The sequence below is a fragment of the Mus musculus genome, chromosome 16, assembly GCF_000001635.26.
Source record: "Mus musculus strain C57BL/6J chromosome 16, GRCm38.p6 C57BL/6J".
Taxonomy (NCBI): Eukaryota; Metazoa; Chordata; class Mammalia; order Rodentia; family Muridae; genus Mus; species Mus musculus.
The window spans coordinates 24158870-24303048 of NC_000082.6; the positions used below are offsets into that span (position 1 = coordinate 24158870).

Here is a 144179-nt window from a genome sequence, read left to right on the forward strand (position 1 = left end):
TTGTAAAGGGCAGTTTTCTAATCCCAGGAGGCAGCTTGTCTATGATGGCCCAAAATTGGGCTGGACTGCATGGAAGTTAAGCCAAGAATGAAAGGGCTTATGTGTGCCTTGGGCTCAAAGCCTGTTGCTTACTGCTGTATAATCTGCCTTTCAGGCCAGTGCTGGGCTTCAAATGTTTAGTAACTGGTTCACAGTTAGGAAGCCCCCATTTGTTCTGTTTGCTAGTGTCTGCGGTGAAAACTTCCGTCACGACCAAGTTCAAGCTAGCAGTGGAACATCCCTGAACATAAAATATGCAAGAGACACCAGCTCTGCTCCACTGTGTACCATCTAAGCACAAATAACATAAGTAACACCAGTGTATACTTACTAACAATATGCCAAAATAAATAAGAAACAGCAAGTTGTCAGCATTTAGAATCATTTTGCTAAATTTTTTTTTGGTTCTGTGAATTAATTATTGTGATTTAAAATAATGCTTTCAAGCCAGCTGACAGGACTTCTGAAATTTACCAGTCAGATCTTGTGAACTGAAGGACACTTGGCCCCCCTGGAAGTCCACGGGGAGGAGGGTCATGGCGTCAGACCTAGCTTGTTGACAGCCTGTTGTGTCACCAGGTGAGACTCTTGAACTTCTTGGAGCTTTACTTCTTCCATGTATGACATCAGTAATGACATCATGGTTATTTTCTGTGGTTAGGAAATCAGCCAACAAGAGCACAGTAAGGAAAGCTCAGAAAATCCTTGCTCAAAACAAATTCAGATACTCAATAATCAGATTACAAGATGCATGTGTGTGTGTGTGTATGTATGTATGTATGTATGTATGTGTGTATGTATGTATCTTGAAATAGGCTCTTAGTTGTAGCCCAGGCTGCCTGGAATCTACTATGTAGCCCAGGCTGATTCAACTTTTAATCCTCTTGTCCTCAGACTGCTATGATAACATGTGTGTCACACACACACACACACACACACACACACACACACACACACTGGAGAAGGCTACCCAAGAGCGGTCCATAAGAGAAGCAAGGGTAAAGATAATGGACACAGTAGGCCCAGATGGTTTGCAATTTTGTGGAACAAAGAAGACAAGGGGGAGTGGTGAAGACAGCATTAGAAAGTCTTCTAGATCCTGCCAACCTGAAAGTTGAGAGATCTGCTTTATGCCTACCTGGGAAACAATGGCCCTGGGGAAATAATCCCCTCTGACGAAAGGACATATGTCATTTCTAGCACCTGACTGTCGAGTACCAATGGACAGTAACTGTGAAGAACTGCAGAGAAGCAAAGACATCTGTAACCAAAGTGAATTCTCTCTTTAGGAGGGGATGTGCTGAGCTCAGGGTTGGAAGGTGACATTAGAATTGATAGCTGCAGACAGTCATTTGTTTTCAGGCTTTGATAAACATTGGGAAGGGTCTAGCCAATGTCAGTACTTCAAGAGTTCTGAGGTGCCTGCTATGTCCCTCTTGCATTACATGACACACACAAAATCGTCCCGTGACCGCCATCTTTATCAGCTCCAGGCTGAAGCTTCTACACACAGGCTTTAGCTATGAGTGTTCTTTCCTATGGAAAGGTCGCGTCTCACCTATATACCACCCATACAAGGCCCTAATCATTCTGGCACATGCAGGAAGGTGTGTAAAACATCACCAGAATTTTACTGCTGACAGGGAAACTGGCAGTTTCCTGAAAAAGGCAATGACCTTAAACTTTCTCACAGAAAAGCCTTGGTGTGGTTATAGATCCTTTTCCTTCTGGCTAACAAAACATAAATGTGAACCAGATTTGCATCAGCAGGCTAGAATCCTACCACCCATCTCTCTCTCTCTCTCTCTCTCTCTCTCTCTCTCTCTCTCTCTCCTCTCTAACCTTCTCTCTCTCCCACTGCCCTCCTCTCTCTCCTCTCTTTCTCTCCCCCTGCACGCCCCCACGGGTATATATACTTGACCTCATCATAGACGCTAGGCATGGGTAACTCCTCCTCCTCACATCAACACCCCCCCCCCATGGAATATCTGGAGGTGGAGCTGGGGAAGGCACCTCTGTGAGATCAGTGCAACCTCATATGAGGTTTCCGGTTCTCTACACAGGCAGCCACACTTGGCCAACACTGTAACAGTAGAGAAAGGTGAACTCTTACTTTTAAGCTCAAAGTTCACAGGTTCAAATACCACTGTGTCAACTGTTCTCTCGGGCTGAAGCTTCAACACAAATGCTCTCAAAGATCCTGCCATTTCAGGAATGAGCCTGGTGGCTGAATTTAGATCCTTTCTCAACAAGACCAGTCTCTTGCCCAGAATGAAATGATTTAGCAACTATGCCAAGACAGATATGATATTTCCTTCCTTTATCACATGAAATTCAAAGACAAGAAGTGGCTTGTCCAGGTTCCCTGAATGGCTAAGGACAGGAGCAGGATTTGTGACAAGGTCATTTCCTTCCAAGATCAGGCTCCTGAAAGATTGGGTCAAAGACTATTGTCCTGTAGCCAAGAAACCAGCACTGGAATGGACAGCGTTAGCATATAAAATAGGAAATGACATTGTGCTATCCTCAATTAGTCAAGCCTCACACTGGAGTCATTATAATATGGGGCTCACCTTGTCATACTGAGTAAAGTGTTCAGTCGAAGGGCAGAGGGACCTATTCCTGTTTTAGACCCAATACTATCTGGTACTTATCTATGCATCTGCTCATTTATATATTATAATATGATAAATATTTATTGAGGCTTTCCCAGGCCCTATTCTAAACACAAGGGACATGGTGTTATGCAAAACCATGTGTAATGATGATTTCATGAAGGTTAGGTAAACTAGTGGCTCCCTATGTATACACTGAAGATAATCTGTAAGTATAACATATATATATATAACATATAGTAATATGACAGACATATAGCTTCTCCCTTATCTGTCCCCTTAAAGTGTGACACCCCCCGCCCCCAGAGGCAGGAGTTCTACATTGTTCACTTATGAATTTCATTGCTTAACACCAATAATGTGCTGTTTGCAGGCTACAGAAATGATCTGTGAGGTCTCAGTTACTTGGAAGAACTACAGCTGATTTGGGTCCCTTGTTCCATTTTCTGACCAACAGTTATCATGGAAACTCTGTTCTTGGGTTTGGCTGATGAGAGCATTCATATAGCAACCTCATATCTTTAAACAATAAACATTAGATGTCACCTGCCAGACTGGCTCCCTTCCCCTGAACTATCTTTGTTTGCCCGTCTTGGTCTCTTTAGTCCTAAGACTCTCAGATATGATCTTTCTGATCACATCAAAGATCCTTAGTTGGCAACTAAGACCAGTCTTGGCCCCTGGAGGTTACCAATATGGGGAGGGGATTCTGAGACAAAGACTTGCTTAGATTGTAAAACAAACAAACAAACAACACCCCCCCCCCCAAAAAAAGACAAGGTGGAAGCACTTGATGCTAAAAGAAAGAAAAACAAAACAATAGTTCACATTAACAATAGAATCTCTGTGAAGAGTATCGAGGGGACTGTCTGGTCAGATAAAGCATTTCTACAACTGAAAGAGTTCCCAGAAGTGAAGGTGTCACACCAATTATGGTGCAGGGAAGTCATGTGTGAGATGGGAAGGATCCCTCTGAATTGTCCCTTCAACCCAGCCTCCTGTGTACCCCCAACTCTCCATCATGTGAGCTTCACAGATAGAATAAATCCATGAAGTTTCACTTGCCTTTCTTCTGCATGAGAGGCCCGCCTTGAAGTTTATATTTCATCTCTGTTCATCTTCATAGGTCCTCCAGTTATGGCCACAGTATGAGTCTGAGGTAAACTGTTCTCTTCTGATTTAGTGTTCCTTCCATTCCACACAATCACACATATATGTGTCCAACTCTAGGCTAAAGTCCCATCTAATGACACTAGCATGGCATTCAAGACCCTTCACCATGAGTGTCTGACTTGTCGGCTTTGAGCCTGATCTGGAGTCCATCTTGATCATAGACTTGCTTCCACTGTCTGCTGAAGGTAGGTGCTTCACTTTCACGTACCCTGTCCTTGGTCCAGCATTCAGATTATCTTCCCTGGGTAGAATTAACCTGGATTACTTTTTTTTTCTTACAGGAAGTAGGAGAGCACACTTGTTAAGAGCATTGCAAACAGGCTACCTTCTGTGAGTCCCAGCTTTGCCACTTACTGATGAGGACATTAATCAAGCTGCTTGCTTGCCTACCCTTCATAGCATCATCCGTAGGACGGGAATGGTGATCGTCTTACCCCATGAGACTGATATGAGCTGGATTTTACACTCACTTCTGAACCAGTTACACAGCAATCTAGTTGGGTTGTGACTGTTGATTTCCTTAGGTACCAATATTTCTCCCTCCTCCATCAATAATAAATCTATTTTCCATGTATGAAGCACTTTAGAGTTTACCAAGACCTCTTACGTGAGTTTTCACATTCAGTCAGCCCAGTTAAATGTGAGGTAGGTGTTGCTATCCTGTGAGACTTTGGGGTGACGCAGGTAAAGCTTGGGGGAGGGAAGGCAACAAGACCTGAATAAACCCGGTTTTCTGTGCATAGTGTGATTAACATTCTCTGTCAAGTTTGAATCTTTGGAACAGCTGGGACATTGCACATCATGTCTTCATGTAAGTCCCATCTCCACAAAGGGTTCTGTATGGGTCTTTACAGACCCAAAACTATGCTCTGGTCCCTGCCGAGCTTGAGTATATCTGGGCCAGCTGGGGAGGCAGGGATGTACTGGTTCATACCCTCCCTGGAGGCTTCGTGGTTTCATTTAACCTCTGCTGCTGATTGTTCTGTGACTTTTGCTCTGTCTCTATATGTAGACCTCTCCCATTGCAAGGCACCATGTAACATCAGAATCAGGCCTTGGCAATCGCTAAGGAGACATAACTTACCCAAGGACTCCACTACTGTAATGTGTGCCTCCTTGGCGCAAGGCCATGCTCAGGTGCTGAGGAAACAAAGACGGACCACATGCTTTGCAGAAGCACAAAGCTGGATTAGCCCCTGCTCACTGTCTCGGATGTCTATACATGGTTGTGGCTCTGTAGATGCTTCCTGCAAGGTGAAGGGATGAATGGCTGTTGTCTAGCCAGTCACTAGCAGAGGTGCAGATTGTCATGGCATGGCTCAACATCACTGCTTATACTTCCTACCTCCCACTCCCAGTGAGAGGGGACTCCCAAGTGAGATCTGAGGAACAGCTCATTGGTGGAAAGACTCCCAGTAGGCAGAAGGCATTATAAGATTTTGTGATTTTCTGTTTACTGTCTATCAATTACAAGTGGATTTAAACTCCCCCTGTACATGCAACATCCTCCCTGCCTTTCTCCTGATGTGACTGAGTATAAGCTGGGAAGCAGAAGGTTCCACTTAAGATGGAAGATCCAGGAAGTGGTCTTGGAATTCCAACACTGTCTGAGATGTCCAGTGTCACATATTGACTGGTAATAGGTATCTTAGTATGGTTCAGTTTTTGTCCCCCCTCCTAAATTGTCATTTGGTTCATAGAGTGCTCAAGAATGAAGCCTTGGAGACAATTTGTCCTAATGAACCCTTTATGGAACAGATACAAAGCTGAGAACAAAACCAGGTGCAGTAGCCCATGTGAGAGACCCTGTCTTCCAAAACAGAAATCACCAAAGCAGAGAGCGTGTGTACACTACTGATATTTACACAGGCTTCACTTCTCTGGCATGCCAGCTGTCTACAGCAAAAGTCTGCTCTTACTGCTAGTTTGGGGTCTGCCCCTTGACAGAAATCCCTTCTCTTTCAAACACTGCTGACACTGGGCTGATCACAGACAACCTTTCCGTATCACAAGCCCCACGTTTAGACTTTAGAGACCTCTATGTGACTCAGAATCGGGAAGAGTTCACGACCTTGGAACAGTGGTAACAGGAAATGGAGCTGGCCTCTGAGCACTGGGCCATCTCCTTTCTTTGCACTGTATGTTTTCTGATGTAAAGGATGCTTATTGGACTGATGAATAAAAGACAGATGAGAAATCAGTCACTCTCAGGAGACAAATTTGACAACAAATCACCTCAGAGCCATCCTCAGACAAAAGTCCCGCTTATAATCATAGTGGCCTACTTTGGTTCTCTATACTTGACACCTTTTATGAGGGTTTCTGAATACTCACTCAAGTCTTCATGCTTGCATAAGAAGCACTCTTACCCACCTGACAATATTGATAGGAAGATATTGAAGTTCGGGGAGATTATGTCATGTGGCTGAGTTTGCTCATTTGTTCATCTAGATATGATCTCCAGAAATAAAACAGGCTTAACAAATGATGCAATGTTCACAGGTAGGTTTCTTATGGCTGAAGATTAGCAACTGCTCTGTTTGTTTTATTTGTTTATGGTACAAATGAAGACTGGAACACATTTTGGCCTTTCCTTTCAGCTAACTTTTTAAACCAGGCTGCCTTGGAGAATGTCTGAGAGTCTAGCGCAGTCCACAGAATGGGATGCTTGTCTAGGTGAGCATGCCAAGAGCTGTGCTGCCCAACCCGTTACCCATACAAATGCTGACGGGGCTTTCTGTGGCCTCCACAGATGGGTTGAGTGCCCGTCACGTCTGTGGACAGGATTTAATTTGATTAACGTGGGCCACTAGTCAGGACACCCTCTCTTGCTCAGTGAGGCAAGAGCTTCGGGGCATGGCTGGCTGGAGGGCCAGAGAGAGGTTGTGATTCATTTCTGCCCTGGGCGCCCACCTGGCAGGGGGCCTGCTGTGAGTGCTGTGGGACCAGGGAAAGTGAGAGGCTACAGGCGCCTGCCTGAGAGCTTAGCCTCAGGAGTAATACTGAGAAGAGGGCGAGAGAGGCAGCTGCTGAGGTCTATATTTATATAAGGACTCTCTGGGTTTGAGGCAGGAAGTGAAACTCGTGTTGTGCTGAAACACTTTCCTTCCCCCACACCTCTGCCCAAGGCAGCTCCTGAGGCTTCTACCTCCGCAGCAGGCCCAGGCCCAGACCCAGGCCCAGGCCCAGGCCCAGGCCCAGCCTCCAATGGGCTGCAGCACCTTGGCTGACAAGCCAGAACCCAGGCCCCATGAGCCCCAGAGGCTCTTGTCTGTTCATACTCTTGGCACACTGGCCATTTCTCCCTCACCTAGTTTCACCAGCAGAGTGCCACACAGTTCTGTGACAATCGAGTGGGGCACCCGGGACAAAACCTGTACAATAAACACATAGTCAATCGCACGTCTCTGCAAACAGTGGCAAACTGTGTGTTGCTGTGCTGAGGCTCCTTGCCTCTTAACCACTGGAGGTTTTTACCTCTTCCCTTCTGTGTCTCAAGTCAAATGTCTGTCTCGTTTCTGAATTAGAATCTGCATCATAACACCATGATCATCATACTGCTTCTACTCAGAAAAGCCCTACCGTGGTCCAAGAGGTAGAAATAAAAGCCCGAAAGATAGAAGACATAACAGAATCAAGATGGACCCTAGTGGTATGTTTAGCGCATGGCTCTTTCTTCCACAGGAGTCCTTCATGTAGGTAGAGTGCAGTACTAGCACGATGCTTTAAGTAAGAGCAATCTCTCTTCTAACTTTTACACTAAATTTTACTGGTAGGTATCCTAGTTAATTTTAACTGTCAAGTTGACAGCCTACAGTCACCCAAGAAAGGAGTCTCAACTGAGGGATTGTCCTGAACAGATTGGCCTGTGTGCAAATCCATGGGAATGGGGTGTGTCTTGACATCAGTTGTTGGCTGATGTTCTGTGGGCAGTAGCATTCTCTAGGCAAGAGGTCTAAACTGGTTAAGCATGACCCTGGAGCAAGCCAGAAAGCAGCATTCCTCCACAATTTCTGCTTCCAGTTTCTACTTGAGTTCCTGCCCTGGCTTCCATCAGCAATCTAGCAGGGTGAGCCAATTAAGTCTTTGCTCCTCACATTGCTTTGGTCAAAATGGTTTCTCACAGTAACAGAAGGGAAACTAGAGTGGTGATTTTCAAGTTATTTGAATAATAAAAAAATCAGTACAAATGAGTTCCTATTGTCGCCTTTGGGCTCTTACCTGGTTTAAGTGGCCGTGAATCTTAACTGTCTTTCATATTATCCAGCATGGTTAATTAGGGGATCTGTCCTCAGCATAGATTTGAAAAGAAGCTTCGGAGTGAAAAAAAAAAAAAAAAAAAAAAAAAAAAAAAAGGCAAGAAAGGAGAAGTATACTATCAGGTATTTTAGACAATTCTATCAGGGAACTTTCCAGAAAGACATGGAATGACATCATATTTTAGTATCACAAACTGACAAAATAGAAAGCGATATCTGAGATATTATATCCCATCCCTTCCACTATCAAATGAAGCTGCTGAGTCACAAAGGGAAATGAACACTTTGCTGGGGTTCATCTAAGAAATTAGTAGCAGGTAGGGTTATCCAAACTGCTTGTCTCTCAATCCAAGGTTGTGTGACTGCACTCTTTGCTAAACGCAATGGGCAAACCGAATACATAGATAACTAGGATGACAGAGCATTTACTTGAGAATTCTGGAGTGTGCAGAATAGTGGAGCTATTGTCCAGAATATAAAGTCTCTGGAATAAATGATCACCCCTCAAGAAAAAAGAAACTGTGCCACTATCCACGGAATTCCACCTGTATAATGAGTCACCTGGAAATTATTAGTGAAAATACCACTTCAATGTCTGGAATCTATAATAAAAATTGTTATCCTGGAATAATAATATGCAAAATGACTGGTGCCTTTAACACGCCAGTGTTCTTTAAGAAATCAGAACTAACCTCTTAGGATGGGATGACTGAAGCTTGCAGAATTCAATGTTAAGAAATACAAGGTGCTGCTGGGTGGTGGTGGCACAGGCCTTTAACTCCAGCACTTGGGAGGGAGAGGCAGGTGGATCTCTGTGAGTTCGAGGCCAGCCTGGTCTACAGAGCAAGTTCCAGAAGAGTCAGAACTACACAGGAAAACTCTATCTTAAAGAACAAAACAGAAAGAGACACACACACACACACACACACACAGAGAGAGAGAGAGAGAGAGAGAGAGAGAGAGAGAGAGAGAGAGAGAGGGAGAGAGAGAGAGAGAGAGAGAGAGAGAGAGAGAGAATTGGCTGACATGGTGCAGTGTTCTTTAACAGTGTTCTGAAACAGTTCAGTTCCACTATCAAGGGCACTCAAAGCACTCTATGGGGTAAGCAGGGAGAGGCCTTCCATCTATCCCCATTTCACACAGGAACCCACACTACAGGGAATGGCATCTTCCTAAAGCTTAGAGCACTTGAACCTCAGCTGATCTCCAATCTACTCTTTCCCTTAAACAGTGTGGATAGACACTTCCAATAACTTGCATCTCTAAAGTTGCTACACATATGGATGGCCCCATAGCATGGAGATCAGCCTCTTGAGTGACCAGGACTACGTTAATTGCTATTCACAGTTATAATGTATATTGTGGAATTATGGCCAGTACTACCTGTCATGGTAGGGTTTTCTTCCTTTCTTTCTCCTTTTCTTTCTTGCCTCGTTTCTTTCTTTCTTCACACTAGGAACAGAACAGTTCAGCAAACTGTCTGTTACTACAAGCTAGAAATCAACAAGTCTTTAATTTTAAGTCAATTGCAGTAAACTCTGTGTCCCAGGTCAAATATTTCTGTGATCTCAATGCTATAGCTGAGAAAAAGAGAGAGGAAAAAAAATAAATGTTAATGGACCAAGAAAGTAGAGCAAATAAATCAAAGGTGGAATTTACATTAGGATCACCTGACTTTAAATCTCAGGGACTTAGAGGTCTCAGAAGAAACCCGGGGTGGGAGGGGCAGGGGGTAACACCTGAATCCAGTTTGAGTAAATACAGAGTGCTCTCAGGCAAAACATATTACAATTTCTGTTTCTAACACAATGGATTCCAGTAGGCCGAAATTAAGACATGTTTGATGTGTTTGCATGTATTTCATTTCCCTTCCACAAATATACTGAACACTGCCTCCTTATCAGGTCCCGTCAAAGAACTTGGATACATCATTCTTTTTCAATCTCTTAAGCTTTAAAGTATTGACTTCCTACCTGCATGCATGTCTGCATGTCTGCGTGTGTGTGTGGGCACACCTGTGTAGGCCAGAGATCAACCCAGGTATCATTTTTCAGGAGGCATGCTGTATAGTTAGCCTATTGAATTATGGCTACAGCTATTTGTAATGGTCAGATTTATTTTTTCTTTCTTTGAGTTAGAAAACTGAGGACAGTTTAGCAAATAGCTTGTTATCACAATCTAGAAATTGACAAGACTTAGATTTTAAGTCAGTTCAGCTCAAATTCTGTATCCCTGGTCAAGTATTTCTGTGACCTCAATATTATAGCATTGAGTATTTCTTGTTGTGGAGGGTTGTGGAGTTGGTTGGGTTGGGTTTTGGTTGTTAAGGCAGTTGTCCATTTGCTTGTTTTCAGGAATTTTGCTCATGATTTGGGAGATGGCTCAGTGAGTGAAGTGTTTGGTATGCAAGTATAGATTTTAGTGCAGATCCTTGGCATCTATGTACCAAACAGCTTTGGTGGTGTGCATCTATAACCCAGGTTTTTGAGAAAAGGGGTGCCAATAAGTGGATCCTGAGGGCTTAATGGCCAGCCAACACACTAAGCTCCAGGTTCAGTGAGAGAGCTTGTGTCAAAAACTGAGAAACAATTGAAGTTGATATTCTGACATCAGCCTCTGGCCTCCACACCCACCAGCACAGGTGAGCATGCTTACGTGCATACACACACACACACACACACACACACACACACACACACACCCCAAAGAGAGAATGAAGTTAGTGGATGTGCAGCAGGGTACAGCTGATAGGGACAGGGCAGACACTGAGTTCAGCCTGACAAAGCTGAGATCAGTGGCTCTTCAAGCTGAATACTTATAACAATATTGGCATTTGTCAGAAAGAATACAGATGCTTCATAGAAAAATTGTGAGATACCCTTTGCACAGGACAACAGTATGCGGTCTCAGAAAAGAAAAACATGAAGGTCCTATTAAAGGACCTTAAGAAAAATTTAGTGAACCAGGGATGTAGGACAGGAACCGAGGAGAACTGATAATACATGCGATGGAAGGCTGTTGGTATACAAGCAGAAACACATTTCTCCAATCAAAAAAGAGCCAGTGGAGTGGGGATTTGACAATGCTTGATAGTATGGAACTGTGCAATTAATCAGCAAATCTCATAAAAACAGCCCCCCTTTACCACAAAGTTTGCCAGGATTAATTTTAGAGTGAATGAAAGGAAATACTACTTTGCATAGTAGGGGTTGAGTTCAATGAGAGGTAGCCACCACCGGTTGGCAGCGCACATGTGCAGCTGGCTTTAAGAGGTGGTGATTTAAATATACATATGGAATTCATTCTATACGTGTTGCTAAAGATCTGAGACTATGAAGGCTACCAGACTACATATAAACCTTGTAAGCTCCAATCTCCTTCCCCGCTCTGCTTGCTCACTTCTAACAGAAAACAAACAAACAATTACTTCCACAGCATAGCATCTAAAAATTTGTAGCTCTACATGCCAAAAGGCCTTTCTTGGTTTTCAGTAAAACCAACCTGTACAGTTAGTTATCCCTCTTCTAGCCATTTGGGCTCTATTTCTGCATTTGAAAGGGATCTGCAACCCTATAGGTGGAACAACATTATGAACTAACCAGTATCCCGGAGCTCTTGACTCTAGCTGCATATGCATCAAAAGATGGCCTAGTCGGCCATCACTGGAAAGAGAGGCCCATTGGACACACAAACTTTATATGCCCCAGTACAGGGGAACGCCAGGGCCATAAAAGGGGAGTGGGTGGGTAGGGGAGAGGGGGTGGGTGGCTATGGGGGACTTTTGGTATAGCATTGCAAATGTAAATGAGCGAAATACCTAATAAAAAATGGAAAAAAAAAAAAAAGAAAGAAATTCCAATCAACAAATATGAGGCCTTTTTTTTATCCTTTCAGATTTTAAATTCTGCGTTCAGTCCTATCTGTTAAAGGCAGGATTGTGAACTGAATGCTAATATACCGAGTGATCCCATAAGGAGATCTTTAAAAAACGATAGGAAGAGTATTATGTGGCCTTCCTGAGTTTGGGGAGGCTAAAGAGATAAACAATGAACTGTGCATCAAGAAACTAATCCAAGGTTCCTACTGTAACATAGAAGGGCTGAATAGTGTTTGCTGCTCTTCTGGCTTGTATCTATTAATCCATATGATTCTGAGACCCATGACTATGCCTTCTAACAACCCCTTCAATGTAGTACACACCACTGGAAAGGATTGAGCCAGTCCTGCAGATACACTAATTAATTAGTTATTATTATTAGTGTGTGTAAGAGAGAAAGAGGGGAAGAGGGAGAGAAGGAGAGAGCGAGTGGGAGAGCACGGCATATGGGGCATGCATTCCACAGTGCAGTGGTGGAGGATCAAAGGACGACTTTGTGCCCTGAGTTGTCTTCTTCAGCCTTTATGTGGTTGTGGGGACCAAATTCGGGTTGCCAGGTTTGCATGGTGAGTATTTTTTCCTGTGAAGTGAACTTTCTGGCCCACAGCTGTCTTGTTGATAGCAGAAGTTAACTTTACCAAAGGAAAAAAATCAAAACTTCTGATGTTAAGGTTCTAGTCTCCCCATTAGAACATAGGTGTTTCTTAGCTGTCTACCTTAAATAGTTAAAATGGAACCCATCTCATCCTTTTAAAAATGTAAAGTACCTTTATGAAATAAGCATCATTTTTTTAATACTCATCTTTTTCACAAATTGAAACCTTCAGAAAGAATTAGTGACTACATTTTCAGCCCACCCCACCCCCCAAAAAAAATTTAAAAGATTTTAAAGAATTCCACTAAAATGTAAAAAAATAAAAAAGCAAAATCAACTTTGCAATGATTATAGATGAGTTTATGGGATATGTGAATGTCTTTCTTATTGAATCACATGCCCCAGAACGCTCTGTGACCCCAGAGGACAGTCGTATGTACTGCAAATAAAGGTTAGAACCTGACCTTCAGGGGATGGAGACTTGGGATAGGCCAGCCTGTCTCCTGGCGATCCCTGGATCACCTCACCTTCTGGCTGGACTATGTCTCGGTTTATATCTCCACCCCAGTTTTGCAAAGAAAAACAAGACTCCCAGTGCTCAAAGCAGGAAATGCAGTTTCTAAGCAGTCCAGATGGTGACTGATTGTAACTGGACAAAGTCTCTGGTCTGTGTTTCTCTGTGTGTGTTCTTATAAATGACACGCAGGACCCCTCTTGGACATGGCCTCTTGCCTTCATTACTACTCTCTTTTCTCATACAGTGAACCTCCAACAGCTTGAGTTGAGCGGCCCAGCGCTGTGGGGGACTCCCCAGTGCTTCACTACACAGACAGCTGCAGGGCCACAGCTGCCACCCTACACTGCCCACTGCTCTCATTTACATATGCGGATGAGGTTCATGAATACGCAAGTCCACTAATGAGAAAAGAACTTCTTTGTGTTCATTTTGGTCCCTACTTTGCCCTCAAGTCACAGGATGGTAAGAGGCCAAGGGCCTTCTCATCTCTCCCTCCCTCTAAAATCCACCTGAGTTTCCTTTTTCAGTGGGGTATTCTATTCCACAATCTTGTTAGGCCTTTGAGAGAAAGAGATGGGGATGGGAAGGAAAGAGGAAGAAGGAAAACAAAGGAGAAAAGGAGAGAAAAAGACATAGACAGCCCAGGGATAAACTGGGCTTTCTGGCTATTCTAATAGTCAGGTGGCCCTGGAAAAGCTAAGCCCACATTGCAGTTACCTGTGCCCTGTTACAGCCAGGTCTGCCTCCCCTTTCTAATGTTCCCTTTCATATGGCTCTGCTCTCACCATGCCTATTGGGACTTCCTGTGGCTACATCCTCATGGCCCAAGTTTGATGAATCATGACGAAACACTGGCTTGTGTACTTGGGCAGGATTTTTGACATGGTGTGGTCTTTTTCCTAATATGCATGAACTTTGTGATTTGGTCTGGCTCATGTGGAGGACTCTAGGAAGCCCAGAGGCCCAGGAGTGTGCTGGATAACTTGTCTCTTGGCTTCTGCTTGGGAAGATGCCCGGTGCAGTATAAGGGTTAAATGGAAGCTTTTGTGATTCATTCTGGTCCCTCCCTAAGAAGGTTCTTCCAGCTTCTGTTGACTCCTGTTACCAAGCATAAGACAAACAACTGCCAGCTCCCTCATACCTGGTTTCTCGGTTTCCTATTTTACACCCCCTTGCCAAGCCTTTTCCCCTCTGGTCACCATTCTTTGAAGGTGTTTATCCGCATGTCTATTACAGCTCAGCTTCTTTTGGAGTGTATGGTTGATCTTACCGAGGCTTAGATTCTAGAGCGCTTGAACGTCTCCCTTCCTTCCCTAGTAAAATCTGGAGAAAACAAAGTGGCCCCCAAGGCACCAAGGAATACAGATCTGAATGTGATCCCTTTTCTAACTGCAAGATGATTCCAGTCTCTCCAGGAGGTAAAACTGGAAGAGAAGTAGCTAACACTCAAATGGCTGCAAATACCCACCCCCCCCAAAAAAAATAGGAGATCAGACCAGACATCCCCATATATACCGAGGTAGGATTAAGGGAGGTCCATTTGGAGTAGACTGAAAGTCTGAAGCTGGGCTTGCACTTGCAGAACTAGGAATGGTGCACAGGCACAGAACACAAGAGAAAGTGAACAGTGGAAAAGTACAGGAGCAGGAAGACTGAGTAGCTTCACCTGGCTGGCGTGCAGCACTGCGTGCTCAAACCGGAGCAAGAGGGAGAGGACTGAACAGGAAGGTGGAGATCCAGGTAGGGGTGTATGGAGCCGAGTGGGGAGACCAGTTGGGAGCCTTTGGAGACTTGAGAGGGCGGGGGCAGCGAACACTATAGGCAGAGACAGAAGAAACGAGAAAGGTTTCAACAGAGTTGCCTGGATTCTTCCAACTTCTTGACTCACACTGTTCCCTGCCCACCTGCCCGCCTCTTAGAAAGCTTATCTTTTGATCTTCCAGGTGCATGACTTTCTGCCCAATTACTTGTCTTCAACCCCTCCAAGCAGGTCAACCATGCAGCTCAGGAGTCTCATTGTCACACTTGGCCTCAGTTGCTCCTGCCACTGTCTACCTTGCCAGTACTCTGCATTAGAGTCCCAGGAGAACAGTAGCTTGAAGTCCCCCAGGTTCTTACATGAAGGCTTGCTCATAAGATGCTACATGAGGACCTGAAGACAGTTTGAGCACAGGATGGCAATGGGGAAATCACCCTCTTTCCAGGTCTGTTCAGTGGACTAGTCCCAGTTGTAGCCCATCACATCTACTCTTAGAGGATTCGAATGGGGACAAGAGGGACAAGGGAACCAGATCAGGAGGAGTAAAGGACCTCGTTTTGGTGAAGGAACCCACTCAGCCACAGCCACCACTAGTCCTAAGAATCACTGGCTAAGAAATTCAGAATAGAGAAAGTAAAAGTGCGGTCTTCACTGAGCAAGGGGACCTTGGGCCTCTCGGTCTCTCTGAGCATCAGTTTTTACCTTTGTAAGATGACAATTATGACATATGCCTTATGTATTTTCCTGGGCTGTTTTCAAGCTAGGAAAGACAGAAATTACCATGTTCTGTCTCAGCTGCTTCCTCCTACCCCTCTCTCCAGAACAGGCAGGTATGGAGATGAGAGAGATGGAGAGGGAGAGGGAGAGGCAGAGGGAGAGAGGCAGAGGGAGGGAAGAGGGGGAGGGAGGAGAGGAAAGAGGGAAGAAGGGAGGGACGGAGAGGGGAAAAGAGAAAGAGAGAGAACCTACTATCTGGAGAGTGCAGACTGTGGTGCACCCTTGGTTCCACAACAGCCTGAGCACTAGCCTGTTCTGCTCATGTGACTGGTTCCCACAGGGAGCAAATGGCCCATGATCACAGAGTGAGTCAGAGGATAAATCCAAGTTGGGAGGATCCCAGCCTCCCAGCCTCTGTTTTTCACCACCCCTACACCTGTGGCTTTCTAAAAGGAAGGTCACAAGAACAGAGTCTGTGGCCCAAGGACTAGACTCACTTGACTCCTGAATTGCTGCTGAATACTTACATAATTGGAAGGGACGAATGACTTAGCCTCGGGCTAGATCAGACACCATTTTTAAAAACCATCATTTGGAATCCTGGATAACCCTCCCTAAAATGTACAGCACTCATGCACTGAGAAGACAGTTCAGGGTCCAAATCGGGGGCTTCCTACCATACTCCTTTTTTTTTTTTTTTTTTTTTTTTTGTCCTTAGGTGCTAGTTGGCTCCAAGGAGAAGAAATGGTCCTGTGTACTAGCTAGTGACTATCCTTTATCAAAGGCTTTGTAGGTGTCAATCCTCCTAGACACACCTTACAGAAACCTACTTATGTCGTCCTCTTCACAACTAAATGATAAGTTAGGATACTTCTATTCACAGGAAAAGGGAGGAGGGGAGAGGAAAACCTAAAGTGTTAACCTGGACAACACAGGTGTCTTGAACTCTTGCCTCCTCAGACTGCTCTAATCACAGAAGTTCCCATAAACAGCTGGTGCTGTTCCCGTTCCTCCTCAAGACCACGACTGTTGAACAACAGATGCCTTTCTCCCTCCCAGGAGTCTAGGAGCAAACTCTGCCTCAGCCACGAGCTTGAATGTTTTAGTCTGCTGGTTAACTCACCATTCCACAAGCATTTCTCAAGGACAACACTCTGTGGGGTTCCAAGAGGCTGGGCCACTCCCTTGCCTTCAAAGCTTTGAAGGTAAGCAAGTAGCAATGGAGCATATTATCAACTCCAATCGAGGGAGGGCAACTTGGGTCGCAAGACGGAATTAAAGGCTCCTGTCTAGAGTTTAGAACTTAGCGAAGAGAAAAAGAGATTATGTGCACGCAGCAAGAGCATCTAGAACAGTAAGCCAGGCCAATGATATGGGCAGAGGGCAAGACACAAGGGAAACGAGACTGGAGCTCAAGCCAGGGCCAGACCAGCTTTAGTGGGCCTCTCAATACTTCCACAGCCCTCTGGTCCTACTCCATCCCAGACTTAAGTGCCGTAGCTTCCCAAAACCTCAGTTTCCCCCTCTGTACAACAGAAGCCAAGAATGCTCCCTATAAGGTGACTACTGGAAGGCTGGGCCAGGAGCATCCCCTAGGCTAGGGATGCTTAGTCTCCCCAGGCTAGCAAGGCAATGTAAATCATAGCTATTTATAATGGAGCAAACTGAGGCTCTGAAAAGGCATTGCCTCAGCAGCCAAGCACTCCCTCTGGAATCCTGAAAACCTGCTGCCTGCTGCAGGGCTGTGCCCAGATCCCAGCTGGAAGCAGGCTTATCTCTTCTCAGCTCCTGGCACTTCTTCTCATCCTGCCAGGATGTGCTTCATACAACAAACACTAAGCTGCCTGCATAATTCCACCTACAGAAGAGAACTCGCTGAGCCCTCCCTTCTGCCCTCCCCTCTCAGAGAATAGAGCTAGATCCTGCACACCCAGGTCATGACAGGTTCCTTTCCTGCACCATCAGCATCTCACCAGGAAGTCCTGCTCAGGCTAGACCTTAGGGCTGAAAATGCCTTGGCTTGGGAAAACACCCGGTACTCACCTCATCTCCTAACATGGACCTTCTTTAATGGAATTGCCCCTTCCCAACCAGGCTTGCCCTAGGCGTGTGGGACTCTGACAGCCAAGAGCTAATGAGCAAGGCAGAGCTGAGTGGCAGGGCCCCCCCCCCCCCGAAGGAAAAGTAAACTGTTCTAATGTAAACAGAGAAAGGCCACATTGATTTTAACTTTTATATCTTCTTCTAAATGCAAATGAAGACATTTTTAAATATCATATATATGTTCATATATATACATATATATGAAAATATATATGTGTATATACACATATATATCACTCTGTGGCCCAACCTGGCCTGAAACTCACTAGATTGCCCAGGCTAACCCCAAACTCTCAGTAGTCCTTTGACCACAGCCTCTTCAGTGCTGAGGTTAAGAAAATGTACTAGCTTGCTTAGCTGTCAAATTTCATTTTTCAATCAGACCTCACTTATACAACTGGTCTCACTCATTGGTGACCCTCAAAGGGACCTGAAAGAGGTCCAAGAGTGATGTTTTCAAATGAGTACAGGTGTGCATCTGGAATGGATAAGTCTGTGTGCAGACTTTGGTTTAGAGCCCTAGAAGTCTGGGACAGGACCTCTATTTCTAGTAAGTCCCTAGTTTGGGTGGGTGCTGACTCAGACACCCAATTTTAAGTAGGAAAAGCCTGAAGCTCTAATTACAGAGTTTGGAAAACTATGTCTTTAGGATTGCAGTGAACCTCCCCACCCCTCATCCCTGGAGATGATACACCGCGGCTTCTGGATGTAACCTCTCCACCAGCTCCATACCAGGTTCTTCGGCTTACCCCTCCCTAACTCCTTCGGGCTATGGGTATCTATTGTCCAACTGGCAGGCTAGGGACATTCCTAAGAGTCCTGCCATGAGGAAGAGCTTTAAGGCACAGCTTTTACTCCAGTAGGGGAGTACAAAAGGTCAGATAAGTTCTTCTAATCCCCACTCGCCACTGGAACATTCGCAGAAAGGAGAGGGTGGAGAGAGGGAGGGAGGGAAGGAAGGAGGGACGGGGGGGGGGGGAGAGAGAGAGAGAGAGAGAGAGAGAGAGAGAGAGAGAGAGAGAGAGAATATGAATTCCAGCGGACACTCTCTAAGGAGGCTCTTGGAGCATTCACCTTTCCTAACCCCAGCTGATGGAAGTCACTTGCCTCTCAAGCCCTCTATTCCCCCAAGTCTGTCCCCTTTGGGTCCCAAGATGCTCCTACTGAGGTCAAGAGTATTTTTAGTGATGCCATGTGGCCCCATATTTTGCCAGCCGTCCCTGGACATTAATCTTGGATGCCACAAATGCTAGATCTCCTGATCTAGGAGGCCTAGAGAGACAGCGGTAACAGCTGAGTGCCCTGGAAAATGCAGTCTGTGGCCTTTTGAAGGTTTAACCTGGAAGCTGTCTGTGATTAAAAACCAATACCTACTATTTGGGACATTTTCAGGCTTTGGGACATTTCAGCATTTACAGAACATTTCCTCTAGGCTTCCTGTGGTTCATTTTCTCAGGAGGCACTCAAGGAAGATAGGAAAGACTATTCTGATTCATATTAGTGGGAGGGATACTATAGCATAGCTAGTAAGTGTTCTACATGGGTCACTTAGCTGCCAGATCTAGTCTGGGCCCTTTTTTAAATAACCCCCTGTAGCACTATTGTATTTTGGTCTTGAAATGCCCTGTGCTGAAATTCCTGCTCCTGATGCATCTAGACCTCCCTCAGTGCCTGTCCCCTCCCTGTCTCCTCTTCTCTCTTATTTTCTTCCTCCCACATTGTTCAAACCTCCCCTTTCCATCTACTGTGAGATGAACAACTTTCTCTACCACATGTTTGCCATCATGAGGATCAAATGACAGTGGATCCAAACCTCTGGATTTAAATTATTTATTTCTGGTTATTTTGCCACAGTGTCAGAAAGCCAACTTTCACCAACCCCTACCTTTGACTCTTCTTCCATATTGCTTTTAAAAGCAAAAACAAAACACACAGAGAGACAGCATCTATAGATTGTATTACAAACATGTCTCCTTTCCCAGTCAAAGGACCCTTGTGTATCTACAAAGTTTAGCATCCCAGAGAGGCCGGGAGAAATCTTGAGAACAAATTAGAAAGTCTGGTAGTGACTGCCCAAAATAATGGCACCACCTACAATAGCCAAGGAGACTGAGGAAAGGATGGAGCCAGGAGTCCTGAGCCAGACTGGCTCTGTCCTACCAGAATAAAGTTCCCAGCTCTGCTGCAACTCCCTGGAGCCAATCTGGAAACAGGCCTCAGGAGAGTACAACAAAACCCAGACCAAGAAATTCAAGAAACCCAATGAGGTCTACAAGTAGGAGTTAGGGTTCCATCCCTAGGCTTAAACTCCAGTCCGACCACTCTATGCAATCCCATGGTATAATTCCTTAGTATTTCTGAATCTCTCGGACCTGAAAATAATAATACCAGTAATAACATTAACCTCTGGGCTGACCTCTCAGGATAGGGTGGCACGTGACACACTGGGGATACCACATGGAGAGCCACAAACAAATGCCTTGCATATCATATGGCCTGGACTAGTGAATTTCATCTGTTCTCTGAGAACGTAGCTTTCTGCATCTGGATCTTAGGGAGGTCAACACCAGAGAAAGTCTGAAAGGCTCTGGCTAACATACTCCCTGTAAACAAAATTCCTACAAAAACTTACTTAATCAGCTGCTGGATTAGAAACTCAAAATTTTAAAAATCCCATTTTTTTAAGTAGAAAACAAGAAAACACCCCCCCACACACACACACACACACAAAACCCAACTCACAGGACCACACAGGTCTGTTTTCTCCACTTTTATACAGTGACACAGCGATTCCTGACCTGCCCTTGCATGTGACAGGTCCTACTCACATGACAATCAGATGAGATAAAGAATAAGGAAATGTTTTGTCAGTTATTAAATTCTATCCCAGGACCTAAAAGTTCAATCACTAATGAAGCCTTCAAGGACATGGTCAAGTGGGCATTCTTTACCTGAGACAGACAGCACAGGAGTCCCTGAGAGCATCAGGTATGGTCACTAGAACAGCTGACAGCGGCCACTGGTTGGGAACAGGATTCTGGTTGTTCAGGACACAGGACAGATAACCCTAGGAGAGACTAGGGTTCAGGACATGTCAGGGGGATGGCTGCTGTTTGCATACCCCCAGTCAGACACAGGCAGGAACCCCCAGCCCAGAGAAGCTAATAGGCTTGGTAGAGCTCTTTCGGGGACTCAGTTCTCCAAGGTTTCCCTCCGCAGCTGGGATTGGGGAGTAGACCCCAAATAGTGAGACCATAAGACGTCTTCTTATTATGAGACCCTGACCCCCATAACTCTCAAACTGAAAGGAAACCTCTGATGCTCTGAGAGGAACTCCAGCTTCAGGGCGTCTAGACATGGCACCTGTCACACAGCCCACTGAACTCATTCTGTGTCTGCTACCTGCTTCCTCCAGCCTCTCCTCTCCGTGTCTCCTTCTGCTCTGAGGGCCTCAGTCTCTCTATATTTACTACACAATCCCACTGAGACCCCACAGTTCTTATCTTAAAGAATCCAATGCTATATCTCCCACAGAGGTGACTAAAGTTATCAGACTTCACTGAAGGGCATGTGGCATGTGACGCCAGAACACAGGCTCAACCCAGGGAACTGTACTGGGGGTAGGTGGCATTCCGACTCTGGAACAAACTCCCAGCTGTAGGGTATACTATGCTACCTAGTCTAAGTTACTTAACCTCTCTGAGCTGCCTTTTCCACCTCTAGGTTATACTGTATGTATAGAACTTCTCAAAGACTATGTTAAGACTTGTTCTGGCTCTGAAACAAAGCCATGCAAGTACTCAGCGAAAGGTCACAGCTATTGTAGGCAGTGTGAAGCTGAGGAGAGAGACACACAGCTAATCTAAGGCCATTCACCTTGTTGGAAGACTAAAGGCTACAAACTAGATGTTCTAACAACAGGCTCACATTCTTCCCCGCCTATAGCCTTCCTAGCCGCAGTGTTATTCTAGCCTTTATCCCATTGAATGTTTCATCAAGCCAGGATTTTGAAACTGTATCCTTATTACAGAACCCTTCTCATTGTGGACCACTAGAGAGGTCTCCTGCTTCTTCACCTCATGTAACCCCATTTCTGCTATAGGACGATCTGCCTCAGGCTCCTGGCTGAGACAACCGAAGACTCCTGCCTTCTCCTATAGTCCTGCTCCGACGTCTGGCTCCCTCTGGTTCTTATCTTTCTGAACTGCTGTCCTCTTCATTGGCCATGACCTCATCTCGCTCTGCTCTGCTTAGATGAGGCCTGTTTGCCCACTTGATCAGCTTGTGGTTTTTCAAACTGGTGTGAGTCTGGGGTCCAATGGGTCTGCAGACCAAGCTGATTCTCTGATTCCTGGTTGGGGTGGCAAGGAGCCAATGCTAGAAACGCTGGGGTTAACGGAGGCAAGATATTTGTGATGCAACCACCTTGTGCTTAACAGCTAGCTGAAGACAAACAGCCTGTTCCTAACTTTGTGCTGATTCCCATGAACTGCACAGAGTCCAAGATTCCAGAACCTGCATCATGTTAGAAATGAGTTATCAGACCATCTTTAGGTTGACGGTCTTAGAGTAATGATCAGAAGACGGGGTGTCAGGGGGAAGAGTTCCGAAATTTGGACTCTATAGTCAAGCTGCCTGGGCATGACTATAACACTGATGGTGAGACATTGGCCACATTATTTCACATCCCTCTGCCTCAGTTTCCTTATTTGTAAAAAGAGATGTGGGGATCATGTATAAGAACTAAATAAGTTATTCGTCTGGGAGTCCAGACACCCTGGACTCAACAGCCTGTCGAGCGTGCAGAGTCTCTTGCCCTGCTCTGTCTCTCTGATGTACCTTCTGCTTGATCTCCTGGGGGCACATGATGACTCAGAACATCCTCTCCTCCGTCCCACCCAGGTAGTCTTCTTCAGATTTCAGTTCCAATAAAAGAACTCAGTGATTCATTTGCTGCAGCCTTTCTGAGCTTTTGGGTCTGGGGAACCAAGAATGGCTGAGGAAAGGTACAGTCCACAGGAATCCAAAGCACAGGAGGGTACGCTCTGACAATGGTGGGGGGGGGGGTTGGAGAAGTGTCTCATGCTGCAAGACTGGCTGACAGGAAGCTCTCAGGACACCTGTGCAGTTGCACCAGAGTAGGTTGTGTCTTTGGTGCTCAAAGCAAGGGGAAGAGGCAGCTGTTAAGCCCTGGGCTGCTACATTCCTTACCTCAAGTCCCTATCGTCTGTCAATATTCCAGACTCTGAGCCCACACTCACCTAACTCCACAGGTCAGCTTCCTGTCCTTTTTCCGAAGTCCTCAAGCCCCGTTGGCTTTAACTCCCCAAGCCCCTTCATTCAACCCAAATTATAGGGTTATTCTTTCCTCCCCATGAAGAGTATCTCATCTGTATCCCTCCATCAAAATCCAGCCTGACCCTTTCCTTTCTGGTGGTTCAGAGAAAGTTACTTAACCTCCTCGGGGCCTCACTTTCTTCATTTACAAAATGGGGTTATCTCAGAGGATGAAGAGGAAGCAAGATAAATACCAATCATAGAGCACAGTATCTCCAGTGCAGGATGCTCCCAATTCTGCGCCCCCCCCCCCCCAGGGCTGAGGTTACATGTGTGGAACACTGTGCCTTGCTTTTTTATGTGGCTGCGAGGGATCCAAACTTGGAGCCTTGTGATTGTATAGTAGGCAGTTCATCAGCAGAGTCATCTCCCTAGCTCTGTGTTTCTTTTGAAGGCTTGTTTTTGTTTCTTGGTTTGCTTGGTTATTTTATGTCTTGTGACCATTCCGATATTCAGCAGGAAATTTCAGTGACTTTTTTTACTTATCCTGATTTTCTCTCCTTGTGTAAGGACTGCAGCAGCCCAATTTCTGGATCCTTCACCCCATCTAAGGGCTTGGGCACTCCCACACATTTTACATTATTTAGAGGTTTCTCTGGACGCTGGAATGAAAGCTTAGAGCAGTGGTTCTCAACCTTCCCAATGCTTTGACCTTTTAATGCAGTTTCTCATGTCATGGTGACCCCCAACCATAAAATTGTTTTTGTTTCTACTTCATAACTATGAGTTTGCTACTGTTATGAATCACAGTGGAAATGTCTAATGTTCGACCCCTGTGGCGTCTCGACCCACAGGTTGAGAACCACTGACTTAGAGGAATTTAGTAACAACAGTGACTTCTGTGGAGGACTTGGAGGAGAGGAGGTCCCCCTTCAGAGATGGCATAGATAGAGCAACTTGCTATAGAGCATCTCTGCCTCCTTGGATACCCAAGGGACCAAGTAGTCAATTTAGTGAACTTGACCCTCATGTCCCAACACACAAAAGCCAGAGCTAGTGTTCTTTTTGACCAGGAAGTTTAAGGGTTCAAGTTCAAGAGAGAAAGTACATTTATCACTGAGAGTCTGGTTGGAGATGGGGGAAGAGCATATCAGATATTTACTTTCTAAGAATGGATGGAAATGATCAGTGTTTGTAATCTGAGGAAATTCTCCTTCAAGTAAACCGAACTCCATAGCATGGGAGGCATAAACTCGGGTGAGTTCTAGATTTCTTATTCATTTGACCTACATACAGTTGTCTCTGCCCAAGACAAACATTTTTGAAAATTCCTAGGTTGCCATCATTGCCAGAGCTTAGAGTCCAGTCATAGAACTCTGTTACTCTGGGGTCTGAGTCAGTTCACAGTCACTATCCCACTGCATTCCAGTCTGAAAAGACACACGCTAAAAGGGGTCTGGATCTGAAAGAAGCCCCAGGCATCATCTAGCCTGCTTCAACACTAGCCCAGAAAGGAAGGGTCACCCCAGCAGACAGTGACAGAACCAGGCCTGGAATGCAGCTCTTTGGCTCTGAGTCTATGCACTTTCCACTCCCCCTAAATGGCCCCAATGGCTGTCAATCCAAGGACATAACCCTTGGAGAAAAGAGGTTGTGAAATGCTTCCACTTGAAGCCCAGGGCTGGCTGCAGGCCCGGGTGCTTCTCTATCAGCCTCCCAACCTAGTCTGAACTCAGATCCCAACCTGCTGGGATTGGATTAACCCTCCTCCTCCATAAGAGCCAGCCCTGCCTTGCCCGTCATCCTTAGAACACTTGCCACTCACACTTACCCACAGCACCACTGAGCCAGAGCCTTTGCAGCCTGGCTGGTCATTGTCTCTCATAACTGCTTACCAACTCTGAAAAACTCTAGCCCAGATGTTTGCTGACATCCCAAGCTGAAGAGCCAGGTTTTTAGTTTCTCCTATTCCCTTGAAGAAGTTACTAGAGATCTTTAAGGATTTGGGTTCTCTGACTCTAGATCATCAGTTCTGTGTGCCCCAGACTGGTGATTGCTCCCACTTGAAGGCAGGTGACACTGGAAAGTACTGGGAAAGAAAAGGGAAGATGATATTTGGCCTCCACCAATCTTCCCTCCACCCATTCCCAGGGCTCCTACAGCTTTCCTCTCACCCACCTGGCTATTTCATTATCTCTTGGGTTTGTTCTATAGCTTTATAGTTTAAAATTCTTTAACATTTCTCATTGAAAGTGATATTCAACACTTCACTGGGGGATAGATGGGACAGATTTTTAAAGTAGAGAAGAGGCGATTATATGTATTTATATTTATATCTGGATGTATATCAACAAAGGTTACACAGAAAGCAGTATAATAGGGGGTGGCATCAGGTAAAGGCACTTGCCACCATGAAAGGACTGACTCCTACAAGCTGTCCACTGTCCTGTACAAGCGCAGGAAGGCACATGTACGTATACACACACACACACACACACACACACACACACACACACACACACACACAAGCACATTCATCAGTTAATTTAAAACTTTTAAAGACAGCAGTATAGTCCAACTGACTCCATGCTCAGAGCCCCTGTGATCTTTTTTTTATTATCCATCTTGCATGTCTAATTAAATAAAAAGCTTTCTATAATACTATTGTTCTCAGATGACTTGTCCATTCACAGACGCTCGGCAACTCCTAAACACCCAACAGTTAAAACTGCAGCCATTCATTTGGAGTCTCCTTGCATTCATTTACAATGGTGGCTTTGAAATGTCCTCCTGACATTATTTGTACTGCTTCAGCCTTTAGGGGTTGTTTGAACCCCCACAACATGCATTTAAGCCTCTGGAGTATTGCCCTGGGTTTACACCTCAACACATTACAAAATGCTTTCTCCTGGAAAAAAAAAACAAAAACAAAAACATTTCTGGATTCACCCTGGCTCATAGTGATTCTTCCTCCTGACATTCCAATGCTTGAATCTGCCACAACACTCACTCTCTGGACCTTCAGTGCAAAGGAACATCAGGAAGGCATGCAAACTGCCTCCGCAGGCTGGTCTGGTTTGCTTTCATCAACTGGACACCAAGTAGAGTCACCCAGAAAGAGGGACTCTCACTTGAGATTTCCTTCCATCAGACTGACCTGTGGGTATATACCCGTGAGACATGTTCTTGATTAATGATGACTATGAGATGACTTGGTACACTGTGGGAGGTGCCATACCGGGATACATGGTCCTGAGTTGTGTAAGAAAGCAGGTTTAAACCACACTAAATCCTAGTGCTGAGAAGGGGAAGTAGATGCAGAGCCCCGCCCCTAAGAAGTTATTTGGGATTGATTGTCAGCTTCTGGGAAAGAGAAAGTCCATTTTCTCCAATGGAGTGTCACTGGATCTACCAACCACAGCCCAGGGCAGGTCCCATGCCCAGGAATAGTGTACTAACACTAAACAAACTCCTTGTTTGTGGGTTGGTTTTTTCATATCTTTTAGTGGCTTTGTTTTGATCATTGGGAAATTTGTTTCTTTGTTGTTGTTGTTGGTGGTGGTGGTGGCTTTTTTCTTTAAAGAGAGAAAGAAAGAACATAAAGTTAGGTAAATAGGGTGAGCCTTCAGGAAGAGCAAGGGTTGAGAGGGAGGAGTTTGGGGCTTAGGAACAGCCAGCTTCTTGCTCTGGGGTCCATCTCTGCCTCTGAGATAGTCCGAAGAACATGTGCCACCCACATTAGTTCTATGTGTTTACTCATCCTTTGAAGTGACTAATTAAATTCCACATGCTTAAGACATATAGCATGATGTTTTGATATCAGTACACATTATGGAATGACTAAATCAAACTAATTAATGTATGAATCACCTTATCATTTTTATAATGCTGAAAAGAAATTCTTTGGAATTTTTTTAAGAGGACAATATATTATTATCCTATATTATCTCTGCTCACCATGTGCAATAATATTCTCCATTTTCTCTGTGTAACTGAAATTCTGCATTCTTTTTACCAGTCTCCTCAGTCCATTCCATAACCTCTAGAATGACCATTCTCCTTGCTACTATGGTTCAGTTTTTTTGAGCCTGTAAATGCCATATTGTTTCTTTGGGGTTCAGGGCTCGCATCATGGACAGGCTGCAGAGGGCCATGTAGCCCTAACACTTTTATACCCTCCCTTCATTTACCACCCCCACCAACTCTAAATCAGCCAAGATATTTTAAACCTTGTTTTGATCTTCTTTGCATATCAGTTACACTATTTCTGAGGGTGTTTATTTTTATTTTTTTTTCCGGTGGTGAGCACATTGCTTTGAGCCCTTTTTGTAGCACGTTTCCACTTCCTCTCACTTTCCCGCATGCCTCTGTGACCTCTAGGCATGTGGCTCAGAGCAGGCTAGATGATTTTCATAGGGCTGGGAGCTTTGCTGTAGCCTGGGGACATAGGTTCTTCCGCCTCTGGTGTCCCATCGCTCCTGACATCTGCAGAGATGAGATGAAATTTCAGTTGTTTCCTTTGCCCTATCTCCCGAGGAATCAGCTCTCATCCCCAGTCAGAGAGAGGGGAAAGGCAGTGAACTGCACAGAACAGAGGCCAGGGATAGCTCTGATAGTAATTTGGAGAAAAATCCTCATCCTGTTTAGGTTGAACTTAAAATTCCCAAAGCTCCTGTTTCTTTGTTTCCAGCATACTTACGAGCATAAGAACTTGGCTGGATCAGCCGGGCGTGGTGGCGCACGCCTTTAATCCCAGCACTCGGGAGGCAGAGGCAGGCAGATTTCTGAGTTCAAGGCCAGCCTGGTCTACAAAGTGAGTTCCAGGACTGCAAGGGCTATACAGGGAAACCCTGTCACGAAAAACCAAACAACCAAACAAACAAACATTTACTGACTTACTGGATCAATAGCAAAGTAACGATGAACTAAGGGACTAGAACCAATGCATTAGAGATATTGGAGGATTGAGCAAGCATTAAGAGGTGTTTGTTAAGGGTTTTTTGGTTTGTTTGTTTTTTAACTGAGTTATCCCTTTCTGAGAGTGTCCTGTGTTCTTTGACTCATAGGACATACGTATTAAGCCCTGTGAGTGAGTTGCACTGTGACTGAGCCACGCACTCCCACATTCTTCATACAAAAGCATACTCAATTAGTCAGCTAGTAATATTATTTGTCCAGTACTCACACTTGTTCTCACTGGTTACAAACCTACCTACTGATGTGAACTGTGTTGGGCATTTATTTTGAAAGCCCTAGCTTTAATGGTCACAATTCCTTAACTATCCAGAAAAACAAAGGCATCCTGGCCTGTTAGAAACTAAGTTTCAGAGTGGAAAAACAGGTAAGAGGGGCCTGCTGAAGCCAGATGGTGAGATTCAGATAGAAACCTCCATTTGCCTCCTGTGCAGTTTGGGACAAGTTGAAGTCTTTGAAATGGAAACAAAGCTGTTCGTTAGACCTGCATATCACTGCAAGAGATAACTCTCCTCGTCAGCGCTAAGTGCTCCACACAGCTAGCTCGGCTATCACCGTGTTAGACAGGAAATTAAAGGTCATTTTGTCCTGTCCTCTCACTTGAAAGAAGAGGAAACTTTGACTATGGTTGTGCCACCCAGATGGTTCATAGCTGCGCTGACTAGAACTTTGACTTTGATTTTGGGGCAATGTCTCTGTCTGTAGCCCAGGTTTGCCACAAATTTGCAGCAAGTCTCCTGCCTCACTGTCTCTAGCATCTTTTTCTTTTTCTTTTCTTTTTCTTTTTTTTTTTTTTTTTTTTTTTTGGGGGTGGGGGAGGTTTCAAGACAGGGTTTCTCTGTATAGCCCTGGCTGTCCTGGAACTCACTTTGTGGACCAGGCTGGCCTTGAACCCAGAAATCCGCCTGCCTCTGCCTCCCAAGTGCTGGGATTAAAGGCATGCACCACCACCGCCAGGCTTTTTTTTTTTTTTTTTTAACCATTTTCTTAATAAAAAGCAATGGGTTCCTGAATTTTCAGGATGGTCTTCCCTTCCCAGAACATATTTAGGAGATGTGGATGCTCCTATTTGCTTTAAGTTAGTACAGTATTTGCCTGTAGTGGCTTGAAAAAGATGACGGCTCCATCTGTCTTGTGTTTTAAGTGCAGATTCAGGGCCCTGATTCTTTGGTTTGAGAAGACGTGAGGATGAGTAAAGTTCTGGGAAAGTACACCAGCATCAAGCCTTCCTTTTGCTGTTGAACAGGCCGGTGTACTTTCCCAGAACTGAAGAAAGAGACCAGGGTGGGGAGGTTGGAGACAGAGACCGACCACTCCCCCCAAACAACAAACAATCCCATTGCTTTTAACACCAATTCCTCATGTAGATGTTGCCACAAGAAGCTTTAGCTGTCAACCGGACATTAACCTGAGTCACCTCTGGGAAGAGGGAGCCTCAGTTGAGGAATTTCCCACGTTGGAGTGGACTGTGGGCACTTTCTTGATTGCTAATGGTGAAGGAGGCCCTGTGGGCTACATCAAGCCTAGGCAGGTGGGACTGGGCTGTGTAAGGAGGTAGCTGAATGTGAGCCTGAAAGCAAGCCAGTGTCTTCCACTTCTTGCTTTCAGGTCACTGCCCTGAGCTCCTGCTGAAATCAACTCCTTTCCTCCTCACGTTGCTTTTGGTCCTGATATTTATCACAGCAAGAGAAAGCAAACCAAACACAAATGTGAGTCATCCGACTCTAACTTCTTTCTTTTTCCCTCTAGCCACAAAGAAGTCAGGCAACGCATAGAAAACACGATAACGGACAAAGAAGACCGTATAAAAATGAATACCAACCCAATATCATAAAAATAGACTACAATATCTCTAGTTCCACGCTCTCTGTGTGATAGCCACTGTATTTAGCTACATTATTAAATAAGATTTAAGATTTAAAGTTTGGGCTCACTGGACATACTTTAAGGCTTACTAGCCACATGCAGCTAATGACTTCTTACTGGACAATCATTGCAAATAAAAATACTGCCACAATTATAGGACTTTCTATTGGGCAGTGTTGTCTATACAGATAACACATTTGCAAGAACTTAACAAAATATTGACTCTGGGTGTCATGTTATCCGACCCCAAAAGAGATAAATTAGAATCAGTGCTGCATTAGCAATTCATCAAAGAAAATGAACCTTTTTGGGTACTTAGACCTAAAAAGAATCCCACGTGGTATTTCATGCAAATACTCATGTACTGACAGAGCAATTAATGCCAAGAGCCTTAGAGACAAAGTAATGACGAATTTTAAACTTAATTTTTGTCAAAGTTGACGGTATTAGTTACTAAAACTTAACTCATTGGAACTAAGACTTCAGTGATACATTTAGAATTTACAGGAAGATCTTAGTGGCTTGGCTGAAGTGAATTTACATGGATAATGAGGCCTGAGGGGCAAGATGAAACAGGAATGTTGATCTGGAAGGCAAGCCTCCAAACACAAGGAAGACATACACAGAGGTTCAGATATTGAAAAAGCATTAGGAAGTGTGATAGGGAGAAAGCTCAGTGAATATTAAATATGATGTAGAGAGTGAGAGATGAAGACAAGCAGGGTGTCAGAGCCAGATCAGAAAGGGCTGCATGGTTCACCGTGAGCAGTTCAGCAGGAATAGAACTATCTTACAGCTTCAGAAAAGTCATTCTGGGAGCTGAGAACACAAATCATCCCATAGCGTAATACAAATTCCATCACTGTAATCTTAGGACGCTGAGGCACAAGTATTCTGAGTTCTCAGCCAGGATTATGGATAAAACTCCAGGCCATAGAGTGAAACCCTGTCTCAAAATGTAAGAAGGGGGTGGTTAAGATGAGTGGAGAAAAACCAGTCACTTCTCTATGAAAATCTTGCTTATGGGGTAGTCAAAAATAGGGAGGAAAAATACGAAGATGGATGGAAATAAGCTAGTGACCAGTATGCTGGTTTAACTGGATGCCTGCACGTAGAAGACTATAAATAGATTGATAGCTATCATCCTGCACAAAACTCAAGTCCAAATGGATCAAAGACCTCAACATAAACCTCAATCAGATATGCTGAATCTGATCCATGAGAAAGTGGGCAATAACCTTGAATGCATTGGCACAGGAGGCAACTTTTTGAACAGAACATCAATAGTGCAAGCACTAGATCAACAGTTGATAAATGGGACCTCATGGAACTGAAAAGCTTCTGTAAAGCAACAGATACAATAGGGCAAAACAACAAACTACAGAAAGGAAAAAAAATTTTCACCAACTCCACATCCAACAAAAGGCTAATATCCAAAATATATAAAGAACAAAAGAAACTAAGCATCAACGCACTAAATAATCCAATTTTAAAATGGAGTATTGATCTAAAAAGAATTCTCAACAACAACAAAAAATCTCAAATAGCTGAGAAAATGCTTAGAGAAATGTACAACATCCTTAGCCACTGAGGAAATGCAAATCAAACAACTGAGATTCCATCTTACACCTGTCAAAATGGCTAAGATCAAAACTACAAGTGACAGCTTACGCTGGCGAGGATTTGGAGAGAGGGGCACACTCCTCCATTGCTGGTGGGAGTGCAAACGTGCTGCCCACTTTGGAAAATAATATGGCAGTTTCCCAATCAGAACATTGGGAATCAATATACCTCATGATCCAGCCATACCTCTCCTGGGTAAATACCCAAAGCATGTTCCATCCTGCCACAAGGTTACTTGCCCAGCTATGTTCATAGCAGCTTTATTCATAGTAGCCAGAAACTGGAAGCAACCGAGATGTCCCTTAACTAAAGAATGGATTTTTTTTAGCAAAGTAATACATTTACACAATGGAGTATTATTATTCAGATGTTTAAAAGAAATGGCATCATGAAATTTTCAGGCAAATGGATACAAGTAGAAAAAAACAAAAACAAAAACAAAAACCAACCCGAGTAAAGTTAGCTAGACCCAACAGGACAAACATGTTATGCACTCACTTACACATAGATATTAGCTGTAAAGGATAATCATGGTATAATCCACAGACCTAGAGAGGCTTATCCACACACATGCTATAATCCACAGACAAGAAGGGTTGTAAGGATCTTCCTGGGAAGGGGAAATAGAATAGGTTTCTTGAATGGACTCGGGGCTGCTGGGTTGGGAGTAGGAGGGATTAGGTGCAGGGGATAGAAGGAGAGAAGACTGGGAGAGACGACTGGAATTGAGGGCCATTTCAGGGACCAGGTAAAAATCTAGTGCAATGGAAACTCCGTGGAGTCTACTGTGGTGACAGGATTGAAGGCTCCCAGTAATGGGGGGCCTAGAGCCTGAGCCAGTCATCATCTGTAGCTAGGCAGAGCCTCAAGTGGACCCAGCCACAGACCCTCCAACCTACAGTTTTTCATGCCTACAGGATGTGCTGGGACCAGAGCCTAGCATAATCATCATCAAAGAGACTCCATCCAGAAACTGATGGGAGCAGATGCAGAGCCCCACAGCCAAATCTTGGGTGGAGCTTGAGGAGTCCTGTGGAGGAGGGGTAGGAAGAACTGGAGGAGCCAGAGGGACCAAGGACACCACAAGAGCACAGCACACAGAATTAACTGACCAGGACTCAAGTGGGCTCACAGAGATCAGGGAGCCTGCAGGGGTCTGACCTAGGTTCTCTAAATCTACGTTATGGTTGTATGGCTTGGTGTTCTTGTGCGATTCCTAAAAGTGGGAGCAGAGACTGTCTCTGACTCTTTTGCCTGCTTTTAGAACCCTGTTTATCCTACTGGGTTGCCTCATCCAGAGTTGGTGTGAAAATGTGTTTGGTCTTATTGTAGCTTGTTATGCCATATTTGGTTGATGTCCCTAGAGGGCTGCTCTTTTTTGAGGGGGTATGAAGGTGGAACAGTTGATCCAGGGAAAGGAGGAGATGAAGGGGAGAGATTGGGGGAGGAGGGAATGTAATACATGCAATTTAAGTGTAATATGTGGGAGAACAATAAATAAAAAGGGAAAAATAGTCACAGGCATTTCAGATGTAAAGCCAGCATAACCTGAATGATAATTTTAAATGAAATTTGAAAAGGTGATGAAAATTGGGATGACTATTATCTGCCCTGTTCCCTGCCAGGCTAGATATCACTTCCTGTGATGAGCAAAACTGGAGAAAGAAGATTCCAGAGTGCGGAGGAATTAGCCTGTGGTGCAGTGTGAGTCCTGGTGTGTGTGGAATGCTCTCAGCTTGAGGCTCAAGGGAGAGTCAGTCAAAGATAGAGGTTTGGAATGGTTGGGATATAGTTGGGTATTTTAAAGCCATAAAATTCAGAGAGCACCCAGGAAGAGGACAGTCTCAGAGCACTTTGGAATGTGATGCAGATGACAGAAAAGCAAGGTGTGCTATTGATGTCTCAGGATCCCAGAAGCTGAGGGGAGAGAGTGTTTAAAGAGGCTTGAAGGTGCAACATTGTCACATCATGCTCCAGTCCAGTAAGCCAAGTATGTTTTGGCTTTGGGAGTATGTAGGTCACTGGTGAGCTTGATAAAGGCTGCTTAAGTGGCGTGATGGGTCAGAAGAAAATTAGAGCAGAGTTGAAGCCAGAATGGGAGGCAAGAGAAATGCACACAGGAAATATATATATGTGTGTGTGTGTGTGTGTGTGTGTGTGTGTGTGTGTGTGTGTGTGTGTATAGGGGGGAACCAGTGATGAGTTTCCTTGGGGGGGGGAAAGACACCGGAGCATAATGATGGCTCCTGGCAGAAAGAGAGAGAGAGAGAGAGAGAGAGAGAGAGAGAGCGAGCATCAAAGAAACAGAATGGAGGGACATACAGGTCAAGGGAAAGCTACTGTTTATTTTTTTAATGGTTACTACGGTGTGCATATTTTAGAACAAGAGAAATCTATGTAGCAAAGAACAAGAGAAATGCAGAAAAGGAGATGAGATCCAAAACAAAAAACGAGAGCCACTTCGATTAGGTGGAGCAGCATTGCTGGGAACTGACACAGGCGGCCTAGGGAGCTGTTGATAGAGAGACAAAATACTTCTTTATGATCTATGAGAAATGGGAGGGCAGAATGAGTGAGGAATCGGTGGGAGGCCAAGATGTGGGGAAGCTGGTCCAGAAACAGAAAAGAGAATCTTCTGGAAGCAATGGGGGACGCACCTGGTGAGCCCACAGGAGTTTCTGATCCGATCGCGTATTTGAAGGAAGCCCATCAGTATAGTCTCCGGTGTTATTTTGACAACAGCCTGCTGCTGAGGTGCAAGTGGAGTCTGAGGAAGAGACACGGTCTTTCACCAGATGGGGCTTTGCCAGATACAGTAAAGGGGAGCCCTGTGGGGAAATGAGATTGTTGGAGAGAGAGGTTATGGTGCAGAGGAGGGCTGGATTAGGGAATGGACCCAGCAATCATCGATGGGCAGCTCTGGTAGTCTCACTCTCTGCCAGGAGCCATCATTATGCTCCGGTGTCTTTCCCCCCCACTAAGGAAACTCATCACTGGTTTCCCCTGGACCCTGCCAGATTCAGAAATCCCCATCAGGCTGCTGCATTGCAGCCAAGTCTCATGTATCCCTTAGACCTGGGAGGCAACGCGGCGGGCAGGAAAGAACCTCCGACATGCTGAGAGGAGACTTGGGCTGGGGTCACTCTCCGTGGCATTTAGCAGATGGATGGGTTCTTTCCCTCCCTGGACCGGTTCCCTCTTGTGGTAAGCACCCAGCCCAAACTGTAGTTTGCCACACAGATCTGATGAGATGGCAAATGTCAAACCTCTTACAGGGAGGAACTAGGAGGCAGGGAAAGTTACCAGATGGGCCTGACACTCACTCTAAGGAGGTGCTGAGCGCGAATCGAAGGCTTTTACTGGTGTGAGGTTTTGATTTCAAATGTCAGTGAATATAGGTCACCACGGCCCATAAGCAACCTGCCTTAAAAGTAGAAACTGATGAAATTCTCACAAGGAAAAGCAGAGCGTTTCAACATCGGTCATGGGAAGCTACAAGCTCTTTGTGCAATGACCAGTCAGCCCGCAGCCAGCACAGGATATTGCTGCAGGCTGTTCGAGGCCCTATACACAGTGAGGGGACGATCTGTGATCACTCCCCAATCCTCTCAGTGCCTTGCTTTTTCCAACCCTCAGTCACCATCGCTGCAAAGTGGGGAGAAGCCCCCTTCCAGTTCAACCCCATCAGGGAGATGAGATTAGTTTTGTTTTTTTTTTTTTTTTAAGAGACAAAAATAAGAAGTGAAAATTTCTTTTGATTGCTCTGAAAAGTGGCTAGCTACAAAAGTGAAGTGTCACTCACTATTATTAAGTGTGAGGCAATCCTTCCTACCCCCACCTTGTCCCAGGGCTACAGTGTGAGGCTGTGTGTGTGACAGGCTATTTATAAATTCCCATCTCTGGAAACATATGGTCCTGCGCCATGCCAAAGAGAGAAAAATGACCTGCTTAGGTCTGTTTGCCTGTTTGGTTTGGTGGAGCATTGTCTGTGCTCCTGAGCAAGATGTCTTCTGTTCTGAACACTGAAGGTGTGTGTTAGAGCTCCTCCACAGTGTCTGAAAGAGTCTATAGCCCCACGGTTTGCTTAGGCACCCAAGAGTTCTAACCTGGCAAGGATGTATGTACACAAATTTTCTCAAGCTTTTTCTGAATTGATTAATATGTTTTCATGTTAGTGGTGTGATGCAGTAATCCCTAGTTTTTCTGTAGTGTTCTGACAGTTTCGGACATTCCATGGCAATATTTTAACTGTAATTTTTTTAAATTACTAGACCATCTATTTCTTGAAATACAGGAGGTTCCCGTGCTTTGGGGTTTCTTATAAAAAGAAACCACTCACCTCATCGTTCTCCTGGTTGTTTGCCAGTATTTCTTTTGTTTTCTGTTTCATTGATAGCAACTGTTGTGGAGTCGGTCGGTTTTCTAACTTAAATAGGGCTATGTCATTATTATCTTTTTATATGATACCCTTTAAAGTTTTGTTTGATTTCATTTTATCTCTTGCCATGCTGGGGCTTGAACCCAGACCCCGCCCCTGTGCAGCAGGAGGTACCCCAGCACCAAGCTTACTTCTTCTTTTTTATTAGTAAATATTGAAAGGACAACCCGGTGGGTTTCAGTACGCCATTTTCATCTACATGTAGATTGTACCTTTCAGCTGGTTTCTCTTTCCAAACTGTCTCTCTTTTAGTCTCGTGCTGATTTTAAACATCTAGGTTCTTCATATAAAAAGAAACACAAGATAATTATCCTCAAAACTCTGGATTATTTTGCTTAACATGCTATTTAGTTCCATCCATTCTTCTACAAATGCCAGAATTTTATTCTTCTTTACAGCTGAATAATATTCTCAGTGTGTAAATATACTACGCTTTCTTTATCCACTCAGCTGTTGATAGGCATCTGGGCTGATTCCAGAACTTGCTATCATAAGTAGTGTGGTAATAAACGTAGATGGGTGGGTGGCTCTGCAGTGCCTTGATTTGGATCCTCTCAGGTGTGCAACGGGGAGTGATGCAGCTTGATCATATCGAATGCTTCAGCCTTTGGTATTTTTTCAGGAACTTCCATACTCATTTCCATAATGGCTGGACTAACTTGCATCTCCAGCAACAGTCTCCAGAAGTTCCTCTGCCCACATCCTCAGCACAGTTGCCCAGTATATGTGACCTAGCCTTACCTTTCTGTTCCATTGTGTGACACAGTCCTCAGTCTTATCAAGCTCCCACTCACTGGATTTGATTTCTTTACCAAATCCCTGGAAAGATATCGAGCTGTCCGGTTGGAGAAGAAAAGGCTAAAAGCACTTGTTTCCCAGATTACATAGGACCTGGATTCTTAGAAAAAGGAGGGGGGAAAAATCCCCTGTGAAAGTAAATACGGATCTCACAATCCTGTTCCTTTCCGTCCCCTCCTTCTATCCTTTGCTTTTTTTCCCCTCCTACCTCCTTCCCTTTTCCCCTGAAAGATTCAGGATCCAAGCCTTTCGGTCAAATGATGAATGAAGGCAGAATTGCGGATGATTCAACACACTTTATTCGACAAAAGGGCATTTATCAATGAGATGGCGAGAAAGGCAGGGGAGCAGCTTCCAGGAAAAGACATAATCAAGAATTTGTTTTTAAAAAGTAGTTTGGAGGGTTTTATACAACCGTGAGGACCAACAAGAGTCATCCTAGCGGAGAGTGGTATCCCCCAGGATCCCAGTTCTCAAGAAGCCAATGCAGGAGGATCATAAACACAACCTCTCATGCAATATGTATTCATGCTCCCAGAAACAGAGGAAGAGGGGTTTGTCTGGACTCCCACTTTCAAACAGCTGCTGCCCATGACTGGGAAAAGCCTAGGAGAGTTCATGGTAGTGGGAGTATGTGGCAAGGTGTTATTCAGTTGGCAACATATAGGAAGCAAAGAATCCAGGCAGAACCAGGGCCAGGTATAACCTTCAGAAGCAAGACCCTACTCACCAACTTCTGACCAGTAGGCTCCACCTCAGAAGCTGGGAACTGAGCATTCAAGACATAAGCCTGGGGAAGGAGGAAATTTCAGATTCAAACCATAATGTGCTTCCCTGGGTTCCTAAAGGGTCATCGCCATCTCGTAATGAAAACTGCATTCAAAGTAACTTTAAGAGTTCCCAACATCTTACTGGTCTCAAGATTGTTCAAAAGTCCAACATATTTTCGCAGACTTATCATAAACTCCTAACTGTGAGTCTCGGTAAATGTTTTGTTTTGTTTTGTTTTTTTTCAAGTTACACACCTCCAAGATACAGCGGCACAAGCATTCCTATTCCAAACAGGAGGAACCATGCCAGGAAAGACCAGACCAAAGCAAGACTGAAACTTAGCAGGACACACATTAAACCTGATGGCTCCATGGATGATATCTAGGACATATGGCAGCATCATACGAACTCCAACATGTTCAAGTTCTAGCTGCAGTACACATAGACTCTCTCTTAGGGATGCAGATCTCCTTGGCAGACACTCCACAGTGCTGGCATCTCCAACATCTTGAGGTCTCTGGTGCAACTTGAACTTTGACTTAACTGATTTCTAAATTGTCCTTTCAGGGGCTCTTTCCAAGACATCGATCCATGCTCCACATTACCTGGCTGTATAGTCTTTTTCCCTGGACTCTTTATGCAAGTCACTATGAGCCCACAACCACAGAGTTAGGCTTAGCTACCATTACCACCTTCCTCCTTGGTATCAACTTCCTGCTTTTCTCATCAAGATCGAAATGCCAACAGAAACAAGTTAAGGTAGGAAGAAATTTTGGGTTCACAGTTTCAGGGGGCTCTAGGAGAAGTGACAGCAGAACTCACAGTGGTGGGAATATTGTAGCAGGGAACTTTGCTGTATGCCATCCTACAAGAAGCCTGAACCAAAGTCAGTTATAACTTGTAAAGGCCAACCCCTAGCGACCCACTTCCAATAGTCCGGCCTCACCTTCCATGACTCCACAAACTTTAAAATAGTAGCACAAGCTGGAACCAAGTATTCAAACTGTAAGCCTATGGGAGGGGGGGACCTCCACATTCAAGTCTTCATGCAAGCCAGATTCTTCATGGAAGTTTGGCAGGAGAATGTTCCATGTCTTTCTGACCTGCTTGTGTTGTACCAATGAAAACCAAAAGCACTTTGGGGTGTTTTTGTTTAGGAGATCAGCAACCTAGGATGTTGCTCTGGGCAACTTTTACACATGTCATTTCCAGGCTTCTGTTACCAAACGGACCAAAAGGACAGGAACCTGGTGATGCTGACTTTAGACATCAATTCATGTGTGTGTGTGTGTGTGTGTGTGTGTGTGTGTGTGTGTGTGTGTGTGTGTGTTTTAAATCTATGACTGCTAGAGTCACCCAATCACATTGAAATTGATTTTTAAGATGTTGCAGGTGTGCTTCTATTCCTTAAGAAAATACCTCTGGATTTTCTAGTAAAAATGTCTGCCGGCTTTATTTAGTCAAGTTTCTTTCTCCCTTCTTTTCTTTGACAATGAAAGCAGGTTTGGTGCCAACACTCAGATCTGGCAGATGTTTGATGACACATGTTCCTGATAAATGTTGATTACATAAGTTCATTCACGCTAGCTACCATAGCTTTTGAGGCCTCGCTGCTACTTAATATAAACTCTCCTTGGAAACCAGATGTCCGACACACGCCACAACAATCTATTTTATTCATCATTCCTCTGAGTCCTCTGAGTCCTCTGGGTCCCCTGGGTTCTCTGGGTTCTCTGGGTCCTCTGGGTGTCTGGTTCATTGAAGCAGGAAAAGATCCTGGTACCCAGATCCTGATTCTGCCATAAGTGAGCTGCGTGGACCTGGGAAGGCCACTTTATTACTCAGAACTTTAGGTTGTTCATTTCTAAAATCAAGGGGTGGGAGCTGTAATTGACAAGGTCTCAGATGAAGAGACAGACTGGGGGTGGCATGGGGAACAGTCACAGTGAGGCAGGAAGACTTTATGGCCATTCCTCACTGGGGATGTACTTGAACATGATGGCATTCACTGTTTTTATATTGGTTGTTCTCCAGTCCAGAAGGAGGGGGTTAGCAGCTTGGGGCTGGAAGGGATGCAGAGAGGAGTGACTGAGGAGAGCTAGGCTGGTGAGATAGACCTGCAGACAGCATTATTACTGCCCTAGCTTTGGGATACTATTTCTGTGACTGCTAAAGGGAAAGGGCCTTCACAATACTGAAAGAGTAAAATCCTGGAGTGTGGGGGAGGGTCACTAAGCACATTTTCAACCTCAAGGCTATTCTAGATGACTCACTTGGAAGCTTTAATTTTTATGACAGATTATTTTTTTAGAACAGTATTTTTTAGGGGTTCAAAAAGCTTGCATGTAAAGAATTCCAAAGCTGAATGACCATCCAGAGACTACCCCACCTGGGGTTCTATCCCATATACAATAACCAAACACAGAAACTATTGTGGATGCCAATAAGTACTTGCTGACACTCTGCCAATGCCTAACAAATACAGAAGTGGATGCTTATAACCATCCATTGGACTGAGCACAGGGTCCCCAATGAAGGAGCTAGAGAAAGGACCCAAGGAGCTGAAGGGGTTTGTAGCCCCATAGGAGGAACAACAATAGGAACCAACCAGTACTGCCATAGCTCCCAAGGACAAAACCAAAGAAAACACATGGTGGAACTCATAGCTCCAACTGCATATGTAGCAGAGAATGGCCTAGTCGGTCATCAAGGGGAGAAGAGGCCCTTGGTTCTGTGAAGGCTCTAAGTCCCTGTGTAGGGGAATGCTAGGGCCAGGAAGAGTGAGTGGGTAGGTTCATGAGCAGGGGAGGAGGGAAGGGGTAGTGGGTTTTCAGAGGGGAAACCAGGAAAGGGGATAACATTTGAAATGTAAATAAAGAAGATATCTAATTTAAAAAGTTAGGAAACTATGAAAAATAAAAATTAATTAATTAATTAATAATTCAAAGCCAAGTGTTCTAGTAGTCCATAAGGAGTCATGCTGCAGGCTCTTCCTGATGATACTCTGCATACATTCTATCATTTGCTCTTCAAAGCCAGCCTGGGAAATAAAGTGTCAGGAAGACCTTCCTTTACCAGGTGGTAGAAAATCAAGATGCTAACTGGCCGAGCCACTGGTCAAAAACCTCAGGTAGTGGAGATAAGGCTGTGTGTTAGCCCAGAACCCTCACTGCTACCCGGAACTATCCGTTACTACTATGCTCCCAGGCATTCTTCACTGCCCAGGACAACATCCTTTAGCCTCTGGCAGCCAGCTCTGAAGGCCTGGATCAGGGTCATGGCCCCAAGTTCCCCAGACGAATGGAGTGGCATAGATCACCCAGAGCAGCAGGAGAGCCTCGGGTATCAGCTGACTCGCTCACCTGACGTTGTCGGCTCTCTGATGCTCTGGGAGCCAGAGCTGGCAAAATGAGCTCGGGAACCCTCTCCTGACTTCTTATTCTTCTAGAGACTTGGCATTCAAAAACCAAAGAGATTTCCACAGGTCCATCGCCACAGACGTGATTAGGAATTATTTTGTGAAGCCACCTACTAATCCTGCATCCTACTGGCCAAGGTTGGGCAGTTAACAGTTTCTTTAGGGACTTCCATTAGCCAACCTAACCGATAAAGTCCAGAGGGACTAAAGCAGAAAGAAATGTGACGGCCTATGAGTCACTCAGTCTCGACCTTCAGCATGTTTTGAAAACGCATTGTGAAATGCTTTCCAATCAATACAGCGCTGGGCAGTAACAAGGCTGGGTGGGGGTTGTGCAAGAAGGGAAGCGGACCATTTATGCTGGGTCATTTGAGAGGCTCCAAGTTCTTACTGAGAGAAGGACCTAAAAACACAAGGTCCCCATAACAGCGTTTAAACGGAATCACAGAAAACCAAGCACCAACAGGGAACAAAAGTGGACACCTTTCTTCTCGGCAGAATAGCGAAATGGGTGGCTTATATTTACACCCCCAAGCTAGAGAGTCTATTCCTTCCTGTCAAAGTCCAAGACTGGTGTTAACCCCAAATGGCTGCTAGACGCTTCCATGCTGCCGACAGCAGCCTAACCTTCAGGCATTGCGAGCAAGTGAGTGATCTAGCAAGTGTCTGAGGTGAAGGAAGCAGCTGGTGAGAGGCAGGTGCACAGAACGCGGAAGCTGAAGATGGCTCAAGGTCCACCTGCCACTTGCAAGGCCTCTGACTGTGGGAGCAGTCACATTCCCTGTCAGACCCTTTTCTTTCTACCAAGGAGAGAAGGCATCTGCCCCATGGATCACATGAAACTTGAAAGTGATGAGGGCCATGCAGACTCTTTGCAAGCTCCACATGCACACAGAGGACTATTATTAGTGGAAACCCATCAGCATGATTTTGCAAAGGCAGATGGAAAGAATTTCCCACTTAAAGAATGGCACTCAGGTATGACTTTGTGGTTAGAGGCCAAAACCAATCCTGAAGATGAGCCTGTACACATGACAGAGAACATTTGGGTACCAGTTGGTGCCAGGCTCAATTAGTTGCTAGCTTGGGTGCCTGGGAAATGCTTAACAACTGTTTCTACAGTGGTTAAAAATAAATAAATAAATAAAAATATAAGATTGGCTGTAAGTATTTGCACCACAGCGCTATTGAGGCCACAATATCAGTAACACGGGGTAAGGAAAAAAGGCCCACAGCTGGCCCACACGTGTAAGTACAGCCAGATCAGGCTCTGCTCCCCACTAGAAACATCTGAAAGATTAGTTGGTACAAGTACTTTGAAAGCCCATTCGACTCATGCCACCTGAGTTTTAACAAACAAAGCCGCTCCATGTCTTCCTCTAAAGCTTCAAATGAGAATTCGTACTTTTATTTAAACTTGTCCTGGTCATTGTTGCAGAGAATCTTAACTGTGTCTTTGTCAAAATTGTTGGTTCCTAAACCACAAGCCTGACATTGTGCGTATGTGTGTGGAGGAGGGGGGAGGGTCAGGGGAACCCTTGGTTTTCAAATCTAAGGACTGAAGAGTTGATCAAACAGGATAGGATGGAACAGTACAGGGAAGAGGAGAAAAGTCTGGGACCGATTATTAGCAGTCTCAGCGGTGACACTTGTACGGGTGGCCTGTTTTCTGAGGCCCAGATTCTATCTGTAAAATGGGAAGTGCTCTCTGCCTTTGCCTCACTCCCAGCGCTACAACGGAGACTTAAGCGCTAGCGCAGGGGCAGGAGTTCTGAAACCAGCAACCTTGTGTTGGCTTTGAACTGTTGTATATTTACTTGGATATTATTACTCAAACATGGATTTGATTTCTCAGCTTCAGAACTGATGATAAGTAGGACTCGTGCTGGGGCAGACAAGCCCTGCCCCGCAACTCAAATCCTATTTCTGGAGGCTGGGCCCCTGTAGAGTGTCTGCAGCTAAGTATAGCTGTGCTCAAGAAGGGCTGTAAGACCCACAGAACAGCCCCTGAGGGCGATAGGGAAGCGGTACTGCCCAGGGCTAAGGGCCATTGGGAACTGCTTTTGCCCACAAGCCTTCGCACCAGCAGTGATCCGTGAAGGTTAAAAAAACAATGTTCAACCCAAACTCTGTCAGACAGGACTTTATCACAACTACCAAGAGCGGGCTAGGGTCCCAGCCAACATTGAAAAGCATTATGGGGACCTGGGAATCTGTATTTTAAATAATTGTCCATATTCATTTACTTACAAGCAGTACTGAACAAAAAAAGAAAAAAAAAGTCCCTTTGTGTGCTATGAAACCTGATGGAGTAGACCGAAAGAAAGATTCTCTATTGATTGGCGCAAACACTCAGTGAGAAGCAATGCCTGTTGGGGGAGACCCTGCCTGTGCCTTGGGAACCCTCATAACACACTGCTAGACTAGGCTTCTTTGTCCTTCATCACTAGCAGATTGAGGTCTCTGTCCACCCAGCCACACACAAGGTGGTCAAGTCCTAGGGAGGCATAGTCGATCTCTGTGAAGGACTTCTCCTTGCTGCCTAGCTTTTACCAAGCGTCCTCCGAGAGACAATTAGGACACATCTATCTAAAACACTGTCCATTCACGAGTTCCGCTGGTCACCTTAGAGGAAAGTTCTGTTAATCAATGCAATGTGTTTTATACCTATCCTAACAGACATCCTGCCAAAACTGTTCAACCTCAGTTGGGTGTGGTAGGGTAGCACATGCCTTTAAACTCACAACTCTGGAGGCCACGCTAGGCAGATCTCTGTGAGTTCAAGGCCAGCCTGGTCTACATAGTAAGTTCTAGGGCAGCCAGGGCTTGTAGAGAGACCCTGTCAAAAACAAACAGACAAATAAACAAACAAGCAAGCAAACAAAAAACTGTTGGTATTCATCTGCCTTTCAACATGTGCATACCAGGCTCCAGCTACAGTAGACAGATATATAGAGCTGGCAATGTTGGACACGGTTATTTCATTTGTTTTAAATCTCCATTGTCTTGGAGATTGAAACTAATCAAAGAGCTACCGCAGCGTGTGAGAAGACTGAGATACACACAGGCTCTGAGATGCACACAGGCTCTGAGACGTTCAGAGGCAGAATGACCACCTAACTGGTGGTCATTGCATCAGGACGATGCAAGTGCCCTAGAATAGGAGAACTCAAGTTTGTTTGCAAGAGAAGAGGAACTTCCCAGCACAAGAAATCATCAGGGCAAGGCAGGCTCCATGTGCCAAACAGGGAGGGAGGAGCTATCATTTGTACTGAGGGCACAGTAGCCTGCATTACTGAAACAGAATTTGTAAGGGATATAGCAGCAGATGAGGCCAGTGGAAGTGCCCATGTTCACAGCACTGAGTGTAGATTTCCCCTTGAAAGCAATGGGCAGCCTTTGGAAGAGTCTCAGAGTCTCAGAGTCAAGATGAGGTTGGCCCTTTTTTTTTTTTTTTTTTAGAACTGAGTTTCTAGAGAGGCAGTTTGGAGCCAGGTTGGAATAACAAGGCAAGCTGAGAAGGCATGGCCATAGTGTTTGGGTGAGCGATGACAGGGCTCTGAGCTGCAGCAGAGGTGATGGGCTGACAGCAGTGGAAGGCTGTCAATGAAGAAGCAGCGTCTCCAGGATACACTGGGTATGGGCACGAGGCAGTAGCAAGAGCAAGAGCAGCTTGTGTGTGTGTGACACTTTAAGACATCGACAACGGGTGCTGGACCACTTTAGAGGGGAGTTAACAAATGCACTTTGGAATATGTTCAGTTTGAGAGGACTTGGGATATTAAGTCTGAAGTTTACATGTCCTAGACTCAAAAGAGGCAGCCAAAAAGTCTGAGCAGAAAACCCAGAGCCAAGGTGGCAATCTAGAAGTGATGTACTCCAGCCCTGTCTGCCTCCAACTTTCAACCCAAGAAGGCCTTGCTCTCAAGACGAAGCAATGCTAAGACACTAGTGCAGCCTGTAGAAGGGTCGGATAGCTTCTTTTGAGGTTATTCGGGGATACCCTTAGGCTGGGGGCCCGGAAGGGGCAGATAACAAGTCTTCACAATAGAGTTTTATAAATGAGAAATAGACTTCTTGATCGTCTTCAGTGTTCTGCCAGGGACTGTAGTTATTCACCCTTTACAGTGTACATGGTCTCTTAAGGTAATGTTTAGGCCCCATTTTGGAGACTCAGAGCCTATGTAGGGAAGGAAGCAACATCGAGATAGTGCTAGCTAACCCTTTCTGAATCCAGAGCGTGCCACCTCCATCATACAGCCTGACCCTCACAAATGTCCTCCAAAGCAACTTGGGAGAAGTTTTACTACCCCAATTCACAGATACAGACACCGAATCCCAGGGACGTCTGCTAAAACAAAACAAAACAAAACAAAACAAACAAACAAAACCCTGTGCTCTCTCTTGCTTCCTGTGCAGAGTTACAGGGGGCTGAGGTGGTATACCCCAAGAGTGCCAGCATTCAGAATGCTCTCAGACTCTCAGAAGGAGGCCCCACTTCAGGCTCCAACAATTCACTTACTGGCATGGTGAGATGCTAATGACATAAGCCATCAAATGGCAGGCTTAGCTAAGATGACTTCCTCTCTTGCTAATGTATGCGGCCACTTGGCTCCACCAAGTCAGCCCTGGGTTGGGAGTCCCTTTTCCTTTCCCTTCTGATAGAATTCATCTGCTTTGGGCTAGAAAAGACAAGTAGCCTGAAAGCAGGCAGCCAATAAGAGTCATCTATGAGTTTGTCAAGAATCAGTCAATGAAGGTCCCCAAAGTCACACTCTTTTAAGTCATGTGACCAGATGTGAACTCACTGAAGCTTCCTGAGACACAGTTTCATCTGCAAAAATGGGTCAGTAACGGTCCCACCAAGCTTCACTTTACAGACAGACATGAAGGTCGAAGACCAGAGTCGGGTGTCATTAGCACTTTTGGAGTGTGTGCAGGTCTTGATCTTCTGTCCATACCTGTCACTCAAGGGGCAGAAACTCTGAGGTGTAACAGAGGAGACACACTAGCCTCATGGGACAGGAACTCTGAGCTGTCTTATACGTACCTCATGTCCTGTACAGTGACAAAATGAGAGACAGTCGGCAGTGTGACAGCCACAACTATCCAATGGTTCCTTCCCACAAACATCCAGGTGACAAATTCATCAGAAAATACAGTTAGAAACACCTTCCAATGAATCAATTAGTCCCTCTGTTGTATTTCCTGGGGAAGATAAAGGTGCATACTTTCTGTAATCAATCAATTCAACAAACCTCTTGAAACTTTAGTCAGAGATTTGAAAACTGCTAATACACATAGTTTTGAAAGGTGACAGACAGAAGTAGGAGGGAAAGGTTGGGTTTTAGTCAAACATTATCTTGGTTTTTAATTGATGAACACTGTTCTCCAATAGAGGATGAGAGTCACAGACAAAGGGGCTCATAAAACCTTCAAAGGCCTTTTCTCATCTGGCCCCACCACAGTCATTCTGCAGAAAAGGAAACTCAGACTCAAAAAGATAGGGCCTGCTTCCAATTATACCACAAGGTAGGGTTAAATCAAGCCACGGACTGCTTCTCCTCAGTCAGCTCACAGGAGCTGACTGACTGTCTACCACATTCTGGCTGGGGAAAGAGGAGGAATACGTAGAATCCACACTCAGGGCAGATAATAACGAAAGCCATGACTCCCAGCACAGAGGTTATGTGCTATACCAGAAATTCAGAGCACTGCACAGCATAGAGAATTTATAGTGGTAATTCAGCCTGAGGTTGGCAGAGAAGACTCGACCTAGGAGTGAGTTTATGGGTCAAACAGGCAGCAGAAGAGCATTCCAGGCAAGGGGACGGAGTAAGCCTAAAGCCATGGGATGAGAAGAACATAGTGTGTATGGAAAGCTCCATACACATAGTTGGAAACAGCTGGGGGTGGTTATAGACAGTACCGCAGAACTATCTCCGGATGTCAATAGGTCTCAGCTGCCACTCCCCACCTCATTTGGCACGCTCCCTAGGGCTATGGCCCGTGTCCACCTAATGGGCCAATACGACACCTGGCCAAGTGCTGATGGCATGGTAGGGCTTAATGAATTCTCTTTGAAGATGAGAGGCTGGTGAGGGAGAAAAGAATTTGCCACTCAAGTGAGTCAACTGGAACAGAAGGTGTGTCCTGGCTCCCTGGGCCTGGTGCTCTCTGGCTGCCCAACCAGACAGCTGGGGTCACCTCCCCTGGGGCCACAGGGTTCCACTTGGGAACATCAGGTCTTTTTTCAGTGAGTCTCTCTAAGCCACAGAGCTTCTGGTGCACTCCTGGCCTCTGCAGTTTTACCAACATAATTGATCCCAGAGCTCTGCTCCTACATACCCATTGGCTTCAAAGGGAGTGATGGCACAGGGGCCTTCCCTAGTCGGAGCACCTGTACATCACAGCACTCCCCCCGCCCCCCGTGGGACAGTATGGAGGACAGGCAACAGGCTGCATAAATAGCACTACACTCTAAAGTCATCCCTCTGGAGCTCTGTGCTTCCTCTCCTGAGTTCTGATTTTCCTTCGGGGATAGCTGAGGCACCCAGAGAAAAACAAACCCTTAAAGTGACTCTTTCCCTGCAAAGGTTGAAGTGTTTCAAAGTCCCTGCTGATTCCTACCTTCTGGTGGCGAGTCCCAGGCATCAGGACCCCTGTTGAAGATGCTTCAGGATGTGACCACTGAGCCTGACAACTCTTTTAGGTATTCTCACGAATATGGCAGGCCTACAAATGGTAAAAAAAGAAAACACCCAGACAAACTGTGCCAGGATGCACTGTGACAAGGGAAACCATCCACATACCACAGTAGCCACTGAGCAGCCCAAACAACCCTCAATGACTAAGGTTTTTTTCCACTTACACTTGGTTTGTTTGCTTTCACTACACACTTGTATTAGCAAACAAGAGTCCTGAGCAGGGAAAGCAGCTCCTTCTCTGGTTCCCCTGCAAGGACACGGTCCTCCGTTCACTGCGGAGCTTTAGAATCAGGAAACATTTATTCACATAGGCTTTCCAAAGCACAGCTCCAAGCAACTTTCACCCCGGAGTTGCTATGATCCAGAGAGTCAAATGGGTGCAGTGGCCAGCTGACAGCCTGCAAGGGAATGTGACTGGGCAGTGAACCAAACTAAAAACCAAGTCAGATACAGGGGATGCATTAACAACTTGGGTGGCTGACAAAGGACAAGTACCCGGCATATAGGAGGAAAACTATTTACGGAGCCATAGGGATGAAAGATAATAGGAAGGGACCACACTAAACATCAGTGTGCAAAACTCGGAAAGTAAGTGGTGCCTAAGCACATACTAACAGCCGAGGGAAACACCAATGTGAAAAGCCAGAGATCTCATTTCACAGAAGTCACCTTGGCCAAAATGTTTTAAGTCTGACAGTGGGAGAATCCAGTAATATTAGACAACAGTAAAGCGGTAAGATACATGCTGATATAAGTATAATATAACCATTGTGGGGAGATGTCAGCAATGCCCACAAAGGTGAAGCTAGTCACACCTTCTATCTCAGAAGCTCAACTCACCCACGTACAAGGGAGGAAATCCCTGCATCAATAAACAAAGAGCCTTTATAAGGACATTTCCTGCATCACTGCTTCTAAGAGGGAAATGACATCTCGAAGCTCACCAGTACAGAATTCCTTAAGTAATTGTGACGTATTTGCCCAAAGAGATGTTATGGGGTTAGAAGTTAAAGTGAATGAACTCAGGCTAAGTCAGGTATCAATATTGCCATGCCTAAAGAAACAAGGTTAAAAGGGGGGAAAAAGTTATTTTCAGAATAAGTCAGTATTATATCATTCCTGAAATGTTTGAAACATAAAACAATGCTCTACATTGTCCTGGGTACTTATGGAGGAAATGAACCAAACGTGGACAGGACATGACCACATAAACACATCAACTTTGGGATGATAATTGCACTGGAGGTGAGGGGGAAGAGAGAAAGAGAGAGAGAGAGAGCGAGTGAGCAAGCAAGCGCTAGGAAGAGATGACCTACAATGCACTCTGCTAGTGTTTGTTTCCTTAAAGAACTGAAGGGGCTATGAAGAAATGCTGGCATGGAAAAGTCCAGATGGCAGGAATATAAGCAGGGTCAAGCTAGCCTTCATTTCCTACCTGTTCTGGGCACTGCATCATGAATGCCACACCACATGGAGGCTGTGACTACCCCTTCTTCAAACATGGAGTTCAAGTCAATGCGTCAAGCTGTCTGACTTTTCCTGCTTTTGTTACAGCCCTTGGGGATGAAGAGACAAGAGGGAAATACTGATATAGGAGACATAGTATAAACCCTGAATTATCAAGTCCCAAGGCTTAACTAAGTCCAGGGCCTGTCACGCAAATTTCCTGTCACCTTGGGCATAATATGATACCTCTGGGCATCTATTTTCCTTATCTGTAAAATGGGGACAACAATAAGAGGTCTCTGAACAGTTGTGATAAGCAAATGACTATGTAAAATTCTTTGCGAATGTAACCTGCTATGCAGATGGTCACTACTATTAATGACCTGGATTTTACTGCAAAGGAAACCTGGGGTCAGATTTACATTTCTGGCTGACAGTGACTCATACAACTTCCCTCCTGGAGCACCTGGCTGAGAAAACAGGCCTAGGCATCACCCTGTGGTTAACTGCTTGAAAAGTTCATTGGTTCTCTTTTGGGCAGGTGAGTCTGAGAGCAGGGAGCGAGCACAGCTGCAAGCTCCTCTGGAGAGGCTATTAGAGAAGGGCTGACTTTCACTTCACATGGGAGCTCAGGTGAGCAGATTCCCTTGTCCCAGGATCCACACCCACCCTCCCCTCAGGATGGAGGAGAATATAGGCAGCAGACAAAAGCTCTTTCTTGAGTTTGCAGAGCATGGAGCTGAAACCAGGAAAGGCAAAAATGATGACCCTCCTCCAACAGCATGAAATGGGGGTTTATCCAGGGGTCCTTAATCAATCCAGAGCAACCAGGACAAGCCCTTACTGCTAAGCGCTTTGGTTTCTTCGTATGCAAGGGTTTCTGGGATTAAACCTGACCTCCGAGGTTCAAACCACTGTTATCTGAAGAGCACTCAATTGTGTTAACTATAAAATGCAATAGAGTTTTCCCTCAAATTGCACTTCCTGATCCAGGTATTGGTTTTGCGGGTGGGCTCTCTGGAATTGCTTCCTTAATTCCTCTTGAATGGCACATTTATACCTAAAAGGTAGTTAATGGTATCTTCCCACCAGTCTCTACCTCTGCCCTTACCTAGTAAATACTCCTCCCTGCCTACAGACCTGCTCTGGGACATGGCCCCCAAAGACCTTTTAGGGCAGCAAAGCATTCAGGAAACAGATGTGGCATTTGAATATAGAGCCTCAAGCTACTCCCAGGGGACGGTCTGAAAGGCAATACTACTGTCGATAACATTTCCCCAGAGACTATAGAAAGCTACACAGTCAGACATACAAAGGTAAGTCTGACAGGCACCCTGATTTGAAGGGAGTGAGGGACCAAACTCTTGCCATGCTACCTAAAGGCCTGGACCCTGAGGCTGTTACATTCCTTCCTTGGGGTCACTAACTTGTTCCATTAACAACACCCAGACTATGAGAAAAGTCTAATGTCTCCATGCCCAAGAAGGGGTGGCCGTGATGCCTGCTAGCGTCAAGATCTAGAGAGTGCCCTCATGCCTGCTAGCTCTTTGATCCTTGTGCAGAACTTGAATGATAGCAAGGAAAGGATTCACCTCTCATGTTGCAAAGATATTCCTCTGCCATCAGGAAGGTTGGAGAACTTAGGTTAGCTCTCCTGATGTTTATTCCAGTTCTTTTCCTCACCTGCAACTGAAGTGTCATCTTAGGATAATAGTTTATCAGTGATCAAGTTAGGGGGCCATTATTTAACTCTCTGCCAAACATATAGGAGCTAATCAGCTCGCCCCTTGCCTTCAGGAAACAGTTTAGGACAAGAGAACATTTGTGAAGCTAGAGCAACATTTACATTGCAGTGCACATTGTCTAGTTTCCAGCATCAAAGTCTTCGTGTGTGACCCTCCCGGACCCTCACTGCACTCTCTTCCCATCTGGGTTCTTCAGCTCATGAGAAGAAGAGGAGGACAGTGCAAAGCAAGCAAAGGCTCAGAGGAACCTCTCTTGCTGTACCTGTTATCATGTGTGTCCAGCATCAGAACAGCGCCTTAAAGTAGTGGTTCTCAACCTGTGGGTCTTGAGTCCTGGGTTATATCAGATATCTGCATATCATATATTCCATTTTACGACTCATCACAGTAGCAAAATTATAGTTATGAAGTAGCAACAAAAAGAACTTTATGATTGTGGGTTGTCACCACAGCATGAGGAATTGTATTAAAGGGTCGCAGTGTTAGGAAGATCGAGAGCCGCTGCCTTAAAGGGACATTTTAAGGCTGGCGGTGAGAACAGAAACACTTCTGATCGAGATACTTCAAGGGGTTCCTATTATGGAGAGGGCCCCAGAAGGTCAGTAGAAGTATTACCTGGGAGTTTATTGTGAGTGCAGAATGTCAGGCCCATCCAGACTGCCCTAGATCAGAACTATATTTTAAGGAGGACCACAGGCATGTGCTAGAACATTTTTGACTAACCCCTGAAAGTAATCTTCACCAGCTCCATGTCTTCCTACTCCTGTACCAGCCTGTGATCCTGTAATCTCTTCTCTTCCTTTTTGCTTTCTGGGCCAAGTCTTTTTATCCAGTGAAGTCTGGCTTTAAAAAAAAAAATCTCACCTCCACCAAGAATCAAACCAGGCTTTGCCAGTTAGAGGTCTCTTCTTCCTCTAACTCCCTATGCCATGGCCATGAACTTTCTGCCTCAGATTGTATTTTGTTTTTTGTTTTTTTATTTTCATGATCCTAATTTATCTCTCTCTAAATTACCAGCCTTTCAGGTCTGTGCCTGCTTTCTTTCTGCATTACTCTCAGCACTTTGCAATGCTTCAATCACAAACTAATTCTGCAGCACTTCTGCCCATGATGTTTGAATCTGTTCTTACGTTAGGTATTGTCAGAGATTCATGCATTCCGATTAGTATTTTTGTTACTTTCAGACACATAACCATACATGACTATGGTTTAGACTTGGAAATACTTGCCTAAAATATTTATCCACATATCTGCAGATACCCCTTGCTCCAAACACACACACACACACACACACACACAGATTTTATTTGTTTTACATAGCTAGAATCACAGTTAGGAAGATTTTAGTGAGAATGCATGGGGAATGATTGCTACCTACTAACACTTCATAATCTTACCAAGATAGGAAAAGGAACGGGACCTTATAATAGAATGGAACATAATGACACACTCATCCCAGAGTCTCACTCAGGATCTGCATTTGGGACAATCAAAGGTCCCCTGGCCCTTGTTCAGTCACTTAATGGAGAAGACTCCAAAGACAGAATGCCACTGGTGTCCTTCCAATTATAGAATCATCTGATTAGAATTACAGTAAATGCATAGCTCAGTTTGCATTGTCCTGATGTGAACTATGAGGCCTCTCTCCTGGAGCATCTGAGGGTACTGTACTCTGGAAGTGTACCGCCACGTCACAGTAGGGTCCTTGTGCCAGGACCAGCTTAGAAACGGGACAGAAACAAGTTAGGACACTCCATTTCTGTGGACCTTAGAGCCCAAGGTACCAGAGCTAGATGGTTTGTTTTTTTTGGGTTTTGGGGTGTTTTTTTTTTTGTTTGTTTGTTTGTTTTTTTAGATTAATGCTTAGAAGAAAAACTGAAGCCTCACAAACTTGAGATAGTAGCATAGTTCAGACGTGTAGTAGGAAGGGTTGACTTTGGGATAATTTTAGAATTAGTTATTCTAAGAGGTGGTCCATAGAACACAAGTGTGTAGCATCTCGGTCCATGATGAAACTGGTCCTATCTGGCTATAGAACAACAAAGCAGGAATTCTTCAGGATTGCAAATGTATCCTTTCCTACTCATTCTATTAGAGCGTGAGGCTTGGGCCTCAGGAGGGCACTGGAGCCAAGTCTGACTCTTGTGTTATTATTGCTGCTCACTTAATCATCAGACTGTTAAGTATGACTGCCCAAAACCCAGCCAGAGCCAGGGGTGGGGTGGGGGCTGCACTTTGAAGCCACCAAGACAGAGTGCTACTGGACAAAACTCTGCTCTATTGAACCATGAAATGGGCTTTCAAAGGGGCAGAGAATAACTGATCTGTGAGCCATGAGTGAAATTGTCTCACCAGAGGGCTAACATTCATAATGAAGGCAAGGAAAGCCCACTGCATGGTGGGCATTTGTCTAGGTCACCCACTGAACTGGGCCCAGTAGCAATCCAGAAGCATAAGGCAGTCAGATTCGGAGCATACGGTTCCTTGAATTTCTGCTGTGAATGACAAGACATACAATCACAGCAGGCGACTGTGGTCAGGTGTAGTTAGTTGTCTTTAGTGCTGACATTTGCTGCTTACCAGAGTGGTTTTCTGAGAATATTTCCTCGTGCAGTTTCACCTATCTTACTATGTGTTTTTTTTTTTTTTTTGGTTTGTTTGTCCATTTGTTTGTTTGTTTGTTTGTTTGTTTGAGACAGGGTCTCTCTGTGTAGCCCTGGCTATCCTAAAACTCACTCTGCAGACCAGACTGGCTTTGAAGTCACAAAGATATACCTGACTTGACCTCCCGAGTCACCAGGTCCAGATCACTGGGTTCTTATGGAAAGCTAAGGAAATTGTACATAGAAGAGTTATCCATATTTGAGTTGGGAGGTTAGAAGGATAAATCTACTTTTTAAAACTACCTTAGCACGGGATAGATCACACAACTCCTCACAGGCTGTCTTCCAGCACTGAAGTTCTAGAGACTTTTTATCCCTGCTTTGAACCAACCAAATGAATCAATCATAGGTCCATGAGAGATTAGCTACACTAAATAGAGTTATTGCAACCAAGGAAAATGCAGATATCAAATCAGACATATGCTATACATGTACGTGCATCATGGCGAGTGTGTAAAAACAGACAGAGTACTAAATTTTACAAGCAAACTCTTAACTGGCAGGGGAACTCATCTTTAGGCTCCTGGTGGAGGGAAATCACTGGATCCTGGAGGTAAAAGGGAAAGTTTTAACAGCTGTTGGTTTGGTCTCAGTCAGCATGACTATCCACACCCTGGCAATGCCTCATCATGATATCTGTCATCTTTCTCTAGGTTTACAACAGCTGAGCACTGCTGCCGAAATTCTAAATCAAATTTTGTTTGTCATAGATGCAGAGGCCTCACCAACCACAAATGTTCAAAGTGTGCAGAAGGCACCCATGAAATGACAGTGCTGAAAGTGTGTAGTGCTGAAAGTGTGCAATGCTGAAAGTGTGGAGAACATCGTTTTTCAGTTTGGGCTCAGATGCAGAGCCAGAAGAATAAGAGCAGACCCTTCCAGTCCACAGAGTAGACAGTCCAGTCACCATCCAACAACCGAGTCCATCAATCAACTGACCCAAATACTCTTTAAATGCTGCCCACGGTCCTCGGAGAGGGGTGCCTTCAGCAGCTGTACACCAACTGCTTTGTTTTAGGCATGAAACAATGGGGCCCAAGTGGGAAAATGGCTATGTCCAAGGTCACCAGACAATACACAATGAAACCAAGACAAATGTATACCCTGACTTCAGAGCTGGTGTCCTTGCAGCACACCAACCCTCTGAGAAGTGTCAGAGTACATAAAGTTCCTAGAATGTGGACCTCCTGAGTACCATGGGGATATTTCTACATTTGTCTATGAAAGCTGAAGAACCTAACGTGTTCTTCGGTTCCTGCATAACAAAGGGGAAAGCCCTGGCTTGGGTTAGCTCTCTTCAAAAGTGTCACTTAAGAGTGCAGAATTCTAGACTTACATCCCATCTTGAACACTGATCCTTGTATATGATGTACTTTGGCTCCATGCTGAAGACTGTTTGAACCCCTTGGAAGGCAGTGCCTAGAAATGAAGATAAATGGAGGTAATTTTCTCTTCTATCCAAAGCCTGTTTTTCTTTTAGATATATGTAGGCATGGAAATGAAATGCCACACATGTCCACTAGAGACAGTTTCAACTCCTGGGTTCTGTGTGTGCATAGACATGGTCAGTTAAAGCTACAACACCCCTTTCAACATCAACACTCCAGTGCTTGGTGTCTTGTGTCTATGTGCAATTTGTATGTAGTCATTTTTTATTTGTGCCAGGCTCGTTACCGGGGCATGTGTTCTATTTTACTCCAGGAGAAGACGCTGATGCATGAAGGTCCAAACAAAAAACAAAAAACAAAAAACAAAAAACAAAAAACAAAAACAAAACCCAAGAATGAAAAACGATGTAAAACCAAAGACCAGGGCTTCAGCAGTTGCTTCTTAGGATGAACTCAAGGGCATGACCCAACAACTGAGTCCAAGGGAGTGGGGAAAGTGTGGCTGGCTTCCAGACCATTCTGTCCTGTTAGTTCTCTGGCTTACTTATCATCTGACTCCTTTTGTTAAGGTCATCATTCTGAAACATTATTCTGTGCTGCTCTTCCCTGTGTCCACTACTCTCTCAACACACACACACACACACACACACACACACACCTAGTTACATTTCAGATTCAGCCTTAACACTAATCCTTCAAAGGGTCTTTTCCACCACCTCCCTTTCTTAAAAATACCAGCCACCTATTCCATGGACTTACCCACCACTTTTCATGGTATTCACATTTTCAAAACCATTTCAAGACCCCTTCTCGCTGTTTAGCCACCCCCTCAACAAAGCCTAGCTAACATCTGGAACCAAGAATACATACAACCGATAACTGACTACGTGTCTGAAGAACAAGTATTCAAAACTGTAGCAATTCATCTCTTGTTAGCAGTGCCTTAAAAGCCTCTTTCAATCACTTATCAACTGTCCTGCTGCCCTTCATGTCTAACCTGGCAGTTGACATGTCCCACAGTCCTCCATTTCAATGCATTTAGTTTTTATGACCGTAGTTTCCTGCCCCAGATTCCATTGTTTACAAAAGCTTCACACTGCAAGATGTATCTAAAAAAACTGAGATATCTCCCTTGAACTTTTCACTGAGCATTCAGTACCCATTCTGTCTTTCAGTAGCATCCTATAGCCAGTATTAGCTTCTTCTCTGGCCACCTACCTAAACACCTTCCATGGAGACTCCCCTTAAAGATGAGGCTCAGACAGTATTGAAGGAAAGGGGGATCCCTTAAGGGATGCTTGAGCTTTTTAAGAATTCAAGTCCTACAGAAACCCCTCTAACCCAGTAGTTGGTGCTGCACTTAGTAGGTACTCATCATGATTTAGCTTGAAAACCATTCTCCCCTGGTTGGGATATAAGGAGGCAAAGAAATATTATACACCACTTTGGTCTTTGAACGATAACAGCTATACATACGTGTAGTCTTGAGGAAAGGCTTAATTAACCCCACTGAGGATAATACCACTGCCTATATGGCCAGTATGAATGGGAGCCGATGTCGACAAGTTCTGCATTTGCTGAGCCCACAAAACAGATTCGATCTCCATCACATTTTTCCTCTCTTATTGTCCAAGAATCATGGACACCAACTTCTGAGAATCCAAAGGCAATATGTGGATTAGAACCCAGAGTAGAGACCGTTTTTTCATGCTCCCAGTCAGCCATCATATGATAAAACCTATGCCCTGCCACTCCTTCTCAAACCGTGCACCCTGATGGATGGAAAGGTGGCCAGAATCGCCTCTAAGATGACTCAGTTCGGTGACTAAGGCGAGGAGGTACCGATAGTGGGAAGCAGGTGGGGGCGAAGAGGAAATGAGTGCACACTGTATCTCGCAACAAGCTCCAACACAAAGAGATCTGATCTGGTACCTATTGTGGCTCTGATACCACACAGACAGACAGGGGCCTGGGTGTTTCCTTGTGTGGTCTGCCTCACTTCATAGTGTACTTCCTATATGCCTCTCTGTACCAATGCTAAGCATCCTCTGTTCTCTGGGGTCAGTTAGATAGGTATTGGACACTGCGGATGGACTGGATTTTTAAGTACATCCTGTACCCCCAAGCAGTGTGTATCTGCTAGGCTCCAGGCTGTCTCTTTCCCCCATGGCTACACTTTGACATCCCTGAGCATTGTGCAAGCAGCACATGAGCACAAGGTACCTGGTCAACTATCCACATTCAGCTCCTCTGCTGGTTAACTGTGCCACCTAGTCACCTAACTAGTCACCCAAGCTAGAAACCATGTGATGAAGCCATCATCTTCCTGTGTTCTAGGTCACTCTGATGTCCAGACGAACACTAGTGCCAGGATTTCTCATATCTTTTCTCTTGTCCTCCCCCTCTGCAGCTAATATAGACACGTTGCCATCATCGTCCCTTATGGCTGTTTCTCCCCTCTTCTCACTTATCTCCCTGCCTCCTGGTCTCCCCTCTGACTGTTTTTCAGATCACACATGAAACAATACATTCAAATTTCATTTATAATCTTGCCATGCTTCAGTTGGCCTCCTCCAGTTCTCACAGGATGGTCCAGATTCAGGCTTTACATAATCCAGCACCTCCCTGCCTGCTGGTTTGGCCTGCTGACCCCACCCCACAAACTCATACATACAGTGACACACCCTAGAGTCCAGCCAGCCCTCCGAGTCCCATACCACACTACACCCTTCCCACTTCTGAATCTTCCAAGACACCACTCCTCTCAGGTGTGTGCTTCTCAGCCAAAATTCCCCATCTTCTACATTTCACCCAAATTGTCTCTCCCATGGGCACCCTGTTGTGCTGGCTCGATTATGCCTTTCTTTCCCATGGACCGAGAGGTCCTTGAAAACCCACTCAACAAATACTTGCTGAAAATGTGAACTATCAAAGGCCATTGTGAAGTCATAGGGCCTGTTTTCCCCTATGGTCCTGATGTTCTATGTTCCCCAGTGTTCTGTCCATAGCACAGATGTGTGATCTAAACAGCACACAAGCATCGCAGTCTCAGATCTCCTGCTGTATTGTTCTTCAAACAGACAGGTCACACTCCTGCCTCATTACTCAGCAGGGGATACTGCTGGGTTGATATTCCCAAGGAAGGGTTGTGGGTCCACCTCCACAGCAAAATAGCTGCTCTCAGAAACTCTGGTTGAAGTCACCAAACTGCTCAAAAATCAGTGTCCAGAGTCAGGCAGGCCACCTTAGAACAGGACCCTAGCCCTGCTATCGGCATAGTCATGGCTGTCCTCTACCCACTGGGTGCTCTTTTGAAGGCACTCACCCAAGGATTGCCACAGCCTTCAGACAGGCAGAGGGTGATACATCTGCGCAAAGAAAGCCACCCACAGAGTCTCACCTCTTCTAGGTCACCGTTCCACAACCATCCCTTCCCTTCCAGTACCACCCACACCTTGAGGTGCCACCCACAAGCGCTCTTTCGCTCTCTTGCTCTGTGTGTGTGTGTGTGTGTCTTTTTCTGTCTCTCTCACTCCCTCTCTGTCTCTGTCTCTCCCTGTCTCCCTGTCTCTCTCTCCTGTCCCCTCCCTCTACTAGAATCCCCCCCCCCACATACACACACGTGCACGCCTCAGCCTGTCTGTCTGCAGACCTATACATAGTTCTACACATCACACAACAGCTTTCAAAGAGAAGCGTGTGTTAGCAGCGTTAATGGCTCTAGTCTCTCATGTGCTAGCATCAGCCTGCCCCTCACTGAACGGCTTCTGCAGTAGGAAGACCTGAGCTTAGTTCTTCACTATGATCTTCTCTGGCCCTCGCTTTTCTTATTTATAGGATTGCACTGAGGACTTTGCCTACAACATCCTTTCTAGTTCTAACAAGATGCATTAAGACAGGGCTTGCAAATGTGCCTCAAGAGTGCAGGTACAATGTAAACATATAAGATTCATAGGAATTAAAGGCTAGTGGACACCACAATTATAGCCTATACTGTTTCTATCTCTAAGAAACAGTAGCCTTTCAAATAAAAAAGAACAACTAAAATCCAACAGTTAGTAGATGCATATTATGTGAAAGAGATCACCACAGCTTTAAGCTGTATGTGAATACTTTATATATTTAAAGACAAATGTTCCACATTTCAGCATTAAATGTAGGTGAGCACATTTCTCACATATAAGAAAAGAAACACTATTTGCCTGTGTACAGATGTGTATCATTTTGAGAGAAAACAACACTTGCCTAGGAGTCAGGAATAAAGCATAACAAAAGAGATGGCTTTGGAGGAAAATAATACATACATACAAATATATAGATGGATTCAAATCCTGACTTACTCATTCACTTTTCGATTGGGGATAATTTATAAGTTAACTAGTCTCAATTTCCCCATATTAAAAAGAAAGAAATTATGAAGATACTCTCATAGGTTTCCTTGTAAATTGTACAAAAATTTACTACATGCAAAAATATATAGAGCAGAGGGGGCCCAGAGCATGCATTGTCTCCTCCTGTGTTCTCTCTCTCTCTCTCTCTCTCTCTCTCTCTCTCTCACTGGCACAAGGTGTGGCCCGGGGCACGTTGCTGACCCTTGGAGAGGCCTTTCTCATCTCTAGGGACAGGTGGGCCCGAGGATTCCCTGGATTCCTGCCAGACTTTGGATGCCGTGATATCATATTTCAAATCTCTATTTTATGCATGGGCGTGAGTTGAACTAATGAGCGGAGCCAAGGGGAAGCCCCTGCAGCCTAGCATTCACTCTGCTTCCAAGGCATTTCCTTTCTCTGAACGTGCCAGTTGCTCCCTCTCAAATTCTCAATACAGGGCCCATTGATGACCACAAACAGGAATGCCCAGTGCAGCTGCGGGCCCACTTGAGCCCTCTGAGCGGGCGCGCTCAGGCCTCTTTGTGGGCTCTGTGTTCCCAAAGCCTGTTGTTGGAGTGATTCTGGAATCCTCGACACCTGCACACCAGCTTCCTGAGCAGCGCCACCCCCCATCACCACCCCACCCCACCCCTGCCGCCCACCCTCCATCTTCCACTTGCATCTGAAATGCAGCTGCTCTGGCCCCTGAAAGGGGGCAACCAAAGGGACAGGACATCTCCTTGTTTGGTCTCCCTGGCTGAGTCCAGCCCAGTTTGAAGCTCCTCTGAGCAGAGCCTTTTTGTGGCTTTGCCATTGTGTTTAAATGAGCTTCATCTGCAAGAGGATTTTTTTTTTTAATAAAATAAAATGAAACGACCACAAAAAAGACCACAGCAGAAGACATCTGGTCTTTCGATGAAAGCTTTCCCCTCCTCTTGAATTATACTAAAAAAAGAAAAGAAAAGGAGTGGGCGGGGCCTCATTTGTACTGTACCACCCCCTCCCAAAGAAAACCAATACAAACAAAATTAGCACATGCTGGCCTCAAAGGAGTGTGGGACCAGATAACCCCAGAAACAAGAGACTAGAGAAGAAAGACAAGAAGTCTCTCCCATTTCTTCAGCATTGTCTACACGTTCCTCTTCAGAAACCTTTAGTCCCAGTTGCTTTTATGAAAGAATGTCCGATCTTATATTCTCTGTGCCCATTTCACAGATAAAATACTTACAAACTGTTTAGCCATTATGAAACCTTTCCCTGGCGACCTCTTTATTGAGTATTGATAGTTGGGTGTGATGCAGGTTGTACCTGGCAAATATTCTGACAGATAATGATGTATATGCTGAAACCCCCAAATCTTTCTCTCCACACTAAACCCATACCCCTCTCCCAACATCTGCTTCTTCCTTGCCCGGCTTCCTGCCTCTCTGAATGGCACCTTGTCCCCACATCAAATTCCTGGGTATCAACCTCAAAGGTTCCTTCCTGCTAAAGTATGTGACATCTCCTCCACTGCCCTACTGCCAAGATCTGCCAATGGACGGCTGAAGCCTCTCCCAATTCTTCCCCTCCCCCCCACCTCCCCGCATTGAGCATCACAGCTGGCTGAGCCCAGGCCGCTTTCCTCTCTTGGTTGACCTGTGTCTACACAGGCCCTACAGCCTGCATTGTTATCAGTGGTCACCCCTTGAACAAATCACTTAGTGGTTCAAGGTTGGAGGCTAATACCCCGATGTGGCTTCTCAAGTCCTCGAGAGATGGATCCTGCCTTACTAACCCCACGAACTCTGTGTTAGCAGTTAAATCAAACTTCCTCCCAGCCTCCACCTGTCTGACAGAGTGCTCCCCGAGGCTCTAGCCCACTGACTCTTTCACTCTCCCGATTCTGCCTGGATGGGCAGCAGCCACCATTCTAGCAGCCACCCTTCCTGGCCGTGCTCCCTGACTGCAGCCAGCATCCCATGTCTTCTGGTGCTCCAGCACACTGTAAGGTGCTCTCAGGGCTCCCCTCACCAACTGTCACACGCCACGCCTTCACTTTTACTTTATCGCTTAATATTCCAGTTTCTTTGCTGTAGAGTCTGGTAACAACAGCAGGGCATCGATCCTCTATCACATATTAACACAGTTTCAGCTCCCCGCATGTTCCTGCTTTTTTTGCGGAAAAGATCACTTTCAACGAAAAGCAATTCTGCATGTTTGAAAAAAATGGGTTTCTTCCCCTAGGCTTTTAGGTTTATTCAAAATAGCACATTAGCACACACTAGAAACTACAATTTCATTTCTTACTCAGACAGAATATCTATTTACACAAACAGCCAGCTTGAGGCTCCTTTACTTGCAAATTCACCCCTAAGAGAGCTTGTTGCCTGACTCTCAACCACCACCCCCTCCTATCCTGATGTTCTTCAGGATGCAATGGTTGTTGTCCCGTGGAAGGCATTCTGTGATTGTCTTAGGCGGTCTCTTCTGCAGCCTCTCTGATGCAGGCACCCTTTCTTTTCTACCATCCTGTCCTGTGAAGGGACAGTATCACAGACAGGTGATGGATGGGACTGGCTGTGCCCACATTGCGGGGCATGGCAGAACCAGCCCATCGTCTCTACTCTGCAACTCAAATGGGCTAACTTTGTGTCTCTAGGCTTAGGACCTCCTTTCCGGGAATGGAAATCTCAAAAGAGGACTGTTGCATAGAGCAGGAAGCCTCTTTCTCAGCTCGAAAACCTTGGTAGATCCATAAAAAACAAAGGCAACAGGTTCCAAAGCCCAGCCTTGCTGGCAGGCTGTGGAAGGAAACAGCTGGGAAGCCAGCTGGGTGGCTCTTCCCCCCCCCCCCCTTCTAAAGTTACCCATCTTACCAGGCTTCCCAGGCAGACACCCTAGCACTGGGCTGCTGACCCTCCATGCCTGCTATCCACGGAACTTCTTCAGAGTCAGGGGAACCATCAACATTTTAAGGGAACAGTTATAAAAACAGTAGCAACTGCCTTCCTGGTTAAAAACTCAACCATTTCCTTCCAGGCCCAGTGAACAGAGTAAATAGTTCTACACTGTTTTTTCTTTTTATGATTTTCCAGTAGCCTAGCAGCAATTTCTTTGTTTCTTTTCTGCTCACCTCACATTCTTTTTCGGGTTTTATTTCCTTAGGAAGTGGGAAAGGCACTTGCTTATAAAACCAGATAGTGACATGGTTTTAAGCAAAGACAGTCTGGTAGGTTGCTACCCGTGACTCAGTAGGGCACACTGAATCTGCTTGCCACTCATCTCCCTGCACATACCATAAGTCTAGAGGCTGACATCTAGGCTTAGAGAGAGCTGACATGAAGACTCCAGGCTGAGGTCCATGCTCTTGAAATTCACTTGAAATTAAACCAACACTTCTTGTGACAAGGTGGGCCAAGAGAACCTGAGTCTCTCTTCCACCCTGGGTTCAAACCTATGGATTCTGGAGGAGCTAGAGAACAGTGACTAGTGAAGGTGGCAGAATAATAATCAGTTAACTTTATTCAGAATCAATATTGTAAAAAGAAATACTATCACATATGTAACATATTTAAAATATATTTAATTTATATACACTGTATTAATTATATCATATAGTTATAATATAGCCTATATTAATTATATATATGATAATTTAATTTAGTCTTCAGGCTGTGGAAGGTTGTTTTTAACCAGTGTTTTATATAGAGAATCATTGTCTTTGCTGAAAACACACATAGCTCATTCCTGCTCCTGCAATTATTTGCATAGCAGTAATATCCCAGGAGATGTTAATACAAAGCATCAGAGCTATGGGTTCTGAGAAAGTACAATGAAATAAATGTAGGCCGTGGCATCTCAGGACAGGAGGGGATGGGAAGGACCAAACCTCAGCCTTTTGACAAAGAATTGGGAGAGCAGTGACATTTCTTATGCCTTCCCCAACAGTTTCTAAGCATCTTCTTTACCCTCTTTGCCCTGTATAGAGGACAAGAGAAAATGCTGTAAGAAAGCATGACCAACAGTTGAGTTGAGTGTCCTCCGAGGACTGCTCCTTTGGTAAGGGAAAAACAGTGGTCAAATGATCAAATGATAATATGGTCAAAGGAGAGCAGCTACAGTGTAGGTGTGGGTAGCCTTGCCTGGGATGTGTTGAAAGCAACAGTGGTGTCTAAACTCTGATACATGAGCCCATGAACTTTGAACAGACTAGGAAAACAAAAATCCCCTCACATGTCGTGCTGACATCCCAGCATCTCAAAGTTCAGTGCAAAGCAAACACCAGCATGAATCTCATGGCTACCTGCAGAAGAATGATGGCATGGATACTCTCCATTTCAGGAAGAAGGGTTTAAGTATTATGAAAGTCAACATGACGTTCCTATCAGACAGCCAGGAGAAGGTAAAATGCAGACAGCATATAGGCTAGCAAGCAAACTGACATTAAGAAGGACAGAAACATCTGCAATGTTAGGAGGCCATGATGAGACAGCAGAAGGGATAGCACGGTTCTTCAAGGTAGGAGAGAGGAGTCTAAAGGGGTGCCCTTCATAAAGAATGCGAGCAGGAGCAGGGACAACCTGTGTGAAGCCCCTGAGGCTGGAAAGAGAGTGGCCACTACAGGGGAGAAAGGGCAGGCTTAAAAAAGAAGTGTACATGAAGTTAAAAAGGAGCTGGGGACAGCGTGTAGGTCGTCTCTCATTGTATACGTGTATGAAATTCTCAATGAAATGGCAGAAGAATTTTTTAAAAAATCGTTGAAGAGGGGAGGGGCTGTATTCAGAATCCTTCTAAGCCATGGGAGGAACTCTGAACTTCCACATAGGTGAAGAAAACAGTGGGAAGCCATCAGAAAGTTTCAAACAGGGATGTGACTTGATCTAATTAACAAGCTGTTTCACATGATCTTGTCTACTGCCTAAAACAGATTGGATGGAACAAGGAAACTGTTGCTGATGTCCTCACAGGAAGTTGCTGAGTGGAGCTTCAGTACGGATCAATAGTGACTGAAAACCACAGGCCCTTTCTCTAAATCAAAAAACAGCTGTTTAGAATTAATAGTCTTAAAACACACACATTGTATTTTTCAGGTGTCTTATCATAAATGTAGGTGATAAAATTTATAGACTGTTGGGATGTGCAAATTATAGATGATGTTCCGGGTCTCCCTTTTCTCCTTCCCAGATATTCCAAGAATGGAGGTTAAGAGGAGTCATGACAGAGAGTGACATAATATAGGTCACTTGCATCGAGTTCTCCTACACAGCCTCAACCTCACTACACAGAAACAGCAACAAATGTCAGTGGCAGGAAGTACAGAACGAGAAGAATTAACCACACTTTTTTTTTTCATCCAAACTCCAGAGTCACACACATTTACGGTTGGTTTGACCAGGGTTGGGGGTGGGTGAGGTGGCTTCTCACATTTTTTTAACCAATAGGATTTCATAGCAGTCATCAAAACAACAGCCTTTCCCACAGCTGACCTTTCATGATAGAGGGCTTGAAGGGAAGAAAAGAAAGGAGGGAGAAAACATGGACTTTGCTCATTTGTCATTCTAATAGCTGAGCACTGGATCGGTCTGATGTTGCAGACACATTGATTTGATTAAGATACAATCCATGGGTCATTCAGGCATATAAAGTACTCTTGCTTAATTGCAAAATTAACAATGGAACAGGATAAATCATTACCAAACTGAAGGTTATTCTGGGATTCATGGATTTTTTTTTCTTTTCCTCACCCAACTCATTTTCTCCATCTAAAGTTGTTTTCGACACTTGGTTAAATAAAAAAAAAAAAATCTGGACTAAAGCAACAGTCAGTACATGCCAGCTCTTCAGGGCATCAGCTAAGGGAGCTTACACACACAGAGAACTGGAGTACTGGTAAACCCATCTTACAAAGTGTTTCCCAGAATGCCTTTGCTTCCTAAGTATTCACATGATTCACAGGACTTGGGAAGCCATCCATGGCCTCAAGAAATCATCTCTGAAGACTTGAAATTTAGCTTCCATTTCTTAGCAACACAGAGTTTTTTCAGGACAACCTAATTTTGAAGCTTAAGCAACCTTTGTCCAATCACTTATTGACTGTTATATTCCAAGCACCATGATAAATGATGAGTGAAGGAAAAAAAAAAAAAAGCAAACAAAGATTCAATCTCTTTCTCAACAAACTTCCAGTCCCTGGGTTCTTTGGCTTTTGTGATTACATAAAAAGCACCTAGCTACACATACCAGTGCCTGACAAATACACAAGTGAATGCTCACAACCATCCATTGGACAGAGCACAGGGTCCCCAATGAAAGTACCCAAGGAGCTGAAGGGCTTTACAGCTCCATAGGAAGAACAACAATATGAACTATCCAGTATCTCCAGAGCTCCTTGGGACTAGACCACCAACCAAAGAAAACACATGATAGGACTCATGGCTCTTGCTGCATATGTAGCAGAGGATGGTCTAGTCGGTCATCAATGGGAGGAGAGGCCCTTGGTCCTGTGAAGGTTCTATGCCCCAGTATAGGAGACTGCCAGGGTCAGGAAGCAGGAGTGGGTGGGTTGGTGAGCAGGGGAAGGGGGAGGGATATGGGGGATTTCGAGGGGAAACTAGGAAAGGGGATAACACTAGAAATGTAAATAAAGAAAATATCTAATAAAAAGGAAAGAAGAAAGAGTTTTGAATTCAAGTTTGGGAGACATTGTCCAATATCTATGGACTTGAGAAGAGCACTTTACTCCCAAGAATCTTGATTTCCTCGTCTGCAGAATGAGAATGAAGACCCTGCACTGGATAGTTTTATGACAACTTGACCTGAACTATAGTCATCTGAGAGGACAGAACCTCACTTGAGAAAAATGTCCCCACAACATTGGACTAGAGGCAAGCCTGAAGAGCATTTTCTTAATTGGTTATTGATATTATAGGTCGTACCACCCTGGGCTAGTGGTCCTATGTTCTTAAAAAAAAAAAAAAAGCAGGCTGAGCAAGCTATAAGGATCAAGCCAGTAAGCAGCACTCCTTCATGGCCTCTGCATCAGCCCCTGCCTTCAGGTTTCCACCCAGTTTGAATACCTACCTTGACTTCCCTTGATGAACTTGGGATATGTAAGCTAAATAAACCCTTTTCCTCCCCAAGTTGGTTTTGGTCATGGTGTTTCATCAGAGCAATAGCAAACCTGACTAAGACCGAAATTCAAACCAGGATTGTGGGTTATTTCTGTGACAGACTTGACCATGTTGTCTTTCAGAGTACTGTGAAAGGACTTTGGAACTTTGAGCTAGAGAAACCATTGAATGTTAACAGTTCAGTGGGCAGTTTGGTAAGAGCTGAGAAGATAAGAATGTTGAGGGCAATGCAGGTCTAGGTTGTGAAGTCTCAGAGGGAAGTTTCAATTTTCTTCCACAGCCATTTACTATTTTGAGTTAAGATTTTGTGGTTCTTCTCATTTGGGGCTGGAGAATAAGCTCTGGTTATCAAAAGATCAGCACCATTGAAGTGAAACCTACTTTAGTAGGACAACTGATAGTGGTTAGTTGGAGCTGAGAAACTATTGGCAATGAAGAAGATACCAGAATCATGGAAGGGAAATCTGGAAAGTAGCTTTTCCTCAGGCTCAGCCCACAGAGCTGTGTACCACAGGTGGCCAAGGTTGTACCTTGTGCTGGCAGCCAAACACAGTAGTAGTGTATAAAAGTCTTCTGGGTGGTAATGGTTTAGAAGGCATGGATGGGTCATGTAGAACAACTGGAGCTGAGCTTCTGGGGCGGGTGGTAGCAGAGGCCATTGGTCAAGGTACAGCCTTGGTAGAAGTTGAAGACAAAGGATTGAAGGGGTCATGAAGAGGGTTGAGGCTTGGTACCATGAACAGAGCATAGGAGAAGCTATTGGTGAATGCAGCCCAGTGGAAACAGAAGACCCCAGAAGTTTACTACCATGAAATGACTGCCAAGTGCCAAGAACAAACACCATCAGCCTTGCAATGGAGCCAACCGGAACATTGGAGCCAGTCTGTATGTAAAGCAGAGGGTGGAGTCAGAGCAGGGACCCGAGCCCTTTGGAGGAGCCCAGAAGATCAGGAGTGAATCACACATTGAACATTGATTTATTTACACTATTGGATTTTGGTTTGGTTTTGATCTGATTGCAGCTGTACCCAGTGTCTTTTTTTTTCTGGGCAAAGTATTTATTTTTTTATTGTACTGGATCCCACAGTTGAGAGACTTTGAACGTTCGAAGATATTTTGGAACTTTACAGAGATTTTGCATTTTAAAAGAGACTGGATATTTCTAAAGAGATGTTTGAAATTGTAAGGCTATGGAACATCTTAAGCGTATAAAAATTCTTATATTGCAATGTTGATATTAATGTGTCATCTAGGGGATGAACAAGTAAACAAAGTTTATAGCTTACCAGAGATGTGTTTATGTGTCAATTTGACAAGAGGTTAATTATGCTGGCTAGTTTTACGTCAGTTTGACACAAGCTATAGTCATTTGAGAGGTGAGAGTCTAAATTGAGAAAAAAAATCCTCCATAATAGTGGGCTATGGAGAGGCCTGTGGTGCATTTTCTGTATTAGTGTTCATGCTGGAGGGCCCTTGGCTGGTGGTTCTGGGTTCTATTAAAAAGCAAGCTGAGCAAGCCATGAGGAGCGAAGCCAGTAGGCAGCACTCCTTCGTGTCCTCTGTATCAGCTCCTACCTCCAGGTTTCTGTCCTGCTTGAGCCCTGCCTTGGCTTTCCTCAATGAGCTGTGCCTTGGGATGCATAAGCCAAATGAAATCTTTTTCTCTGAGTTACTTTTGATCTTGGTTTTCATCACAGTCACAGTGACCCTGACTAATACAGAAATACAGATCGACTTCATGGGTTCTTTTGAGAGCCAGTGAAACGATGCATATAAATTTCAATGAATATATAAGGAAATGCTGGGCTTCAAGTCCTTTTTGATATTTATGGAGCAGAGATATCACCTCAAAGGAGTTATTAGACACAGACAGCAAGCCACCCACCAGCTGTCGTTTGGGACACCATTTATTTTGTGCTCTGGCAAATGACTCTGATAGCCAATACAGCAACAGATTGACCATCTGAGAATCTCTCAGGGCCAATGGTCACATGGAGAACAAGTGACATGTGACATGTGACTTTTTGTTATAGTCTCTACCAGCCCATTCAGCAGGGTTGTTTCTCAAATATCTCATACAGTATCCTGTAGTCATGTCCCACAAATGCACCCTGTCTGATTTCTGATTTATAGAGTCACAGCAATCCTTTTAGTAATAAATATGATCCCAAGAGATCTCTGAGATAGGCCAAGAGCATTTCAAAGAGAGCTTGCCTCTGGAACCCCACTTTTGGGTAAAAAAATAAATAAATAAACAAATCAAGTAATGAAGGAAACAAACTAGTTATTACCTTGAAAAGATTCATCACTGTTTGATACTTAAGATGAAACTCAAAAATTATATACAGCTCGCTTTCCTGAGCCCTACACTCAAAGGCTTGAAGTTGCTGAGGTGCTGACAGACACCAATAGACAATTTTATCACTGGTAAATTATTCTTTTTCAGACTGTCAAGGCTCTATTCTTGTTATTTTTAAATGAGACCCTCTTTGAAATAGGGCATGTCAGTGGTGATAGTGGCTTAGAGCCAGAGCAGGCCATGACGTTTGTTCCATTCAAGTTCCCAGATGACAACTTCATGTCTTTGCTCTTCTGCTCTTAGTAAGAAGAAAAAGCTGGTCTACTCTGTGTGGACAGCCCAGAGAACTGGGTGGGCGTGTTAGCTCTATTCCGTAGCTTGAAGCACATTCATTTACATTCCCAACGTTGAGCTCTTTTAAGAGCTGGCTTAGAAGGTAGACCTGACTTCTATAATTCCTTCCAATTCTGATAGTATGAAATACTAGAATTCTTTTAATTGTATTCTATTAACTTTACAAGAGCCAACAATCATGGAGAAGAGGATCATTTGGGGTCCTCTCTTGCCTCCCATTTAAAATGAAGGTGATCTCTATGCTATAGGGTCCTTGGGAGCTTTAGATGTGATATATGCCTACAAGGGAACTTTTAGCCAAAACTTTAAAAGTCAGCTGCCTCCACACACCCTGCTCCAAGTTCTCATCATCTTCATGGTCTGGGTACATGTTCACTGACCTACTGTTGACCATAATCAACTCCATGGTCCAATATGATAATAATGTTGTAAGATTTCTTATTCTGCCTAGGGATCATGTGGAAAGTCTATCAAGTTGTCTGTCCCTTCTGGCCTGGAACCTTGTGACCAGGACCTACAGTTTGCTTCAGGTATGTGAGAAAGGACACATGGGAGTGCTACCCTATGAAGACCGTGATAGGACATGCTATCACATGCTTTTTTATCCTCAGCATTTGGGAGGTAGGTTTGGGAGGATTTCCGTGACTCAGAGGTCAACCTGGTCTACATAGTGAGTTTTAGGCTGATAAAATGATATAGTGAGGTCCCGTCTCAAATCAAAAGCAAAGTAACTGCTCTGCTCCATTGTGTTTGTGCCTGTAAATGAGCTCTCGGTCCTTGGGGTAGCAGAGGAGAGAATGCAGGAGATGGGGAAGCTGAAACCTAGAGTCAACGAGAGGAGGTGCTTTGGGTTTAACACTGCAGAAGCCCTGGGCGAGAATGAGTGCTCATCAGCCACAGCAATGCCACTGGAGGATGCCCTAGGAACATGTTTCACTTGTTCATTGTTCTCATGCCTTGAAGAACTTGAAGGGGAAAAAAAATCAGAAAATTCTGCTTGCTTTTTCCTATTTAATGAGGTCAAATGATCTTCAGGAACGAAGAGTACAGCTCCAGCTAAGCTTTTAATTAGCTTCAGGAGCCCTTGTTTCAAGCTAGCCTGGTCCCCCAAAGCTGTTCACTGTCTGTTCTGAAGGAGGTGAAAATGGAATGGCCTTTTGCTCTGTGGCATCACAGTCAGGTATCCCCCTGGCAGTGAGGTCACATGGGGGGAAAAGTCACTCTGAGTAACTTGGACACCCCATTAGAATGCCAGAGCTTGTAAAATGCCCTTGAAGAAAGTTAATTTAGATCAAGTTTAATGGTGTGGTTTTCTGATAGCCAACTCTGTGAACGTGGGCCAGTCCCTCCAAGTCAATAGCAGAAAAATAAGGACTTTGGAGTCAAATAGATCCTGAATGATAGCCCGTGCTCATCTGAGCGCCTGTGTGAGTTAGCTCAGGACTGGTGGCTTCTGTCCCCACATTCATGGCTGTGTCTGACTTGGAGGGTGACTGAAGAGAGTAAATAGGTCCTATGAGTGTGCTCCAATGCCTCTCCCCTTTCCTCGCAATTGCAATACAATGCAAATCTTCCCACTCTGCCTCTTTCTCCAGGGTTGAGCAATGGTCCAGAGGAATACAGAGACACAGAGGTCAGGATCTTAGCTCCTGGCTGTGCAGCCTGAGGCCCTGCTCGCTTCCTGGCTATGTGACCATGGGCAAGTCCCAGAGCCTCTTCCTTTGCATTCAGAGTGAGTCGGCTGTGAGAGGCCTCTCTGTAGGATTACCGGCAGGTCTAAATTAGAAAGTGTACAAAAAGCCCATGCCTAGTGCCTGGCACATGGTAAATGCCCAATAAATTATTAGGTAATAATGGCAGCAATAACATCTGAGAGTGCATTGTAAAACTTAAAAATCCTCTAAGACATCTCTCTTCAATCCTTTTTGGAAAGAATGCGTCGATGTTAGCAGTGCTTATGTAAATGTAAGTGGTTATTATTTATGTAGGAGAACATTACTGAGTATTATTCAGGAAGAGGGAGAGAACAATGTAAGGGAAGAAAGAAATTTATGGCAGGCTTCTTAGCGGAAAGGGGCGCATATCACATCACAGCCATCAACACAGAGCGCCCTACACACAGGCAGGGCATCCTGCAAGCATTATTGACAGTTGCCTTTCAAAGAAGGAAAGGAGGAGAGGAAGGGGCTGGGGAAGAGAGACGGTAAAAAGCCTCATTCTACTGCCTCTAAAATGAATCCTAAGGCTATATTTACTAAACAGAATCTCACTAAACACACAGCCCCAGGGAGGCAGCCGAAAGCCTTCAGGAAGAGTGTAGTACAGTGAAGACCCACAGTAAAGGCAGCAACTGACTCAAGGCAGAGAGGAGGCACTGAGATCCTTTGGCCATTAGGTGAGGTCTTTTTTTTATGGAGTTTCCTCTCCTTACTACACCCACTGGACCTTTCTAAAAAAGAACACCGGGCGCTTGGCCGCACAAAACGAATTATACACAAGGGTGTTGAAAAATGGAAGTAGAAATATTAAAGCAAACGGAAATGTCAAAGACCAGCATTAGAGTCATTGCTGGGTTGAGCATCAGAGTCAACTCCGAGCTTCCTAGTAGTCGAGACAAATGAAGAAATCCATTCTTATCCTTTCATGCTTTGTAAATATCCACGACCTCTTAAGCAATGTACAAAATCTAGGCAAGGCCTTACTTAGGAATCTTGTATTTTCTGCTCAATGGACATATGTAAAAGGCATGGGATGTGTATGTGTGTAATGTGTGTCTGTGAACTCACGGGCAATGCAGGGAGTTCACACACACACACACACACACACACACACACATTTTTATATATATTAAAAGCACCTATAAATTAAATCACTAAGCGTGTGTTGCTGCTGCTGTTGTTTGTTTTCCTAGAAACTGCTTCTTAGGTGATGAAATGCAAGCTGTTTCACTTATGTTTTTAAGCTAAACGTGCATACATAAGGTAAATGTACATATCTTCTAAAATGTGAACAATCTTTAGATCACTTTGCCCAGTTTGCTAATTTTATTTTCAACAACGTTTCTGTCTCCACGGGGCTCTGATCTGCCTCAGGACTCGGTTTAACTGCTACTGTTCTCCAGCCGTTCCCATTTAGGTGAGTGAACAGTGAGAAGAATTCGCCAATTGTTTACAAAATCAAAGATGATTGCTTGCAAGGGTACCTACTTCTGGGAACCACCATGGTGTTTGCTTGCCACTGACTGAGAAGGGCAAGAAGGGATATCATTAAGATCCTAGGTCTGCACTGAGCTCTGGTAAAGACTAGCTGTTATTGTTCTGGCTAGTTAATGTCTTTTATACATCTAGAAGAGCCAGGTTTGAAATGCTCTTTTGAAATGTATATTTTGCCTTTTAAAATGGCATCCAGAATATTGCCCAGGAGCTTTGTTAATGAGGAAGAGTCAGAAAGAAAGAAAGAAATAGAATGGAAGTAGGAAGAAGTTAAAAAAAAAAAAAAGAGTAGAGAGATGACTTACTGGTTATGAGCACTTGCTCCTCTTGCAAAGGTCCTGGGTTCAATTCCCGGCAACTACATGGTGGCTCAAAAACATCTGTAATGGGATCTGATGCCCTCTTCTGGTGTGTCTGAAGAGAACAAATGTACTCACATACGTGTGTGTGTGTGTGTGTGTGTGTGTTAAAAGAGTAAAGAAAATGGCAAGCCAGGGAGAAGGACCACAGGATGGCAAGGCGCTTATAGCATCAGCCCTTTCTCTGCCAGGGCCCCTGAGAGTAACTTCCCAGCCAGTGGATAGGAAGCCCTCCCCAGGCCTAGGCTGGACAGACAGCCTCCTTGCACGTGCCAGCCAATGTTGCACACATCTGTTCAGTACATTTGGCTTCGCTCGCTGACCAGATGCTGGCACCGAATCAGAAAGGGCAGGTGGGAGTTCTGGGCAGGGGCAGGAAGGAGAGAAGGATTATGCACAGTTGTTCCAGACAGAGAATGAGGAGGCGGCCAATGAGGCTGAAGCTGGGAGAGGTCCTGCCCTGGAGCAGCAGGGCAGGAAGTCCACAGGAGTGGTTGGCCTCATATTCATCACCCCCAGTGGCAGGTGAAGCCAAAGGGTGCTTACAAGGCTCTGTGCCAGGTTCATGCTGTGTTTCCTGTGTTTTCTGGGGCTCCTTCTTGTTACCCCATCATTGAGTTTTTTAGGAATTCCTCACTAGACAGCACATTGCTACCTATAAGATTAAACATTTTATTTCCCACCTCTAACAAGGCTTTTGAATTCTTTCAAGGCTCACAAAGATCTACAAGTTGTTAGCATTCTCCTCACCAGTTAAAGGAAATAATGAAAAGAATGTGCCTGCCCACAAGACATGGGCCCTGGGGAGAGTAAGGGATATTCCTGAAGCCACCTGCTCAGCCAGTGAAAGAAGGATGAGCAAGCACTGGCTTCTCTACAACAGAACCATTTGCTTGGCCAAAAATTTCATCTGAGGGCCAAGATGGTGAGCCATGAGTGATAAACGCTGTCACTAGGGAGAGCCATCTTAGCATGCGTCTAGAATGAATCTCGTTCAACAGCAGCAAGGCTGTCTCATGCCTCAGGAAGCTTGCCAGCTGGGTGGTTCCTTTCCGGGTCTATGTTTGGGTGGTCACCCTCTAAAAAGAATATTCGAATTGCTCCTGCTGCGTTGACAACCTTGCCCACTTGTCACCTCTGTTTCTGAGAGTTTCTTTCCAATTGCTGGTGGCATCTGTGTACCTCACACACCTCAGCCGAGGTTGCTCAATTCTTCTGTCCTCAGGAGCAGCGCCATCTGTCCACTTCCAGTTCATTCTCAGTAGCCAGAGGCTAATGTGTACTTCTGGGACATTCGCAGTAGCTGAAGGGTCAAAGCTGGGTGACAAAGAATCACCAGCATTCAACCTTAACTTTTATGTTAGTTTATTTTATACTTTTTACTTTCAGGTTACAGGAGTTTTGCCTACTGTCTGTCTCTATGCACTCATGTGCATGCATGATGCCCAAAGAGTTCAGAAGAGAGCCAGAGAGCCACTGCAACCTGAGTTACAGACAGTTGTGAGCTACCGTATGGGTGCTGGGAATTGAAATTAGAGCTTTGGGAATCATAACAAGTGCTTTTAACCTTTGAGCCACCTCTGCCACTCTCGGGCTCAAATTTTAAAACATAATCAATTTCATGAGCTTTAATGATCTAGGCTCAGGCTTTGAAGAATGTCAGAGATTCACACCTTTCTCCCCCCTCCCTCCCCCCACACACTTATTTAAAATGAGGATTCTACCAGCATGCTCAGCCTGAGTGAGTGTGGTGAATTAAATCCCCACACTCCATAACTGGCACATTTTGGTCACAAGCATCATATGATTAGAGGGTTATGGGGAATGACAAACAGGTTTGTCCTCTGTAGCCTGGGGCCAGTGGGTGGGGTCTGCCATCACAACATACCCCCCCCCCCCAAGTCTCCACTGGGTTTTCTTTTCATACAAGAGGAAATCAATTTTGGACTGCTAAAACTCAACATGCAAAACATGGAAAAGCAAAGATTATAAAGTAACAAAACCTCCTGGGAGGGCCTTGGGGTTCTTCTCAGAGTTGAACCTTCTTATCAACCCAAGATGTAGTCTTCCCCTGACTGTAATATAATGGTGTCGTTTCTGCTCTCAGCTTAGACCTCAAGCCCCTCTAGGTACCACTCTCCCCACACCCAGCTAACCTGGCTCTCATCTGTTTAGCTGCTGCACTACCTCCCCCTCCTCCCATCTTCATGCCTTATCCTGTAGACAGCTGTGACCAGCCTCAACAATGCCATGGAATAATGGCGGGCCATAAGAAATACATTAACAAGCTATACCTGGACTTTCCAATTGGCTTCCTAGACTCTATTACAGTTTTGAAGTAATGTAGATGTGAAGCAGATATCTAGAGTCATTCCACATAGGCCCCTTCCTCAAAAAGTCAACTGCTTCCGTAAGAACTTAGTTATCAATACATTGATTGGCTGGCATCTAGAAAGACTTTAATTTTATGCTGAGCTCTATTCCAGAACTGATGGCCTTTACCTTGCCTTGGGTCAAGAAGAATTTAAGAAGTTGACAGATGCAGCACCGAGTTTATCCCTACTCTGAGCCACTGCTTTAGCCCATCTTGGCCTCATTCCTAACCATCAATTCTCCTTGTCTGAACTATCCAGGAAGCCAGCGTGGTCCAGCAGCCCACTCCCCAGCCCAGCGGCAGAATGGCCACAGACCCCAGACTTGAATCAATCATCTGCTGCTTCATATGACTAGATGTTTTATCTCCAGAGGGTGCAATCTCCTCATTTGTAAAACAAGAAGGAAAACGTACCTCTAGAGAGTCTGAGAATTGACAAGGATATAGAATATCACGAAGCATTTTGTCTGGAGAGCTGTTGAAACTTTCCTTAAGATAGCCATCAATTAGAACAGACTGGATACTTGGTGCCAGCTAGTGGGTGGCCCATCACCACGTACTGCTGACACTTCCCACTCCAAACACAAAGACACCTACTTAACTTCACACCTGAGTTTCCCCTCCTCTGCTCCTCTTACTGTGCTTTTGTGTATCTGTGTATTCTGACTCTTGACCAGTCTTGTGTTAGGGTCAGTGTGTTACCAGTTCATGAGAACAGGTTCTCAGCATCCTTCCCATTACCAGTGGCAATCATATTGGGAGCTTGAAAGATGCTCATGGAATCCGATACAACACAAAATGAAAACAAATGAAGAACACCATGAATTAGCCCCTTGCTTCCCAAGAGTGGTTTGTTTACAGTTACAGGCTCACAGGTACAGCCACACACTTGATATTTTTCTATCTTCTTTGGGTTTAACCATCTGGTCTGAACTCACAGTTACACTGCATTCAGGAGGAGGCTTCAGAACGTATTACTCAAGCTAGCCCTGCATTTTTGTGGTAATAATACTAACTCCTCATGAAACTGTGCTGCAGAGGAACCATCCGTTTGAGAGTGGAAATAGGAGTTGTGTTGTAGCTGAGTGGTGGTAGAACACGTGCTTAGCATGTGTGGGGTCCTGAGTTCAATCCCCGGCATGAGAAAAGAAATGGAAACATCCCAACAGGAAACCAGAAGGCTATAATAGATGTCCATGAACTTCAGGATTAGCCCTCCTGCTAACACCGCCCACGCAGATCCACTCAGCACAGCTCAAGTACTTCCTTCCTGTGAGGCTCCCTCCGAGTGACGCAGTCTCCTGGGCCACGGGCTTCCCTTGAGCACTGATGGAAGTTTCCCAAGTCCTCAGGCTTTGTCTTCTAGCCTTTCCGGGAAGACCTGCACTCTGCCTCGGAAAAGTCCTGGCGTAAAAACTGTATAGAAGAAGATGAATCCTTTGCTCCTGAACAGGAAGCCCCACCCTTCCATCTCGGTTGGAAAAGTTTCAGACGACACACATGTGCTAAGGTGTAGGCACCATGGGAGCTCAAACCTTGTTTTAATTTGGGACTTCTGGAGGAGTCTGGAGGGCAAGCGAGAGAGGGCTCTCCCCCATCTGCAGTGTTCAGTGAAGGCTTGCCTTACTGAGGACCATGATGAAAGTGTACAAGTCATAGCCGGTGCCAGGCCATGCTTAGCATCCAATCCTCCCGAAGAAAGACTGTACTAAGGAGATAAATAGGTGTGTGACACGTGAGTGGTGGGTGGTGGAAAGGAAAATTCCTAAAAAGAAGCTGCTTCTGGCTTGGAACATAAAACCTCTAGAAGGAGTTTCTGTGTCTGCAGGGACTGATAGGTCAATAGGAATTTCAGTACTGTGGAGAGATTGGAATTTTGCAGGTTCAGAGGCTCGCTACTGTATTTTGGGCTAGTTTTAGCTTTAAGAACAGCCTTTCTTTGCCCCATTCTGTATCTGAACTAACACCTCATGAAAAATAAATAAAAACCTTTTAGAAGTTATCCACTTAGAACTAACATTTTTTTTCTTTTTTTTAAAATTAGGTATTTTCCTCATTTACATTTTCAATGCTATCCCAAAGGTCCCCCATACCCATCCCCCCAATCCCCTACCCACCCACTCCCCCCTTTTTGGCCCTGGCGTTCCCCTGTACTGGGGCATATAAAGTTTGCGTGTCCAATGGGCCTCTCTTTGCAGTGATGGCCGACTAGGCCATCTTTTGATACATATGCAGCTAAAGACAAGAGCTCCGGGGTACTGGTTAGTTCATAATGTTGTTCCACCTATAGGGTTGCAGTAGAATTAACATTTTGTGATAATAAAACCTCTGAACAGCTATATTAATACTTAGCAGGATACTAGCGTCTGCCAAAACAGGAGCTAAGAATGCTATCAGTTAGTACATTGGACCTATGGAATAGCTCCCCCATCTCCCTGTACCTGCCTTTTGTGTGCTCACCAGTGAGTGTATTTTAAAGTTGCCTTGGTTTATGACTTTATTTGTGCTTAACAACAACAAAACAAAAAACAAAAACAATAAAACAAACCCTGTGAAATTACTTTTACATTGGAACATGAAATTCGGGCAACTGAAATCTGTGTTCCTGGCCTATGGTCATTCAAAATGGATATGAAATAAACTATCTCGTATTTCTTTAAGATGAGAGCTATAGTTTTCATGTGAACAGTGGGAAGAGGGATGGGTCTTCTTATGAGGACACTTTCTCGTGGGTCTTGAGGTCTGATGTTCTCTGCTGTCGTGGAACCCTGCTTGTCATAGAGTTCATGAGTCTCCTCTGAGAAGCCTTTGTTCCTGTCTGTACTTGTAATATCCAGGGAAATACCTGCCAATTAAACCTTAAACCTGTGTCCATCCCGCACCCCCACCCCCACCTCCCACTGGTTCCACAAATCCCACCAATTCCCATCTCTTTACAACTGTAACTGCTGTGGAATGCTAAACGTTTCTCCCCACCCAGCTCCTCCCACAAACCCTGCCTGGACATGTTATCCCCAAACCTGGCACATGAGCAGCTTTCTCATGGGGAAGGTTTTATGAGCATCTCCACAGGAATAATAACAGAAAACCAAGACATAGGAAGGGAGAAAGGTTTCAGGAGTCTCTCCAGCTGTATCCTTGCTCACATCTCTGACTCACACTGCACTGTCGTATGCAGTCTCCCTAACCTTCCTCCCCATTCTCTTCCCCTTCTTTCGGGGCAATGACTCCTGCCATCAGGTACCCTATTGTGCTGAAACAATGCTAGATATGGAGAGTCACACTCCCAGAGACCCTCCATAGCTTGCAAGCCGCCTGCCATGTTGGTCTCTTGCTTTACTGGTGGCAGACCCTCTGTGTGATCTAGGAACTGAGGTGACTACCTTCCTATCCCCTCTCCACTCTTCAGCTCTTGGCTCATGACCAGACTCTTCCTCCTACTGTGACACAGGAATGTCCAAGCACCTTAGACTGGACTTTCAGGTGACTCCTTACTATAGGCCAAAGTCCAGGCGTGAGCTGTGTCCGGTCCAGATGAAAGTGTGCCATTCTTCCAGGACTGGCTTTCTATTTCTTGCTTTACCTTCCCAATGGTCTCTTCATGCCTTTGCTCCCAGCCTTCCAAAGTCCAAGTGCACATATTAAACTTCCTTCATTTCTCTTCCTATCTGTCTAACTAGAGGTAACTTCAGAGTAGTTAAATTCCTCCATTACTGAATGTCTGCTTTCTAATCCATGTAACAGCCAAAGAGACATGATTTTATAACACTTACCGTTTTAAACTTTGGTTAACTCACACAGGCCTTTATTATCAGATGGCTTTCTCTTCATCTAAATCAGCCATCTCCTGCAGCAGGAGGAGATCAGATAACAGAACACAGCAGACCTCAGAAAGGGCTGCCCAGTGCTGATTGCTCGGTGCCGAGCTTAAGAAGTCCCTGTATTCATCAGCTGGCTAGCAGATTAATTTTTTTTATTTTATACACATGTGATAATAATGTAACTTGAACATCTGTTGTGTTTAGATACAGTAACTACATGACCATTTTCAATGAGGCCTCTCAGGAAAAAAAGAAAAGATCTTAGCTTGCCACTGACTGTCTTGTAATACTGGCTGGCTCAATCCATGTCTGTTTGGCTTCATGGTGAGTAAAGCCACTGACTGACCTTCTTCTGTGTGCAACTCAAGAAACATAAGTTAAGTAGGACTACAAGAGTTGGCTAAGGGAGCTCAAAAATCTCCGTCAAAGTAACTGGGGCTACTTAGGAGGAATCAGGTAGCTGCTGGAGCTGGTAAGTGTACGCAAATGCTCACATATTTGGAAACACCCCTACTAAAAGGAATAGTAATAAATAGAAGGAAGCAGAGCGGGCCTCATATAGCAGAACAGCTGTGCAGAGCTCAAGGGGAGGTAGGATTTCAGTGGGCCAACACGGGCTCAGGGGCCAGTTCAGGCAGGGAACATGAGGAGCCATGGCACAGAGTGGGAAATACAAGGTGCCCAGGGAGAGCTGGGCATGCTCATTGGTGGCTTCAGCTGGTGGAGCAAGCAGGAAGCAAGGGAGATGGGCTGGAAAGGTATTGTAAGGTCAGAGCAGAAAGGCCCAGAGAGGCATGGTGAGGAGCTGGGCCAGGGAAAGTGATCTCACTGGCTAAGCTTGAGGGGGCCTGCCCCTCCTCAGACGGCCTGGGTGCAGGCCCAGAGCAGGACATGTGGCAGCAACTGGCAGGGAGGGTGCTGGCAGCTCCACCAAGCTTGTTTCTTCACCAGGAAACAAGGTTTCCTGTAACTTAGACCCATGAATCAGCATTTCCTCTGTCAATAATACACAGCAAGAGACGCACCAGCACGGAGCTTGAGGGGAATGGAAGAAAGCAAGGAATATTCCATGACATAGCTGGCCTCTGCTCCCGTTCCCTCCTGATACGCTCGCAAATAGCACTCACATTGCCTAAGATCCTTTTCTTAGCTCAGTCCCCCCGTGAAGACTAAGTTGCACACAACACCTGCCTCTCTTATCCCATTAGATGTTTCCATCATCATTGGAAGCCACTCGTCCAGTCCTTTACTGGTGTGCAACAGTGAACCACGCATGGGTGACTTGCCTTGGAGTCGACTCCATGTTGAAGTGCTATCGAATTAACCCAATAATTCCACAAGGTCCACAGGGAGCGTGCAAGCTACTTCACTAGTAGAGACACGGAGGAGAAATGCTGGCCTGTCAGCTGTTTACAAGAAGCCAGACCTGATCTGGTGCCTCAAACACAGTACAGGGGACACAGAATCTAGAGCAGTGAGGCTATCTATAAAACACTTAATACCTTTATCGCAAGTATAGTTAGTGATGGCGATTGAACTGATAAAATATTTAATGAACTTAATTTCTAGTAGTAAAATAGTACGCGTACATATTTTGTCGATCACTAGAAAGAATCATATCTGCTCTCTTACTCCATTTATCATGCCAGACTCTGTCCTAAATAGACAAATAGCCCTGCCCTCCATAAAGCTTATGTTCTGGTTTCCTACCGTGCAGACAATGAACAAGAGGAGAGTAAGCTGCAGGGTTACACGTGTGTAGATCAGCAGAGAGCAGAGAGAAGAAGAGGAGTGTGCAGCATCTTTACACGGCCTGTAGAGGGACGGTGCCTTTGAAAACGTGTTTGTTAAAGCAAGCTCCCGAAAGTCAAAGAAGACGTGTGGCCATGTGGGGCAATGGGAGTCAGCACCAGAAACACTATGCAGGTGGCCTGAGACAGTACCCATTGGAATGTCCAAAAAAAGAAAAAAATGTCAAGAAATCAAGAATGACCAGCATGGAGAGAGAACGGGGGAAGGTTAAGGAGGCAGAGCAGAGTGGGAGTCGTGAGTCAACTTAGAGAAGTGCTATCACCTACTTAAATTTAAATAATGAAAGATGAAATAAGTCAAGAACAGCAGATGGAAAACAACCACCACAAAAATATAGGAAGGACACTTAGAATTGGCAAAGAAGACAGGAAAAGGAAAGGCAAGGGTGGTATGGAAAGAAAGAAGAAATGCAGTAGCTGCCTTCCACTCTCTGACCCCCTAGTCCAGATTTGCAACTCTGTTGCGGGCTGCAAACCCTGGAACCCATTGCCCCAGCCCCTTCTTGCAGGAACGGTATAGGATAAGGCCTGCAGAGGGCTTCCTCTTGACTGAGGTCATTGCCCATGCAGGTTCATTGCCCATGTAGGCCCCAGGACTCTGCAAACATCCTTGCAGGGGCTTCAGGCCAAAAGTAAAACCAACTCACCTGACCCCCATCCCAGATTTTCCAGGAACATCTTTATCTTCGGAGGACAACCCATTGCAAGCAGCAGGCAAGAGACCCTAAGAGGAGCAGGGACTAACTATGTCAGCTCCATCTTACAAAGGCTCACTCCATAGCGCGCCTTGCTTTGAGCCTGATTCACCTTCGAGGGTGAGCAATGCATGTGTAGGGGTGGTGAGGATACAGTGTGTGAACAACATGAGAGGAACAATGTTGTCTTCTTGCTAGAAGCCAATGTTCCCTCACTCTTTGTTCCTTCTAGTTATTAAACCCTTGGGCCTCACAGGCAAGCTCATATTCCTTTCAACCTCATACTACCCATCCCAACTCCCTCCCACCTTGAAGAATTTTAGAAAGAAATCTTTGTGTGGTTTCTCCAAACTTTGACCTACTCAGGGGTGCATTTGCTTTGCCTCCTGATGTCTGCAGATCAGAGCAGGCAAAGTCCACATCAGCAATGGATGCTAGGTGAAGTCCCTCCCTCGACATCAGCAATGGATGCTAGGTGAAGAAGTCCCTCCCTCATGCTTCTTCTCATCGTGCAAGGAGTAAGGGAGGGAGCCGCTGCCCTCCAGATGGCCTGAGAGCATCCAGTCAGCCAGAAGATATGACCAGGGTAGAGAATAAGGAAGAGAGAACCAGCTCTTCAGTTTTTCTTTCTTGTCCACGCCTTCCCCACCGCTGCCTCCCCAGATGCTTGGCCACTCTGCCGCCATCAGAAAGTAAAAACTTTGAACTTAAAAAAAAAAATTTTTTTTTAATTCAAGGTAATTGAAGTTGAACAAATAGTACATGGGGGTTCCGTGTACCTTGCACCTACTTTCCTTAAATGTAAACATTTTGCAAAACTAAATTACACAATCACAATCAATTATCGATGTTCGAATAGTCCTGACAAGTGAACAGCCTTTGCTGAGGGTTCCTTCATGACTGCTTTATTAGGGCTACTTCGATTTTCTCCCACCTCTTCATTACCCTGGCAACTGTTATTCTCTTCTCAGGACATTTTTCTCAAACTAAAAATGTAATGTGTATGGAATTATACTGAGTGTAACATTTTAGAATCAGCCCCTTTCCTAATAGGGTAAATTCTAACAAGAGATCCATCAAAGAACTAGAGATTATTTCCAGCTCCTAGCTATTATAAATAAGGCTTCAATGAACATAGTGGAACATGTGTCCTTATTACATGTTGGAGTATCTTCTGGGTATATGCCCAGGAGGGGTATTAGTGGGTCCTCAGGTAGTATTGTCTAATTTTCTGAGGAACTGCTAAACTGATCTCCAGAGTGGTTGTACCAGCTTGCAATCTCACTAGCAATGGAGGAGTGTTCCTCTTTCTCCACAACCTCACCAGCATCTGCTGTCTCCTGAGTCTTTGATCTTAGCCATTCTGACTGGTATGAGATGGAATCTCTGCGTTGTTTTGATTTGCATTTTCCTGATGACTAAGGATGTCGAGCATTTCTTTAGGTGCATCTAAGCCATTCGGTATTCCTCAGTTGAGAATTTTTTAATAGGGTTACTTGGTTCTTTGGAGTCTAACTTCTTGACTTCTTTGTATATATTGGATATTAGCAATTTTTAATAGGGTTATTTGGTTCTTTGGAGTCTAACTTCTTGAATTCCTTGTATATATTGGATATTAGCCCTCTTTCGGATGTGGGATTGGTAAAGATCTTTTCCCAATCTGTTGGTTGCCATTTTGTCCTATTGACAGTGTCCTTTGCCTTACAGAAGCTTTGCAATTTTATGAGGACCTATTTGTTAATTCTCGATCTTAGAGCACAAGCCATTGGTGTTCTGTTCAGGAAATTTTCCTCTGTGCTCATGTGCTCAAGGCTCTTCCCCACTTTTTATTCTATTAATTTCAGTGTATCTGGTTTTGTGTGGAGGTACATTTACACAATGGAGTAGTACTCAGCTATTAAAAACAATGAATTTATGAAATTCTTAGGCAAATGGATGGGACTAGAAAATATCATCCTGAGTGAGGTTACCCAATCACAAAAGAACACACATGATATGCACTCACTTATAAGTGTATATTAGCCCAGAAGCTCAGAATACCCAAGATATAATTCACAAAACACATCAAACTCAAGAAGAAGGAAGACCAAAGTGTGGATACTTCAATCCTTCTTAGAAGGGGGAGCAAAATACCCGTGGAAGGAGTTACAGAGACAAAGTGTGGAGCAAAGACTTAAGGAAAGGCCATCCAGAGACTACCCCACCTGGGGATCCATCCCATATACAATCACCAAACCCAGACACTTTTGTGATTGCCAGTAAGTGCTTACTTACAGAAGCCTGTTATAGCTGTCTTCAGAAAGGCTCTACCAGTGCCTGACAAATACAGAGGTGGATCCTTGCAGCCTACCATTGGACTGAGCACAGGGTCCCCAAAGAAGGAGCTAGAGAAAGGATCCAAGGAGCTAAAGGGATTAGCAACCCATAGGAGGAATAACAATATGAACTAACAAGTATCTCCAGAGCTCCCAGAGACTAAATCGCCAAAAAAAAAAAAAAAAAGAGTACACATGGTGGGACTCATGGCTCCATTTGCATATGTGGCAGAGGATTGCCTAGTCAGTCATCAATGGGAAAAGAGGTCCTTGGACCTGTGAAGGCTCTATGCCCCAGTGTAGATGAGGAAGTGGGTGTCAGTGGCTTGGTGAGCAAGGGGAGGGGTAGGGGAGGGGGGTTTTCAGAGGGGAAACCAGGAAAGAGGACAACATTTGAAATGTAAATAAAGTAAATATCTAATAATTTTAAAAAAAGAACTGGAGATAGCTTAGCAATTAAGAGCACCTCCTGCTTTCCTCAAAGACCTGAGTTTAGTTCCCAGCACCCACACTGGTTGACTACAAACCACCGGTAACTCAAATTCCAGTTGATCCCACAACCTCATCTGGTCTTCTTGGGTGGCACCAAACACACATGGCATGCACTCACACAGATACACAGACACACTCCAACACACCCAGACACACCCACACAAACACACACACTGTATACCCAAGCACATAAATAAAATTTCCTAAAAGTAAATGGACAATTGTAACAGATGCATCCAGAACACTAATCAGTAGTTCGTTGCAATTTATCGCTGACTAAAATAACGTGCACAAATGCACCTCAGTTTATTTATCCACTGAAAGACACTTCAGTTCTTTCCAGCTTTGGGCTATTATGAATTTAATGATGTTTCCTGAAGCTGCTATAAGCTTTCATCTTAAGATCTCATTTGAGCACAGAGCCCACTTCCCAAGGATAAATACTTGAAGCATACTTGCTTTGATTACGTATGAAAATTGGATGTTTTCTTTGGTTTCACTTTAAGATTTATTTTACTATGAATTTTGCACGTGTATCTGCTTCCGTGTGAACATATGAATATGGGTGGAGGTACAGCCAGGAACCAGAGGCACAGCATCCCTGAAGATGTTGCAAACCACCTGACATGGGTGCTGAGAACCAAGCACGCCCTCTGGGAGAGCAGCCCATAATCTTAAACACTGAGATCTTTACCTCTTTAGTCATCCCTGTTTCCTCTGCTTCTAAAGACACCATCAACCTTTCTTTCAAAGGAACTGTGCTGTTTTACATTCTCACAGGCTAAGGTGTTAGGGAGCTCATTTCTCTTTGCCAGGACATGGTGCTGTCAATGTTCTTTAGTGGGTGTTTTGGTGGGTGGGTGTTTGTGACACTTCCCATTTTGCACTTGAATTCCCCAATTACAGATAACATTGGAAGTCTTTCCATGCGTTTATTTACCACCTGTTTGTAATCTTTGGTGGAGTATCTCTTTATAGATTTCTTTTATTTCAGATTGTATTGTTTGGGAGTTTTTCCTTCAGTTTTATTAGTTTTTCTGAGAATTTTATATTGTTTATTTTGATCATATGCAGCCCCTCCCCCTAGTCTCCTCCCAGATCCCCCCTCCCTACCCTGCCCACCTAACTGTATCATTTTGTAAAATAAATTCAATACCGATTGATGCTGCACGTTTACTCTTGAATATGTGGCCTCTCACTGGAGCATGGTCAGCCCACCAGGGGCCATGCTCTTAAGGACCGAATGATTCCCTCGCTCCTTGCAACTATCACCTCCTGACAGGTCCTTATTTAGGACTGGGATTTCATGCCCACCTCTAATCTCCATGGCTTATTCTTGCAAGGTCTTATGCATGCTGTCACAACTGCTGTACAAGGGTCCTGATACATCCAGAAGGCATTGTATCCTTGTAGGCATATACCTCCTTTGGCTTTTCCAATATCTCTGCCCTCCTTTCACAATATTCCCTGAGACTTAAGGGAAGGGGATATAATATAGATGTCTCGTTCAAGACAGTCTCCTATTCTCTGCACATTAACCAGTTGTGAATCTCTGTGTTAATCAGCACCTGTTCCAAGAAGCCTCTCAGATGAGGGCTGAAAGAAGCACTAATGCATGAATATAAGTCACAGGAGTTATATAATCCTATGTCTATATAAGAGAGTAATAATAGTAGGTTCCTCCTTAGCACCTATGGCCTATACCTAGCCACAGGTACTTAACCCCATAAATAAGGCTGTAGGCATTAATTTTGTCTCAGGAGTAGCCTTAACCAAATAAGAAAGCAGTTAGTTGCTTCTATAACATACATGCCACTGTTCCTTCATGGACATTTCTTTCCAGGCTGGTCATGATTGTAATTTAAAGGGAAATAGATGGAGCTGAAGCTAATTATTCTGAGCGAGATTACTCAGACCCAGGAGGTAAACATATGTTCCTTCTTATAGATAGATGCTAATTGTTAAGTCAATTCGCATTGGAAAACCCATACAAGACAAAATATAGTAAGGGTAGAGCTTTTAATGGAGGGGGAAGAGAGCAGGGGATACGAAGAGGGAAACAGGTGGAGGAGAAGTTGAGTTTGGGTGGGAATGGGAGAAGAGCGTAACAATAGAAAGAGGGATAACTAATACTGAAGACCCGTAGAAATGCCACGTGGAAAACTAATGTTTTAGAAGCTTCCTAAAATATATGCATATACATTTATAAAAAGGAGTTTAAACAGAACCACCCTGTAACAGGAGAGCAGTGCCTCCCTCAGACACTATAGGCTGTCAAATAAAAAGTTCAGTGTGCAGTATGGATGACCTCTTCTTGAGCTGTGAGTTAATGGGATCCTATAAGCATCCTCAAACATTATGGATTATTGACATTGCACTTGATTACCCGCTAGAACTTGATGAAGACACTACATAGTCAACTCATAGGATATGGAGACATCGAACTGGTATCTACCAGATGCTTAATTTCTGCTGACTATCTTCCAGGGTCCTAGAAGGTTCTCTATATACTACTAGGTAGAAAAAATGATCAATTTTCTTACTCAGCTGTGAAGCCTGAGAGCTACAATAATGACTGGCCTGGCGACACAGGCCTACTCATGCAGCAGTGACACAAATGTTGTGGGAGTAACCAACCATTCTCTGATTGAATTTAAGGCCTTCTCCACAAGGTAGGACTTGTGTCTGGTACCATTATCTGGGTCAAGAACCCATGAGTGACTAGGTCATCAGCTCTGGAAGAACTACTGCTATCACTATGCTAAGTGGGTACAATAATGGTGATTAAATGCAGAGACCCCCAATTGGTCAACGTGCAGAGAATATGAGACTCCACTTTTAATGGGATTCATCGTATCTCCTCTCAACAAGGTTCAGTTATCACTATGGAAGAGTAGGTGGGAAGATTACAAGATCCAGAAGTAGTGAAAGACTGAAGAAAAATGTGCTGGGCAAGACAACACCATTATACAATAAGCTCATAAAAGCTGTAATTACATGCATAAGACCTCCGTACAAGATGAAGCCAGCCAAAATGCCAGCACGGATGGGGGATCCTACTCCTACTTTGGAACGATTGGCAACTGCTGCAGTAAAGAGTCTCTTTAGAGCTGCAGCTGCTGAGAGGTTGCCCATGCTATAGTAGATTATCTCATACCCACGCTCAGACAGGCAACACCAAGTAGACTTAACAGGTTTAAATAAAAAAGAATACATGAAAAGGGAAAAGTGGGGTTGGGGAAGGAAGGAAGAAAATGTAATGAAGATAATTAGGTATATTTGAATGGGGCATATAATCAGAACACATATGCATGCTTGGAAGTGTCAATAAAAATTTTTTAAATGAAATGTTATTTGCATCAAAATGGATGCATCTGGAGATTGTCTTATCAAATAAAGTAAGTTAGCCTAAGAACAATTTTAAAAGAAATATCTAATTATACAATTATATTGCATGCACATATATTATATATAGCTACAATTATAGATTTGTCTATTTTTCACATAGGTTCTAGTTTCACATATTTTGTAACATTATGTGATATAATCACATTTAGAATTGCTATATCTCTTTATTAAAATGACTCTCTTTGTCATTATTTCTCACTGTCTTTAGCAAAATTTTTTGCTAAAAGACCTTCCTTCTCTTTAGACTGAAGGTATATCTCAGAGTGGCTGCTAAACATGCATAGTACCTTGGGTTCGGTCCTTAGCAGCATGTGAAGCAAGCTTAACATTCCGAAACTTGGGAGGGGGAGGCAAAAGGGTCATCCTCGGCGAAGACTGTCTGAGTCATGTGAGACCCTGTCTCACAAAACAAAAGTCTATGTTATTTGATGTGTGCTTTCTTTGAACAGTGTTTACATATTCCATCTTTTGTTTTTTGCTTTCACATCATTATATTTGTGGTGAATTCCTATAGACATTTTACTTAGAATCATATCTTTTAACATAAATATGTAGATACCTATTCTTACTTCATTCATTTTTTTCTTTAGACATTGTAGCCTGACTGACCTTGAACTCACAGAGATGCAACTTCCTCTGCCTTCCTATTGTGGGGACTACAGGTGCGTACTACTACATATGACCAATAGACTCTTATATTTTACTTCATTTAACCTTTTAGTTGATATCATACATACCATTATATCATTAGCATACAGCAAAATTATAGATACAATAGAAGTTGTCTTACATTCCTTTTTTTTCTATTTGTTTTGTTTTTATTATCCTGTCTTTTCCTGACTTTCAAAAGTGTTCCATGAGCATTTAATGGGATTTCTTTTATTGTATCTATACTATTCTTGAATATATCACCTTATAAAATATTTTAAATAACCACTCTAGGTTTTACATCACATATACATATATATCATATTATATAATATATGCCTTAAGTATAGAAAGTTTGCCTTCCTTGTCACTGCATCTCTTCTCTCTAGAGTTTGGGATAGAGTTAAAGCGCCCTGTGTTGTATTTCAATCCTCAGTCACAAGTTGGAAGGCTTGGCAGGTCATTTGTGCTTGCTCATACTTTGGATTACTGTATTTTTCCTTCTCAATTTGCAAGCCTCGTCATTTTTCATTCCCTTCTGTTTAAAGAATGTCTGTTGGGCGTTCTTTCAGGAGCAGTTCGCTGGCCACACAGCCTCTGAGTTTTCCTCCTGCTGCTGTCTCCTAAGTGCTGGCATCACGGCATGTACCCTCATGCTCAGCCATTTCTCCTGCATCTGAGAAGGTCTTAATCTCCCTTCACCACTAAGGGATGTGACTGCTGCTGGACATGGGAGCTTAGATTCATTTGTTTTTTCCTCCAGAACTTGATCATCAATCAGGCTGCTTCTCTTTAGCCTGTGTGGTTTCTGGTGGGAAATCTGCCATGGGGTTGCTTTTCTCCTACAGTCAAGGAGGGCTTCTCTCTGGCTCTTTCAAATGACTGTCCAGAAATTTGAGTATGATACGTCTTGGTATGGACTAATTTAAAGTTTATTCTGGTGCAGTTTACTCTGGTCTGTAAACCTGTCTTTTGCCAAATTTGGGGTGTTTTTGTCTGACTTTCTGTTGATGGTGCAAATCAGGGAAAAGAATGATCTGTGTTGCTTCAGATCTTCATTAGAAATCCAGGTTGTGTGCTTAGGCTCTGATAACAATAAGAGAAGCTCCTCATTACTGCTGAGCAGAAGGGAGTCCTGCCTGGGACAGAACTGCACTAAAATCTCCCAGTGCATAGAGGAAGGATACCTCGATGTTGTGGTCCACTAACACCACCAAGGGATGTGGCCTCATTCCAGAGTAGCAAAGTTCTGAGTCTCCAGCTAGGAAGGATGCAAGCCCAGAGAGACCCTTTGTCTCACAGCGATAATGTCCAGATGCTAGACAGTCAATGGTCTCTACCTGTCATAAGGTTGACCCTTCTTATCCTTATTATGGTCAATCATGCAGAAGCGAGAGGGAGAGAACTAATAGGAAACAGATCTAAAGTCAAAGTTGCCTCACCTTCCTAACTGGTTTATGATCTTGTGTGGCCTTCCTAGCCTTGATGAGCTTCAGTGTCCTCTAAAAGGGCTTAAAAATAACAACCCAAAGGTTGAAGTGAGGTAGGTGCTCAGGAGACAGTAGCTATTTTTAGTCTGTCGAGACACATTGAACAATTCCTCGATCCCCCAAGCTCATCTGAGGTTTTTTTTTTTTTAGGCTCAGTGGCCCTGGCAAGATTTCCAAATGCCTTGTAGCAAGGAAAGGGAAGCAGCTGAAGATGAAGCTTGGGGGTGAGGAAGTGTCCACTCCAGGACATTTACTGCTACTAGAAGGAAAGGCTGGCCTGTCTCTGATTGAAACTGTGGGGTGTAGGTAAGAGACCAAGTCCTGAAGCTCAGAAAAGCCAACCAGGGTCTGGCTGTGTCATGGTGCATCTTCCCTGAGCAAGAGAAGAACCCAAAGCTGTCCATGGCTGAGAACACATTTTTCCCACCTCTTCATGTGGATGAACTGTCTGCTTTTCTTTAATGGAGAAGGCCTACTTGAGTGCCACATCCAGCAGAGAGGAGACGTTAATAGAGATCAGCTCAGCTGGGGTTCCCGTTCAAGTACATTCACTCCTGCCTCACCGGACTCTCATACTCCTTACACAAGAGCGTTATTATAAGGGGCTCAAGGAAATAGTGTCAGGAGACCCACTTCATGAGTACGTTTATTATTATCTCCGCTGTCCAAGCCACACAAAATAAATGTCTGGCATTTCCAGAAATTGCTATCGATTCAGCAGCAGATTTTACAAGGCCAATCAATAATGGTTTCCTCCTCCCTTCTCCTTCGGTGTGTATTTATTTGTGACCAAGCTTTCTGTTGCCCCTGTGCTTTCTAGTGTTTATAATTGGTACAGAATAAATGGATGATTTCATTTTTTTTTCCAGGGGGGGAAAAAAGGAGTAAGGAACACACTATTAAAACCATCTCCCTCCAAGACACAAAAGCAGAAGACATCTATGTGCGCGAGTATGAGATAAAGATAGATGATGGGAATAGATGGTGGATGCTTAGATGGAAATGGAGATAAGTTTAAACAGGGTCCAAGTTACAACCACCAGCTCATAAGCCACAACTTCTGATCCTCTCCCCTCCCTACAAAGTCCCAGAAAGCCATGCAGACCTTTGCAGTCATAGGCCTATATATATGTATGTGTATATATATAGTCAATGTATTCCAGAAGGCTTCCATCCCATCTCCTTCCAAGGCCCAAATAGAAATAGATCATCTAAAGTCATGTCCCTTGCCTGTTTTTCTGTCCCATGAGTACTCCCATGTCACCAGAAAGAACATAGCTCTACAAGCAATGCTGAGAAACTTTACTTGACTCACAGATGACACACTATTTATTCTCTCTCCTCTAACTCACTACAAAAAGTAAGCTAGTCACCCACCCCTTGAAGTTTGGGGTAAACATGTGGGTTTTCCTTCCTTCAATCTTAGCCTGTATACTGCCTAATCTCATTGAGGAAACACTGATCCACATGTCCCTTAGAGAAGAGTATTACTGGCCAGCAAATGGGTATGGGCACATGTGGGTACTGTGCCAGCCCAAGCTGCTGGTCAGAAGTCTGTGCCCAGAACAATACTGCTTGGTCAAAAATAAATAAAGCAGAATTTCTGTTTCCCTTGAAATGGGTTGAATTGTGTTCCCTCAAAATATGTGTTGAAGTTCTAATTCTCCTTAGACCTCAGACTATGACCTTTTTTGGAAATCGTGTCTTTTCTGGGGTAATTGAGTTAGAATGAAGTCATCAAAGTGGGCTCTTTTCTGATATGCTCAGTGTCCTTATAAAAAGGAAAGATCTGGATGCCAAGAGGCACACACAGAGAGAGAATATGTAGATGAAGCAAACAGATATCGGGATGTTTCTTCTTCAACCCAAGGAAGGCCATAGTTTTTATCAAAACACCATAAACTCATAAGGGAGCCTGGGACACATTGTCCCTCAGAGGGTCCAAGTCTGTTGACATCTTGAACTTAGACTTCTGACCTGCAGACTATAAGAGAGTGAATTTTGTTGTTCAAACCACCCAGCATATGGTCTTGCTAACTAAGGCCATATCTCAGCGGTGAATATTCAGAAAACCCAAGACTAACTCATAACTAGACTTGAGCCTCAGAAAGTCCCCTTGATAATCCTTCTGCTAACATATACCATTAGTACAAAGTACTAATGAAAAGCATCATTGTAAATGAAATAAGTACGACAAAGACAAATATTACAAGTCTTCTTTCATATGGAGAAGATGGGCAGGGAAGAAAAGAGAGAAACATGAAACTATAAGGCCTACTAGGAATTGGGAGGAGTGGTAACAAGGAAGGGGAGGAACAAATGTCTACCATGGTCCATGTGAAAAGTTAAGAGGTGAATATGAGGAAATCATATTGTGTCTTAGTCAATGTTCTGTTGCTATGAAAAGACACCAGGGCCACAGCAACTCTTATTAAAAGAAAGCATTTAATTGGGACTGGGTTTCAGTTTTTAGAGAGTTAGTACATTATCATCATGGCAAATAGCACAGTGGCATGCAGGCAGGCATGGTACTGAAGAAGTAGCTGAGAGTTCTACATCCAGATCCACAGGCAGAAGGAAGAGAGAAACTTGGGCTTAAAATAGGTTTTTGAAACCTCAAAGCCCACCTCCAAAAAGGCCACACCTCCTAATCTTTTCAAATAATGCTACTCCCTAGGACCAAGCATTCAAATATATGAGCCTATGGGGACCATTCTTATTCAAACCACCACACATTGTGTATGTGGAAATGTCAGTCATAATGAAATCATTTGTGCACTTAGTACAATAATTTTAATTTTAAATGAAGGTATAGATGCAGATGAAGAGTTCATACCCCTAATTTCTCAAATAAAACAAACTTTGTTTTTAAACCGGGGAGAAAGAGAAGTATTGCCAAAATCATATCTGATCAGTTGACTATGTGGTGAAGCATAAGTCATGGTACAATTTGTTCTATGATGCAATGAAGTTCAGATATTTTCCTTCAAGGCCCAATATTAAGGAAAATCCATGTGTCCTCTCACAACAGGGACACTCTTGAGTTCACAAGACTTATTTCATGTGTCTCTTTTTGAGTGAACAGAACACTGTGATTGCACTCTACCTCACAACCAGAGAAGAACACATTATCTAGCCAATAGATATAAGTAGATTTGACATGAAGAAAAACAAATAAAAGTGGGTGTGAGCTTTGATAGCTAATTTTGGTTGACACCTTGACACACCTGGGAAGAGAGATTGAATTGAAGACTGCCTCCATCCGTCATACCAGTCGATTATGTCTATGGGGCGTTTTTTTTACTGCTTCATGGTGTAAGAAGGGCCAGCCCACTGCAGGCAGAACAACCTTTACAAAGGTGGGCCTGGGCTACTCAAGAAAGATAGCCGAATGTGAGCCTGGAAACAAGCCGTCATTGGGCAGCGTTCCTTCATGGGGTTGCTTGAGATTCCTGCCTTCAGTTTCTGCCTTGGATTTCTTCAACAGTGGACTGTAACCTATAACACAGATGAAAACCTTTCCTCCTCAAATTACTCTTGGACATGTTATTTATCATAGCAACAGACAGAAAACCAGGACAAACATCTTCTGTGTTATCTCCTCACTTGTCATAAAGACTCTGGGAGTTCTACATTCAGGACTCCAGGTACAAGTTAAAGTCTACTGGATACATTGTCACTGATGGAGGAAGGCTACCTTGAAGAACCATGAAGTTCCCAGAGATATTTATATGAGAAATTCCGTGATATTTAAGAACAATCTAACCTAATACTCCAGCCTAACTCAACCTGATGCTGTCTCACTCCTGTGAGTCATATTTGACTGATGCAACTCTCAAAAAACAATAACCCATTTGAAGAATAATAAGTTGAAATTTCTCAGTATTCTTGGTTGGTTAGTTCTTATCCATTGATGGAGCCTCCCACTATGACCTATGTCCTCATGACCCACAGAACACTTCGGGTCCCAAGAAGATGCCCATGGCTTCTCTGCATTCACAACTGGTCTCCAGGGGCATCTTGGAACAAAGATTCTTTCTACTTTCTGGTACAACTGTTTCTTCTGGCCACCTAAAAGAAGATTTTCTATTGATTCCATCCATTCACCTTTTAGTCTGACCCTCTTGAGTTCTTAAATAACAAAAGTCAAATAGATTCTTCTAAATTTTTCTAGGCTATTATAATCAAAGTTCTTTCCAGAAGCCTCAATTAGTCAACTACTTCTAATGAACCAGATCCCAACAGAATAAGCCAAAGCATTGTCCCAATGATTTTGTTTTGTTAGGATTTTATGGTATAAAAAAAATTTTTTTTGACATGCCTCTTAGGATCCCACACACTGTGGTTCCAGAAAGATTTGCGTGGCAACCATCTTTGCTTCATCTAGGTTTAGCTTCTTCATTGTACTGCTAAGTGCCTATGTGTGGTTATGGGATAAATAGCTTCCTATCACCATAACCTCAAAGATTGAAGTAAATGTCTGTGAGGAGAAGGCAAATAAACTGTGACTTCATGAGGAGTGCTGTTTCACAAGCTATGAATTATCTAATTGGTTGTCCCCAGCTGTTCTAATTAGGGTCTTCTAAATGGATGGCCAAGAAGTTGTTGAATGTGGCAAATCAGTGTAGTAGGTTTCTTTGACTTGTCATTTCTGTGAATGACTGTTAGATATTTTATCAACACATCCATGTGCTCAGGACACCTAATGGGGAGTTATTTAATGTAAATAAGGGATTTTATTTGGTAGAGATCTGTAATGCTAATGCAGACATAATCTACTCTCTCTTCTTAATAGTTGATTGCCTTCATGTTTTAGATGGGAGATTGTTAAGAACTGTTCATACTGAGGCCTCCAAGGCCTCAGATTTCCATCTATCATGTTGCTTTAGCAGGAAAATAGCATAAAATCTTACTTGAACAACTAAAACAATCAAGTCAGCATATAGGTTAAAAACCACAAATAAGATCATCTTAATTTAATAAAATTGTTTATTTAAATTGGACCACCTGGTATCAGTATGACTATGGAAATAAATTTTTGTATTCCTGTGGGAGTACAAATTGAGGCAACTTTTCTGAAAGGCAGTTTGGCAAATACTTTCAAAAGTGTTCATCATAAGCATAACCTTTGACCCACACCCGGAGATTTTACTCCTGGGAGCTTTTTATAAGGTGATGATAATGGGTATGTATAAAGATTTATTTACCATGAAGATTATTGAAACACTATAACAGCAGCAACTAGAAAAAGACAAATAGTCAACAAACCAAATTGCTTTAAACTGTTACTATTCTAAACAATGTTATGTTAGAGAGGCATTAGGAATTTTTTTGTTTTGTTTTGTTTTGTTTTTTGTTTTTGTTTTTCGAGACAGGATTTCTCTGTATAGCCCTGGCTGTCCTGGAACTCACTTTGTAGACCAGGCTGGCCTCGAACCACCTGCCTCTGCCTCCCGAGTGCTGGCATTAAAGGCGTGTGCCACCACACCCGGCAGGAATTTGTTACTGAAGAATTATTACTACGAGAGAATATTTAAGGTGTGCTGCTGAGTTTGAAACAGTGGAAGTTTCAAAATTATATTTTCAAGATATCAGTCTTTATAAACATCATACAAATGCAGATTAAAGATATGAAAATGCATGATTGCTTTTCTCTAAAGGTGGGCTTTTTGGTGGTTTTTCTTTCCATCTTCAGTCTCTTCTGAACTTTTCAAAGAGTTTTATAATAAGCATATTATATATTGTATAGAAAAATGTTTTAAAAATACTTAAACTCGTCCATTATTGTAAATCAAATCCCTGTGTAAGAACCACTCAAGTTAAAAAGTAGTACAACCTGCATTCCAAAAGACCCGTATGCCTCATCCCAATCCCTGGACTTTTCTGTTACTCTTGGTTGTGGCTGATGACACTGCTACCACTTGCGGGAATTGCTTCACACTTTCACCTAAGTTTGGATTTCTGAGCAACATCGTTGCTTGTGTTTACTTTTGACCTTTAAGTAAATGTGTTCACACAGAGAAAAAGTAGTCACAATAATGGATATTTTTTGTCAAGTGCAAAAAAAACCACACAGCTAAATACCATTATTAGTAGTAATTTTATTCTGTGAGGATGAATTTTAACCCTCTGTAGCTTTGCAAGTATCATATTTTTGAAGTTATTCTCAGTCATATTTAGATCATCTCATGCTTTCAGGGGGTCAGCACCAGCTGACACTTGGGGACCCATTGAACTATTTGTAATTCCATTATGGCACCTGGATGGAAAATTACTCACCTAAGGCAGAGGGTCCTGCAAGTCCACAAATAACTGCTCTTTTTACAAATTAACTGGCTTCCCTCTACTTGGTGAGTTCCCCAGGCATTATCAAAACTCTAAGGTCATAGCTAGTTAATAGTTGGCTAGAAATCAATACACAAAGAGATGGTTTCTGTTAAAGGTGGACAATAAGCAAGTTCAAGCTCAACAAACTAACTGTACTTTTGCTCTTAGATGTTGAACAGAAGGTGCTAGCCTGCTCTCCTGTTGGAAAAATATAATCTCATTCCAATACCTCACAAACTAATTGGCTTTTTTTAACTAGGTCCTCTCTTTGTCCAGGCCATCCTGTACTGCGCTTAGCTAGTCAAAGGCCACCTTTCTGTTTTCTTTTCTGTTCATTCTAAGGCAACGCATCAACCACTACTTTCTGGCATCACAAGACCTCAGGTTCTAAAACGAATCGGCTCCTCTTTGATGTTAGCAACTACCTTGTGAACTGATCCATGGGGCTCCCAGTGCCCGAGGCTCTGCCTTACTGTGGGTTTCCCATCTGGCAAACAGCCAAGGCTTACCATTCCTCCTGCCCAATCACCCGTGTGTGTGTGTGTGTGTGTGTTCATGAGCACATGTGTGCGTGTGTATGGGTGGGTGTGTTCACGCATGTGTTAGCATAATGTCTGCCTCATTCCTCACACAGACGGCCGTTCACATAGTAAATGAATAAGTAAATGAACCAAGGAACAATACCTCACCTGCCCAGGATCCGTAGCTTTGCTTCTCTTCCCACAGCTGGGGCCACCAGAATTCCACCTGCAGACACAGCACTGTGCCACTTCTCAGGCTAAGGCAGGAATTCTGGGACTAGAACATCAGACGCCACCACGGTCCACACTCCAAATGATTCTGCGTTTTTCACATAACTGGCTTAAACTCCCAGTAAATGCTGAACTTAGACTTGGATTTCTGTCTAATTCTTCTCCTCCAATAGTTTATGTGTATTTCAGCTGGCATATCTGGAGCAATTATTGCCCATTCTGAGGCTGTGGCTGACGATATCCACTCCTATAAAACTAGGTATACCAGTTTTAATCCCAGGAGTTAGGAACCTACTGCTTGATTCCCCTTGACGCTCTGATACTACCAGAGTCAACAAGTGATGCTTTCCAAACACGAGGGAGATCCTGCTTTTCCGTTTTCACTGGTCCTTCCTGGTCCTTAGCATCAGACATAGCTCCCCGTACTGTCCACAGACCACATTTGTCACTAGCCTTCCTCAGCCCACCAGCAGCTGTGGCTGCCCCTAGAGGACAGGATGAGGCTTCTCAGATCTGCTGTCCCACGGTTTGCTTGATCAGCTTTCCTTACTACTTGCAGAAAGGGTTTTTGATTTCTAAAATAAAAATAGCAATTAAGTGCCACCAGTGCCACCAGGAGACCTCCAAAGGAAGAAATAAACAGAAAGAAAGTAGTCACTAACTTTTGTTGAAGTCACTGCAAATGGGGAGAGATATAATATTCACGGATAGAAAAACTCAGTTCTGTTAAGATGCTAGTGTTGTTTTGTATTTTGTTTGTTTGGTTGTTGTTGTTGTTTTGTTTTGTTTTTTGTTTGTTTGTTGTTGTTTTTTTTTGAGACAGGATTTCTCTGTGTAGCCATGGCTATCCTGAAACTCACTCTGTGGACCAGACTAAACTCAGAGATCAGTCTGCCTCAGCCTCCTGGTGCTGGGATTAAAGGTAAGTGTCAGCACTGCCTAGCTAACACTAACTTTAAAAAAAAAATTGTTTTGAAACAGGGTTGTGCAACCTATTTCCTGATAGCCCAGGGCTCACTATGTAGCTCAGGCTAACCTCAAACATGTAATATTCCAAGCTCTGCCTCCTGAGTTCTGGGGTTACATGTATATGTCACCACAAGGCTAAAATGTAATCTACAAATTTATTTATAATTATTGATAATTAAGGATTTTCCCATGAAAAAAAATCTAAAGTTTTTCTTATTAAGAAACTGTTTCACAAAGGAACTCACATAATATGTACTCACTGATAAGTGGATATTAGCCCAGAAATTTAGGATACCCAAGATATAAGATACAATTTGCTAAACGCATGAAACTCAAGAAGAACAAAGACCAAAGTGTGGACACTTTGCCCCTTCTTAGAAATGGGAGCAAAACACCCATGGAAGGAGTTACAGAGACAAAATTTGGAGCTGTGACGAAATGATGGACCATCTAGTGAATGCCATATCCAGGGATCCATCCCATAACCAGCTTCCAAACGCTGACACCATTGCATACACTAGCAAGATTTTGCTGAAAGGATCCAGATATAGCTGTCTCTTGTGAGACTATGCCGGGGCCTAGCAAACACAGAAGTGGATGATCACAGTCAGCTATTGGATGGGTCACACGGCCCCCAATGGAGGAGCTAGAGAAAGTACCCAAGGAGCTAAAGGGAACTGCAACCCTATAGGTGGAACAACAATATGAACTAAGCAGTACCCCGGAGCTCTTGACTCTAGCTGCATATGTATCAAAAGATGGCCTAGTCGGCCATCACTGCCATGAGAGGCCCATTGGACTTGCAAACTTTATATGCCCTAGTACAGGGGAACGCCAGGGCCAAAAAGGGGGAGTGGGTGGGTGGGTAGGGGATTGTGGGGGTGGGTATGGGGGACTTTTGGGATAGCATTGGAAATGTAAACGAGGAAAATACCTAATAATAATAATAATAATAAAGAAACTGTTTCTAAGGTCTGTTTGTAAAAGCAAGGGAGCTATGATAACCAAAACAAAACTAAGAGAGAATACGGTTGGAGGAGTCACCTTTGTGATTTCATAGTGACTGTAAAATACTCAGACAGTACTGTATGAGAAAGCATATAAACACATAGGCCCCAGGCTAAAAGTACACTTACATGTGTATGGCCATCTGATTTCGTTTAATAATCTCCAAGGCAACTTAATGTGTTTTCAAAATTTTATGTTGTAGTAATAAGATATCTCTATGCAAATGCATGTACCTACTTAACATCGCACCATATAAACATTAACTCAAAATGGGCTGTTATGAAAATACTTTTGATACAGAAGTAAAAATACAATATGAATAGGAATAAAAAAGTTAACCTAAGCTAAATGAATTACTCTATGAAAAATTCTCTTAAGAGAGAAGAGCAAGGTAAAGAACAGAGACTCTTGCTAGTCATATCTAAGAAGGCATTTCTGTCTGCATATAAAGAACACTCAGAACTCAGGAGTAAGAAGCTTGTCTAATTGTTCAAAATGTACCTACACTATGAATAAGTGCAGCATCTTAGAAGATGCATGGATGGCAAGCAAGTACATGGGATGCTCATTAGGAAGGAAAACAAAGCACACTGTGGTTGCTGTGTTTCTATTTGAGTCATTAATAGGAAATCATTTGTAAAAGCTAACAATAGCAAATGCTGACAAGAATCCAATATCACTGTCCCTCTCTTGTATATGTTGCCGATGGGAATGTAAAGGTTTGATAGGTTCACCCAACACCAAAAGTCCTCTTAAGCGGCACGTCCTGTTTTCACAGAAAAACCCTTATACAGATATGATAGGAGTTCTGATTGATCATGGTTCCCTTGAGAGAAAACACCTTGAGTTCTTAAAAGAATAAACCAACAGCTGAAGGCCGGGGACAAAACTCAGCAGCATTGCTTGACTACATTGACATAACACTATGGGAAGGGGAAATATGGCAGCAAGAATCTCCTAAACTCAGGTGCAGGCCAGGAACAAGGCCACATGACTCCAACCTGCAGCCCAAGTGGATTTTGAGGTGATGACTACTGGTTCTGACTGTTGTGGTGGTCACACAAATCTACACCTGACCAACCCCCCCCCCCTTCTGGTGTTCCAAGACAGGGTTTCTCGGTGTAGTCCTGACTGTCCCAGAACTCACTCAGTAGGCCAGGCTAGCCTCCAAATCAGAGCTCCACGTGACCAGGCTCCTGAGTGCTGGGATTAAAGTGGACATGTACTTCTACAGCCCCGCCTTCTCTAGGCAGGCTTTTCCTATGTGGCCTCATACTGATAGACTCACTCTGGATGACCCATTCTAATTTTACAGAACTAACTTTCAATGTAATTACATCTGTGTCTGCCTATCAAATTTAATGGTTGGCTCTTGCTACATTGACTTGCTATAAAACATGTATCAAAAGTTAAATATGGTTGGCACTAGGGTTGAATATGACTGTTAGTATTAGATATAATATGATTATCATTCTTCTGGGTAAATAGCTACATAAATCTTTAAACTTCAAAGATGGCCTTGCCGGACCAGAGATTTTCATTCAGGATTTTGTTTGTTTGTTTGTTTGTTTGTTTTTGTTTTATTTTGGGGGGGGGTCTCTCCTTTTTTTTTCTCCTTCCCAATGTCTTTAGGCCCTTCCAGATCTGTCTCAAGTATGTTTTAAAAGTCTTGATAAATTTGTCAAGATATCCTTCAGAAAAAAATGGTGTCAAATTTCATTGCCAGAAGTCAGGGAGTGCCCAGCTCCCCGTAGCCTGTCTCTTTAGTCATATTATACTGTGACCATTAGAATTTCAGCTTCCTCAAAATCCTTCTCCATACATGCATGGGGAATGATCTTTGAAAGCTAAAATAACTCTCAAGATCCTGTATGTAAGCTTTAATATACAAGCTGGCCACAGTATGTATATTTGCTTATTGGTTAAAACAAATATCCCATATTTTTCTTAGGCATTAGGTTTTCCTATTTAAAGTTAAAACTCTTTTGAGTTACTGATTTTTCAAGCAATAATCATTAACTCACCACTGAAGCTGTGATCTCCAAATATTTTTAATCAACACAGAAAAACAAAAACAAATAGTCATAACAAGACTTTTTTCATTTTATATTTTTATATTATAGTTTTATATTTTATATGTATATAACTCTCTAATCTAGGCCTTAAGAGATAATAAATGTTGGCATCGCTTATATTTCTGGCTAAAAGGTAAGCATGAATAGAAATTCTAGAATTTTCTGCCCACTCTCCAAAAGTTAGTGTTTTGTGTCACATCAATGAAGAAATGCTTTGTAGATTTGTCTCAAGGGAGGTTCTGTTTAGTACACGGTACCACAGTTGCTGCCTTCATGAGTTCATAGGCCACCTAGGAAAGTGGCAAGAGGGCATCTACACTGGAGGTGTGATAGCTGACAGGGAGAGATTGCTCCCAAAGAGGGAAGACTTAGTCTGAGGACACAGAGGCCCTGCAAGATTATGATAAATTCTAAAAAATGTTGACTTCTGCTCCCTGAGGAAGCCTTTCTCTCTCCCCTGCTCCTCACAGATGCAGCAACCTCACAGGATGTCGGCACAGAGAGGCCGGCTGGGGGACAATCTGTACACCTGCAGTGTGTGACTGTTGGTGGGTTTTTCTTTTGTCTTTTTTTTTTCCTGTTTGTTTAATGTATATATTTTTGCCTTTGGGACATAGTGACACACATTTCTGCTTCAGCAAATGCAATGCCATAGCAAAGGGAAAGACACTCCTTTAGTACAGAAGGCTGAACCTTAGCAAGTTGCTGTCTAATGATCCTTTATTGATTTCTGCTTTGGTGGTGGTGGTGGTGGTGGTGGTGGTGGTGGTGGTAGTGGTTATGGTAGTCTCACTACCTGGCTTGAAATGCCCTATGTAAACCATGTTGGCCTTGAACTCACAGAGATGGCCCTGCCTTTGTTTACTGATTGCTAAAGGCAGACACTACCACAGCAGACGTTTGTTACCTTTAATTATAAGAATTACCCATTCCAGAGAATGACAAGTAAACTTCCAAGACCTTTGACCTTTCCCTGAGTCTAAGGTACCCAGTAAGATCTGGATTGCCTGCCTGCCTGTTTGTCTGTCTGTCTGTTTGTACCATAGAATTTTCTCTTAGTAAAGAAGGTGGCCATGGCCATGCCCATTGCAGAAGAATTGTTCAGTTCCAGGTCAGTGAGACCCACAGTCTGAGATCTCATCTCACCAGACCGCCAAAGGCAGGTAGGATAAGTTATAGGTGTTTGTGTAAATATTTTGTATAGATAAATGAATATACATTAGAAAACTTTAACACCTTATCTATATAGGTTATCACTATAAAAACATATTGATGCTGTTCATGAATGTGTATTTTTTTTCCTCCTGCCTTTGGGAAATAGGCAGGAGGGAAACTACTTCTCTTTAGACATAGGGTGTTACCCCCCTACTTTAGCCTTTTATTCATTGTGTAAAAGATCAGGCTTGGTTTTCTTGTTCTGTGTTACCTTATTCAAGATAACTTTTTCTAGTTCTATCCATTTACATCTGATAGAAGACTAATATCCAAAATATATAACTAAACAGAAAACAACCTTAGGTATCAAGAAAACAAACCCAATTAAAAACTGGGGTACAGATCTAAACATAATTCTCAAAAGAGAAAACTCAAATGGCTGAGAAATGTTTAAAGAAGTGTTCAGTATCTTCAGTCATCAGGGGAATGAAAATCAAAACTACTTTGCAATTTCATTTACATCCACCAGAATGGCTAAGATCAATAACACAAATGACAGCTCATGCTGTCATGATACAACAGTAAGGGGAACACTCATCCATTGATGGTGGGACTGCAACTTGTACAGGCAGTATGACAATCAGTGTGGTGATGCATCAGGAGTATGGAAATAGATCTACATCAAGATCCCAGCTTGGGCATCTTGGGTCCATAGCCAAAAGATGCTTCCTTCTACCACAGACACACTTGCTCAACCATGTTTCTTGCTCTCTATTCATAATAGCCAGCAATTAGAAACACCCTAGATGTTCCTCAACAAAAGAATAAAGAAAATGCAGTAGAGTTTCCCAGTGGAATATTACTCACCCAGCAAATCCTTTTAAAAACAGAAGAAAAAAGAACCATACAAAGTGTAGGTGCATAGCACTTCTTAAGTATGGATTGAATCCTGCCACCACCCGGATTAACAGTGAGATTTTCCTGTACACACAGTGTCAAATATTCCATGTGACATTCAAAGCCCTTCAAATTCTTGCCTCCACCTAGACACCTGCTGTCTCCACCAGAGACACCAAACCACATGCTCCATGGTGCATGTGAGCATCCATCGTCCCTTGGTACCGTCCAGTCATCTAAGGAGCTAAGGGCTAAGGCCCTGAGCCCTGCCTCTCTCTTCTCAGTCTTTCTTAATCAGCCATTTGTGTCTAATCTTTCTGCATCTCTTTCTAAAGAAAAGGCAGAGCACTCAACTGCCTTTAACTAATGGAGACATTTGTTACCTCTTATTGGAAACGGCTTAATTTTTTTTTCTGGCTTCTGATCTCTTCCAAGCTGGAAGAACAGGCTAGGGAGGCAAGGAAGCTTCATCGTATTGCTTTGACATTTCATATTAAGAAGCCTGTGGAATTTTTAAATAAAGATGCTCAGGAATCCACCCAGGCTATTGTCAAGGCTAGTGGTGGATCTCCACAATAACCCTGTTGCTGAAGTCAACAGATACACAAGTCTTTGAACATGGAGAAGTAGAGCTGGTGCCTGCATAGAGCCTTTACCTCCACAAATTAATATTCATGGTATTACAAGGTCATCTATATGCTACCAGAGAAGAAAATTAAACACAAACCCAGCTACAAACCCTTTCGTCTACAATGGTGACCTGCCTGCAAGATATGCTGGTGCAGGAGATGCGCAAAGCTTTTGGGAGTAACCAACAAATACCTGATTTGGTTTAAGGCCCACTCCACAAGATGAAACCTATATATGATACTGCTTGGATGGCCAAGAATATGAGACTATATAGGTAAGAGATCTAAGGAAAAAAAAAACAAATATTACTGTTCTTTAGGAATCTAAAGTAAAAGGAGCAATAAAATGACTCCTAATGATATTCTGCTATACTCACAGATTTGGCACCTTGTTGAGCCAACATCAGAGATGCTTCCCCCTGCCAGCGATAGTCAAAAAAAAAAAAAAAAAAAAAAAAAAAAAAACCCTACAGAGACCCACAGGTAGACAATACACAGAGAGAAAGAGAACTTGAAAGACTCAGCCCTAGAGGGTATGTCTCCAGCAAATCCTTCCCCTTGGAGCTCAGGCAATCCTGCAGAGGAGGAGATGGGAAGAGTGTAAGGACCTGAGCGTATTGAGTACACCAAGGAACTGGCCTTCCAGACACTTCAGGGCTGGTGTGCATATGAGCTCCAATAGACTGTGGCGGCATGCACAGAGTCTATGCAGTTCCACAACAGATAGAGTCTTAGGGCTGAAAAGAAACGTGGACATACACCCCATCCCTAACCCAGAAACTATTGTCAATTGATACGCGCTTGCAAATAAGAAATTAGTTTTCTCCAAGGGAGTCTAATAGGGAAACCAATTCCTCCTAAAGATAGGCCTCATCGCCAGCAGTAGATACCCAACAGGAAATCAACTTACCTACAGCTTTGCAGGTTTTGTCTCCTAATGTTAACTTGGGGCTTTTCTTGCTTTTGCTTTTGGTTTTTAAACTTACAAGTTTTTTGTATACTTGTATTGTGGCTTTCAAGCTTGTGCTTTTATAAGATTCCTGTGTGTGTGACTCTGTGCATAGCTATATATGGTTTTGTGCTTTTTCTTTGGTTATTTTTCTTGTTTTGTTGATTCATTCTCTTCCAACCAGTTTGGTTTTATATTATCATATTTATTATTATTCCTTAGACGCCTGTTTGTTTTCTGGTGAGAGACAGATCCAGCTGGAAGAGGGGAGGGGAGAAACTGGGAAAAGTGGGGGGAGGGGAGATACTGGGAAAAGTAGGGGGAGAGGAATCATCATCAGAATATGTTGTATGAAGAAAATCTATTTTGAGTAAAAGAAAAAAAAGATGCGCCAGAGGGGGCTGGATACAACTGGATGTACATAAAAATGTTAATAACCCAAAATTCATCAATATACAGGTAGAAATAAAATCCGAGAGACTATGACATTCCTTAGACTAAATTTAATATGAGAAGTGCATCAAAGTCAGAATATTAAGGGCCACCAGTATTTGAAAATATGGAAAAGAAGTATCCTCAAAGGAGATCAACATGCTATAATAAAAAAGATAAAAAGACAACTAGAGATTTGAAAGTTTCAAAGAGGAAGGAAGTGGTAAATTGTAGAATGCTACAGAAAGCCAAGAAAGAAAGGGCTAAAGTATGCATTGACTTTGGCAGTTGGAAAGCCCTTCATACATCAATAAAAACATTTCCATATGGTTAAATGATAAATTGATACTATGCTAAAAAGAGAACAACTCTCTCCAAAGCTTAAGTAAATATAGAGGAGAAGTTGCATGGCCCAAAAGGTATATTGTCTTTCTGCTGTTTGATCCCATTTATTCATTAAAGGAAATAAATCAGTCAACAATATATACTAACAATACAGAAACAGTATTCTGTATAACAAAGCAAATGAGAGCCACCTCAAAGGTGCAAGGTCGATTTAACATGTGAACATTATATTCATGGAATAAAGGAGAAGATCATTTCAATATTCATAGAAAAGTATTCAATAATAATAGTATTTCACTGTAAATTTAAAAAGATGCTCAACCATCTAGGAGTGGTGAGAACATTTTCAGCCTAATAAAAAGCATCCAAGAAAGTGCTCAGCTAATGTTTTACAAGATGACAGAACACTGAATGGGTTCTTAAGATAAAGAACCAAAGGGCGATGCCCATCCTCCATTTCTATTCAGTGCGCTAGAGTTCTTACTTACAACTATTTAGCAAGAAAATTAAAGTATATTCAGACTGAATAAGATGAAGTAAAAGTATTTCTTCTTGTAGATGACATGATCTTTCAGATAGGAAACCCTTACACACACACACACACACACACAATAATAAAAATCCTAGCAAGTTTGCAGAATAACACTCCATTGTATTTCTGTGTACTGGTAATGAAATCTCCAACAATTAAAAGAAAACTATTTTCTTTATAATAACAACAGGAAGAATAAACTATTTAAGGAACAAATTTAACAAACTACATAATTGTTTGTACTAAGAAAACTACAAGTCATAATTTAAAAATGTTAAGAAATGGATTATATTTTATTTTCATGGATTGAAAGAGTAAATATTAAGGAGCTAGAGAGATGGCTCTGTGGTTAAGAGTACTTGGTACTCTTATAAAGGACCAAGGTTAAGTTCCCACCACCCTGTCCGTGGGTCACTATCTAATTCTAGTTCCAGGAAGTACCCAATGCCCTCTTCTGGCCTCCATGTGTATACACATGCAGACAAAAAATACTCAAACACATAAAATAAATCAATCTAAAAGTCACAAAAATGACTAAATATTAAAATGCCAACCCTCCCTAAACCAGTCTAGAGATTTATTGAAGACCATTTCCAAAGGTCAGATAGCTTCTTTGCAAAAATTGGCAGTTGATCCAAATGTCTAAATAGAGCAATGGAGTACTACTCAGCTATTAAAAAAAAACAATGAATTTATGAAATTCTTAGGTAAATGGATAGATCTGGAGGATATCATCCTGAGTGAGGTAGCCCAATCACAAAAGAACACACATGATATGCACTTACTGATAAGTGGATATTAGCCCAGAAGCTTGGAATACCCAAGATACAATTCACAAACCATATGAAACTCAAGAATAAAGAAGACCAAAGTGTGGATACTTTGATCCTTCCTAGAAGGGAAAACAAAATATCCATGGGAGGAGTTACAGAAACAAAGTGTGGAGCAGAGACTGAAGGAAGGACCAACTAGAGACTGCCCCACCTAGGGATCCATCCCACATGCAATCACCAAACCCAGATACTATTGTGGATGTCAACAAGTGCTTGCTGGCAGGAGCCTAATATAGCTATACCTTGAGAGGCTTTGCCTGGCAAATACAGAAGTGGATGCCCACAACCATCCATTGGACTGAGCACAGGGTCCCCAATGAAGGAGCTAGAGAAAGGACCCAAGGAGTTAAGAGGTTACAACTCCATAGGAAAAACAACAATATGAACTAACCAGTACCCCCAAAGCTCCCAGGGACTGAACCACCAACCAAACAATACACATGGTGGTACTCATGGCTCCAGCTACATATGCAGCAGAAGATGGCCTAGTCAGTCATCAATGGGAGGAGAGGCCCTTGTTCATGTGAAGGCTCTATGCCCCAGTATAGGGGAATGCCAGGGCCAGGAAGTGAGAGTAGGTGGGGTGGTAAGCAGGGGGAGGGGAGGGAATGTAAGGGGAGGGAGGCTTTTGGAGGGAGACCGGGAAAGGGGATAACATTTGAAATGTAAATAAAGAAAATATCTAATAAAATGATATATATATATATGAAAGGAAAGAAGGAAGAAGGAAAGAAAAAAATTGAAAAGAACCAGATGAGCGAAGCTACTTTAATACAAGCAAATCTGGAGGACAGATCTCAAGGTCAGTCAAAAGCCAAAGTAGTTAAGATAGTGTGCACCACCAAACAGATTCCCAGGTCAATGAAATATGCCTGATAATCCAGGAAAGTAGTTAGGATAGTGTGCACCACCAAACAAATTCCCAGGTCAATGAAGTACGCCTGGAAATCCAGGAAAGGACCCCTTGTAAACTGACTTTTCACAGGGACAACACGATAGGGAAAAGTAATTTAAAAAGAAAAAATTGATGTCAGCATATCTACATGTTTAAGTGACTTGGGAACCCTAATTTATACCATATTATAAATTTTAACTCAAAAATGTATCATAGTCATATACAGAAGAACAAAACATATGAGCTCCTAGGAGGCAAAAATAAGAAAAAATAAGAATTCATTGAATGGGATTAAACCTTGAAACAAATAGGCAATAAAATAATAACTAAGTTGGGCTTTATTAAAATTTAGAAGCACATGTGCTCTTAGAAGCACAAGAAAATACGAGTGAAGAAAGAGTAAATAAAGAAGGATGAAGTTGGAACAGACAACCTATGGAGTAGCAGGACAGATTTTCAAAGTACAAGTCTGGTATGGTACTGATATATAGAAAATACTTCTAAAAACACAACTCAACAATGGACAACCCAGACTTGAAGCAGGCAAAGCATAAGAGTAGACATTTCTCCAAATAGAACACTTAACAATTTACAGTCACATGGAGAAAGGTTTGCTATCAATAGTCATCCAGAAAACAAACAGAAATAGTAATATACATGTTGCTAAAGATGGAGAGAAATTGGAAACTGGACACTTTCCTGGTGGGAACAGTTAGTCTGGGGAATGGTTTGACAAGAGTTTGACAGTGAACTGTTAGATGGAGAATCAGCATTTTGTTAGCTCGTTTTTCACTGTGACAAATACTTGTAAGAAGTGACTTAAAGGAGGAAAGATTTATTTTGGCTCATGAATTCAGACATGCCTGGGTGCCTTGGACCACCTTGGAATAGGCCCTGGTAGAATAAAACTTCTAATCTCATGGTGGACAGGGATATTATTCAAAACAATGTCTCATGTTCACTTCCTCTAACCTTCTAGAAAACCCCACCTTCTAATAATGTGTCCACAACCTCCTAATAATGCCATCAAGGTATAAACCTGTGAGCGTATTAATCCATCATTTAGATCAGTGCCCTCATCATTACATTATCTCTAAATGAGAGGGTCCATCTTAATACACTATGCATGTTCCAGAAAGTTTACTTCTAGTATATTCCCCAGGAACTGTGAGAACATATATGTAGCCGGATGTGGTGGTGCACACCTTTAATCCCAGCACTTGGGAGACAGAGGCAGGCGGATTTCTGAGTTCAAGGCCAGCCTGGTCTACAAAGTAAGTTCCAGGGCAGCCAGGGCTATACAGAGAAACCCTGTCTCAAAAACAAAACAAAACAAAACAAAACAAAACAAAAAGTATATATTATATACAGAAAGAATGTACATATGCTTATATACAAACATAAGAACAACTAAAATGCCCATGATAAATAGGTAAATTAAACATGTAGACTATTATCCATAAATTAAAATGATAAAGCATAATATATGCTACAATGTGGATAGACTTTGAAAACATCACATTAAATAAAACAAGGCACATGAAAAAAATTTTCTTTCTTTTTTAAATTTAATTTAATTTTTTACTAATTCACTTTACATCCCACTCACTGCCCCCTCTGGCTAACAGTTCCCACAATCCTTTCCCACCCCTGTCCCCTTCTTCTCTGAGCCTGCAGGGCTCCCCTTGGGTATCCCCACACCCTGGCACTTCAACTTCCTGCAAGGCTATGTGCTTCCTCTCTCACTGAGGTCAGACAAGGCAGCAAGATAGAAAAACATATCCCATGTACAGGCAACCGCTTTTGGGATAGCCTCTTTTTCAATTGTTTGGGTCCCACATGAAGGCCAAGCTACACATCTGCTGCATATGAACAGGAAGGAAGGTTCGAGCTGCAGGGGACGGAGTCAATGGACACTCCCTGTCCCAATCCCCCTTCCTCCTTTCAGAAGCATTGTCAGTTTCCTTCCTAGGGATTACTGTGTGACTCCCTCACCCCCACCCCAACTCACCCACTGCTATGGCAGAGAAAGAAACAGCTATTAGTTGTTGAAGTTCTCTGTGGAAAGTTGTATCCAAGTGTAAGAAAAAGCATCTAGTTTGGAGCTAAATAACAGTCTACATCTACCAATTCCAGGGAAGCTTTGGGCAACAATTACTGCCCCTCTCCATAAAACATTTAGTGGGAATCAAAGAAGGTAATAACTGTATCTTTACCTGGGTTAACTAAAGGGAAAGAGTTAAGAAAAGCATAAGTACTAATAGAAAGGACCAGCATCCTTGGGGGTATCACAAGATACACCAAGACCAATTTCTGAACACAGAGGAGATTTACTTACTCCAGAGAGACAAAGGGACAGGGAATAAGAGACAGAGACAGGAGACAGAGATTAAGAGAGAAGGAGAGAGGAATGTTGGAGAGAGGGAAGGAATATTTGTCCCAAAAGAGGGAAGGACAAAGGACTGTCTCTACATAGAAAGGACACAGACCTGGCTCATAGCCAAATGGTGCTTTATAAAGGTAAAGGGAGAAACCCTGTGTTAGAATGAGTTGGTTCATTGTAATTGGCTATGTTAATTAGGTAAGCCAAAGGGGGCTTTTGACAGATGGACTTCAATACTTCAATAGTTGGACCTTGGTGATCAACTTTAGGAGAAGGAAGTGGCCAAATCAGAGAATAGACCCTGGAGGCTAGCTTTAAGCATGGAATCTAACAGTTTCTAGCAAAGAAGAGGGAATAGGAGGACAAGGCCTGTCAGAGCCATGGTTTTGTTTGTTTGTTTGTTTGTTTTTTTATGTTGTGACCTGCTAGAGACTCTTCACTAATGCTTCTCATGGCAGGGCTGATAGGGGGTGGGAGGAGGTGGGGGGAGTAGAGGCAGAGAGGTAATCCAAGGGTAGCAGAGTAAGCAAGAGTAAGGGAGAGGCAATAAATGAGGAGAAAGACACACAAGAAGGCAAACAGCATGCTGCACACCCCCACAGAGAGTATGGCCTGTGGCAGGGGCTGTAGGAGGCTTTGCTAAAGAGAACAGCACACTGGTGGGGCTGTAAGAGCCAGAGGAAAAGTGGTACTCATCACCTCCTTCCTAGCTTCTGCCATCCAGCTTTCAGATTGCACACCAGGAATTCACTGTCCTCAATTTCTACATGGTGTCGTCTCCTGGCTGTTTCTGGCAGCCAGTAATGAAGAAGCAAGCTATACAATGAGAGTAAGCTCACATGACCTATGGGCACTAGAATTGCTTTATGGAGAGCAGGAGAGTTTTGGGAGGCCATCCCACAGCCTAACTCTTTCATGGGGAGGATCAGAGAACATGTGAGAAATCTGACCAGAGTGAAAGACATCTTGAAGACCATAAGCCATCTGGACTCTGCCCTTAGCCATCTGAAGACCAGCGGGCTGGTGGGCCATGTGGATGGAACCACACATACACAACATGGTTTGGAAAAACACTGGGTGCTCTACAGACCGGGGGGGGGGGGGGGGTGATTGTAACTTTTTTTTTTGTCTCGAGTAGAGATTGTCTGAGGTTTTTTTGTTCCAGTCAGGATCTTGCTCTATTGATCTGCCAGCCTTGCTCTTCCAGGATAAGCCCCTGAAGTTTAGTCTGCAAGTCTGCGCCACCATGCCCTGCTGCTTTGAGCAGTTTTGGGTTCTTCCACATGCATCAAGCATCATTTATTTGGATGAGGTTTGTCTCAACTTCAAGTGGGATGTGCTAATGTGGTAAGGGCCTTGGTAAATAATTAGTTCTCAAGCAACATGGTAACAATGAGGACACCACTAATCGGAGTTTGACCTACATGGTCCTGGGGCTCCCTGGGAAAGTCTGCAGATGCAGATTTGATATTAGAGGCTTAGAGTATGCGAGGGAGGAAGGACCAGCCAATGAGAGAGATTGAGAAACAGTGTTGCTGGTCCCCAGTAGGTCCTACACTTTGGAATGAGTTGGGAAGGAAGGCTTTGTAGCCTCATATTCTCTAGACATCGAATCTGAGCTGCCCCCAGGATAAGGGTAATTCCTGGGGAGAGGCTTGCTAAAATTAGAATGGTAATGAGTGGCAAACAAAAGTTCCTTGATCCAGAAGGGGATCAGGGAGGTGCATTACAGCACCCACGACAGAGGACAGAGGTTTCTGGAGAGCTGAAATTGGGGAATAGCGCTTCTTACCTTATCTGGGGTTTATTTTGTTGGCTGCTTTCTACTTTGCAACCAACACCATGTCTACCATCTTCATAACTGGATGAATTCATTCATAAATGAATGAATAGGAATATTTCCAATCCATTTCTTCTTCATTTTAAGTTGTGAAATAAGACACAGTCAGGATTTTCAAGTCCCCTTATTTTAAATCCACGTCTGCCTGCTAGTGTGACTGCCAAGGTTGACGGTATCATGGGGGTGAGCTCCCAGGGCCTCTGATGCTGGCTTTGTGCTTGGAGGAGTTGGTTGGCCTTTGGTTCTCTGCACCTCCCCTCAGACCTCCTTACTTTAAATGGGAACAGGATCTGTCTGCTAGTGGCAGATCTAGTCCACTAACCTCTAGTCCAATTTTGTCCCTGTGGCTGACTGGGTAAGGCTTATTTGTCTTAGTCAGGGTTTCTATTCCTGCACAAACATCATGACCAAGAAGCAAGTTGGGGAGGAAAGGGTTTATTCGGCTTACACTTCCATACTGCTGTTCATCACCAAAGGAAGTCAGGACTGGAACTCAAGCAGGTCAGAAAGCAGGAGCTGATGCAGAAGCCATGGAGGGATGTTCTTTACTGGCTTGCTTGCTTCTTTCTTGGTTGTAGGAGGGGCCAGGTGCAATAACTTATCTTTCACCTTAGAAGGAATATCTCTACATGCCGCACACCACTGGACTCCTAAGAATTTCACTGAGGTAGATGGTCCTTGAATTTTGGTTGGATTTATTTCCCATCCTCTGATACGCATATGTGTTATCAATGAGTCCAAAGTGGTTGCTACTTCCTGCTCACTTGGTCCAGTCTCAAAAGATCCAAGTTCAAGTTGCTTCTCTGTCTACAATAGAAGCAATGCATATGAAGCCTTAATATAACTGATAAACTTACTTTTAATATTTTTTTAGTCATAATTTTTTTAGATTTTAGCTCATCTATCAAGTGGTATTGACAGATGTCAGGTGACTCATTGCTGAGTTCTGGGGATAGTAACACAAACAACATAACTGAGCATCCTGCTTTTTTAACCTTTTGGGTTGCTGTAGTGGATTTGGTCTTTTTTAACACACACACAGGACTCACTATATGGCTCAGGTTGCAGGGCGTGAGTCATCACATTCAGCTTGAAATTTACATTTTATTCGGGGTAGAGAAATTATAAATGAATCCTAGAAACACACCTGTTGGGTCTTGTGAAGTCCTTAGAGGTGCTGAGAGAGGGGTGCCTGGAAGGGTTGGGACGGAGAGGGGTAGGAACAACAAACGAATCTAAGACTGAGCTCCTTCTTCTATCTGAGCTCAGATCTCAGTGGCCGGGAAACTGGCCATGGGACGCTGGACAGGAGACATTCCTAGCAGAGGTGTGACCAAGACCCTGAGGTAGGAATAAGGTTGGGAGCCTTCCAGAACAAAAGGTAAAAGAACTAATTGGAAGGAGGAAAAGGACAAAATGCAAACTCAGAACAAAGACCAGCCAGGGCACTGTGCTTAGTCATGATCTTGCCTGAGACGTGCACTTCTCTTACGTGATGCTAGTATTTGGGATGGTAAATGGGCAAACATTTTTATTGGAATAATTATAGATCTATTTTAGAGTATATTAGAAAAAAAGATAATTATCACATCAAAACTGTGATTTCCAAGATATTATTCTACTGGTGAAACTAAATTATAATGCAAATTGAGTTAGAGAATATTAAGTCAATTACAGTACAGGTGCTATGCAGCCTCGGCAAGGATCTCCAAAGCGGTGTTTACAGAACTGAGGTTTGGGGAAACACTGCTTAGCAATTAGAAATCAGAAGAGAGAGGGCACACGTGGGCTCCCCACTCACAGCTGATGGAACCCGGTAACTTGTTTTCTTACCAGCTGCACAGAACTCGAGTGGCAGCCATGACCTGGGTTCCTCCAATGTGAACTACCTCCGGGAGCAGCAGAGTATTTTCCATGTTCATATGAAGTCATACCACACATGGAAGGGTGTCCCTCATAGCTAGGACTTCCCACGCCTTCCTCCTGGTCATCTTTCTGCAGGATTGAGTGGGCTCCATTAGAGCTTACACTCCTTTCTATGCAAAGTTCTACTTAGTGGGCAGTCTTCTTCCTCGGGGAATTTAGAACTGCAAGCCCTTGCTGTCCAGCGTACTTTAGGAATCTGTAGTGTGTTTATTAGCTAAGTTAATAAGTTGATGTCCAGTGCTGCTTCCCCTTGTGGGGAACCATATCCTAAGAATATGGCAAGCATGCCTCATGTGAAATGACAGGGTTTAACCCAGAGTGAGAAATGTAATCAGACGGGAGTCAATATGCGAGCTCATCTTTTCCATGTGCTCAAACAATCGCCTTCTGAGAGGGATTTCGTATGTTCTTAGATGACCTGGCATATAAAGCCACATAAGAAAGTATTCATTTTTGCCTGGAAGATCATTCGGAAACGATACAAGTAAGACACTTGTACATGCCAACACGAGCTATTTCAATGAAGAGTGCAAGTCTAGAGGGGAAGAGGGCTCTTCCTTCATTGGCTGCATGAGGACCCCCTTGCCTCTGAGTACTTCCTACGCTTCCGACCAAATTCTGAATCAAATCTGCTTCCTATTACAAGAGAGGGCTGGATAAGAAGCAGGTAGGGAAAGGTTTTGATAAGAAATCCCATCTCAGCAGTGTTTCTGTCCTTCAGGTCTGTTCCCTGAGGACTTGGTCCAGTAGACTGTGATGCCCCACTGGCACAGGCCAAGTGAGCTCAGTCATGTGGTGTACACTGGCTTCACAGATCACAGGCCTGCACACATTTCCTCCTGAAAGAGCATGACCAGACTCTGACTTAGCCCTGCAGACACCGAAGCCAGATGTGCGCTTCGCCCTCCTGTGAAGAGAATCCAGAAAGAACATGGCCAGAGGAAAAATAGCGATTCAGCCAGCAGAACGTAGCTTTGAAAGGCCTTTGCCCTTGACAGCCTGACTGCTCAGGGACAACCAGGAAGAACTAGAACAGAGACCATCAGGAGAGTCCACAAGTAGACGACAGGACACTGGATCATCTTAGGCAAGGACTTCAAGTGCTGATGCCTTTAAGAGGTGTCAGAACGGATTCCCAGGGAATTTTAAAACATCAATGACAGATATACACACAATAAAATAAATAAATAAATAAAAGTAAAATAATTTTTTTCCATTTTTTATTAGGTATTTAGCTCATTTACATTTCCAATGCTATACCAAAAGTCCCCCATACCCACCCACCCCCACTCCCCTACCCACCCACTCCCCCTTTTTGGCCCTGGCGTTCCCCTGTACTGGGGCATATAAAGTTTGCAAGTCCAATGGGCCTCTCTTTCCAGTGATGGCCGACTAGGCCATCTTTTGATACATATGCAGCTAGAGTCAAGAGCTCCGGGGTACTGGTTAGTTCATAATGTTGTTCCACCCATAGGGTTGCAGATCCCTTTAGCTCCTTGGCTACTTTCTCTAGCTCCTCCATTGGGAGCCCTGTGATCCATCCATTAGGTGACTGTGAGCATCCACTTCTGTGTTTGCTAGGCCCTGGCATAGTCTCACAAGAGACAGCTACATCTGGGTCCTTCAATAAAATCTTGCTAGTGTATGCAATGGTGTCAGCGTTTGGATGCTGATTATGGGGTGGATCCCTGGATATGGCAGTCTCTACATGGTCCATCCTTTCATCTCAGCTCCAAACTTTGTCTCTGTAACTCCTTCCATGGGTGTTTTGTTCCCAATTCTAAGGAGGGGCATAGTGTCCACACTTCAGTCTTCATTCTTCTTGAGTTTCATGTGTTTAGCAAATTGTATCTTATATCTTGGGTATCCTAGGTTTGGGGCTAATATCCACTTATCAGTGAGTACATATTGTGTGAGTTCCTTTGTGATTGGGTTACCTCACTCAGGATGATGCCCTCCAGGTCCATCCATTTGGCTAGGAATTTCATAAATTCATTCTTTTTAATAGCTGAGTAGTACTCCATTGTGTAGATGTACCACATTTTCTGTATCCATTCCTCTGTTGAGGGGCATCTGGGTTCTTTCCAGCTTCTGGCTATTATAAATAAGGCTGCTATGAACATAGTGGAGCATGTGTCCTTCTTACCAGTTGGGGCATCTTCTGGATATATGCCCAGGAGAGGTATTGCTGGATCCTCCGGTAGTACTATGTCCAATTTTCTGAGGAACCGCCAGACTGATTTCCAGAGTGGTTGTACAAGCTTGCAATCCTACCAACAATGGAGGAGTGTTCCTCTTTCTCCACATCCTCGCCAGCATCTGCTGTCACCTGAATTTTTGATCTTAGCCATTCTGACTGGTGTGAGGTGTAAAATAAATTTTAAAGAAAAACATGAGTTATAGAGACTGAAATTTAATATTTCCCTGAGAACCCAGCTTAAGTGCCACCTTCTCTGACCCTCTACCCTGCCCCTCACTATTCACCTGCTCCCCCAACCCCCTCCCTGTGAGCTCAGCTATGCCTTTCAACTGCTCTGCCTGTCTATTTACTTTATATTTCTAACTGCTGCCTGTTTGAGGTTGACTTTCTGGGTGGAAAATAAATTCCATGAACATATCTACGTGTCTGTAAAACCTAGCAAAGTGCCTGGGCTATCCCACTTGTGGGAAGTGGGTCAGGGTGAAAGAATGAGCCCTTGGTGAACTCTTCCCATTTCAACACTGCCATATATGTGATGAGTCCCCAGATCACTTCCCAATGAAAAGTTCCCTAAATGCTGAAACCGCTGCTTTGAACCAAGTCTCTGTGATCTGTCTGGGGCTGATCTCCCTGCTGGGTCACCACAGGAAGGCATTTGGGAGGGATTGAGTGACTCAGTGTGGAGCAGGATTACCAGAGGGTTTACACTGCTGTTGATGCAGGGTGGGAGGGAGCCCAGGCCCCTGGTCAGGGGCTGAGACAGTTCTCTATGACTATTCCCTGGGACCTAGGGACAGGATATTGAAAGTCCCAGGCCCTGTGTGCTGGACAGAGAAGGTTCCCCCAGAATCCCACAAAACATTTCCTCTTCCAGTATAATCTTTTGCTTCTGGTCTCGGGATCTTCTGAAGATTTTTCTGGAATGAGCTTTGGGTACAGTCTGGATAATGTCCTCTTCTCACAGATGGGGTGACCAAAATCCAGGAAGAGGCAGAAACCTTCCAGAGCCCATACAGCTGTAAGTGGGAATCAGGAACTGTATGTATCAGAGCTCAGTGGCTTCCAGCCGTGCAAGGATGTCTGAGGCTCACTGTGGAAAAAAGGAAAAGCACAGCTCTGATTTCTCACTTTCAGTTCCTGGGTTTCTTTGTGGGCTTTAGGTTATGGTGAAATCCACATAAGAGTTAATCTTTGTAAGATACACAAAGATGTACATTCAGTACATCACTATGTTGCTGTCTTAGGGTTTCCATTGCTGTGAAGAGACACTATGACCACAGCAACTCTTGTAAAGGAAAACATAGTTGGAGCTAGCTTACAGATTCAGAGATTCAGTCCATTATCATGATGGCAGAAGCACGGCAGCATGCAGGCAGATGTGGTTCTAGAGAAGAAAGTGACAGTTCAACATCTTGATCCGCAGGCAGCAGGCGACTGACACTAGGCTTAACTAGGCTTAACTTAAGCATGTAAGACCTCAAAGACCTGCCTCTACAGTGACATACTTCCTTCAACAAGGCCCCTCCTACTCCAAGCCACACCTCCTAATAATGCCACTCCCTATGGGCCAAGCATTCAATCACATTAGTCAATTGGGTCCATTGCTATTCAAACCACCACAGTTACAGATCCACCAGTCCCTAGATAGTTACTATTTCCTTCCTTGTCTATAGCACAGCCAATCTCTTCCTCTTCTAAGACTATCAGTATCCACCTATTTTCCCTTGCCATGGATTTACTCATATCAACGTTTCATGGGAGTACAATCATAGACTACTGTGGCTTTGAGTCTTAAGTTCTGGGTGTTAACCCTTTCAGTGCCTCTGGTGTTGCAGTATGTTCCTTGTGGTGGGTGGGGAATACTCCACTGTGTGTATATACATTTTTTTTCTAGCACATCTGATTTTGATTAAGGGTAAGGTACTGGGGTAAGAAGAAATCCTTCATTCTGCACTCTTTGACCCAGGCACAGAGAGTGCTTCATCAGTCTACTGCATGGGGCATTTATCGAATGCATGCCACGCACAATGTTTGATGAGGTTCCCAGAGCCGCTGGCAGTGTGATATGCAGCTCAGGTTTGGCTTCTGATGCCACACCATCTGTAACCAGCAATGTGGCTGGAAACAGCTTCTCCCCTTCTCCGAGGCTCAGTTATTTTGCTTCTAAACCAAGGTAGGGAATATTACCTTAACCCATGGCATTGCAATAACAAACGTACACCAGCCTTGTGGCTTAAGGGTAGCATCGGACTCTTTCTCCCAGGTCTGGAGACTGGAAGTTCAAGGAGAGAAAGCCAGAATAGTGAGTCTCTGGTAAGGGTTACTCAAAGTGGGTTTTCTCCAGGAAGATGTTGCCAGCTTTCGCTGCATCCATGAGTGGAGAAAGGAGAGAAAGCTCCGTGGGCCCCTTTCACAGGGACACTAATCCCATCCGTAAGTACCTCTACACCATGAACAAATCATGGGGCCTCTCAAAGTCACCAGCTCCTAATGCCCTCATCTTGGAGACTGAGTTTCAACAGATAGGTTTTAATGCTACATAAGTATTCACATTGAGCATCTGCACATGTGAAGGCTACCTGGAAACTCTGGATGTAAATGTCCCCTTAGCAACTTATATTGTTTTATCTAAAAGCAAAGAACCAAAAAACCTGCCCACCTACCATATACCTATAAGGACAAGGTTATTAAGTCTGGAAAATAAATCATCTTTCCACCTGACTTTCTTTCACATAACAACTTTATGGGCACAGAAGGGGCCTCACTATGGGGTGTCAGTGTGAGGAAGACAGAAGTCAATTGCCTCTTGTTCAGGCAAATGAGCTGGAAAGATGAGCGAGAGAAAAACAATAGCAAATACTGTCCAGTCTGTGAGAATCCTTCTTGTGATCTCAATGTTTCAGTAGTTACCAAACTCCAAAAGGTCTGGGAGCAATTGGACTTTTATGATGGCAGAGGAAGACACTGGGCCTTGTCCTCAAATGGATGCATGATGTGTCATGCAAATGTGTCATGGTGACATGTCCTGTGGGTATTTGTGGCTAGTGTGTTACAGATTCAAAGCTCTCATAAGGCTTGGCAGTAGAGTTTGGTCAAGTTTAATCACATCTACAAGGGCTTCTGATGGCATCTGTGCTATATATATTATACATCTGTCCCAGAATCTGTGCCCATGTGTGGTGTCACTGATGAGGGCCACAGTGTTCCCTCACTAAGAGAACAATGACTTTATATCCTTCTACTCCAGGCAGCCCTCACCCCTAAAGCCACAGCACAATTCCGGCACTGCCTTGCTCTCGTTGTCAAGCAATTTTGTTTTAGCCACTCTTAAGTGTCAGTCACAAGTAAAATAACCTATGCAAACCAGATAGACATACGTAGGGAGTATGCACATCCCCACGTACCCCGTGTACATTCTGCTGTCACCAGCAGAGAACTTGTGCAGGAACAGCTTTCCTGAGGACCTAGCAAATGTCTGCTCTTCTGCTCAGTTGCCAGGTGACATGCTAGTCACTGGCTCAGAGTGCTCCGAGCCAAGAAGATCAGGATGAGGGTTTACAGCTCTTCCTGACACCACTGTCATTAGACCAGAGGAAACGCTCCAGCCCGAGAAGCAGCCCAGACTTTGACCGAGTCCATTTCTTCCTTGAATCCATGATTCTTAAGGAGAAAAAATCAATAAAAGCACAAAACTATATATCCTAAGATGTTCTTTTTAGAATGCTCCATAATGCTAAGCAGCTGGGGACATAAAAATCCCAGCCATAGGTAAGACAGAAAACGGCTTGCTCTGAATCATCACAATGGCATTTCTAGAGCCATAAAATGAAGATTGGAGCAATATGGCAAGAGTATATGATATTAAGTAGAAACACAAAATGCTAAATAGCATTTGCATGATGATGGCACCATATAAAATATATATATCGTCTGTGCACGAGATGGTAGAAAATAAAAATACCACTAAAGACAAAAGACACATGGGTAACTTTTTTTTTTATATTTTTATCTTTTACATACTTTGCTTAGCATTTCAGTAGGTTCGAACCTGAGTTCTTCTCCAGCAGGGCATCTGCATATATTTTCCCCACCATGCAGGCTTTCATACATCTGCCACTATCAAGATAGTTAGAGTTCGATTTATACTGACTTATTGCTATCTCTGGAGAAGCCCACAGGACTATGGGCAAGAAGTGGTTAAACTTTGAAGTTCCAGGCTGCTGGTCTTGGGGGGATTGTTCAATGACCCAGTACTGAAGGTCATGATGCTCACAAATGGAAGGTACCTTTTCTGTTTGGAAGAGACTGCTTTACCAAATGGGCCTTAGATGCCCTTCCCAGAAACCAGCATGCACAGAGGAGAGCCTCTAGAAATAATGAAAAAGAATACTATGACTTCCTCATGATACACAACTGTATGCCCCACCAAGATCTTGCAGAATTGGCACAAAAATCTGAGAGCTTAGATTCCTCTAAGAGACTGCATAAAGCAGCATTTAAGTGTCAAAGCCAACAGCGAGCTCAGTGCCTTCAGGTAATCTTCAAGTGGGGTCAGGCTAGAGGTCAGGGGTCTCTCTGGGTTTGCCTGCACTAGATGACACCTTCTGGCATTTAGAAGCAGGGCTTTTACACTCTGAGGAGAAAAAGGAGTAAGAACTAGTGCCCCCAGAGAAGTCCGTGTGAATAGCTCTGCTTCTCCCCGTGTAAGATGGATAAGGAAGGAAAACATCCCAGACAACCACACACCAAACAAAAGGAAATGCAAACGTCTTTGGGAAGGAAACAAAAGGGCAAAGAGGAAAGAGAATGCACTGAATTGGCCTTCTACTTTTTGAGGGTTTAAACTATCCATTACTAAGTTGGATAAGTACATGAATAATGAATTAACAGTTACATGAAATCAACCCAAATGAAAATGTTCAGAGGAGAGCTATCAAAGACTTTCCCTTGGGCGAGAGGCTGAGACTAGCCAGTTGACAACATAGATGGGGGGGTACAAAAATTAAGAAAAGGAATACCCCCCAGAAACTGCTTTACCTCAATCATCATATTAATGATAACCAATAGAGATTCTCTCTTTACAATTATGTCAGCACTACACCATAAAACAATCACGTAATGCCTTTAAAGAGAATTAGATTCATTGCCACCTACAAATCCATAGTGAACATAACCATAGTGCAAAGGTGTTAATCTTCAACATCAGAGAAAAAAATCTGACGGCAATCAATGCTTGCTACCAAGGTTCGGAGCATCCTTTTGTCCACACGTAGAAACCAAACTCAAGACCACAATCCCACTGTTGAGCCGAAAGTGCTGGGCCGTGAGACAGATCTGGAACACTTTGTTGCTTTCTCCTGGAGCAAGTTATCCCTGTTCCCTTTCCAACACGGCTGAACCACTCTGCAGCAGCCCGATGTCTTCTAGGTGTCGTGGTATCATCACAGGGATGCAGGAAATACCGTAGGGAGGGAGGGAAGAGCACGGTGCAAGCAGAGTGGGAGTGTAGGCTGCAACATTGCTATCAGAGGAAGTGAGGCAAGTGTAGACATGTGGACAGCAAACACTTTACCAAAGGCTCTCTGAGAGGAGGCTGCATCATAGTATCTTTCCCTTTCAAATATGGGGGGTAGAGGGGATACCTGTGAATACACAGAACAGCAGCCTGGGTTTCCAGTACCCCTTCTGAACTGTGTGAATTGCGTATAAAGAGCCTCATATTAAAAAGAGAAATGAATCAAAATTGTTCCCATCGTCTCCTGAGAGAAGTATAACCAGCTCTTCAGACATACCTCAAAGACCCAGCTTTGCTTCAAGTCCTGGGTTCTCAGTGGAAAACTAGAAAGGAAGGTCTCGAGTCCAGAGCCTGCCCTGACTGTTGAGACACAGAGAAGTCCACACCCCACGCCCCAGTTCTTCCTGTGTCCCTGATGCTATCTTGAGTTTCTGCATGACACCCAGAGTGAACTACAGTCACACCTTCTGTGTGCTCAAGAGCTTCCTGGGGCTCCCGGTTATCTCCAGAGTCTCTTCGCTGCCATTCAGGCCTCCTGAGATATCCTGCTTGCCTATTTTTCAACTGTAAGCCCTTCCTTCCCTCTTGTATCTAACCTGCCTATCTCCCCGTAGGCACCGTCAGAGCCCAAAATTCCCTTCAACTGAGTCTTGCCCAAGTTGGTTTCTTCCTCTAGAAACTACATTCACTCTTTCCACTCTCTCAAAAGGACACTTTAGAAATCTTACCTTTTGTTTCACCCCAAACATAATCTTGTCTATAGCACCTATACTCACAGATTCTTCTGAACATCTAGTGTGCCAGCAATTTTTACGTCAACGTGACACAAGCCAGAGTAATTTGGGAAGATGGAGGGAACCTCAACAGAGAAAATGCTTCTATCAGATTATCCTGTGGGCAAGCTTATGGGACATTTTCTTGGTTGATGATGAATGTGGGAAGGGCCCAGCTCACTGTGGTGGTAACCCTGGAGCTGGTGGTCCCAAGTCTATAAGAATATAGGTTTCACAAACTATGGGAAGCAAGCAGCATTCCTCCAAGGATTAGCTCCTGCCTCTAGGTTCCTGCCTCAAGTTCTTGCCCTGACTTCCTTGAGTGATAAACTCTGATCTAGAAGTATGAGATAAAGTAAATCCTTTCTCCCCAAATTGACTTTGGTCAATGGTGTTTTAAAACAGCAACAGAAACCCTGACTAAGACTTTAGTGTGGTCAAGAGGACTTTTCCACTTCAAAACCCTGTGTTTTCACTAGGGTTTGAAGTCTTATCGGTGTGTCTCCTGTATGCTTCTCATAGCTTTGCTCTGTACACAATGACTGGCACTCTGGGTGAGGGGAAGAGGGGTGATCTTTAGATACTAGACAGTCTTCTTGAAGGCCAGAGAGCATGGTCACAGACGCACATGCTGGCTGTTGGCTGTGGTGCCCTAATAAGGAGGCTGGGAAGGGAATCGGAGCATTAGGAAGAGAGTGGGATATTTCAAAGTCTCTTAGCTCCAGGATTTCATGGGTCTCTGCCTGTCTGAACGATCAAAGCAAAAGGCCACATTAAACATCTTTTCTGCTTCAACACCCCTGGCAAGTTCAATATCAAGTTGAGTGAGGTCTTCTTGGGCTTCCCTTGCCTGGCTGCAGAAAAGGCCTCTTTCCAGGGGCTGAGTAATGCTTACTGTTGTTTCCCAACAAGAGTCAGTTCTGTGTCTGGGGAGTCTGTGTTTTTCCTCTATACACTTCTGACTCTCGAAGGCCCACCGGCCTGCCTGGCCCAGGTGAGGCAGCTGAGGAAAATCACCTTCTCCTGTGGGTTCCAAAGCCTCCTGCTTTCCTGTGGGAGATGGAAAAAGGTAGATTCACTCGGGGCATAAGGCTCCATCCTGCCGCATCTCAGCCTCCTGCCCTTCTGCACCAGACTAAGCCAGGTGCTAATTCTTGTGTTCACAGAGAGACAAGGTGCTGGAGAGGCCAGCAGGTCAACGAGGGATCCCTTTACTTGTGCATCCATCAGGGAAAAGATAGAGTTTGATTTCAATCCGTTTTCTGGGTAATTCAGTGTCAAAAAGCAAGGAGGCCAGGGACCTTGCCAAGTCTTTGTTTTGTTTGTTTGTTTTATTCCTCTTTCCTCCAATCAGCGCTGGGCACTAAGGAGTGGGTGGGTATGGGGAATAGGGGCTGCAGCTCCCCAGGCTGAGAGGGAATGCTGAGCCTGCAGAAGTGGCCCATTGAGAGCTTTGGAGGGTGGCACCCCCAGCCTCCCGCCACAAGGGCAGCTCTGTCCTGAAAGCCTAGGGCTCTATCCCAGTCCCACTGGCTGAGAAGGAACAACATTTCCTTATAAGGCCCCTGCTGCCTTGCCAAGGCTGGACGGCTCCAAGAGACTGTAGCTTTCCATTCTCCTCCATCGGCTCCAGTGCAGGCCTTGAATGTAGCCCTTGTTGTTAGGCCCCTCCTCTGCTTCACAGCCCCCACCCCACCCACTTCCACTCTCTGCCAGAGCCAGCCCCACTGGCTCAGGAAAAACAGCTTGGAGGCCTCTCCCACGCAAGGAAGGCGGTGGCTCAGGCCTGCTGGAGGCAGCACAGGGTAGCAAAAAACAGCTTCTATGCTGAGCTCCCGACTGCCCTGGGGTTACCTTACATACAAGCGTGACTTTAGCAAAGGTCCTGACTTCTAGAGCCTACTTCCTCTCCTGGAAAATGAGTATCGAATGGCCTAGGGTCTTTTTTTTTTTTTGCACTGTATTCGAAACCAGTTAGCTCACAGCCTGGACATCACGACTTGATAAACTTGACGTTTATTACCCAAAAGACCTGATTCCTCCACAGCCTCTATCCTCTTAGGTTTGTGCTTCCGGTGCGTGATTTATCCACTTACGCGTCAGAGTGGCCTCTACTCCATGGAGGTTTCTCTCTCCTCCTCATGGGGGACAGGGGTGGGTCCTTTCGCTTTGTCTTCCCAATATTTGCAGGTACCCCCTTGCAGTTTTTCATAGTACTTCATTAAAGGCCCGTATCTGAATGCCCAACATACCAAAAGACACAGTGGTTGTGCAAATATTTTGTAAAATATTACGTTTTGTGCACCAGTGGGCAGCATCATGAAGGACACTTTCATATAACATGATGTGCTGGGATGCTCTCACCTCAGATTCTCACGACCTTTGTCCCATCTCACCAGTTCCGTATTCTGAAATGTAGAGTGACTGCAAACTCCAGGGAAAGGGCAACCTGTATCTCTTGAAGGCTGGAAGGCACCTAGCCCCTCATTTACACCGTGGAGCCCAAGGTTGTCATATGATAGCACAGCATATCGATAAAGGGTTTCTAAGTTGCCTGCCCCACTTCTGTATACACACACTAGGTTACCACAGCACTCACAGAAAAAAACAAGAAGATCTAGTTAGTGGCTTTAGAAGTTTCGGCACACTAATTAATGCCATCACAAATTTGTCATTTAAGAACATTGAACACCCTCCCCCTTTGGAAAAGTGCTTTACTCATGGGTCAGCTACAGTTTGAGACCTTCTCTGGGGTTCCTGACCCTGCATCCATTCTGCATCTATGATAATGGATGAACCTACATATCTTGTCAAGAGATGGATTCTTACTGCTCAGGGATGCTGTGAGTTCCAAATAAGGAACTTCAGTTTAACAGTACAAATCTTTCTAAAATAGGATTCTGCAAGTCACAGGTCAGTGATTTGCAAGCACTGCACAGTTAGCTGCTGTGCACAGCCCATTCTTACTCTTCACATCCCAGAAACTATTTTAAAGGCAAAAGTCTTCTCTCCTGATAAAATACCCTATCCTTCATCCATACACTCATTACATGGTGGTGGTGTTTGTAGAATAGTCTCTGGTTGATCATGAACTATATTCTAATACCACTATCCACAGAGCCAAGGGAAGATAAATCTACCGTGGGTTCTAACATCAGAATGTAGTTGCTTGAATGTCAAGAAGACATTTCTTATGGGGACTGTGCACTGGAAATGCCTCAAAGCAGACTGCAGGAAATAAGAGATATAGGGGATGCTAAGCAAGGAAATGTAAGACTAAGCTTTAGTCTCATTACTGATGCTTAGGTGGGGAGCCTAAACCAAGTCAATCATCTGAAAGGAACTTGTTTTCTCAGCTGGATAAGGTTAATGACGATACCTCCATCATTTACCTCCAAAGGTAGTGAGTTAAGTCAACGCTGGTCCTGGCTAAGGAAGTGCAAACAAGACCTAATTACATTAATAGATGGTGTGGCTCCCTCTGGGCTTGTTCTCTTGACTACAGAAAAAAAAAAAAACACGAAATGCTTTCTTCTCTAGGTTCCGGTAATGTTCACACCCCATCTCTGTCATAGCCACTGGCACTAAGCCATTACTGATAACTTTCCAGGAAATCAAGAAGGATGGGGGTGAGGACTGGCTCCTGCTGAGGAATTACTTCATGGGAGAGAAGAGAAGAGAAGAGAAGAGAAGAGAAGAGAAGAGGAGAGGAGAGGAGAGGAGAGGAGAGGAGAGGAGAGGAGAGGAGAGGAGAGGAGAGGAGAGGAGAGGAGAGGAGAGGAGAGGAGAGGAGAGGAGAGGAGAGGAGAGGAGAAGAGAAGGGAACCATCCTCTCACTATGGTCCCCTCTCCTTCCTTCCCAGGTACAAAGACAAGGACTTTGGCAGCTGGTCGGGTTCTGAGTGGATTGGGAAGTCATTTCTCTTCTATGGACCATCATTTCTCAAAAAGTAAAGTAAAGATAAAAAATAAAAACCAAAATAATAAAATGAAGAATCCAGACAAAACAATATTTCCATTTAGGACAACTGAGTAATCTATTGTCATTGCAGAAACACCCTTGTGAACACAAAATTATATTATTAGTAATCACACCAAAATGGTTCTCTCTAGGGCCGTCACAAGAAAATGAGTCCACACATTATACTGATCACTGTTTCAGCCTGCACTGTCATAACAGCAAAATGACCTCAAAAAAAGAAAATCTCAGTTCCATCAGTGTCCCCTTAGCTACTTTTAATGACTATTGATTGTCTGAACACTGTTCTTCATCATTAAGTACAAAGTCTAACTTTTAAAAACTCTGCATGTAACAAGACACATCTACCTTTTTTGTAATAAGTGACTGTTAATCTCATATTAGTTTTTTTAAGACATAGAGAAAATTAAAAAAAAAAAAAAAGATCCCCTGATTGTGTTCATGGGAAGACACTTAATTCACTGATATACACTGGCTTTATGCAGGGCCCTTCCACCTAGAAAATTCTTTCTTCTTCCTTGACTGTGACGCCCAAAGCAGATTCTTTTAAAGAACCCCTGAGGCCTAAGGGTGACTAAAGCCTTAAGAATGAATTAAATTGAAACTGAGTAAATCAAAGTCCAAGAAAGACTACTGTGTATAAAATTATCCATCAGAACCTAGATCCTGGGGGAGAATTCAGGTTGCCAACTCCTTCAGCAACTCCCTTAGTTTTGGTCAAACAGCAGTGTGTGAAGGAGAGGAAACAGAATTTACATCTATCTCTTCAACCCTGTCAGCGACTCATAAGTTATGGTTTGGTTCTCGAAAGTAGGGAAAGCACGTGCCATTCCTGCTTTTATCTTGGAGAAATGAAGATTAAAGAGTATTTAGGTCTAGAGCAACAGTTCTCAACCTTCCTAATGCTGAGATCTTTTAATACAGTTCCTCATGTTGTAGTGACCCTCAACCATAAAATAATGTTGCTGCTACTTCGTAATTGTAAATTTGCTACTGTTATGAATCTTAGTGTAAATATCTGAGATGCACGATATCTGATATGCCATCCTTGCAACCCCCACAACCCAGAGGTTGAGAACCGCTGGTCTAGAATATTGAAACAGCCATACCTCCTACCCCTATATTTCCAGTAAAGATTAAATTTAATTCAATTTCATAGTAGGTAGAGCTTCTATAACTCAAAATTGTTATCAGTGCCTTGGAGTACAAAATGAAAGGCTGCTTGCAACATAGTTGGTGGACATTTGGAAAGTAAGGAACTTTGTGTTTGGGTTCAGCTCCTCCTATGAGGCACATAGCCCATATCATTCATCCTTTCTGGGCTTCATCTTCTTCATCTGGAAAGACAAAGCATCGGGTAGGAAAAGACCAAAATTCTCACAGTTCTAATGAATAACCTGTGGGCTTACATACCTTAAATGCTTTTGAATGGGAATGCTCTTTTCTATCTTTTAATCTCACTAGAGTCGTAGCCTGGGAGAAACCCCATATCACAACTTGCCAGTGAATGGTTCCTGTCTTCTGCCTCCTGTTCCTTTTCTCTGGTGTCGCATCACCACAAGTGACTACCTGTGTTGGATAAAAGAGGCAAAGAACCTGGTCACCTGCCACAGCACAAATGAGATAACTCTGAGTAACCAGAAACGTTATCTTTATGATCAAGCCAACTCTTATAAAGAAAACATTTAGTTAGGACTGGCTTACAGTTCCAGAGGTTCACACTTATCATCCAGGCAAACATGGTACTGGAGGAGCTAAGAGTTCTCCATCTTGGCCTGAAGGTAGCAAGGAAAAGACTCTCTTCCACAGGGGGAATGGCTTGAGTACTATTTGCCCTCAAAGCTCATCCCACAGTGATGTACTTCATCCAAAAAGGCCACACTTCCCATGGGCCAAGGATATTCAAACTACCACATTCCACTCTTTGGTTCCTATAAGCGTGTACAAACATATGAGTCTTTCAGGCCACACCAATAATGAAAGACTGGCATAATGAAAAATACATTTATCCCAACTTCAAAAGTCCCCATAGTCTATAGCAGTCTCAACAATGTTAAAAGTCCAAAGTTGAAAGTCTCTTCTGAGATTCATATAACCATTTAACTGTAACCCTCTATAAAAATCAAAATAAAAAAACAGATACCATACTTCTAACATATCCTGGCACTGGATATACATTCCCACTCCAAAATGTCATAGTGAGGAAATACTTGGCCAAAGCAAGACCAAAGAGCAGCTTGGCAAATTCCAAACTCTAGATCCCCATGTCTGATGTCTCACTCCTTTCAGCATTGATAACTGCAACAAACTTCTTCCTCTTGGACTGGCTCTACAGATTTCTGCAGTTTTCCAAGGCAGGTATCCCATGACTCTGGACCCCCAACACCTTGTGGCATCCAAGACAACTTCAAATTTACAGCTTCTTGTTTTAATACCTGGAATCCACACTCAGTCTTCTGGGTTCCTCCAAAAGGCTTGGGTCACTTTTCCAGCTCGGCCTTCTGTAGCATTTTAGGCTCTAGTTGACTCCACTCCACAGCTGCTGCTTTTCTTAATGGTCATCCCATGTACTGGCATCTTCAATACACTGGGTTATTCTGCTAGAACCAAGCTTCACCAATAGCTTCTCCTAGGCTTTCTTCATGGTGCCAAGTCTCAATTTCTTTGTATGACCCCTTCAGTCCTGGGCCTTCTTCTATTGCATCTGAGACTGTATCTTCAAAGGTTGCCTTCCCTGACCTCTCACAGTGGCCAAACCTCAGTTGTTTTCCATGAGCCCTTCATACCTTCAAAACCAGTACCACCTGATTGACTCTCATATATAACTAAGTCTGGCTTCTATATCTAAAACACAATTTGTGCTCTCAGAAAACACTTTCCAGAAGATTCCACCTCAGTGATGATGGTCTCTTCTTAATCACTGCTAGTTTCTCAGCAGCTCCAGCTAACCAGCATCAATTGTCCCAGTAACCCCTCTACTCTCGACTCAAAAGCAGAGCTATGTGCCAAAGTTGCCAAGTTCTGCTATTTGCTAGGGCTGGAAGATGGCCCCTTATTTTATTATATTTTTCACTTCCTAAGCTTGGCTGTCCTAGAATTTGCTCTATAAATTGACCTTGCACTCAGAGATCTACATGCCTCTCTGTCTCATGGATGCTGGAATTAAAGGTGTGGTCCACCACACCTGGACCTAAACTTTTCTCTACTTGGAACTTGCTCTGTCTCAGGCTGGCCTTGAACTCAGAGATCTGCTTGTCTCTGTCTCTTGGCATTAAAGATGAGTCCTACCATACCTGAACCTATGCCTCAAAATCCAGATCAAAGCCTGTGTCTTCCAACCTCAAGATCTGGATCACAGGTGTGCTCTTCATTTTTATATTGTAGTTCAGTTCAGATTAAAAGTCCAAATGAAAACAATAACCTGATAATAATGATGACTAACTTGAGATAACAATCCCTTGTTCAATTGTAAATACATAAATGATAAACTTGGATAGGATCTTGTCCTAGGTCACCACTCCCTTAATTCCATTTAATGTTCTTGAACACAGGATTTAGCTCCATTGCATGTCCTGGTGTCCTTTTAATACTTGAACCATACATTTTGTATTTTTGCTTTTTAAGCTTGCTATGTTTGATCAAAACTCTCCTCATAAGAGTAAACCAAAGGGAAAAAAATCTATGCTGGGCTTTTTTGAGACTTTCTCTGTCAATTCAATTACTTTGAATCTCTTCACATTAACTTCAGGCAGACTCTTCAGACAAGGGCAAAAAGTAACCACATTCTTCACCAAAATATCACAAGAACAGTCTCTAGGCCACATACTAAAATTGTCCTCTGAAACCTTTTGAGCCAGCAGGCCTCCACAGTTCAAATCACTCTCAGCACCAATGTCTTTCATATTCCTACCAGACTGAACCATTAAGTCCCACTTAAAGCATTCCACTACTTCCCAAATTCAAAGTCCCAAATCCACATTGCTTCAAACAAAAACATGGTTAGGCCTATCACAGCAATATCCCTGTTCCTAGCACCAACTTCTGTGTTAGTTAGGGTTTCATTTGCCATGAGGAGACACCATGTCCAAGGTAACTCTTATAAAGAAAACATTTATTTAGGGCTGGCTTACAATTTCAGAGGTTCAGTCCATTATCATCGTGTCAGGGAGCATGGTAGCATCCAAGCAGACATGGTACTAGAGAAGGAGCTGAGAGTTCTACATCTCAACCTGAAGGTAGCAAGGAAAAACTATCTTACACGGGGGGTGAAGCTTGAGCATCAGGACCCCTCAACACCCACCCACAGTGATACATGTCTCCCAAGGTCACACCTATTCCAACAAGGCCACACTTTCCACATATAGTAGCATATTCAAACCACCACAGGAATTAATCACATGGTTCATTTGTTGGTTGTTTATAAATGCATATAACTCCCGTAATCCTTTCTTAAGGCCTAAGTATTTCTTTCCTTCCTCCTTTGAGGTGAAGTGATAGCATCACTTCTTATAAAGTATAAGAACAATTCCATGACATTCAACAGTTTCACCATTTATGCTCAAATATTTCTGACTGTGGAACAAAAATTCCCCCAAAACATACACACAAATAGTTTAATTTATCCTAATAATCAACATCCCAGCTTGTGTTTCTGAGCTGAAAATTTGGGTCTATGACACCCATTATGTATCTTTCTTGTCATGGGAAGGTAGAGCCAATTGGGCTCAGCATCCATCACTTCTGCTTGCTCCATAACCACTCCTTTCTTGCTACAAGGAAACTGTTATTCTTTGGAAAGCCTACTCCCTTTATTTTGTTGAAGACAGACTTTCACCCCCTGTCTTAGTCAGGGTTTCTATTCCTGCACAAGCATCATGACCAAGAAGCAAATTGGGGAGGAAAGGATTTATCCAGCTTACACTTCCATACTGCTGTTCATCACCAAGGAAGTCAGGACTGGAACTCAAGCAGGTCAGAAAACAGGAGCTGATGCAGAGGCTATGGAGGGATGTTCCTTACTGCCTTGCTTCCCCTGGCTTACTCTGCCTGCTTTCTTAAAGAACCAAGACTACCAGCTCAGAGATGGTCCCACCCACAAGGGGCCTTTCCCCCTTGATCACTAATTGAGAAAATGCCTTACAGTTGATCTCATGGAGGCATTTCCTCAACTGAAGCTCCTTTCTCTGTGGCAACTCCAGCTGTGTCAAGTTGACACAAAACTAGCCAGTACACCCCCACAAGGAAGGAAACAAGCATATGTGCTATCATTGCACCATGTAGCCTTGGCCACAAAGAAATGCTTCGGGGCAAACAGGCAACCAAAGTTGAATGGGTCCAGCTTTTCCTGAGGACTTTTCTGCTTTCAGAAAATTTGACTCTTTTTCTGCAGTAGATTTGCATGGTTAGTAACATGCAGGCTATGTTGACAATTATCTCATCAATATACAAGGATAGCAGAGAGAAGGAAAGTATCCTAGCCATGGATATTCGCCAACCTATAGCAACACTTTTCAATGTCTCTTTGACTAGGTCTCTAAATCCCCTGTACTTTAGACTAGTTTGCGGTGCATTGGTTGCTATCATTATAATAAAAAAAAAGAATCCTGCTGCATGTCTGTCACTTCATAACTTCTCCACAAAACACTAAAATATGAGAGTTGAGAGAACTTTAGGTGCGATCAAGCCCTTGGTCTATATGGAGGGCTGACAGAATCTGCTAGAAGCTACACAAGGAAGTTACTGGACTAGAAACTCAATTTCTGAATTAGTTCCTCAGACATCATTCGATCTAAGCCACAAGCCAATACTAATGTCAATTCTATATTGAACAGTATTGAAAAATGTCTAATAAACACAAAGTATCATTCTTTCAAAGAATATGAGAAATTGCCAAATCCAGAATCTCAGGATTTTCATATGACAGATTTGTACCATGCTTTTATTTTTCATAGTACTTTCTATATATTTATAGTTCCATTGTAAAATGCCTGCATTCAAATCACTCAAATTCCATTCATTATTTACAAGTTGGCCTTACACTATTGTGTCTCAATTTTTTTCATTTTCTTTCTGAATGAAAAATGAAGACATAACATACATCATACTATGTTTGAGGAGACAGTTTATTGTACATAGGAGGGAGAGAACAGCCAGAGGTATCTGGAAGGGTCTAGACTAAACCAGGCCAGCAGCCTGAACTGTGTCTTGAGAGGACAGAGAGGCAGGAAGAGCTAGAGAGAAAGAGAAGGAGCTAAGAGAGAAGCTATAGACCATGAGGCACAGGGTGGGTAAGGAGACCAAGAGCACCAAGAAACCAAGAGACCAAGTAACCAAAATGGCTGAATTATGTAGGAATCAGAAAAGCTTGGGGAAGAGAAGGGAAGGGAAGTTCAAGGACTGGAGAGGTTTAGGGTAGGGGTGGAGTATCAACAAGGATGACCCTGTAACAGGTACATGTAATTGTGATTCTGAGAACCTGGCACTAGTGTTTGCTGTGATATGTTAAGCAAGCACCTCAGTTAGCCCTTTGAGACATAGCCTGCCTTTCTTTCTTCCTTCCTTCCTTTCTTTCTTTCTTCCTTCCTTTTTTCTTTCTTTCTTTCTTTCTTTCTTTCTTTCTTTCTTTTTCTTTCTTTCTTCCCTTCCTTCGATCTTTCCTTCTTCCTTCCTTCCTCCCTTTCTTCCTTCCCTCCTTCTTTCCTTCCTTTCTTTATCCTTTTTGTTTGTTTTATTATGCTTTTTATTTATTTTTTTGAAGCAGAGTTTCTCTATGAGCCCTGGCTATCCTGAACTCACTATGTAGACCAGGCTGGCCTTGAACTGACAGATATCTGTGTGTCTCTGCCTCTACATGGCTGGAATTAAAGACATATACCACCATGCTTGTTTCATGCCTCAGTTTCTTCATTTTGAATTAGAGTTCATAAAACAGTGTAGACTTCATAGAACTATTATAAGCATTATTTCTAAACTACTTGTGCATTATAGCAAGCCTACTACATCACATATGGTAGTGTTCACCAATGCTGTTTCTTTATGTTAGTTTAACATATCATTAAGAAACACGATGTTGGGACTAGAGAGATGGCACAGTGATTAAGAGTATTGACTGCTCTTCCAGAGACCCTGAATTTGGGTCCCAGGCCCCACATGGTGGTTCACAGTCATCTTTACTTCAGTGCCAGAGGATCCAAAACCCTCTTGTGACTTCCACAGGCACCAAGCACACATGTTGTGCACATACATACATTCAGGCAAAACACTCATACAAATAAAATACATAAATATTTTTGAAAAGAAAAAGATAAGGTGTTTCATAAGAAAGTCCAGGACTAGAAGGAACTTACCTAGGGAATCCTAGTAGCTGGCTGAAAAACTAGATCTAGCTCAAAACTCACATGATTTTTTTTAACATTCTTCTAAAGTTGAGACATAACATTTGTATATCTTTAGGTACACAGTATAATAATGTGATATATGTATATAATGTATAATGGTCTAATCAAGGCAATCAAAGCTGTTTTATCGCATCAAACATCAATTATTTTACTTATAGGTAACTTTTATACTCTTCCACTTATTTTGAAACACATCATAGATTTCTATAACAGTTACCCAGATCTGTTTCAGAAAGCTAGAACTGTTTACCCACCGTCTGTCTGTTCATCTGTGCCCTACCTTTTCCAGTCTCTCTTGGCCATTAATACACTTCATTCTTCTATGGGACTGACTTTATCATTTCCACAAATGAGGGGAAATATGCCAACTTAGTTGATTCTTTAAAATATTCACCACAAGCCAAGATGCAATGTCCAGTTGTGTTCACTTCTTCATACAATCATCCATTTTACTGTTTCTTGATGCATTAATGTGTACTTATTAATTCAGCAAATATTCCCTGAACATCATGATTCTTTTCATTAATGAAAGCCATCATTCAGAGATATGGGTTCTATTCCCAGCTCTTGAATAGTTCACTACGGAGAACAGTGACAAGTGGCTTCTCTTTAAGCATCAATTTCTCAGAAGACTGGACAGGATGTCTCTAGGGTTCCTTCCAAAACAAGTGCCTGTTTGATGCTCTTTGCATTACATACTACAAGGACACCAAGATGCAAAGTCCTTGCCTTATAGGAGTCCACAGTCATGTGAAAAAAACACAACTGGCATTCTCTTTGTCCCTCATTCTATAGAATAGCATTTTCACCTAAAAATATTTTGTGAGCAAATAAATGTAATACAGCTCATATTCCAGGATTGGCAGGGAAGTTATTTTCTCATTTTTCCCCAAGATGGATGGATGGTCATGTATGAAATTTTCAAATAAAGTCAAACACTGGTGGTTTTTCAGCCCAGAGAAGGCAGTGTGAGTGTTTTGTTTGGACCATTGTGAGTTTTTAAAAATTTAAGTCAACATTTAGCAGCTGAGAATTTTCTCATAAAAATTCAGATTTCTGGCTCCCCTTGAAAAAGCTTACAATCTATCAACCCTAAGCTGCAATGCAGATAATGGCAGCTAACACATCAGAGGTTCACTGTTTTTTCTTCTAGAATAAATGGATCTTTTAAAGGCTGTTTAAAATTGTGCATATGTTTATTGTGTGTATACGTGTGCATAGGTGGCTTCAGAGGCCAAAGACAGGTGGTTGAGATCTTACTGACATAGGTTCTGGGAACTGAATTCGGGTCCTCTGCAAGATCAGCAAGCATCTTTAAACACTAAACCACCTCCCTAGCTTCAAAATGTTTTATTTCATTTTCCATTTTTTTGTTAGGATAAATATACTAATTATAGAAGATAATGTAGTTCATTATGACTTTTTAAAAGACTATTATATTTATTTAAAAGACTATTATATTTATTATATTTATTTACATTCAGCAATTGTCCCCTCCTCCTGCAGTTCCTCATCCCATTCCTCCTCCCCCTTGCCTCCGAGAAAGTGCTCCCCCATCCCTGCTCTCAGGAGCCTCAACTCTCTCAAGGATTAGGCACATCTTCCCCCACTGAGGCCAGACCAGACAGTACTACTACTATATATGTGCCAGTGGCCTTGGACCAGGTGGCTCAGTCTCTGAGACCTCCAAGAGGTCTGGGTTAGTTGAGACTGCTGGTCTTCCTATGGGGTCCCACTCCCCTTCAGTTCCTTCAATCCTTCCCCTAATTCAACCATAGGTGTCCCCAACTTCACTTCAATGGTTGGGTGTAAGTATTTGCATCTGTCTCAGTCAGCTGCTGGTAGGGCCTCAAAGGACAGCCATGCAAGCACATCATAGCATCAGTAATAGTGTCAGGCCTTGATGCTCCCCACCCACCATGAGATAGATCCCAAGTTGGACCCATCACCAGACTGCCTTTCCTTTACACAAGTATAGGTTGTACACTGATCATGTTTACTTCCTTATCCAACTGTACCTCCCTCTTCTCAAGCAGTCCATGTCTACTTTCATTGTGTTTTGCTTTTTATCTAGATTCTGCATGTAGGAGAAAATGTGTGGTATTTGCCTTTCGAAGTCTGGTTTATTTCATTCAATGTCCTTCAATTTTTCCTGCAAACTACATGATTTTCTTCTTTATTACTAAATACAATGCCTTTATGTGTGTATATAGCTACTATAATTTCTTTATCTATTCACTTTCCCTTGATGGACTCCTAGGGTGATTCTACAACATGACTATTGTAAATAGTGCTCTAATAATATATAGGTGTAGCTATCTCACGTCTTTAAAAAGAATGTGATATACCACACTTGAGTAAAAATGGAAGCACTACCTTTGGCTTTATCTTGAGGTAAAAATATCTGGGTAAATATCTGTCATTACTTCTCAATGATGTTTTTTAATGTTGCTGGAAAAATAAGAGGTGGTGGGTGGGTGATTAGATGAATAGAGATAATATTTATTTATAGATAGATAGATAGATAGATAGATAGATTTAACTATTTGAACATGAGGAAAATCAGGCATTTATTTTAACCTAGCTATGATTAGCATAGTTCATTGGGAAGATGATATTGGGATAGTTCATTGGGAAAATGTTTGTAGAGCTGGAAGAACACATAGAATGCCATCTTCCTTTCCCTGGGGACATTTGATTAGTGAGTCTGTATCTTACTGTATGACATGCTGGTAGCCTAGCTCTCTGAAGAAAAGGTCTCCAATTTGTAGCATTTGCCAAATACTGTGTCTAAAGGTTGCTGACATGAATAAATTCTGGGCTACTCTAAGCTTTAGCATTTCTGAAGTTTAAGCCATTCTGTTCTGCAAGCCAGTATAGCCCTCTTAACACCATATCATGTCTAATGTGAAAGCATGGAACTGTAGAATTACTCCCTACTTACCCAGAGCCCCAGGAGGAAGACAAGAAATAAAGACATGGAAGTCCCTTGCTTTCAGAAATGCCGATCTACTTCAGTTGACAAGGTAATACCTCTGTAAATACCAGAGAACCTGATCTTTGTTTGGTTCTTTTGCTGTTTTAAAATGTTATTCCCAAAAGCAACATGGGAAGGAGGGTGTTTATTTTATCTTACACTCCATCATCCAGGGAACTCCAGGCAGGAACCTCTCGGCAGAAACTGAAGCAGAGGCCAGGGAGCAATGCTGCTTATGAGTTTGGTCCCCATGACTCATTCAGTCTACATTGTTATAGCTGCCAGGACCACCAGCCCAGGACTGCCACCTCCCACAATAATCTAGGCCCTTTCACACCAATCAGTGCCCAAGACTTGCCCACTGGCCAATCTACTGGGGGTATTTTCTCAATTCAAGTTCCCTCTTCCCAAATGACACTAGCTTGCATCCTACCCCAAATCAATACTCGATAGTCCAGTGACTATATAAAACCTATTACAGTCCAAACAAGGTTTTTATATTCCCTCCAGAAGTCTATTCCTCCCATCCAGTTCCCCAGTTGAAAGTTTTGCCCCCAGGTCTTTCTCAGTCTCCTTTTCCCATTGAGAAATAAGTGTTCCGTGACCAACTTCCAAATTAGCCTTAAAAGGTCTAGTTCTCCACAACCCATTGCAACAACTCAAAATAGGCCCATTAACTCTCACCTAGAGGTCTGTTCATCTGTTTGCAGCTTGCCTGCTCAGCTTCTCATATTCACTTTCCCAAAGATATCCAGAGGGTTTTTTTTAGACCATAAATTAGACCATTTACTTCCGTGTTTCTTATCATCTAAGCGCTTCCCACTGATCTCAGGCATTCCATTCCTTCTCATTGTCGGGCTCGGGCTCCTGTGCCTTCAGACTTTCTTTCACTCCTCTGGCCTTTGGGAGGTCTTTCCTTTTCCCTGTTCTTGCTCACCATTGAGTGTCTGCCAGTCTTGTCCCTCTCTTTGTCTCTGAATGTTTGTGATGATCAGTGCCTTCTCATATTCAGAGCATCATTTAAAACCTTCTCTGCTTACCTGATGTAACTCAGTGACACCCCCACACACACAGTCCACCAGCCTGCCCTCCCCCCTCAAGTTAATAATTGAATGAAAGCAGTTAAAGGTGAAGTGAAGAACTTCGATAATTCCAACTTTTCTTCTGGCTCTAACACTTTGCAAGCCTGCAGGTTTCAGAGTGTATTTGTATATGTACAAGGGTGGTTCCACTTTATGAAGCAGAACAGAGGCAGTGGCATTCAGTAGCAGAGGAGGCTCCCTGGAGGAAGTGGTAGATATGTTGGAATTTTTTCAGTACTCAGAATAACAGAATAGCAGAAAGCGTTGTACAAAGGCTAAGCTTCATTTCAATCGTCAGCTGCTCTCCTGAGCTTAAAATGTCATTGTGTTTATAGGAAGACGATGGGTACACTTTTCAGGAATATCTACCTTCTAAACTCATTGTACTTAAATGGCAGTGAGCATGTGTGTGCATGTTAATGCATGTGTGTGTGTGCGTGTGTGTGTGTGTGTGTGTGGAGAGAGAGAGAGAGACAGAGAGACAGAGAGAGAGAGAGAGAGAGAGGGAGAGAGAGAGAGAGAGAGAGAGAGAGAGAGAGAGAGAGAGAGAGAGAGAGAGAGAGAGAGAGCTGGTTACCAGGCTTATTTTGACACAGATAAAGAGATTTCAGTGTTTGCCCAGAGGCCCACTGACTTGACCCTCTTCACTGACTCCATATCTGAAGGAAGGATCTGTTCCACGCCTCAGAGAAGACCCACTTAGGACAGGAAATGAGTCATCTGTGTCCCACAGGACCTGTCACAGGTCGGACTACACTAAATATGAAACATTAGGCTGGAGCAAAGTCACGCAGGTTTGTTCCTTCCCACACTGTGCAACATTTCACAACCTCATAATTTTTCACCCTGAGGCTTTCTTGAGGTCTCCAAGGATCACCAGTCTGAGCTTTTTGGTCTCTAAGGGGATACCTGGGGCCCAGAGAATATAAGTGCCTTGTTCTCAATTCTACAGAATGCTCTCTAAGGAGAGTACCTGCCTGCACCCCTGACAAATGTTCTATAGCAGCATGTAAATTGATTGCTAAAACTCCTTATATATTTTTGTTTGCTTAGTGCTTATATATAATTTGGTAATCATTTATTAACTATGTGTAGTTAAAAAGAATGAAGTTGTATCCAATAAGGTTCTTGAGTATCCCAAAAGAATCAGCTCAGAACACTAAAAGGAGTCATTGCATAAAGAATTATGAAAATCTACTTATAACAAAAAGGAAATGTGATTTGAACTATCTGTAAAGTACTATGTCATTTTAAACAAGCCAGACAATGAATCATGCTCATCTCTCTATCTATAGAAACAACGATTTATCAATTTTTATTTTTTTTGGAAACTTAAAATCTGTTTTAAAAGCCATACAAGGAAGTACACCCGTCTGTAATTGGTGACATGAAGTCTTAGTGGCTGGAGGAGAACATTAACTCAAAAGTGAATGTGAAAGGTGAATGTGTGGGCCTTTTCAATTGTCAAGTTCACAGCTGGGGTTTAGAAACTACAGCATTTCAAGACAGGTACACTGAAGGATGCTTAATGGCCAGCAGAAATCATTTGCTTGTTTCCTATGTTTATGGCCAGTCTGAGAAAATGCAAATAGCCCCTCAAATGGTAGGAAGAATTAGAAACAAAATCTGGCTCCTTATACTTCCCTTTTTCCTTGTCTCTACTGTCTTAAGCTCCGACTTGTATCAAAGAGTAGAGGTGAATAGAGTCGGGCCCTCTGTTTCAGAATCCACTGTAGAACAATTTGGAAGCTTTGACAAGTGGTCCTCATACTTGGAGTGTCTAAAAGCCACCTGGGGCAACCTTTCTAGACCCACTTCCTGAGCACCTGATTTCCTAAGTATTGGAGAGCACCCAAGAACTAGAATCCCATCAAGCATTCCCAGCTCATCCTACACACTAGACAGGGAGCAGAGAAGTTGAGACCTTGCCAGCTTTCTCTCACTCTTTATCCTGGTCTGTTTCTCCTAAGGTAGGGTAGAAGACACAGGTCGAGGATCCCCCCTGAGTTTCTGTCCTGACTCAGCCAACAGAGCTTTAATGACTTGAGAGTTTGCTGTCCTTTGCCTCTAGTTGCCTTGGTAGGTCAAAGAGGCCATGGGCTGACAGAAACACTTGACCCCACTTAGCTCATTTCTGCAGAACACAGTGTGAACTGTGTGGTAGGTGAGGGCTCCCAGCTGGTTCCTCCATGCTGCACACGCCCACAGTTATCTGACTGTGACTTGCTCTCTTCTACCCCAGGCCCAGTATAAAATCACATGTCCTTAAGTGGGACCTCTGCAGCCCCACTTCCTGTCCCAAGCAGGAATTGTTGGGAAGTGGACTGACTCTATCGAAAGCATTTCCTTCTTCGATCCGGAATGCATTACACCTTCTCCCTCAAGCTCACCCCACAGGATGATGCTCCATGTTACTTAAGTCAAAATATTCAGAAGAAACAAACCCTAGAAGAGAGCAAGCTCCTTGTAGGGCAGAGACCCACTCCAAAGGAGTGGTTCCTCTTCTTTCTCTGGGTGAATTAATGAATCCATAAGGCAAATACATTTTTTTTCTTTAACATTTTCAAATCCTCAAAACTAGAGAGCCAGATGCCATTGGCCTGATGGAGCTCATTTTCATGAAGCCTCTGATTCCTCTGAGAAATAAATGTTCTGGTAATTTCCAGTGTTCTAAAACTAGAACTTGTCCTCGCAATGACTTTCGCTCTCTATAATTGCCGATCATTGCTAGATGGGTTCTGGTGTTCTTACCCGGCCTTGTCCAAGGTTGAAGACTTCAACAAATATCTAGCTTCTACATGTTGAACCTAGACAATTTCTTATTTATTTATTTATTTATTTATTTATTTATTTATATGCATGGTTGTTTTGCTTGCAAGTCTGTCACTGTACCACAAGCACCTTCCTCTTCTGTGGAAACCAGAAGAGAGAATATCAGAACCCCTGGGAGTGGAGATGCAGATGGTTGTGAGCTGTTGTGTGGATGCAGAGAATTGAACCAGGTCTTCTGGAAGAACAGCCAGCACTCTTAATATGTGAACAGTTCTCTAACCACCACTACCCTCCCCAGTGGACTATTTTGTTGAGGATTTCTTGAGTCTTATGTTTTAAGATTAAACTAATTAACTTTTTTCTGCATCTTCATCAAATACTTCTTTTACTTCTATATATTTCATGAGGTAACAAGGCAAAGCTATTGTCTAAATCACAAAATATCTGTTTACAGAGGAAAACCAGAAATTGCCAAAGACAGTTCTCAAAGTCCACTGGCAGACTCGTTGGCCAAGAGGTACAAGTGGCTGATTGAGTCCAATCAAGTTTGTTTGGTTCTCATTTAGTAGAATATACATTAGCCCTATAGTTTCTAGAGAAACTATGGTGGTATAATGTGATATATACCTCAATAAATTATATATATATATATGTTATAATGAGCCAGCACTATTAAATTAAATCTACAAGAAGTTAATTTCCTTTCCTTACAAGTTTCTGGTCACCAAGAGATAATATTCAATACTCCCATCCTATTTTGATATAATTTCAGATAAAACAAAGAAGCAGGGCATATTCTTTAGTTTATAGACCTTTATGGTGTATTTCTGTTAGATTTTTATCATCAATGTGGCCCATCGTTTGGTACATTAGTCATTACTCTCAACGTGACCTAGCCTATCATATGGAGGTTTGAACACACTGAAAATGTTAAGTCATGCCACCTTGGTCTTGACTTGAGTACCAATCCCCCTTTGTGTGGCAATACCCATTAGGAAACTATCTTCCCCTCAATTCCTTCACCTCACCTAGCCTAATGAGCAGTGAATAAAAGGCTAATCAGTGCATAGTTCCTTGTAGAAATTGTTAACTGTTGGTGTCTGAGAGGTAAGCCTAATGCTCTTGAGAATTTAGAAAAAAAATGACTCTTCATTTCCACTAAGGTTGTTGCCAGACAGCCATATTGCCAAGAGAGGTGTGGTGGTTTGCATAAGAATAGCCCCCATAGGTTCATATACCCAAATGCTTAATCACCAGGGAGTGGGACTCTTTGATAAGATTAGAAGGATTACAAAATTCAACTTTGCTGGAGGATGTGTGTCACTGTGTCACAGTGGGTGGGCTTTGATGTTTTCAAAAGCCCACACCAAGCTCGGCTCTTTCCACCCCTACCCCCACCCCTCTCTCTCTCTCTGACTACCAATCAGGATATAGTTCTTAGCTACTGCTCTAGAGCCTGCCTATATGACACCATCCTTCCCACCATTCTGATAATGCAGTAAACCTTTGAAACTGTAAGCAAGCCCCCAGTTGAATGCTTTCTTTCATAAGAGTGGCCTTGATCATGGTGCATATTCACAGCAACAGAACAGTGACTAAGACAAAGGGTAAGCCTCAAAAGTACCCTACAGGGGAACAAAAAAGGGCAGTCAGAGACCAACAACATCTCCAGAAAACAACTATCAGAAGCAAGGCCAGCTCTGTTTCCAGGAATATGGACTTGAGTCATTCACAGCCAACATACTTTTATTTAATACCCACTTCAGCCATTACTACTAAACAGACTTCTGTATACCAAGTATCCCTACTTGGACATCACTAACCAAGCATGGGAGTAATCACATCTAAATTTCAAACTCCTTGGCTCATTGATTATTGAGATTTAGCATATGAGAAAAAAAATCCAGGACCTATGAGAAACAAGATCATTCTATCTATCCCACTGTCTTCACAGCCTATAGACAACCAAAAAGCAGGCCTGGTGAATTAGGGAGCTATGTAAAAAGTCTCAAGAGTCCTTAGAAAGTACAAAATGGTGCCATGAATGTTCAAGAAATAGAAACTTCCAGAAGGCATTCTTAGAAGGCTTCATAGAATAAGGCTTATTGGAGTTGAGCCTTGAAGAACTGAGTCAGAGCTGGGCTGTACAGCTACCACCTCTTAGTCTAGCAACGAGCAGCCTAAACACAACAGAGAGGATGCTACGGCAGTCTCAAGACAGAAGAGTAGAGCAGCTGCTACTGACTCCCCAGGCACAGCAAAGGAATGTAGCCCTCACTTTGAGATGAGGCTCTGGCTACCTAGATATGAGAGGGGTATGACAAGACAAGAGCTCCCCACCTGTAAAGTCATGTCATGGCAGCTAGAAATCATAAAAGTAGATATCATAGAATCATAAGTGATCTAAGCTGGCAGAAACTATGGAATTTGACAGATGAGTATCTGGCAACCTGAAGAAATCAATGACTTGTTTCAGACCAGCATTGCAAACTCATGCTAAGACCCCAGTCTCTGCAGAAGTGATTGACAATACCCAATTACAGCAAAGGCATCATTTCAATCCCACCTCCTGGCAGGAGTAAGAAAAATCTCCAATTGTATTTCTGTGGGACTTTTATCTGGCCCCAGTTTTTAGGGAAATTGACTTCTTGTGCTAAGTCACATAAGTAATATAATATAATATAATATAATATGAAGAGACCCATGTTAGTCTCTTTATCAATGGTGGTCTCTCTATTGAGCACCATCAAACCCCACAGTAGACCCCTGGCTGGGAATGCATTCCCTCAATTATTGATGAGCCTGACTGAAATATGGATGCTATCTTGTGGTAGCAGTGTGGCAATCTTATCCCAGTGTTTACCAAAACTTTTCTCCAGATGTCATAAAACATAACTAATAAAGAATTAAATATGTAGATATGAGAGGGGGCAGTACAACCTGTATTGAAAAAATTTTCCCCAGAACATATGGAGAGTCCTGGGTAGAGTGGAAAGAAACTCGCCCAAAAGCCTAACCAAAGTCTTTGTGTAGGTTTTGCTATTCGCATCTATTTCCCTTTATTTAAAACCATGAGTGAGATTTTTAAACATTTTCAATTTGTTAGAGTTGTTGTCAAGTTTTATTTGATCCCCTTCCATTTTGCTCCTCCCTTGGTTCCTGTGCCTCCCACTTCTGCTTGATACTTCCAGTTGCCATTCTCCTCTCCTATAGTTTCTTCTTCCATTACTCTCTTGCCCCTACCCTTTCTCTTACTGAAGATCTCTTCCTCTTCCTCCTCCTCCTCCTCACAGTTCCCTTTCTACTTTCGTGTTCTACATCACGAGAAAAATTACACACATTTCTAAGTGATACCTAGCCACTCCACCAATGGCTTCCTCTGCTAGGTAGAAGCTTTGTAATGGCATGTAACACATTTGCCAGGTCCGGGGATTATTTCTTGTGCCTTTGGGTTCTTAATCACAATAAGCCTTCTCTATGCCTAAATCCTGATGTGTTTTATCTGGTTTCCTCCAGCAATTTCCAAGTCTCACATTCTCAGACTTTAATTCATTTGAATCTATCTTCATTGTGTTGAGAAATATTTTGTCTCATTCCCTACAGGTAGAGGTCAGGTTTCCCACTCGTGATGAGACTGTCTCCCTAACCTATGTTTCTGTCACCTCTGTTTAAGTTTCTGTATCTGCAGTTCTGTGTGTTTGTTTCTGGGCTCCCTGTCCTGCTCTGTTGGCTTACATGTCTGTTTTTCTGCCAGTATCCCACTGGGTTGCGTTGTTGTCGTCGTCGTTGTTTGTTACCATGGCTCTGTGGCATGGCTTGAGCTCAGGTACTGTGATGTTTTCCTCGCTGTTCTTTCTATTGAGGACTGTTGTGGCGATTTGAAGCCTTTTGTGTTTCTATGTAAAATCTATTTTAGGATTTTTTTCCTATTTCTATAAAGAATATATTTGGAATTTTGATAGAAGTTATGCTGCATCTGTAAATTGCCTTTAGCAATATGGTCAGTTTT

At 43.5% G+C, this 144179-nt stretch overlaps 3 long non-coding RNA genes across 19 annotated transcripts in view; all 3 read right to left on the bottom strand.

Annotated features, from left to right (window-relative positions):
- Gm32126 overlaps nucleotides 1-690 on the bottom strand; it is a 1411-nt gene extending 721 nt beyond the window's left edge. The window contains exon 1 of the long non-coding RNA XR_384786.2: nucleotides 514-690. This is a non-coding gene — a long non-coding RNA (predicted gene, 32126). The remainder of the gene's footprint in view (nucleotides 1-513) is intronic.
- Nucleotides 691-27187: 26497 nt separating this feature from the next.
- On the bottom strand, nucleotides 27188-104317 carry Gm31814. 13 transcript variants are annotated; one of them, XR_003951914.1, is made up of 10 exons: nucleotides 56245-57641; nucleotides 55055-55090; nucleotides 54717-54799; nucleotides 48962-49082; nucleotides 47691-47924; nucleotides 47450-47554; nucleotides 45870-46027; nucleotides 36045-37420; nucleotides 34052-34222; nucleotides 27188-27416 (listed from the first exon to the last, which is right to left on the bottom strand). It is a non-coding gene; the product is annotated as a predicted gene, 31814 (long non-coding RNA). The 13 variants fall into 13 exon arrangements; XR_003951913.1 differs by lacking the exons at nucleotides 36045-37420; nucleotides 55055-55090 and having other exon boundaries at nucleotides 56245-56420; nucleotides 57486-57641; XR_001781988.1 differs by lacking the exon at nucleotides 36045-37420.
- A 7651-nt stretch (nucleotides 104318-111968) lies between these two features.
- Gm38456 lies at nucleotides 111969-137364 on the bottom strand. Of its 5 annotated transcripts, none has more exons than XR_875976.2 (3): nucleotides 137001-137364; nucleotides 127356-127511; nucleotides 111969-112356 (listed from the first exon to the last, which is right to left on the bottom strand). It is a non-coding gene; the product is annotated as a predicted gene, 38456 (long non-coding RNA). The 5 variants fall into 5 exon arrangements; XR_384773.2 differs by lacking the exon at nucleotides 111969-112356 and adding an exon at nucleotides 115808-116765; XR_875975.1 differs by lacking the exon at nucleotides 111969-112356 and adding an exon at nucleotides 119655-123013.
- Nucleotides 137365-144179: the final 6815 nt, after the last annotated feature.